This window comes from Panthera tigris, chromosome X (assembly GCF_018350195.1).
Source record: "Panthera tigris isolate Pti1 chromosome X, P.tigris_Pti1_mat1.1, whole genome shotgun sequence".
Classification (NCBI taxonomy): domain Eukaryota; kingdom Metazoa; phylum Chordata; class Mammalia; order Carnivora; family Felidae; genus Panthera; species Panthera tigris.
This window is the reverse complement of record NC_056677.1, coordinates 23379228-23523406: the sequence shown is the minus strand read 5'-3', so window position 1 is coordinate 23523406 and position 144179 is coordinate 23379228.

The window sequence follows — 144179 nt, the reverse complement described above, 5'->3', positions numbered from 1 at the left end:
AAGCATCTGCTTATTTTAATTTAATCAAAGAATATTTTATATCAGGCATATTAAAGCATGTATATTATACACTTACTAGCTTTGTGACTTTGGAGAAGTTGCTTATTTTTCTCGGTGGGCAATTCTCCTTATATGCCAAAGGACTTTTATGAAGATTAAATTTAAAAAAAACTTTATTGAAGCATTTTTGTAGCTTCTGGTACATAGTAAGAACTCAATAAATTTAACTAATTAGATAGAGACAAAAACTGTTAACAATTATCTCAAGGAGATGAGCTGCAGTAGGAAAGAAGAAAGAGGACTTTCAGTTCTCAATTTTTGTCCTCTATAGTTACTATGTTAATTCTTTTTTTTTTTTTTACAAGTTTTTATTACTTTATAAACAGTCTGGTTAAAAATAAAAAGAGAATCACAAAACAAAAACTCCTCCCACAAAATACTTCTGTTCCATAGTTAATTAAGGGAGAAGTTAAAGAAAGAAAATGAAAGCACCAGAGAGAAAAATAGGGTGACTAGTGACCCTTTAAGGGCACCTAGAATAGAGTGAAGGTGAAAGACAAATCAGACTTTGTGAGACTGGGAAAAAAGGAGGTCAGTAGATTCTACAAGAGCAACTGTTTACAAAAGCTGTTTGCTTCTCTATTCTCACCCCTGAACAGAGTACTCTGAATTACTAATTACTCATTGTACCTATATGTTCTAATTTGTCTTTATCTTTCAGCCTTTAAAGTCTTAAGATGTCTGAGGGAAGTGGAAAAGGGATATTGAAGTCCAAAAATATCTAAGGCAGTAGAGAAGGGGTATCTCAGCACCAATAAGAAAGGGGTTAAGGTTCCAGATGTCTCTAACAATAGCCAGAGGTGCTTGGACATCTGAATAGTTACAGGAAATGATCAAAAGGTTGAGAGGGCTAAGTAGATAAGTGATAAGAAGCAAAAGGTGTCTACCATTTTGATAGGGAAGTCTGTTGATCTTTGTGGGAGATGATTACAACTCAATCTTGAACTTGATTTCTTTGTTACATTCCTTGACACACTATTTTCACCTTCACTGGCTGTTTCTTCTCAATATTTTACTAACCTTCAACAGAGTGGGTTGCCCTCAAGTTTAACCCTGGATACTCAATTCTATCTGCCTTGTTTCTCAGTATGTAAATGCTTTAGCCCCAAGGCTTTGAACACCATCACTATTGTGACAGCTTCCAAATATACATCAAAATTCCTGAACTCTCTCCTGAGCACCAGGCCTATGGACGAAATGGCTCAATTGGCATTTCCACTTGGATATCTAATAGGAATAGGCTTTCCAGAAGTAGCAATATTTGGGGGTACATTTGTACTAAAAAATTACTCATTATTTATTTGAAATGACAATTTAACTGGATATCCTATATCTTAATCTAGCAAACCTAAATAGGTGTTTCAATCTTAATATACCTAAAACAAATTTCTCACATGTATCAATAAGAACTCAGGTTTATATGGGAGAGAAATGCAACCCAAACTGTCTCAAGAATGTAAAAGCTAATTTTTTAGAATGGAACTGTTTAGGGAATTAAAAATATTGCCAGGACTTAGTTTCTCAATCTACCAGTTGGCCTAGTTTGTCTCCCCATTGGCCTCATTCTCTGGCATGCTTTCTCAGTGCAGTAACCTCTATGTGTTCCAAACTCAAATCCTAATTTATCATTCACTTCAGAAAAAGGGCACCTTGTCTCCATTAATTCAATCCAAAGTCTCACAGATACCTTCAACTGGGCCAGGTATGGACACTATATCAACCACTTTGGTGGAAGATTTGAAAATACTCCTTAGCCAAGCTTGCATCTCATATCCATATTTGAGCTAGGAACTGGAGGAAGTCCCACACAAACAATATGACTGAGGAGGAAAAGGGAGAGTCTTCAATGAAAAATCAGGATGCTAAATTTAGAAGTGGGAATGGAAGCTGGACAGGAAAAAAAAATAACAGCTATCCTCTATATTCCCCCAAAGTTCTTTAAATGTTCAAGTAAAAAAAAAAGTTGGAAAGTTTTTTAAATTCTTATTTTTTATTCACTCAGAATATCAACCTGCAAATACCATCTATTCTACTGCCAGCATCTATCTCAAATCAGTCCAATTCTCTCCTAGAACAGTTGACCACCATCATATTCCTGGACTACTGCCATCTAATCTGGGATTCCTGCTTCCTCCCCCTTAAATCCATTCTCCTTACAGCAGTAGGAGCAATTTAAAAAAAACAAAAAACAAAAAAACAATTGTGTCATCTTCTTGCTTACCATCCTCCCATGGCATCCCTTTACATTCTAAAACCCTATGTGATCTGGTTTTTGCCTAACACTAGACATCACATCATATACTCCTTTCACCACAAATCCTGGTTTTATTACATCTGGTCACAGTGATATTAGTGATTTTTGAATATGCCAAGGGGATCAACTCCACAGAGCCTTTGCATTTGCCGGTTTCCTCCACTTGGAAACATTTTCCTCTGTCTGTGGCTACCTTCTCTCATCCTTGAAGCCTCATATCAAAGCCCATCTCTTCGGAGATGCCTTCCCTAGACACACTATGTAAAGAAAATGTCCAGTCACTATCATATCTCCTTGTATATGCTACACAATACATAATGGTAAGACGTTATCTTGTTTATGGAGTTTTTCACTTTTTTGTTATCTAACTTTAACCTCTAGAATATAAGTTCCAATGTGGGAAACTTGTTTTTCTTTCTCCAAACTGAATCCTTGAATAAACCAGAGCCCATTTCATATTAAGTCCTCAAAAAATATTTGATGAATAAGCACATTAATACATGAGTGTAAGAACTATAGTTAAATTGTTATTTTCTTCTTTTGTGTCTTGGCCTTATATTAAAATAGGTTGAGTTGCTTCAGCATTAATACCGAATAGTCCTCTAAGTAAAATTTAACCTGAGAACTCCAATTGTGTAACTTTATGATACAGGTGGCCTAGCAATGTGTTATCAAATAAAAAGGAATTTTCCCCTAAATTTTATTGTAAGTATTTGGGGTAAATCAGATGACTGTAATTGTATTAATCTGCTAATTATTCAGAAGATCAAATGGGAATATAGAAGTAGTACTATATATTAGTGAAAGGGACTGCCACAAAATGTGTGACAGTATATATGTGATCTTCAAAGAACCTTTATCTAGTGATGTTGGAAAGAATGAGATAAAGTTCAGAAGATATTAGATTTTGTTGTAAATTAATTTATTATCCAACTAGTAGAGAATTATGAAAAGATGCAATCAATTACTTCAGTAAGGATGGAATATTTTTGAATATGCTCTTGTATGAGGGTCAAATGCAAGAGTTAAGTACTGGGTAATTAACCTAAGGGAAATAACCTTGACAAAGATTAGGGATCAGTTGAGAGTGCCCTCAATTATAAACTTCTTCTGATAAAATTGGGGTCAATACTAGTAAGGCAAGAAATTTTTGGTATTTAGAAGGGCATCCCAGACCATAGAAAACATCAGAGAAGATAGGGCACCCTCCATAATTATTTCCAGGAGAGAGGATGGTATATTTTAGAATATTAATGAGAGCATAACTAGTGAATTTGGTTATATTCTTCCTTGTTTCAAAAAAGGAGGCAAAAAGTCATGTAAACAAACAATACAACAAAGAGAGTGAGGTATTCTAGTATACTTATCAATTAAATTGAAAAGTGTAACTATTAGACTTTACGAGTAAGAAGCTTTACACAAATTAAAGAAGCCAAGTATATAAATTTTATGTGTGAAAAACAGAGCTAAAGCCATTTTATAGTTTCTCTTCATCTCATTCATTCATTCACTTATTCATCCAGAGAATTAATTTTCATTGATTGCTTAGAATTTTTAGGCACTGTGCTAGGCCACAGAGGAAGATAAAAGAATGTTATAATTTCTGCACTCAAAATCATTTAGTATATTGTTGAATACATATATAAGCAAATAATTGCAATGAAATAATGTATCTAGGCTCACAATAGAGTCAAGGAAGCCTTTTTCTAGGAATTTTAGGTAAAAGTTCAGAGAAGTTGTTCCATGTGGATGAAGCTTATCTTCTTTTATAAAAGAATATTATATACAAAGAAAGACCCATGTTCAAAATCACAAAGACAAGGAAAAAAAAAACAGCATTGTGGCATGTAATGAGGAACACAATTGATCTTTCGACAAATATTTACTTAACATTTACTATGTGTCAGGCAGTACTGGAGATCTCTGGGATAAAGCAGAGACTATAAAAAAATCAAGGCAACATTAGGTAGTCATCTCAGTGGGACCTGATGACATAGTGGAAGTGAAAGAGAAGGGAAAAGACAAATGAAGGATTAGTTCAGTCACTATATCAAGAAAAAGTTTTCTAAGAAGTAAAAATGGATCACAAATCTATTTAGCTTTGTTGCTAACTTCTACATTTGGTATATCAAAAAACTCAAATTAGTCTTTTCTGCAATCAACTCATTCTTACTACCACTTCAAAATTATAAACAGCATTGCTCTCTCATCTTTATTTTTTCTCAGTATACAATATAAGCCAAATAATATTAATTCTTTCTTGTCTATTAGCCTCTCTTACTCCATTCATTTACTGGCTATCTTTGTTTTTGGATCTGCCAATTATCTAACCAAGAATGTCATTCTCACTGCTTTCAATGATCTGATTAAGATTGGATCAATAATCAAAAATATACCAATAAAGAAAATCCCAGGACCAGACGGATTTACAAGTGAATTTTACCAAACATTGAAAGAAGATTAATACCAATCTTAATTAATTAATACCAATCCTTCTTAAATACTTCCCAAAAAATGAAAGAGGAAACACTCCTGAATGAATTTTACAAGACCAACATTATTGATACCAAAACCAAAAAAGGACAGTACTAGAAAACGACAGCCCAATATCCCTGATAAATATAGATGCAAAAGTTCTCAATAAAATACTAGCAAATCAAATTAAGCAGCACATTAAAAGAATTATTCACCATAAGCAAGTGGGATTTATTCCTGGGATGCAAAGATGGTTCAACTGACAGGCACATCAATCAATGTGACACATTCCATTAATAGAATAAAATAATTGTATGATCATCTCAATGGACCCCAAAAAAGCGTTTGATAAAATTTAACATCCATTCATGATAAAAAGTCTTAACAAATTAAGCAAAGAAGGAACATACTTCAATATAATAAACACCATATATGACAAGCCCACACCTAACATTATACACAAGGTGAAAGCTTGAAAGCTTTCTCTCTAAGGTCAGAAACAAGATAAGAGCAACCACTCTCACCATTTCTATTCAAAATAGTACTGACTGGAAGTCCTAGCCACAGCAATAAGACAACAAAAAGAAATGAAAGCCATCAGAACTGAAAAGGAAGAAGTAATACTTTCTCTATTTGCAGATGACATGATTTTATATATAGAAAATCCTAAAGACTCAACCAAAAAACAGATCTAACCAATGAAGTAAAGCTGCAGAATATAAAATTAACATACAAGAAACAGGAGCATTTATATATGCTATCAATGAATTCTCTGAAAAAGAAATGTGATCCCATTTGCAATAGCATGAAAAACAATAAAATACAAATAAGTCAATTTAATCAAGGAGGTAAAAGATCTCTACTCAGGAAAGTATAACACATTAATGAAAGAAATATAAGAAGACACAAATAAATGGAAAGGAATCCCATGTTTATGGATGAGAGACATTAAAATTGTTAAAATGTCAATATTGCCAAAATCCTTCTATAGATTCAGCACAATTCCTACCAAAATTCCAATGGCATTTTTTACACAAGTAGGAAAACACACTTGTAAAGCTTATATGGAACCAAAGACCCTGAATAGCCAAAGAAATGCTGAGAGAGAAGAACAAAGTAGGAGGCATCATACCTCCTGGTTTCAAGCTATACTATCAGCTACAGTAATCAAAACAGTATGGTATAAACAAGAGACAGACCAATAGAACAGAAGTTAGAGCCCAGAAATAAACCAAAGCACATATAATCATTAATATTTGACAAGGGATTCAAGAATGCTCAATGGAGAAAAGACACTGTTTTCAATAAATGGTGCTGGGATAATTGGATAATCACATGTAAAAAGAATGAAAAGTGGACCTGTATCATGCATCACTCAAAATAATTAACTCAAAATGTATTAAAGACTTAAATGTAAGATCTGAAGCCATACAACTCCTAGAATATAGAAATGAAGCTCCTTTACATGGGTCTTGGTAATGACTTTTTGGATATGATACCTGAAGTACGAGCAACTAAATAAAAAAAAAAAAAAACAAGTGGGGCTACTTCAAGCTACAAAGCTTCTGCACAGCAAAAGAAACCATCAGTAAAGTGAAAAGACAATCTACAGAATGGGAATGGGAAAAATATTTGCAAACCATGTATTTGATAAGGGGCTAATATTCAAAACATATCAAGAACTCATACAACTCAATAGCCACAAAAAGAGAAAAAAGGAAAAGAAACAATGTCCCAAACCAAATAACCCAGTTAAAAAATGGGCAAAGGCCCTGAATAGACATCCTTCCAAAGAATATATACATATATCATATACCAACAGGTACATGAAAAGATGTGCAATAACACTAGTCATTAGGGAAATGCAAATTAAAGCCACAACAAGATCTTACCTCATTCCTGTTAGCATAGCTATCATCCAAAAGAAAAGAGATAACAAATGCTGGTGTGGGTCTGGAAAACAATGAACACTTGAGCCTTGCTGGTGGGACTGGAAGTTGGTACAGCCACTATAGAAAACAGTATGGAGGCTCCTTAAAAACTTAAAAATAGAATTACCATATGATTTAGCAATTCCACTTCTGGGAATATACGCAAAGGAAAACACTAACTTGAAAAGGTATCTGCATCCCCATGTTCATAGAAGCATTATTTAGAACAGTCAAGATATGGAAATAACCTACATGTCCATCAGTGGATGAAAAGATGAAGAAGTTGTGGTATCTATTTACAGTGGACTACTACTCAGCTATGAAAAATCAAAGAAATTCTACCATTTATAACAATACAGATGGACTTTGAAGGCATTATGCTAAGTGAAATAAGTCAGAGAACAACAAATGCCATATGATCTCACTCACTTATATGTGTAATCTAGAAAAAGAAATCAGACTTGTGGCTACCAGAGAAGGTGGTCAAAAGGTACAAAACCCAGTTATAACATAAATAAGGATTGGGATGTAATGTACAACATGATGAGTATAGTTAACACTGCTACATAGTATATAATAAAGTTATTAAGAAAGTAAATCCTAAGAGCTCTGATCACGAGAATATTTTTTTTCCTTTTCTTCCTTCTCTTTTTATTGTATCTACATGAAATAAATGGATACTGTTATATGAACCTATCTAAATCATTTCACAATATATGTAAACCAAACCATCATGTTGTATGTATTAAACTTATACAGTGATATATGCCAATTATTTCACAGTACAACTGGAATAAAATCTGGGGTTAAATTTCTTACCTCCCTTATAGCTCTAACAAATTATGATGTTATAAACAATAAAATTCCAGTGCTTAAATATGGTATCAGACAGTACCATTCAAAGTGTAGAAACCTATAAATGTATTTTACTGGTCCACAATAAAGTAAGTACAGAAACTGAGACTAAACCTTTAGAAATTTTTATAGCATTTTGACAAGATTAATTTTATGCTTGCTGATTCTAATAATAATTTAAGGATAGATTTGTAGTATGTTTCTTTTAGAATATCTTTATAAATTAAGTATTAGTCTATTAAAAATTATCCATCTGTGAGAAATTGGTAATGATATTTAAAAAGTGAATGAATAAATATAAGAAAAAAATCCTGGTACTTATGCTGGGAATAGTTTAAAAAGTGCCAGTATAGGACACTTCATTGACACTGTGAATGCAGCAGTCTTACAGTGCCACTCTTGCAGAATGCCTATTAAATTCTATTTTTTTTCTGGAATTACAAGTTGCAACCAATTATGGCTAAAAATACACTTTATATAACTATCTTTTCTTCCTAATTTAGGTTAATCTTTAGCATGTTCTCTGGGAACATTCATTTTTCTAAAATTACCTATAAACATGCAAACATACTTAAAGCATTACAATTGTTACTGTTTCAGAAAACTTTATTTTGAAAACCTAGATCCATATTTTAGAGTGTTCATAAATATGTGAGATTGAACTAAAGAGAGTATACTTGCTTTTGTCTTCCTATTATATATGTTTATACTGTTGCAAAAAAAACCCCCAGAAATTAATGTATAAGTGTCATAGATGCTATTTTGAAGGCACAGACTCCCTCTTGTAGGCCCTGTGTTCTTCATGTTGTCATGTGGGGACTAGGAAAATATCTTTAGCTTAGTTTTTAAAGGGCATGCTCATCAGAGCGATGGTATATGTAAGTTGTAAGGCATATGTGGTTTCAAGTTTAAAGCACATGAGGAAGCTTGTCAGCACGAAGATGATGCAGAGAGATGATGGTAAAGTATGCATTCGGAACCCAAATAGGAATGGTTTTTCAGTCCTGATGTGGACTACAGTGCTGATTCCAGGTGATATCCAGTCAACATAAGAGCATATGGTGAAAATAAAAGACTGAACTACGGATGTTAAGTCCACACAAGCATCACTGATGATTAGTTTAAAACTCTTCAAAAATGCACCTCTATTTTGGTTTCTCATTAAGACACAGGTCAGCTAGTCCCAAGGAATATCTAACAAAGGGGTCATGCATAAATATATGCTTAATCATAGTTTGTGAATTATAAGTGAAAAAAAAGAAAATATGAGAAAATAATTACTAAAGATAGTAATCACAAATGAGCAAGTACTTAACATTAACAAGCAAGTACTTAACATTAATAAATATTTGGCATTTTAAAAAGAGACGTTTTGAATCTTTAGTGTATACATCAATCCTCAGAGTTTCTGATGCAATGATTTGGTGTAGATCCACAATTGTGCATGTCTAACAAGTGCCAAAGATGGGACAGGGGTGAGAAACATCACAAATCCAACATATAGGGACTAGAATGACTTAGCCTTCCATTGTTATTATAAGGTGGCCAGAGGCTCACTCTAGGTCATGTTGCTCTCTTGTTGGACATAAATTCACAGAACACCGACATCACACAAGGTTACTCAGAGACCATGAATAAATTGAGATGTAAACAAGATTACTGTTTCACCCACAGAATATCAAATATCCTCCTCTCTCAGCTAATCTAAGTGACTGTTGCTTCTTTGCCTATGACAGTTTTATCACTGCTCTACTGTGCCTACTCTATAGAGGCGTTTGAGATACCCAGCCATAGAATTCCCCCGGCTGACTAACAACACCTAATTGAGAGTGAGTCTTCACTTCCTTAGACTTTCTCCAAGATTTCCTAACCTAACACAAACCCTATAATAAGTCTTTTCTAACAACCTCTGAAATGCCACACATTCCTCATAGTGTATATTCTCCCTCACTGCAATAGGTAATAATCTCAAGCTTTTCCATTATGGTTATGTTCTTGGTGGTCTTTGGCTAGATAGCATTGATGTTTGTATTATAAATACCAGCGAATGTGGTATCAAATATTACCAACATATAGGACTTAAATATAAACAAGATCACAGTGAAACCGAAAAACTATAAAAAAAAAAACCTTCAGAAGTCCCAAGTTCACTTTATTTTTCCCAGATACACTTAGCTTCTTGACTGCAGCAAGAACAGCGCCTCCATTATTTGCCTAGTGTCTTCCATTAGGGGCTAGGTACCTAGTAGATGCTCAGGAAATATATGTGAAAGAAAAAATAAATAAAAGGTAAAGAACTTTCTACAGTTGATACATGTGCTGGGAAATAACCCTCTATTATAGGCAGAATAATGTCCATCACCAAAGAAGTCCATGTCCTAATCCCTAAAACTTGTGAATATGTTACCTTACATGACAAAAGAGAATTTGCAGGTGAGACTGAACCACGGACATGGAGATGGGGAGATTGTTTTGGATTGTCCAGGTAAGGTTAATATAACCACAATGGTCCTTATAAGAGGGTGGAGAGGCCCTGAGTCAGAGAAGGAGATGTTAGGACAGAGGCAGAGGTTGGAGAGAGGGACACACAGAGGGAGAAGGAGAGACAGAAAAAGCTAGAAAAGGGGAAAGATTTGGGGCACCTGGCTGGTTCAGTCGGTGGAGCATGTGACTTTTCTGGTCTCGGGGTTCTAAGTTCAAACTCAACACTGGGTGTAGAGTTACTTAAAAACAAAATGTTAAAAAAAAAGAGGGGGAAGATTTAAAGATGCTTTGAAGGTAGAGGCTTTGAAGATAGAAGAAGGAACCATAAATCAAGGAATGCAGCTGATTTCTAGAAGCTGAAAAAGGCAAGGAAATGGATTCTTCCCTACATGTTCCAGAAGGAACACAGCCTTGCCAACACCTTGATTTTACGATTTACCACCATCCTTACTGTGAGATGATAAATTTATGTTATACAGTAAATTTGTTGTAATTCGTTACAGCAGTAAGAAGAAACTAATATATCCCCAAATGGGAGAAGAATTTTTTTAGACAACATTCTACTATGTGTCCTAATGTAGATCAGCATCCTCATGGTGAGTCTCAGGGTCTTGGTTATGAAAATGGTGAGGTTAACCTGAGCTTCTCAGGTAAAAATAATATAAAAATTCCTCCCAATCAGGAATTTATAATAAGAACAACTTAAGTTTAATATGTTAAAAATACATTCAGGGAATTAAACATCTATACTGTCCTAAATAAGTCACTGAATTGTGAATTCAGATGTACCATAAAATATAGATTATATACAAATATAAATGTGGTATGGCTCTGTTTTACATTATGTGGGTACAAGTGTGAATATATTACTACCAAAAGCTTACTTGATTGTGTTAAAATTTACTACAAAATGGAGACCAGACTTGAGAATTCCCTGAGCAGACAAAACCATTTAAGCCATGTCAGCAAGACTAAATCTATTTCAAGAACAAAAGGGAAACTTAACTTAGATTATTTCTTATAAATGCCTCTGACAATCATAAAAGAAACTTAAGTCATCTTCCTAAAAATGATATGAGATAATCACTTTTAACCAATCCCCTGCTGTCTGGAAACCCCCACTGTAATAACCAGCCACTATAGAGGTTAACAATTTCCTCATTTTTACTTTATAAACCATCCTGTAATGTCATGCCCCTGAGCTTCATATCTTATCAGTCTTTGAATTTGGAAGCTCCCACTTCATGAACTATTCTTATGTGCATAATAAACTCTTATTAAATACTATTTATTGTTTTGGTGGTTTTAATTTTTCTATTTCTGAATTTTTTTTTACAATAGTGAACCCCCCCCCCCCCACCAACTTGTCTGAGCAAGACAGCAACCCTCTCAAAAGTCCACCCTCCAACAAGCATTGTATTCCTCTCCAGAGGATGTCACACATCTGCTAAAATTAAGTCAGGGCCAATTAACACAACTATTGCCACTCTAGACCTGATAAGGTTATCTAGGTTTTCAAATAGGGCTCTACTAGGTCCACCTCCTCCCTCCCCAAGTTACCTCCTCTCATAAAATACACAAAATGTTAAAGGTATTAAATATCATCATTGGAGTCACATTATGTTCATTTATTTTCTTCCAGAAGTGTGACAACTGTCCATCCTTTCCCCTTTCTCCAAGAAAACAAAATCCTCTTTGACAACAACTATTACAAATAGAAACCAGAGAGACAGGGAGAAGAGTTCCTGGACCACCAGTTTTATAAACAGCTAGACTGAATCCCAGGGTAGAATCAGCCATAATACCCCATGGTAATCCTCTTCTCTAAACTGTTGCTGAAATCCTTAATACCTCTTTAAGTCTTTCCAATCAGGCATTACCCATTGATCTGCTTTCAAGTCCTATGCTGAGTATTATTGGGCCACATTGGATCCCTGACTTCAATGTAATAGGACCAATGTACTCTATGTCTTCAGGATCTATGTCTGCAATTTTACAGTTATTCCTCCATTTCAGAATGTTGTCAATGTTTCTAGGGGTCTACATATTTCTATTTTATTTGTGCCAAGATTCACTTAAATGCAGACATGGTTCTTCCAGCTCCTTATGCCTTCCAGTCTCTTCATCTCACCACTCCATACATACATGCAAACATACACACACTCTCTCTCACTCCCCCGATTTCCTCCAAATCTAATGGCTCCTTTCTAATTGCATTCTTCTATTCTCTATACATGATCCAACAATGCCATCCTCCTCCCTCCACTTGTTCTTCCATCATACATGAGTTGCACAATTCCAACACTGGATAATTTAACCCTTTGCTCCCTTGATCTGGACTGCTGAAGATTGCTGGAGAAATATATTCAGTTCTTTATATTGATTATACCATAAATCCCTGATTTTCAAATTCACCTGGGCTCTCCTCTATTACCCAATTACAGCTTCCTTTCACTTAAAGCATGTTACCTCTTGTTTTCCAAAATTATACAAGCTATCAAGTTCCCCCACATTATGATCTTTACCACCAACCTACAAATTCTGTATAGTGATACACCATTATTTATATCCCTAACTCTCCACCCCATTCATTTACTAAACAAATTTTAAGCTTAGTCTACTTAGAGAAATTATCAAATATCTTTACTCTTTCTCTTTCCTCTGGGTTTTCTATTGGTACTGGTTTGAACAGTCTTTCCATCCTTAGGCTAGAGGAGGAAGTCTAAATGCCTGATGGTCCTGTATATATTTGTTCATTTTTCTATCATAATATTTATTACATAAAGTTGGATTTATCCCTTACTACACAGTCAATAAATTTGGAACTGAGCCATGTGATTATTTTCCCATTTCCCCTATAGACTGTAAGTACTCAGAAAGAGCATGCCTAAACTCTGCATCTCTGTGTTCTTAATGCCTAGTGCATAAAATCTTGTAAGAATGTTTATTGATGAAATATTCAAAGTATTAATGCATGTATGAATTTCAATTATTCAAGAAATGCCTATGTGCTTCAAAATACCTTTTTATCCTCCCTCTCCTGTAGGAAGAATTTGACAGACCTTCTTGTTCAGAGAGGGGGAAAAAAACCCTTCAAATCTTAGTGGTCCTTGTTTATATATTTACTTAATGTAGTCAATATATGGGAGTAAATGTTCCTTTAAAATTTGAAAAATAGACACTTAAATTTTCAACATCAATATACAATGGGTCACACCAGCCACCTAAGAGACAGACATCGAGCTTGCAAAACTTGACTTTAACATATTTCAACACATTAATGCATTTAAAGAGAATCAATCCAAAGGATATTTAGTTAGATATGAAAATATAAACAAAAGGAGCAGGGAAGAGATAGGGATAGATAGATATTGAGCCACTTATTGGTAGTACACATTCAAGCACCATTGAGGGGAAATAAAGCAGCATCATTTGAGATTAAGAATTCTCTTCCACCGACATGGTTTACACAATTCTAAATTTTAAGCATCTAGGTATCATAGCCTGAGCCATTAAACATCAGATATATGAAATTCCTTTGTTTAGTTTCAATCGAGCCAGTGATTTTGCTTTCCTTGCCATGTCTGAGTGTTTCAGTTTTTATGATAACTTATTTTTAAGCCACTGTAAGAATTTTATGTATCTGTCTTATAACCACTGTGAATATGAATGTGTCCCTGGGTTCTTAAAACTTTAGGATTCTTTGGTTTCTTAACCTACCATTGGCCTCTTAAAGGTGACAGAGCTACCAAAGAAATGAAGCCTCTTGTAATATTGCTTGGCTTCTTTGACCAAGTGACCTCTCTGAGTCACCTTATGCATCTTATTTTGTAAGCTTAAAAGTTCTTGTCTTGGTGACAGCCCACCTACAGCCTCATCCACTTTTTGCTTTGCTGGGTGTTATTTACCTCTTCCATGCCCATTTGTTTGTGTGCATGTTTCTCAAATTCATCAATTTTGAATATGATTCTATAAGTTGCAGAAATAAGGATCATAGCTATGAAGGTTTAGAAATATGACAATCAGTGAATGAAAAATAATTTAGGAAAATCTGAGTTATGTTAGTCATTTGATGGCCATAATACTAGGGCATTAAATTAAGAACAGTCAGGCATTTGACAAATGAGTTATAGTTGTCTCTTACTGGATTCACTACTTTCATAATAGTACCAAAAGTAAATCACTTTTTTCTTATAATATGTTATATTCACACTTTATGTATTTTAGTGGTCATATATATTCATTTATCTTGGATATACACTGGAAAACACTTTTTCTAAAGTGGTTGAACCAATTTGCATCCCACTGGCAGTGGTCAAGAATTAAATTTCTTCATATCCATAGGGTGCCTCAATGGCTCATTCAGTTAAGTGTTTGACTACTGATTTTGACTCAGGTCATGATCTTGTGGTTCATGAGATGGAGGCCCTCATCATGCTCCATGCTGACAGCACAGAGCCTGCTTGGGATTCTCTCTCTTTACCACTCTCTATGCCCCACTCCCACATGCACACACATTCTCTCTCTCAAAATAAACATTAAAAGAAAGAAAAAAATTCTTCACATCCTTTTCTAACATTGTGTATTTTAATTTGTTCCTCCATGTTTTGGTCAGTATGAAGTGATATCTCAATGAGATTCTAATTTGCATTTCATTAATGACTAATGTTGTCCAGCATCTCTCTATATATGCTTACTGGCCAACTGGATATCCTCCGTATTAGTCAGCTGGGTCTATCATAACAACATACCACATACTGGGTGGTTTAAACAATAGAATTTTGTTTTCTTACAGTTCTAGAGGATATGATCAAAATTTCTGGTGTTCTGTGGTATTTAGTGTCCATGGTGCCTGTATGATCAGTTTCTGGTGGGAAACCCCTTCCTGGCTTGCAGATAGCAGCCTTCTCACTGTGTCCTCAGAAAGAGCTATGGTGTTTTGGGGCACCTGGGTGGCTCAGTCAGTTAAGCATCTGACTTTGGCTTAGGTCATGATCTCATGGATGGTAAGTTGGTGACCCATGTCAGGCTCTGTGCTGACAGCTCAGAGCCTGGAGCCTGCTTGGGATTCTGTCTCCCTCTCTGTCACTCCCTGGCTTGTGCACACATTCTCTCTCTCTCTCAAATAGAAATAAACATTAAAAAATTAAAAAAAAAAGAGAGCTTTGGTGTTTCTTCTAATGAGGATACTAATCCTATGGATTGAAGCCCTACCCTTATGATTTCATTTAATCTTAATTACCTCCCTATAGGCTGTATCTTCAAACACACTCACATTGAGGGTTTAGGCCTCAATATATAAATTGTGAGGGGGATACAAACATTTATTCCATTGTATTCTCTTTAGTGAAGTCATTACTTACATATTTTCTTCTAAATTTTAGTTTGCATTGTCAATTCTTTCCCTGCTGATTTGAATAAGTTCTTTTTATGCCTAGATAGATATCAGTTTTATATTAGATTGACATACTGCAAATATCTTCCACTCTGTAGCTTGCCTTTTCATTCTTTTGAATGTGTTTTTAGTAATCTACACATTCAATGCAATCCCACTCCAAACTGCATCAGTATTCTCAAAGCTAGAACAAACAATCCTAAAATTTGTATGGAAACACAAAAGACTCTGAATAGTCAAAGCAACCCTGACAAAGAAAACAAAAGCATAAGACATCACAATCCCAGACTTGAGCCGCTACTACAAAGCTGTAATCATCAATACAGAATGGTATTGGCACAAAAACAGACACATAGACCAATGGAATGGAATATAGAACCCAGAATTGGACCCACAAATTTATGGCCAACTAATCTTTGGACAAATTTATGGCCAACTAATCTTTGACAAGGCAGGAAAGAGTATCCAATGGAAAAAAGTCTCTTTAGCAAATGGTGCTGGGAGAGCTGGACAGCAACATGCACAAGCATGAAACTGGACAAATTTCTTACACCATACACAAAAATAAACTCAAAATGGATGAAAGACCTAAATGTGAGACAGGAAAACATGAAAACCCTAGAGGAGAAAACAGGCAACAACCTCTGTGACCTTAGCTGCAACAATTTCTTGGTAGACACATCTCCGAAGGCAAGGAAAATAAAAACAAAAAGGAACTATTGGGACCTCATCAAGATAAAAAGATTCTGCACTGCAAAGGAAACAATCAACAAAACTAAAAGGCAAGCAACAGAATGGGAGAAGATATTTGCAAATGGCATACTGGATAAAGGGCTAGTATGCAAAATCTATAAAGAACTTACCAAACTCAACACCCAAAAAACAAATAATGCAGTGAAGAAATGGGCAGAAGACACGAATAGAAACTTTTCCAAAGAAGACATACAGATGGCCAATAGATCTATGAAAAGATGCTCAACATCCCTCATCATCAAGGAAATACAAATCAAAACCATATTGAGATACCATCTCACATTCAGAGTGGCTAAAATTAAAACCTCAGGAAACAGATGCTGGCGAGGATGTGGAGAAATGGAAACCCTCTTGCACTGCTGGTGGCAATTCAAACTGGTGCAGCCACTCTGGAAAACAGTATGCAGGTTCCTCAAAAAAAAAAAAAAAAAGTAGAACTACTCTACGACCCAGCAATAGCACTGCTAGGAATGTACCCAAAGGATACAGGACTGCTGATGCTTAGGGGCACATGTGCGCCAATGTTTATAGCAGTGCTTTCAACAATAGCCAAATTACGGAAAGAGTCCAAATCTCCATCAACTGATGAATGGATAAAGAAGAAGTTGTTTATATATACAATGGAATACTACTGGGCAATGACAAAGAATTAAATCCTGCCATTTGTAACAATGTGGATGGAACTGGAGGGTATTATGCTAAGTGAAATAAGTCATTCAGAGAAAGACAGATATCCTATGTTTTCACTCATGTGGAACTTGAGAAACTTAATAGAAAACCATAGGGGAAGGGAAGGGGAAAAATAGTTTCAAACAGAAAGGGAAGCAAACCCTAAGAGACTCTTAAATACAGAGAACTGAGGGTTGGGGGGGTGGCGAGAGAGAATGGAAAATGGGTGATGGGCATTGAGGAGGGCACTTGTTGGGATGAGCACTGGGTGTTGTATGTAAGCAATGATTCATGGGAATCTACCCCCAAAACCAAGAGCACACTGTATACACTGTATGTTAGCCAACTTGACAAGAAATTATATTTAAAAAAGTTAAATGTGGTTTTAGTACCCACTTTGGCAGTATATATACTAAAATGTCTTTTTATGAATGGAAGTTCTCAATTTTAATAATGTAATTTGTAAGTCTTTTTTCTTTTTGATTAGTATTTTTAATGTTTTTTATGAAACCACTGCCTACTCCAAAATCATGAGGATATTGTCTTATATTACCTTGTAGAAGCTCTATTGCTTTAGCTTTGACTTTTATTATTATGATACACCTAGAACTGATTTTGTGAATGACAGGACATAGGTGTTAAGTTTCATTTTTTACCCATCAGTACAGCCAACTGATATATCATTTACTGAAAAGAACATCTTTTCTTTACTGTATTGGAATGCAATGTAAGTGTGGGTCTCCTTCTGGATTCTCTATTCTGTTCAGTTGGTCTGCTTATCTCTGAGCCAATATTACACTACTGAATCATGGAAGATTTATAATAAATCTTCATATCTGGTAGTATAAGATATTTAATATTGTTCTTCTTCAAGCTAGCCTTGACTATTGTTGGCCCTTTGTATTTTCATACATTTTAAAAACCAGCTTGTCAGTTTCCACAAACAAAATCCAGTGATTAGAATTGCACTGCATTTATATATTGATTTTGGGAGAATTGATATCTTAGCAATAGAATGTCATCCAGCCCATGAACACTGTATGTAACATCCTTTTTTATAGGTCCTGCCTGGGTATTTGGGCAGCTTGGAGTTTGGCAAATGCTTTAAAAGGGGAAAATGCTTACAGAATACAGAGCTCAATTTTCAGCAGTTTCCTCTTTTCCAGCATCTTATATTGTCAGGTTCTGACTTTCTGGTAGTCCTGAGCTCCAATTATTTTCAGTGAGACAGCCAGAAGCTCTAAGCTGCTACTTCTTTTTAGTCTCAAAGTTTACATTGAGAGTCTTTAACTTTCCTGGGGGAAAGAAGTGAGGAATTCAAAACTCAGCTAAACACACCTTCCTTCTCTGAAAGTTCACTGTTCTTCAATTACTAGCCACTCTTATTGTTCTCTGATGTCTCATATCATTGTGTAAGTATATTTTATCTAACTACCAGTACACTATCACAGTTGAAATAGGAAGTTCTGACATTTAGTTTTTAATTTTTTTCTATTATGATCTCTATAATCTTTATTATTCCCTAGTATCATCCTTCAATACAGCTTTGTTAACATGAATAATTTAGTGTCAGACTTGTTAGAAATGTCTTGGAAAATGCAGGAAAGGATGAACCATGATTAAGGACACAACAAACTAGGAAATACCTAGAGGATCATGAAAAGACACTGATGCCAATGCCAAAATCAGTGGGAGATGTTTTGCACAAGAGGTGACAAAAACCAAGCAGGAAATACAACCACTTCTTTCCAAACTAACGTTTTTCAGAAATAATAAAATGCTGTGCTGTTATACAAGATACAGACTAGAGCAACTGGAGACCTTTGGTTTGAATTAGATCCTCTCTAGAGTAAAGAATGTGAATCATTCTTTCTTATATGGATAGCAGTCTGGTTTTTAATTTTCCTTACTCTCTTTCTTCTGAATTCCTGATAGAGTTATGTGCTTATTATAATGTATAGTTATACTTCATCTTATCTCCTGAATGGCCACAAACTGATACTAATTTTAATTAAAACTACTCTTTTTTTCCAGAAACTTAAAAAATATAATGTTTATTTTTGAGGGGGGCGGGGAGCAGAGAGAGAAGGAGACACAAAATTCAAAGCAGGCTCCAGGCTCTGAGCTGTCAGCATACAGCCTGACCAGGAGCTCAAGCTCATGAGCTGGGAGATCATGACCTGAGCCGAAGTCGGATGCTTAATCGAAAGAGCCACCCAGGCACCCCTTTTCCAAAAACTTGTGAGTGATCAACATTTCTGGTGTTCTCTGGTATTTAGTGTTCATTTAGTTATGGATCTCAAAAAGTCAAGGTTTATTTCTTACAGGATCTGAGAACTACTTATGGAGGCCTGTGGTAAGTAAATAAATGCCACGTAATCTTCACGTACTGGGTATTTTCTGTGATATGTGCTTTACAATCATTATTTCATTTAATACTTATAAAATAGATAATGTAGCATTATCCCGATTTCACAGGTGAAGAAACAGATCAAGTGAGGTAAATAGCTATCTTCAAGTGATAAAATGGACAAAACTAATGTTTAAAAATGTTGTCAGATTTTATAATTTTTAAGTACATAAAATCTGATTTCTTGCCAATTATATCTGTCATTGAAATTTAGGTTAAGGACCCAGTCATTTTCAAGCCCTTACCTAATGAAGTTAATGAAGGATGCATCCCTATTTTATACTAAATTATTCTCTTCCTGAAACATTCCATGTATAGGTATTTTAGGGAGAGATGATTTGAGTGCTTTAAAAAGTACATGTGCTCCAAAATAGAGTCAGGCAATTTGACAGGATAGAACTGTCAGAAACTAATTATTATTAATTTTTATTTGTATTCTATCTGAATAACAACCATCAGGTTTATTCACACAAACAACTGAATCATCCACTGTAATAAATTTACTTAAGAGGGGCGCCTGGGTGGCTCAGTCGGTTAAGCGTCCGACTTCGGCTCAGGTCACGATCTCACGGTCCATGAGTTCGAGCCCCGCGTCGGGCTCTGTGCTGACAGCTCAGAGCCTGGAGCCTGTTTCAGATTCTGTGTCTCCCTCTCTCTCTGCCCCTCCCCTGTTCATGCTCTGTCTCTCTCTGTCTCAAAAATAAATGAACGTTAAAAAAAAATTAAAAAAAAAAAAAAGAAAAAATTTACTTAAGAGAAAATAAAACTGGGAGAGCTTCCTATTTTACAAAGAGTAGATTATATTAACATAATGGCCTATTATTCTCTATTGAGAATTGGCAGCTCTAGTTCTATATAGCTTTCCTATTGCCAATAACCTGGTGTGTGACAGTATAAATCATATAAACCCTATCTGCCTCAGCTTTATCAACTAACATATTAGAGGTTTGGTCAAGATTATCTCTAAGGTCATTTACAGTTTAAAAAATTATTATCTTACTTTATATATTTATATATGCACATGTCAGTGTGATATACAAATATCAATGCCCAGTGTGTGTATGTTCAGATTTACCCATAGTGCAGAATTCCACATGTAATGCAATCTAAGCACAAGATTTAATTTTTCATTATCTATAGAAACGCTGCATAAATAAGGAACTCAACTATATCATGGGAAGACACATTAAATCTTCAGAAACTAGGTACTAGCTAATGTTTATGGAGTAGGTGAAATGTAGTTTTACATCATAGAACATAGATAAGACTTGGTCTAGAAATCTTATGACCTAAATGCTTAATTTAAGAAACTCCTAATCCAGCCAGGCAATTTCAGATATCTTATAATCAAAGCTAAGAAACATTAGATGTTTTAATAGCTTTACAAATTTAATAGCCTTAGGAATGTCTATAATTACCCATGTTAGCAGCCAAGATGCCTCTCAGCCAGAGGCACTCAGCCTTTAATAGCCAGCAAGCCACTTTGAATAGGGTTGGAAACACTTTTAAATCCTTTGGGGTTATTAGGGATAATTAAAAGTGGTTGAAAGTATATAATATCATTTATCAAAGCACTAAAAGCTATGCCACAAGAAATATATCACAACATAGCAAATCCAATTCATATACTTCATTCATTGGTTAGGATATAACCAAATAAAATAATCTACGTAATCTAAATATATTATTTTTAGATTGTATTATATAGAATCTATGTTATTTAGGTTATATGAGATAAAACCTAAATAAAACATAGGTATATATGCATAAACACATGGACATATATATTGAAGCAATATATATGTCTATAAAATGTATAACATGTACATATAAAATAGCTAATGTTTATTTGCTTATTGCCCAAAGTTATGAAGCTAGTTGACCTTCAGGGACTCTGCCTTAACCCTCTATATCACTTAAAATATTAAGTCATTGTTGTACCATACACACACACACACACACACACACACACACACACACACAGTCATTTCACCTGTGTAATTTCCACTGAATAGTTACAGTGCTATTGAAATAAAGTTTCCTCAAATGTTACCCCAGTGATGACAGCCTATTTTTGAAGGTAAGAGCCACTGTTTTACTTTGACTTAGATTCATAAGGAAAGCCTGCCCTGCACTGAATCACTGTCATTATTAGTGATGACTTTAGTGTTTCTCATTGTTTTAATCAGGAAAAAATAATTATGTATAAAATTTTTAAAAATTTGAATACTGTGTGATTCAATTGCCTGACAAAACCTATAGTTTCAAGATAAGTAAACAAGTGTGACTTCAATATATTAACCATTAAATTACATTTGGTTACAATTTTCAAAAGTTATAAATAAAGAGGAATCTCAGGCAATCTCCAAGCACATGTAATACATTTAGTTATGCTAAAGGGAATTATGTGTTTACTAAATAATTTAAAACTGATATGCAAAACACTTGCATGGCAACAAACAGCTCTCTCATTCATCAACCAAAACAGGGTCAACAAGGTGAACATTCTCCTCCTCCACCCGCCCACCCCTTCCTCCTCCTCTTTATTCCTTCCATCATCAATAAAGTATTTATTTGGGCTTCTTCCTCATGCTTTTTCTAGAGCTATTAAAACTTCAGAGGGCAAAACATACAACTGGATGAGAATAAATTCCTTTGGAAGTAACTGGGTATGTAGATCACTATCTCAGGTCAGTGAAGAAATATATCCTATTATTATAATTTGATTTACAGTTATAAACTCAAATATTACATAACCAAATGATAAGGTTGATCAATGGTTAATCCTTAGTGTGCTGGTATCATTGTATGATACTTCACAGGCTAAGTAGAAATTTTCCTCTTGCTGCATCTCAACAGTGAACATGTTCAGTGTGCTACAGCACAAAGACTGTTCTTCATCAGAAAATAGCAGGGCAATTGTGTATTAAGAGGAGAAATTAACCCAAATCATGACTCTTAAGGCACATAGTGAATGGGCTCCTACTTCTCACAACCAAACTTTCAGAAATGCTTTGTTACTGATTGCCTCATACTCCTAAATTTTACCCAATAGATATCACGTTTTCATATGCAAATATTCAGAAAGATTAAATAAATTGTTCCCACCTGAAAGTCAATGTATTTGATATCATTACTACCCTAAAACTTGGCAGAGATATACAGCTCTGAGGGATGGAAAGAGAGAGAAGAGACAGAAATGGAACAGTGGTAGGAGGGGAGGGCAGGCGATTGGTCATCCTGATTTTGGCAGGCCAGCGGAAGTCATGGGAAGACGGTGAACAAGAATTAACTGGGGGTCAGAAAGTTCTGAAAAGAAACTGTGTACTACAAAGTCATCCCAGAGACTTCCTTGTAAGCAAATAACTGTTCATTTACATATTTCTAAGACATTTGCAGGAGGAGATCCATACACACTTAAAAAAAAATTAAGCAGAATGGGTTTTGTTTACTACTGTAAATATACTAAAGATACTTACAGAATCTCTACAATATCTATAGTATCACTGTACATGGCTTGCTTTATATTTGGACAGGAAATATGTGTATATTCTTTTGAATTATTGAAAATAATCACTGAAAAAGCTTACTTAGAACTCTTTCTGTTGGGAGTTTTGTTACATTGAGTGGACTCAGTGGGGCAGCATTTTGCTAAAAGGGAAACCGCTCTTTTGAAGAATATGCAAACAACCTAAATGTCCATTGATGGATGGATAAGGAAGATGTTGTATGTATACACACACACACACACACACACACAAAATGCACACAGTGAAATATTATGCAGCCATAAAAAGGATGAGGTTGTGCCATTTGTGACAATGTGGATGGACCCAGAGGGTATTAAGCTAAGTAAAACAAGTCAGAATGAGAAAGAAAAATATCATATGATTTCACTCATATACAGAAACTAAAATAACAAATGAATACACAAACAAACCAAAAGCAGAATCAGACCAATAAATACAGAGAACAAACTGATGGTTATCAGAGGCAAGTAAAGTGGTGAGATGGGCAAAATGAGCAAAGAGGAGTGAGAGATATAGGTTTCCAGGTATGGAATGAATAAATCAGAGGAATAAAATGCACAACAAAGAATATAGTCAGTAATATTCATCAGTCAATATACAGTCAAAGTATGGTGAGATAGATGGTAGCTACACTTATACTGAGCACAGCATAATGTATAAACTTGTTGAATCACTATATTGTACATGTGAAACTAACGTAACATTGTGTGTCAACTATACTCAAATGAAGAATTTTTTTTTAAAAAAGAAAGGAACCAAGCATGTAAGGAAGCACATATGAGTTAGAAACTTCCAGACAACACTCATCTTAGAAGATACTATTTTCACTTTCATGAAGCCATAGTGTTTTGTAACCCTTTGCAAATGAAAAAACAAAACAAAACAAAACTAAATGAAAACAAATAAAAAAACTTAGAGGAGGCAGAATAAAAGGGCCAAGTGCATTACAGTCCTAACAGTAACTGCTACATGTTTGTGTGTGTGTGTGTGTGTGTGTGTGTGTGTGTGTTATAAATGCAAATAGAAAGAATAGTCTGCCGGAACCAAACAAATATAACAGGGAATCTTTCTGAGAAAGTCTTATAACTTTAAAGACTAAATTTTTGTCAGTGGCATAAATAATCTAGATGATGTACGGGATAGTATGAGGTGTCCACTCTTCAGAACTGAGGCACTCATTCTCCCTGCTCTTGGAAGTGTTACCTGATGGCAGCTTACAGCAGAGACCCTCCCCAGGAATTATCCCCAAAGGGAAATACTTCACCTAATTTTATAACTAGGGCATCCAATGACTGATCAGTGCACTGTTAGGACAACAGTGAAGGGCCATCCCAGCTCCAGAGCTCCTCAAGGGTGATAAGGCTTCTCTAATGAATGCACTGTAGTTTAACTTCTCCCTTTGACCCTCTGGGCTACCTTCACACCACCTCAAATGTTGATTCGGAGGGCTTTTCTCAGTCAACCTCCTGCCAGCAAAATTACATTTCAGAATCAGTTTCTAGGAAATGTAATCTAACACGTGTGCCTTGAAACTGGCCTATGGCCACCAATGTTAAGACATATCTAGTGAACTGGTGGCCATGCATCAACAGACATCCATGTGGATGAGGATCTGAAACCCTAAGAGAGAATTCAATGTGAGGTTAGAGACAACTGTAGAGGCAACTTGATCCAGTAACAACTTCACAAGAGTCAAGGAAGAGGAGCAATTCTAAATAATCCGTAGTATCATTTACTCTCCTACCCCTTTATCAGAAGTGGAAAACATGGCAGCAGGACCGTCTTGGATGCTAAGTGGACTGAGACATGATCATAATTTATGGATATACCTATGCACAGCAGAAGGAAAGACAAAAGCAGGGGGAGCAGAAATTAACCACGCATACTACATTGTAAAAGACCAAACATTTTAATGAAAATGTGTGTGCACTGCCTCTAGACTCTAAGAAACTTTGAGGGACTGAGACAGAAATTCTGAGGGATTGAGTACAAGTGGACAGAATGTCTACTTTCATAGGTTGGCTCAAAGCCAATGAAACCTGGGTTATATGAACAAGTGACAAGGTTAGAATAGACTGGCTTGGAAGAGAGGAACAGACTACCTGAGTCAAAGAACATTATCTACCATGGACAATTAAAAAAAAGAATCTGGGCAAAATGATAATTTTATCTCTTTTGATTGAAAGCCTTAGTGACATCTTCTTAAGAATTAACATAGTTTCACAGTTATCCTATAATAACAAAGCTCAGCATGGGTGGTCAATTTGTTCATTCTATGCATGCACTTCTGTACTGAACAGAGTAGGGAGGCAGGATGGTAGAATGGTTAAGCGCATGAACTCTGAAGTCAAACTGATCGGGTTTGTATCTAAGACCTGCTAGTAATTCTTATGGCTGCTTTGTGGACCAAAAGTATCAAAACTCTCAAGCACTCAGAATGCTGAATTTACATAGTGAGTGTAGCAATGACTTGCTGCCTGGCTGTGAGAAGCCTGGTCAACAGGCAACATTCAACTAGCAGCCCCTGCAAGGTCACCCTCAGCTGCTGTGAGCGGCCTTGTCTGAAGCTATTCTCTTCCCTGGGGCAGCCCATGCCCAATAACTGAGGGAGGCAGGGGTGTAAAGGTCCTGCCTTTTCAATCCATAGTGGGACACTCTGACGGGCACTGGTTAGTGCCCTACTATGTTGGCCAAGACTGAGGCTTTGTTAGGCCTGCATCCAGATCAGCTTCTCCCTCTGTCCAATCCTGCCTTCTTCCTCTTCCTTTCATAGGTTATTGATTCCCAGTAACTGTCTTGGCCCTCTCCCCTGATATCTAAGCATCTGTTTCAGGAGAACCCAAGCAACAGTGCGTAAAACCCTTGTCATACAAATTCACCAATTTATATATAAATGCCCTTATAAACCTAATGTCAATATGGAGAATTATTATATCAAATATTAACTTTGTTAATAAAGGTAAGCATCTAAAGAATAATGGATAAAGGCATGTTTATAGCTTTATGAGGACATAACACATTTGAAATAAATGAAAGTACTATTAGAAGGCTAGATATTCAAAATTTGCAAATTTTTACTTGGAAAGCTTCTAGAACCATTACCGTGCCACCAAAATAAATTATTTATTAATTCAATTAACCAGTATCTACTGAGTACTAACTACCTACTAGCTCCTGTGTTAGACATGGTATATAATAAAGCTGAAATGAGTCCTGCCACCATGTTGGTCTGGTGGGGGAAAAAAATGATATCCAGACAATAGGAAAAGAGAGCCTTTGGAGACAACTAGCACCCCCATAATTTTGAGTTGCTTTGTGGGAGTCTCTAGTCTGGTCTTGTACCACAGAGACTGCAGGGCAATCTGCAGGGCTCAACCACTGGGAATCTGTGATGGAAAAGAGGGAGGGGCTTGCAACAACTAGCACATGGATCTTGGCAGATCCAGTTCACACCCACAGTACCCAAGTAGTAATCCCAACTGCAGCTCTCTGCATTAGCAAAACCAAGTCAATAGTACACTCTGACCAGGAAACTAGCTGGGGTGCAGATCTGCCTAATGTGAGTCCTCTATTGAGGAGTTTGGCAGCCCTAGAGCTTGTTTGCCCATGACCAGGCAGGCAACTGAGTCACAGACCCACCCACTGGGAAGAGTGTCTCCTGGACTACTATGTATGACCAGAATGCCTGGTAAGAGCACTGGGAAGCTATTTAGCCCAGCAAAGCTCAAGCTGAGATATGGGCTGGTGGAGGTGATTATCTCCCAGAGCAAAACCAGCACATGTGTGGAGGGTCCCCCTGGTACATACAAGCAGGGTTATTAATTTACACCCAAGGCTGAGAGTAGCTCCCAGCACCTGCAAAGCCTACTAGAAAAATTTGGGGAGTTACCTGGAGTGACAACTACATCTCAATCCAAGTGAGGTGAAACAGCCCCACACCTGTGATTCCTGGGTTGCATCTAACCAGAAAGTATGGCAAGAACCCTGGAAGCTGTACAACCAGCAACATGGGGAATAGAGAGGTAGGCAAGAAGAGCTGTGCCCACAGAGCAAAGCCAGTGGTCTGTTCAGCCAGTGGTCTGTTCAGCCAGGGACCTTGGGGCACAGCTGGGCTTGAGATATGACAACAAAGAGACTTACCAGTTTTAGAGCTGCTTTTCCCTGATGCAGCCAGGCAGAGACACTAATTCATAGCCCAGCCCATTGCTAAACATACAAAATCAGGGAACCTGACCACAGCACATAGTAAGCAGCATATTCCAACCAAGAGCTCTGTTTACCGTCACACTTGAAAAGAGGGCATGGCTTGTTGTGTACCAATGGATCCATTGGGCCAGGAATTCAGTATAGAGTCTTGCAGGATTCAATTACCCAAACAAGTTGTACTGGTGCTGAGTGCCATCTTGCTGCTTTGCCAGGGCAAGAAAGCCAATTCATAGCCCTATTACTGAAAAGTAACCATTCCTGACCATCTAGGAAACCTGACCACAGAATCCAGGCAAATGTGTAGCACATCCTATACCCTCACGTGGGTAGGGAACCAAGCCAACAGTCCAATAAAACTGTTCTCAGCCAGCAACAGAACTCCCACCCTGATTTCAGAGCTCAAATAGTTCCTTGCTCCCAAATGAACCATAGTAGCAGGCTCTACCTGCCCAAAGATATTACCATCACATAACCAGTAACCCAAATTGAGCTGACTGGTGAAAATCTGTCTCAGCCAAAGCAAACCTATAAAGTCTGGAAGAGGAGCCTGATTACTGAAACGCACAGAAACCAACATAAGGAATCAAGAATAAGTAAAACAAAATCAAATAAATAATACACCACCAAAGAAACTAATAAAGCTCCAATAATGGAATCTAAAGAAAGAGAGATCTGTGAACTATCAAAGGATTCAGAACAATCTTCCAAAGGAAGTTTAGTAAACTACAAGAGCACAGAGACACAAAACTAAATAAAATTAGAAAAAAAATGCATGAACAAAATGAGATGTCTGAAAAAGAAATAAAAGCCATCAAAAAGAAAGAAGAAAGAAAACCAAACCAAAACAGAAACCCAAGACTTGAAAAATGCAAAAACTGAATTGAAGAATTCAAAAGAAGTTTTCAAAAGCAGACTTGATCATTCAGCAGAAGCACACAAGGAATATTTTCTAGGATAAACCATATATTAGGCCACAAAAAAAGTCTCAGCAAATTCAAAAGTGAAATCATACCAAGTATCTTCTCTGACAACAGCTGCATGAAACTAGAAACTAATAATAAAAGGAGAACTGGAAAATTCACAAATAGAAGGAAATTAACACTCTCCCAAACAATAAAACAACAAGAGTTTCTTGAGACAAATGAAAATGGAAACACAATATTCCACAACTTAACCAAAATCAGTTTTAAAAAGGAACTTCAGAGCAATCAATTTCTACATTAAGAAACAAGAAAGATCCAGGGAGGCACCTCAGTGGTTCAGTCAGTTAAGCATCCAGCTCTTGATTTCAGCTCAGGTCATGATCTCATGGTTTGCAAGATCAAGCCCCAGGTCGGGCTCTACACTGACAGTGTAGAGCTTGCTTGGAATTCTCTCTCCATCTCTCTCCTTATGTCCCTTGTGTGTGCTTGCTCACTATCTCTCTCTCTATCAAAATAAGTATATAAACATGAAAAAATTAAAAAAAAAAAACAACCTGGAGAGTATTATGCTAAGTGAAATAAGTCAGTCAGAGAAAGACAGATACCATATGTTTTCACTCATATGTGGATCCTGAGACACTTAACAGAAGACCATGGGGAGGGGGAAGGGGGGAAATAGTTACAGAGAAGGAAGGAGGCAAACCATAAGAGACTCTTAAATACTGAGAACAAACTGAGGGTTGATGGGGGTTGGGGGAGAGGGGAAAGTGGGTGATGGGCATTAAGGAGGGCACCTGTTGGGATGAGCACTGGGTGTTGTATGGAAACCAATCTGACGAAAAATTATATAAAAACCAACAAACAAAAAAACAAACAAAAAGAAATAAACAAGAAAGAGCCAAATAAAAAATCTAACTTTACACCCTAAGAAACTAGGAAAAGAAACACACAGAACTCAAAGTTAGCAGAATAAAGGAAATAATAAAGACTAAAGCAGAAACAAGTGAAATAGAGAACAGAAAACAATAAGAAAGATTAACCAAACTAAGAGTTGGTACTTCAAAAAGATAAACAAAATGGATAAACCATTAGCTAGACTAACCTGGGAAAAAAGATCCAAGTCAGCATAATAATAAATGAAAAAGAAGACATAATAACTAATACCAAAAAGATAAAAAAAAAAAACTCATTACAAGGCTAGCATGACCCAATATCAAAACCAGATAAAGACACACACACAAAAAATTACAGGCCAATATCCCTGTTAAACACAGATGCAAAAATCCTCAATGAAGCATTAGCAAACAGAATTCAAAAGTACAATAAAAGAATCATACACCATGATCAAGCAGTATTTATTCCAGGGATTCAAGGATGGCTGAATATCCACCAATCAATCAATGTGATATACCACATTGATGAAGGATAAAAAACATAAGATCATCTCAATAGAGGCAGAATAAGCATTTTACAAAATTCAACATCCATTTATGATAAAAACTCTCAACTAAGTGGGTTCAATGGAACATGGATCAACATAATAAAGGCCATATGTGACAAACCCAGAGTTAACATCATACTCAATGAAGAAAAGCTGAAAACTTTTCCTGTAAGATCAGGAACAAGACAAAGATGCCAACTCTTGCCACTTTTATTTAACATAGTATTGAAAGTCCTAGCCACGGTAATTAGGCAAGAAATAAAAGTCATCCAAAATGGAAAGGAAGATGTAAAACTGTCATTATTTACATGACTTTATATACATAAAATCCTTAAGACTCCACCAAAAATAATTAGAATAAATGAATTTAGTGAAGGTGCAAGATACAAGATCAAAATAAAGAAATGTTTTATTTCTATACACTAATAATGAATTGGTGGAAAATTAAGAAAACAATCTAATTTACAATTGCATCAAAAAGAGTAAAATAGGACAAAATTAAACCGAAGAGTAAAAGGCTTATATGCTGAAAACCCTAAGACACTGATGAAAGAAACTGGAAGATGACATAAATACATGGAAAGATATTCCATGCTCACGGATTGAAAGAGTACTGTTAAAATGTCCATACTACCCAAAGCAATCTATAGATTCAATGCAACCCCTATCAAAAGTCCAATGTCATTTTTCACAGAAATAGAACAATCTTAATATTTGTATGGAACCTTAAAAGACCCCAAATAGCTAAATCAAACTTGAGAAAGAACAAAGCTGGAGGCATCACACTCTTTAATTTTCAACTATATTAGAAAGCTATAATAATCAAAATGGCATGTTATTGGCATAAAAACAAATCTGTTCCAGATCAATGGAACAGAATCCAGAATCCAGAATCCAGAAATAAACTCATATATAGGGTTAATTAGCTTATGAGAAATGAGGCAAGAGTATACAATGAAAAAGGATAGTTTCTTCAATAAATGATGTTGGGGAAACTGGACACGCACATGAAAAAGAACTAAACTAGACTATTATCTTGCACCATGGATAAAATTTACCTGAAAGTGGATTAAAGACTTGAATATAAGAACAAAAACCATAAAACCCCTAGAAGAAAACATAGGCAGTAAGCTTGTTAATGTAAGTGTTGGCAATGATCTGGATCTGACTTCAAAAGCAGAAATAAACAATGGGACGACATCAAATTAAAAAGCTTCTGCACAGCAAAGGGTACCATAAACAAAATGAAAAGGCAACCTACAGAATGGGAGAAAATATGTGCCAATCATATATCTGATAAGGGGTTAACATAAAAAATATATAAAGAACTCATACAACTCAACAGCAAAATTTCATACAATCCAATTAAAAAATGGGCAGAAGACCTAAATAGACAATTATTTTTGCAGGGGTCTGCAGCAACACAAACAAACACTGCTGATGGGAGTATACATTAGTAAAATTAATTTAGATAGCATTTTGGGTATACCCAAAAAGCATATATGCATACTCTATGATCCAGTGATTTTTGTTCTGGGTATATACCACTAAACACTTGTAAACATGTATCAGACAGATATGCAAGAAAATTCATAAAAAACAAAAGCAATCACCAACTGCCTGCCTATCTATAAATGCAATACTGATTATATAAATTGGGTATAGTCATAAAATGGAATATTATATAACAATATACAAGAGGATTTTCAGAAAAAAAACAAAATATGATTGTAATTTCAGAAACAAAATTTTGAATGTAAAAGTTTTCAAATAATTCATAGAGTTAATATTTAATTTATATAAAGATCCCAAACATGCAAAATTAAACAATATATTTTGGGGATTCAAATATATTCATATATATATGTTAAACCTCTACAAAAGGGCAAGGGATGGTAAAAAATAAATTTATGTTAGTGGTTTCTTTTGAAGCTGGAGGAAAAGTGAAAGTGATATGGAAGTCGCCAAAGGGGATTACAACATTAATGGTAATGTTGTATCTTTTTAAAGTGTGAATGTTTACATTATTGCTAATCTTGAAAACTTGCTATATTTAATATACATGTTATAGATATTAAATGTTTACAAAATCTTTAGTATTTATATTTAACTTTAGTTTTAGTAGTAATAACTATAAACAAGTTTATAAATTATATTAAAACCTAGAAATTATTTCATAACATATTAAAATGTATAAGCAGAAAAAATGCATAAGCAGAAATATGTAACTTTAAATATGAAGTTTAATTTGCAATTAATATTTACTTTTTATAAATAGTTGGATATGATTAATATGTAATAAAAGTTTAAAAGGCAAATAGTACAAAAGAAACACCAATAGGAACTCAAGGCAAAATTTTCTATAAGAAATTAATGGCCCAGTTAGGAAATAAACTAAAATTTTCCATGAGTTTAAGTATTTGATGAAGTAAAAGGAAAGAAATCCATTTGCTCTTGATACTAGAAACATCCTTTTGAGTCTTAATAGTTCGTGCTAGGAAAGAGAAATGGGAGCTTTCACATTTCCTATGGAGAGAAAGCACAGAAGATTTTACAATGATTGTAGGATAGAATATAGATGCAAATACCATTACCAGTATAAAAGTATAGCTGATAAATTTGGTAGATGGAAGCAAGGAGGAAAGCTGAATGAAAACTTTAGTGGTTTAATATCATTATCCCATCAAGTTGGGACTCAAGAGATACTGTGAAATTGTGATGAAGAAATAAAATAATAAAGTATATACAATTCAGAAAGTCAACATCAAAAATTAAAATGGAATGGAAGTGTTAGTATTTAAGTGAGCTAAATACTTGTCTCTTTTACATTACAGTGACAGTTTAAGAATACAGGTAGCAGCATACTGTATGAATATGGAGGTTTCCACCAGAGCAAAAATACTGAAAATAGCTTAACTTTGGAGAATGGGACTTAAAAGGTTAAAAGCAGGGGATTCTTGTTTGTTACTGTGTGTTTGTATTCTTCAGATTAAAATGGTAACAAAACACAACCTTCCTTATATCCCGATGTCCTATAAATCCACAGCCTTATCCAATTCCCATGTACTTCACTTTCAAATATTCTTTTTTTTTTTTTACGTTTATTTATTTTTGAGACAGAGAGAGACAGAGCATGAACGGGGGAGGGTCAGAGAGAGGGAGACACAGAATCTGAAACAGGATCCAGGCTCCGAGCTGTCAGCACAGAGCCCGACTCGGGGCTTGAACTCACGAACCGTGAGATCATGACCTGAGCCGAAGTCAGACGCTTAACCGACTGAGCCACCCAGGTGCCCCTTCACTTTCAAATATTCTTAAAGGGAACATCCAAATCTTGTGTTTACACTTATTCACTGACTTGCTCTCTAACTTCTGAGGAAACTGTTCTCATATAGCTTACAATCAAGCTCTAAACACTGCATCCAAAAGTCCCCAGTCTTCAAATGATTTTCTATTTGCACATTTTCTCATTATTCAGGGTTGTATTTCTTTGATTCAGGGCACTTATTTTTCCCGATTTTTCTCTCTTGTCACTCTTACAATTCTTTTCACTGCTTCTTCTTCCCATCTCCACCTCAGTATTCTTCCAGGGTCATCATTTACCCTTCTTTTCATTGTACCCCTTGACCTCAGCTCTCTCATTTTCTTTCATTTATTCCTTATTCTCCATTCTCAAGTAGATATTTGTATCTTGCTATTTCTTCTAGAAAAGGGCCTATGTTTCCAATATACTCAACATACCTAAAATCAAGCTAATTATTCTTTTTAAATAAGTCTGTTTTTTTTCTATTTATGTTTTACCTTCATTTAAGGCATCATTATGCTCTCACTCACCAAAGCCAAAATCCTTGAGTCATCTCTGTTACTTTCCTTCATTACACACATTTGATGATCCCCAAGTCAACTCATTCATAACTGAGATGGCTTTTTTCCCTGATTCTGAGACTTTTGCTCTCCAATGCTACTGAGAGGAAATTTAAGATAGGGAGTGACACATTTCCACTGCATTGACCCAAGTGGAGATTTTCACTGACTTTTATCAGTATAATTTGATTGGAATTGTTGGGACAGGAAAGTTATTGAAATATGAATGTTAGGTAATGAACTAAAGTCACAAGCACAGAAAAGCAAAAAAAAAAAAAAAAAATTTCATTAGCTAACAGGAAGGACCCAGTAAATGTTGTAAGACTACACAAAGAAGATGGTAAGGTTGCTCAGAAAATGGGACGTCACAACATTAAAGCAGTGTTGGTGAATCTAAAATCATGTTCTACAAAAATTTTGCTGACAAGTTTTACTATGTTCCACTGCCTCTACTTGATTAGCTATCTCACAATATATGCCTTTGGTTATATTAGAGGCCAGAAACATGGCATAGCTGAGTTAGGTAAATCTGCTACCTCACTTAGAAAATTTCTGTAAACCACATGCTGTACAAGATGGTGAACTACTTATGATTGGCACATAACTGGCACTCAATAAATATCAAAAGAACAAATAATGAATGCCATTTTGATGAAGAACTGGAAGTGTTAGTTTGGTATTTCATAGAAATTTAGACTTAACCTACTGAATGTTACTGTTTCTTGAGCCTGTTCCCTTCTTGGCTCCAACACTTACTTGGCTAAAGGTCATAGGCTATTTCTGTTTTCCTCCTGTCCTTTCTTGGATGCCAAAATGATGCAGTATTTTGGCACATCTGCTACCTTAAATCTTCTGTTCACAATCATAAACCAGAATCAAAGTAAGAAACATGGATAAAAGAAAGAAAATTAAATTCATTTGGGATTCTTCATTTGAGTAATGGACCAGATTCAACCACTGCAGTACAGTATGATGAAACTGTCACAGAAATTTATGGAAATTCTGAGGATGGCTTATCACCTCTCAAAGATTGGCCACCAAGCCAAAAAGACTGAACCCCTGCTCTTCAGTTGCCATTTAAGAAAGAAATGCTAGTCAAATCACTTATTTTTTCCCAGGGTGCAATCAATTAACATGCTGTGTTTCCTTTATATATTCACTTTTAACTCGGCAAATCTTCAGCTCACATGCTCAAGTTTAAGATGGGTAAGAGTTGGAATAAAGGATATTTAACATCCTTCAAAGTACACTCCAATGATCACCACATATATTAGGCATCTCTTCACACTTGAATTAAATGCAATATGGTATTTTTATAGCTTTCATATTTTCCACAGATGTCCGATAGTTTGTAATTGTTCAATACTTTATGTACTCTTACCTGACTCCGCAGCTAACTGATGATGGTGAAGATCATCAGGAAGTGGGATGCCTTAAGGTCCTTTTTTATTCTGTTACATTTAGTCACAATTTCCCCTTAAAATTCAGTACCAAAGATACTCACCATTTTATGTTCAAAATTCAAAACTCACAAAAATACAGAATTTGGTCCCATCTCAGAGAAGGAAAGCCATAAATATTATACAAGCTAGATACAGCTGCTCTTATGCCTCCCCAATATTCTCCCTTCAAATACACTGCAACTGAATGATTATGTCTCTGTGACTCAAAAGTAAATAATAGGTGCAGAATGGTGATTCCCTCTCTGGACCGCATGTTTACTTAAAAAATAAACAAGTCACAGGCCAGCAGTTATGTTCTATAGCTTGCTGAATGAGTTTTCCTTAGGAAGATAAAATACAACCACTGACTCCACCAGTTGGCAGTCAGCCATAACAAGTGACTGCAGCCCTGATCACAGTAACAGAGAGACTTACATGTAGTGTTGCATGAAATTTGTTGACCTGCAGAATGCCGGCAATGCTTACCACCTTCTTTCCTGCCACGGGCTGACAGCCATCTTATGCCTCAACAGCAATCATCTCTGTTTCTAAACTTAAAACCATAATCAAAATGCTTATATAGAGGAGGGAGCCAAGAAGGCAGAACAGCATGGAAGTTTTTTGTGTGTCGTGCGTCCATGAAATACAATCAGACCAACACTAAACCATCCTGCACACCTAGAAAATTGATCTGAGGGTTAACACAACAATCTGCACAACATGAACCACAGAACTCAGCGGGTATGTGGTGTGGAGAGGTGAACTTGAGAGAGAAGCCACGGTGGGCAGGGAGCCGCTTTTGCGGGTGGAGAAAGGATGGAGACAGGGTTGGGGGGAGAATACGGGAAAAGCACCCCTGCGAAAAGGCAGCTGGAGAGAAAGTGGAAAATTGGAAACAGCCACAGGGACTGAACTAAAAAGGGAGAAAGGAGAAAGGAGAAAGGAGAGGCTTTAAATTCCATTAAGACTGTAAACAGGGGGAGTGCAGAGTCTGCAACTCTGCAGGTCGATACCTGGCAGTGCACTGGTGGGAAGGGCGAATCCCCAGGAGCAGAGTGGGGTCCAGGAGGTTCTCAGGCCACATGGGGAGAAATGGTTCCACTGCTGGAAGGACATTTGGTAGAGTCTGTGAGGCAACCTGGGCCCAGCAGACCCCAGAGAATGGCCACATTTGCTGGTGCTGGAACAAGGTCGTTAAGAGTGAAGACTGGTGCCAGATGTGTGTTGTGATTTTTCATAATCCCTGAAATACTGCTGCTACACTATCTCGTGAACTTTTCCTGGGGTGGGCTGGCACCTGGCCGCAGTCTCTGGGCTTTGGCAGCAGCATGGTCACACGAACTTTCCTGGGTGTGGCTGGCATTTGGCCATTGCTCGGTGAGACCCTCCGCAGAGGGGTACAACGGGTCAAAGCTGCAGTCCCTCAGAAGTAAGGGGCTGGGGAAAATGGCCGCATCTGACACAAAACTTGGGAGAGAGGTACTGCCTGGGGTTTGGTCATGGACAGTGTAAAAGCAGGGAGAGGACAAAAGCTGAAGACAAAGGAAGGGTGTGCGATTGCTCACTGGGGAGAACAGAGTTCTGATACTAGAGACTGGGTAGCTGGGTGACGCCATTTTCACTGCTCCCACACATGCACAAATGCACCTACAAGCAACACAACAATCCACCCCAGTAGGCTAGCAGCGGCATCGGGTGAAGAGCCATTACACTAAGCCCTGCCCAACTGGGCCAACCTCGCTCTTCAAGAACAGAAGTCTCAAAACCTGCTTAGTTTATGGATTATAAAGGACTTCATAGTCTGACTTCTAGTAGAAAACGCAATTTCAATTTGTATTTCAGTCTGTTAGCAGGTCCATCTATTCAATTTTCTTTCTTTTTCTGTTTTCTCTTTTTCATTTCTTGAATGCAGAAAGAGAAAAAATTCATGTTTATTAAAAACATTTTTATTTTTTTAGTATATTTTTTACTTTTGTGTAATTTGTTTCAAATTCTATTTTACTTCCATTATTTTATTTTAGTCTACTTCAGTATATTCATTTCTTCAAATTTTCAAACTATTTCCTCTTTTTTTCCTTTTTTCTCTTTTTCTTTTCTTTTTCTTGAATACAGAAAGAGAAAAATTCATTTTTATTTTTAATTTTTATTATAAATATTTTTCTTCAATTTTTTCTACTATATTTTTTACTTTTGTGTACATTTTCTCAAATTCTAGTTTACTTCCATCATTTCATTTTAGTCTACTTCAGTGTATTCATTTTTTCAAATTTTCAAATGATTTCCTTTTTTTTTCTTCTTTCCCCTTTTTTCTCTAATCTATCAAGCCACTTTCAACACCGAGACCAAAATACAACTAGGATCTAGCATCATTTATTCAACTTTTGTGTTTTTTTAATTTTAATATTTTTAAAATTTTAACTTAATTCTAATTTTTTCTACCTCATCAATTCCTTTTCTTCCTTCAAAATGAAGAAACGAAGGAATTCACCCCAAAAGAAAGAGCAGGAGGAAACGACAGCCAGGGACTTAACCAACACAGATACAAGCAAGATGTCTGAACCAGCATTTGGACTCAGGATAATAAGAATACTAGCTGGAGTTGAAAATAGATTAGAATCCCTTTCTACGGAGATGAAAGAAGTAAAAACTAGTCAGGATGAAATAAAAAATGCTATAACTGAGCTGCAATCACGAATGGATGCCGCGGCGGCAAAGATGGCTGAAGCAGAACAGAGAATCAGCAATATAGAGGACAAACTTATAGAGAATAACAAAGCAGAAAAAAAGAGGGAGATTAAGGCAACAGAGCATGATTTAAGAATTAGAGAAATCAGTGACTCATTAAAAATGAACAACATCAGAATCATAGGCATCCCAGAAGAGGAAGAGAGGGAGACAGGGGTAGAAGGGTTGTGTGAGCAAATCATAGCAGAAAAGTGTCCTAACCTTGGGAAAGACACAGACATCAAAATCCAGGAAGCACAGAGGACTCCCACTAGATTCAACAAAAACAGACCATCAACATGGCATATCATAGTCAAATTCACAAAATACTCAGGCAAGGAGAGAATCATAAAAGCAGCCAGGGAAAAAAAGTCTTTAACATACAAGGAAAGACAGATCAGGTTTGCAGCAGACGTATCCACAGAAACTTGGCAGGCCAGAAAGGAGTGGCAGGATATATTCAATGTGCTGAATCAGAAAAATATGCAGCCAAGAATTCTTTATCCAACAAGGCTGTCATTCAAAATAGAAGGAGAGATAAAAAGTTTCTCAGACAAACAAAAATTAAAGGAGTTTGTGACCACTAAACCAGCCCAGCAAGAAATTTTAAGGGGGACACTCTGAGGGGGAAAAAAGATGAATGAATGAATGAATAAATAAATACATAAATACCAAAAGTAACAAAGATTAGAAAGGACCAGAGAACACCATCAGAAACTCCAACTCTACCAGCAATATAATGGCAATAAATTCCTATCTTTCAGTCCACTCTAAATGTCAATGGACTCAATGCACCAATCAAAAGACACAGGCTAACTGAATGGATAAGAAAACAAGATCCATCTACATGCTGTTTACAAGAGACCCATTTTAGACCTAAAGACACCTTCAGATTGAAAGTAAGTGGATGGAGAACCATCTATCATGCTAATGGTCAACAAAAGAAAGCCGGAGTAGTCATAACAGACAATCTAGACTTTAAAATAAAGACTGTATCAAGAGATGCAGAAGGGCATTATATCATAATTTAGGGATCTATCCACCAAGAAGACCTAACAATTGTAAACATTTATATGCCAAATGTGAAAGCACCCAAATATATAAATCAATGAATCACAAACATAAAGAAACTCATTGGTAGTAATACCATAATAGTAGGAGACTTCAACACCCCACTCACAGCAATGGACAGATCATCTAATCAGAAAATCAACAAGGAAACAATGGTTTTAAATGACACACTGGACCAGATGGACTTAACAGATATATTCAGAACATTTCATCCTAAAGCAGCAGAATATACATTCTTCTTCAGTGCACATGGAACGTTCTCCAGAATAGACCACATACTGGGACATAAATCAGCCCTCAGAAAGTACAAAAAGATCGAGATCATACCGTGCATATTTTCGGACCACAATGCTATGAAACTCGAAATCAACCACCAGAAAAAATTTGGAAAGGTAACAAATACTTGGAGACTGAAGAACATCCTACTAAAGAATAAATGGGCTAACCAAGAAGTTAAAGAGGAAATTAAAAAGTATAAGGAAGTCAGTGAAAATGATAACACCACAACCCAAAACCTCTGGGATGCAGCAAAGGCAGTAAAAAGAGGAAAGTATATAGCAATCCAGGCTTTCCTAAAGAACGAAGAAATATCTCAGATATACAACCTAACCTTACGCCTTAAGGAGCTGGAAAAAGAACAGCAAATAAAACCTGAAACCAGCAGAAGACAGGAAATAATAAAGATCAGAGCAGAAAATAATGCTACCAAAACAAACAAACAAACAAACAAACAGTAGAAAAGATCAATGAAACCAGAAACTGCTTCTTGGAAAGAATTAGCAAAATTGATCAAAACAGTAGCCAATTTGATCAAAAAGAAAAAGGACCCAAATAAAAAAAATCAAGAATGAAAGAGGAAAGATCACAAGCAACACAGCAGAAATAAAAACAATAATAAGAGAATATTATGAGCAATTATATGCCAATAAAATGGGCAATCTGGAAGAAATGGACAAATTCCTAGAAACATATACACTACTAAAAGTGAAACAGGAAGAAATAGAAAATTTGAACAGATGCATAACCAGTAAGGAAATTGAATTAGTAATCAAAAATCTGCCAAAAAACAAGAGTCCAGGGCCAGATGGCTTTCCAAGGGAATTCTCCTAAACATTTAAGGAAGAGTTAACACCTATTATCTTGAAACTGTTCCAAAAAATAAAAATGGAGGGAAAACTTCCCAACTTATCCTATGAAGCCAACATTACCTTGATTCCAAAACAAGACAGAGATCCCACTAAAAAGGAGAACTATAGGCCAATTTCCCTGATGAATATGGATGCAAAAATCTTCAACAAGATATTAGCCAACTGGATCCAATAATACATTAAAAAAAATTCACCACAACCAAGCGGGATTTATACCTGGGATGCAGGACTGGTTCAATATCCACAAAACAATTAACCTGATTCATCACATCGATAAAAGAAAGGAGAAAAACCACAAGATCCTCTCAATAGATGTAGAGAAAGCATTTGACAAAATACAGCATCATTTTCTTGATAAAAACCCTCAAGAAAGAAGGGAGAGAAGAAGGATCATACCTCGAGATCATAAAAGCCATATATGAACAACCCAATGCTAATATCATCCTCAATGGGGAAAAACTGAGAGCTTTCCCCCTAAGGTGAGGAACAAGACATGGATGTCCACTCTCGCAACTGTTACTCAGCATAGTATTGGAAGTCTTAGCCTCTGCAATCAGACAACACAAAGAAACAAAAGGCATCCAAATAGGCCAGGAGGAGGTCAAACTTTCACCCTTCTCAGATGACATGATACTCTATATGGAAAAACCTAAAGATTCCACCAAAAAAACCCTCCTAGAACTGATTCCTGAATTCAGCAAAGTTGCAGGATATAAAATCAATGCACAGAAATCGGCTGCAATCCTATACACCAACAATGAAGCAACGGAAAGAGAAATCAAGGCATCGATCCCATTTACAATTGCACCAAAACCCATAAAATATCTAGGAATAAATCTAAGCAAAGAGGTGAAAAATCTATACACTGAAAATTATAGAAAGCTTATGAAAGAAATGGAAGAAGACACAAAAATGGAAAAAGATTTCATGCTCCTGGATAGGAAGAACAAATATTGTTAACATGTCAATACTACCCAAAGAAATCTACAAAATCAATGCAATCCCTATCAAAATAACACCAGCATTCTTCACAGAGATAGAACAAATAATCCTAAAATTTGTATGGAACCAGAAAAGACACCGAATAGCCAAAGCAATCTTGAAAAAGAAAATGAAAGCAGGAGGCATCACAAACCCAGACTTCAAGCTATACTATAAAGCTGTAATCATCAAGACAATATGGTACTGACACAAGAACACACACTCAGATCTATGGAACAGAATAGAGAACCCAGAAATGGACCCACAAACGTATGGCCAACTCATCTTTGACAAAGCAGGAAAGAATATCCAATGGAATAAAGACACTCTCTTCAGCAAGTGGTGCTGGGAAAACTGGACAGTGACATGCAGATGAATGAACCTGGACCACTTTCTTACACTATACACAATAATAAACTCAAAATGGATGAAAGACCTAAATGTAAGACAGGAAGCCATCAAAATCCTTGAGGAGAAAGCAGGCAAAAACTTCTTTGATCTTGGATGCAGCAACTTCTTACTCAACACGTCTCCAAAGGCAAGGGAAACAAAAGCAAAAAAGAACTACTGGGATCTCATCAAAATAAAAAGCTTCTGCACAGCGAAGCAAACAATCAGCAAAACTAAAAGGCAACCAACAGAATGGGAGAAGATATCTGCAAACTACATATCAGATAAAGGGTTAGTATCCAAAATCTATAAAGAACTTATCAAATTCAACACCTAAAAACCAAATAATCCACTGAAGAAATGGGCAAAAGACATGACTAGACACTTCTCCAAAGAAGACATCCAGATGGCCAACAGACACATGAAAAAATGCTCAACATCACTCATCATCAGGGAAATACAAATCAAAACCACAACGAGATACCACCTTACACCTGTCAGAATGGCTAACATGAACAACTCAGGCAACAACAGATATTGGCAAGGCTGTGGAGAACGAGGATCTCTTTTGCATTATTGGTGTCAATGCAAGCTGGTGCAGCCACTCTGGAAAACAGTATGGAGGTTCCTCAAAAAATTAAAAATAGAACTCCCCTACGACCCAACAATGGCACTACTAGATATTTATCCAAGGGATACAGGTGTGCTGTTTCGAAGGGACACATGCACCCCAATGTTTATAGCAGCACTATCCACAAGAGCCAAAGTATGGAAAGAGCCCAAATATCCATCGATGAATGAATGGATAAAGAAGATGTGGTATATATATATGACACACACACACACACACACACACACACACACTAGAGTATTCCTTGGCAATCAAAAAGAATGAAATCTTGCCATCTGCAACTACGTGGATGGAAATGGAGGGTATTATGCCAAGTGAAATTAGTCAGAGAAAGACAAATATCATATGACTGCACTCATATGAGGACTTTAAGTGACAAAACAGATGAACATAAGGAAAGGGAAACAAAAACAATATAAAAACAGGGAGGGGGACAAAATAGAAGAGACTTATAAATATGGAGAACAAATTGAGGGGTTGTGGGAGGGGGGATGGGCTAAATTGGTGAGGGGCATTAAGGAATCTACTCCTGAAACCATTGTTGCACTATATGCCAACTAATTTGGATGCAAATTTAAAAAAAGTAAATTAAAAAATGCTTATATATAATTTTTTAATCAGCAAAAACACTACAAAATTTCATGGCTCTAAATGACATATTGAATATATATTTATATTTTATTAAACTCAAAACTTTTCTTTACAATCAAAATAACAACAATTTAATGTGAATCTGAGGGGGATTACTACATAAATCCTGTACGTGCATAGATTGTGTATGTATGTTTTGCTTTAACACCAAATATTGAACTTTTACTTCTAGTTGTGTGTGTGTATATATATATATATATATATATATATATATATATATATAAAATATGGTTCTAAAATGTGGTTATTTTACTTTCCTTCTGACCATATTAAAAGTCCTCTAAGAAGATAAAAGCCATTTCAACTTAACTATAAAATAATAATAATCAAATAGGGAAATACAAGGTAAAGGGGGAGCCAGAACTCTCAGTGTGCAAATATGTGTAAATTAGTATTATTTACTTCAAAATGAAAAAGATAGGACACATAAATTTAGAAATGAGAATGTTAGTGATTCTTTTAAAGAAATGAAGATTATACATACAAAAAAATGAGAAAATTACTACTTTTATTTCATTGTCAATTAAAAATAAGATAATTTTTAAAAAGTTAAAGTCTTATAAGCAATATATTTCCTTCACTCTACATAAACGGTGTTCCCACCTATGTAGAATAATACGTAACAAGAGTAGAGAGAGGTCTTCATAGAAAGTAGAAAATGGAAGCTCTGGCTCTTGTGATATAACAACATAATAACAAGACAAATGATATATTGAATTTACTTATGTGAATATCCAGATGCAATATATTCATATATAACTATTATTTATAAAAGTATAAATTCAAATTCACTCACAACCACACTTCAAATATTCAATATATTCAAAAAAGCTTACTATCAATGAATTTCAAGTTTAGTCCTTGGGCTTCATTTATTGGCTCTTCATGTATTAAAATATCATCAAGTGTTTGTTATATGCCAGATGGTACACTTACTGAAAATATCCAGATAAATAAGATGTGGCTTTTACTGGAGTGCCTGGGTGGCTCAGTCTGTTAAGCATTCAACTTCAGCTCAGGTCATGATCTCATGGTCTGTGAGTTCAAGCCCTGCATCGGGGGTCTGTGCTGACAGCTCAGAGCCTGGAGCCTGCTTCGCATTCTGTGTCTCCCTCTCTCTCTGACCCTTCCCCGCTCATGCTCTGTCTCTCTCTGTCTCTGAAAAATGAATGAACCTTAAAAAAAAAAAAAAAAAAAAAAAAAAAAAAAAAAAAAAAAGATATGGCTCCTACCACTACTAAGGTTAGAGTTGGCATTAGGAATGAAATATGATGATGCCAATCACTTTAATCCTTGAAAACACTCAAATGATAAAAGAAGCATTTTGTTCAGGCATTCATGTTTGGGGAATCAAAACAACTACATTTCTTGGAGTGAGCCATTCTTTTCTCTAGATTCCAATTATTTTTATTCAAGGAAAACTAAAACTGAGTCATTTTTCTACTTCACCAGAACCCATTTCCTTACTTTTTCCAGAAAATATCCAGTCATCCTTCCCTTTCCATTTCTATAGCAATGAAGAAAAGGCTAAATGCATATAACTGGTATATTTGGGGGATTTTATTACTGCTACATAAAATTACTATTTTAAGCACTGCCCAGGCCATAATTTATAAATTTGGAGACTAACATGTTTAAAAAAAACTTATGAAACAAAATGTAAGGGCTAGACTTCCCCATTTATTGACGTTCTTGCTTACTCATCATCGCTGACAGTGTGCACAGTTCTGAATACACCGAAGAAAATATTTTAAAATGCAAACGTCTATTGCTCTGATGCTATTTCCTTTCTCCTTCCCTTCTTATCAGAATTCTTATTGCAGACTGATTATTTACATTCTTTGTTTATTTGGAATTGTGACAAATTTCTGAAGATTCGTCCTTAATCAGTTACCTGGAAGATGAAATTTGGATCTATCAACAAAGACAAGGAGTTGATACCCTTAGTTAAAGAAGGAAATAAGGATTCACTGAGGGATATGTCTTGCTTATGTTGACTCACACAATAGGGCTCCAATGTGTAAATAGAATTTTGAAAGATTTGTTTTCCATGCCTTTGAAGGGAGAAAAACAAGTGCTTTTTTAAAAAGCTAGTGGAACAATCCCCATGTTCAACACAATGGAAACTCGCCATCTAAGCTAAAAAATAGCAAAATGAGGACACATACATTAGAATACCTTTATAGTAAAATATATTCTATGAACTTGGATGCAAAAGCCAGGGAAAAGGCATCCATAGAAGTTCAAGAGACTGAGCTTAGAAGATATAAATGCATATTAAAGATATTTAAATACAAATCATTTTATATAAACTCCAAATGTTAGGCTCTGTATTTGGAGCTCTGTTATACTTTTGTACTCAAAAATATTACAAATTCCTTTGCATATCTTCCAAATTAACAATTTTTTAAGTATGTTAAGGGATCTAAGAATGGATTTCTAGGGCTGTGGAAACCTCCTGAAATTAAGTACACCATCTGCACTTGAGTTTAGCAGAATTATACTGGATGTTGTTAGTGGTGGGAATATATATGAAAATTTGTAAGTTAGATTCAAGCCAGGCTATTGGGGTTAGGAGGGGATTCCTGAGCATTAAGAAAAAGAATTACAGGGTGCCTGGGTGGCTCATTCCATTAAGCATCTGACTTTGGCTCAGGTCATGATCTCGTGGTTTGTGGCTTAGAGCCCCGCATCAGGCTCTGTGCTGACAGCTCAGATCCTGGAGCCTGCTTCAGATTCTGTGTCTCCCTCTCTCTCTGCCCCTCCCCTGCTCTCTCTCTCAAATATAAATAAACATTAAAACAACATTAAAAAAAGAATTACAAAATCTTTCCAAATAGTATTGGTACCTAATGTAAATACTGTGTATTATTTTACAGGCACTATTATAGGTATTTGAGTTAACTGAACTGATCTTCATAATAACTATGTGATAGGCACTACTGTTATCTCTGATTTACAGATGAGTAACAGGCAGAGGGATGGTAAATAACGTGTTCAAGGAGACAGTACCTAAGTGGTGGCATCTACCAGGTGATGGGGGAAAAGGAAGAAGGTTTCTTTCTTTTTTTAATGTTTGTTTTTGAGAGAGAGCACCTGAGAGGCAGAAAGAGAGAGAGAGAGAGGATGTAAAGTGGGCTCTGCGCTGACAGCAGAGAACTTGATGTTGGGCTCAAACTCATGAAGAACCACGAGATCATGACCGGAGCAGAAGTTGGACTCTTAACTGACTGAGCCACCACCCAGGTGCCCCAGGAAGTTTTCTCAAGGTGGATTCAGAAGAACACAGGTTTGTTTCTGTTGTTTCACCATTTTGCCAAAATCAGACCAAAGGTTATAACCACATTTAATTTATTTTTTAAAAATGTTTGCAAGGTTTTGTTTTTATTTTTTACTTAAGAGAAATGTTCCCAGAAGACAGGCTATTTTGGGAAAGAGTAAATAAGTAACATTTACTAAGCTTCTGTTACGTGCCAAGCATATATGTTGTCTAAATGAATCATTAGAATATCACTACATATTGGGTATTATTCCCCTCTTACATGTAAGAACACTGAAAGCAAGAAAAGATCAGCGACTCATCAAGATCGTGAGCAAATGAAAGACCTAAGTGGAATTCAAAACAGTGTTAACTGACTCTACAACCTGTCTTTTTGCAAACACAACATGCTGCTGCCCAGGAGGTAGAAAGCAAATTTACTTGGTTAAAATAATTAACACTGAAGACAGACATCTTCCAGAATTTCAAAATGAAATTACAAGAAGATACAATTATAACAACTCTAAAAAAATTTGTTAATAAAATCATCACAATTAACAGCTACCATCAAAAGACACTTTTAAGAGGTTAATTTCACTCAACACTAGCACTGTGTTAAATTCCAGCTGGTGATATAACTGAATTTTTTTAGGTGAAGAACAGAAATAACTCCAATAATTGTAAATAACCCATCCTTGCCTGTGATTGAATATATCTCCAGGAAATGCATCTATTCACAGTACGAATATGTAAAGTATACTGGATGATGATAATGCCTTTAATCTTTACAATTTTATACATCAACTTGAAAAATGGACTTTGCTGTTTTAAGACTTCATTAACCATAAGAAGATAGGGGCACGGGTAAACACTCACTTCACTTGAACATAAGATGCTAATGATGAATAAGTTCTACCTTCTACTTTTTATGTTAAATTTTTTAACATGTTTATTTTTTTAAGAGGGAGAGAGACAGACAGACAGACAGAGTGTGAGCGGGCAAGGGATGGACAGAGAGGGAGACACAGAATCCAAAGCAGGCTCCGAGCTGTCAGCACAGAGCCCCGTGTGGGGCTCAAACTCACGAACTGACAGATCATGACCTGAGGTGAAGTCAGACGCTTAACTGAATGAGTTACCCAGGCACTCCTACCTTCTACTTTTTAAAAAACTACACATCAAATTAGTTGTTTTAAAGACTAAGAGTTTAGAATAAGTGTAATAACATTCAACCGAGTCAGTTAAGGCATTAATTTGAATCACTATTATTAAGTTATTTAAATAGAGAAAAAATATACACACTTTTTTATGTTATAGCATCTCTATTCTTTTTACTGTTTTATACAAATCTTTGAAAAGTAAAGGAGGTCCTAGAATCTGGATATAATTTGTGCTTCAATTAACTAGATAAAATGAAATGTAGTTGCATGAATCTTATACATAATACAGTTTAACATTTTATTGCTAATCAACTTCTAAAGTGAAATAAAATTCATATATATGTTATACTTACCATACATCCCATCGCCATTTGTTATAAATCAATTTGTAAGTGAATTACGGTTTTCTATATACTTTATCAAATTGGAGACAGACATCTTTTGAAAAGACATGAAACAGTAGATACAATAAAACTAAATTTAAAAATTCAGCATAGTAAAGCCATATATATATATATATATATGTATATATATACACACACATACATACATACGTACATACATACATATATTTTAATATTTGCTACTACGACCAAGATCTGCACCTGAGCATCCCTACCTGGGCATGCCTGAGGCTTTAAGGCTCACCTTGGCAGTGCTCCTACTCTGCATGGCATAGCATCTGCAGGGTGGAGGTTGGCGGAGGCCCCAGCGGGAACCACCACCATGAGCCCCTATCCCTCTCATGGAGTCACTGACTGTCAGCGATGGTTGGGTATGGGTCTCATGCTTCAGCACCATCCATTTTCAGGGCTAGTTGATTTGGCAGGTGAGTTTTGAACACTACTTAGTGGATTACAACTTCCATGGCCACGGTCCTGTTAAAAAGCTACATATTCAAAGGAAATACAAAATACAAATAAATATTACCATCTGTTCACTGATGCCATTATTGTTATTGTACTGATTTTACGGGTAATACAATACCTGTTAACTGAGGAGTGTTTAGATTAACAAGAATCATGAGGCTTCGTTTGGCTCAGGTTTTACTGCAAAGTTTTAAAATATGCAAAATCTTTGGCCTTCTCCCCATCAGAGGGTAGAATCTAATTCCCCTCCCCTTTAACATGGGATGGTCTTAAGTGATCAGGTTTAAAATAAAGAATGAAGCAGGAGTGATGATGAGACTTTGAAGGCTAGGTCAGGAAAGCATAGTTCTCTGTGGCTCTCTTTCCCTTGGATGGTTCACTCTGGGAGAACCCAGCCTAATGTTTTCACAACATTCAAGTAGTGCCATGGAGAGGCCTTTATAGCAAGAAATGAGTTGCTCTACTTAAGAGCCAGCACCAAACTGGCAGCCAGAAGTGAGCCACACTGGAAGCAGTATCTTTGTGTCCTGCGAATCCCTCAGGTGACCTAGTCATCAACGATCTGCATGCAAATATCGAGTTGAAGGAAGCACAAATGTAAAATCTCAAAAGGGCAATGAATCTTGGCATATAAAGTGTGTCGAAGAAGTCAGAACATAGTCAGTATGGTTGCAGAATAATGAAAAGGGGGTGAGTGGTAAGAGGACCTGAACAGTGATGGAGATTTTTCAGCTGAAATTCAGTTACTGTCACTTCGAGGTACTGGTAGCCATCTTAGTTCTAATGAGTTGGTGTCTCAAAAAAGGATTACTTAAATCAGAAAAGCTAAAGAAACAGCCATTTCTACTTATTTAGAAGATTTCTGGAAGGTACATTCACAATGCACTTGCTTGACATTTAATCAGATTTTTAGATTGGCAAAAATGATAGGTTGAATTTTCTCACTGTAAGTCATAACACCTCATTTGATAGCTTGCTGAATAGACGAAAGTATTATATCCATTCCAATTCATTCTTTCAATTCATGTCCATGAGTACCAACTAAAATATGATTGCTGTTACATGCAAAAAAAAAAGTATAACCTCTGCAATACTATCAGAACTTTATTGCTATTATTTTTCCAAAATATGAACTGAATAACTCCTTATGTGTTTCTTCCTATATCAATCATATACTTATGGAGAGGAAACAATCATTATTTAAACACTTAAAGACATATTCAGGTTCAAAATGGAGAATACATTAATGTTTTTAATAAAATTAAAAATGCTTTAATTTGCATTTCATTTTAAAGTGAGGGACGCTAGAAAACGAAAGATGCTGATTCTTATCTCACTTAATACAGAGGCCCTTATTCTCCTTTCTTAAATAGAACTAAGGAAAGAAAGCCCTTACTTCCAGCTATGTTATTAAGTCTTCTACATGAGTCAAGTCATGAACTGTTACATGCCATCATATTCAAGATACATTTTAAATGCATTGTTAAGCAGCTTACTGGGGAAAAAAAGTGAAACTTGGAAATAAAGGAGGTAGGTAGTCTTGAAATTTAATCTGTAACTTAAGCCTACAATGAATCTCAGCAGTAAAACTACTTTAACTATCACTATAGCTCCTTGTCTTCATTAAATGTATTACATATATATTTTTAAGGGACTTGACTGGAGGTATCAAGTTTAAAAAAATGGATTGGGTTGAGGTTGATCAGCAATGAAGTAGAAGAGCTGAAGAAGGAAAGGCACACAGAACTCACAAAAGCACTGTCTAGGGAAGAGCAAGTCTTGATCATATATATTATTGCCATCTCATTATAAGAAAGAATGCTTAAGCTACTGTAGGGGATTATTTGCCAGCCTAAAGTGTGTCTCTTTGGCATGAGGATTAAGTTGATTATTTTTAAGAAAGAGAAGACCCAGGAAGTTCTTCTTTTTACCTCACCCTTAAATACCTAGAAGAATGTAGAGGATTTGCTCCAGGAAGAGAGCTATCACCATAGATAACTACAGTATAATATGAAGTAGGTGTGGTAGACAGGGAAGAATCTAGCAAAGGCTGTTTGTTAAAATTCCTCTCTATGTCCCACTGTTTCTGTATGGGCCAGTGAACATTTGTTTACCAAATATTTATGCTTATTCATCTTCTTATGAATTGCTTTCCTTCCTTTGAAGTCCCAGACCCCTACCCCCTTCTCCTTAACTCTAGATGACAGATATACCTCATTTTGCCTGACTGCCTTTGGAATCACTCATGTCTATGGGGATTCCACCTATGCACGAAGTGGGTTTTTCTTCTCTTAATGTGTCTTATGTCATTTTAATGATTTGACCCCCCACAAGAACTAAGAGGGGAAGGGGAAACATTTCCCTTGCCCAACACTACCTTACAATAGAAGGATACTTCCTAAGATTCTTTTTCTTCTCTTATCGGATCCATGCTTCTTTAGCAGTGTTTGGGTTATAATTTGGTTTCTCACCATACAGCTGCCTAAAACAAAATAATTTATTAGTAATGTCAACACGTGCTCTATCGCATAGGAACTCTGGTATACAGATATGGATATATAGGTAGATAGAAATATTTTTATTCTGATTTTATAATTATAATTTTTTCACACAATTCTAAGCTTGGTGACTATAAATCTAAGTGATGAACCTGTTATTGTTATGCTCTTGAAAACCATTACCTGAACCCAAAAGTCCAGAGACCTGAGCCTGGACAATGGTAAATGAAACAAAATAATGTCCCCCAGTGACACCTTTGGGCAGATGGGCTTTCATCATTTTTTACACATTTATATTTATTTGTCCTTCTTTTGAGCTTATAAAGAATCATTTGACAAATTATTCTCTATGCATCTCCTCTGGGTTTCTTTCTCTTTGGGAGGGGCTTCCCTAACACATCCAAACACACTCCCTTTCCCCTTTGGCAATAAGGGAATTCTGGGCCACCTACTGAATGGGAGAAAATATTAGAAAACTATTTATCTGATAAGAAGCTAATATCTAAAATATTTAAAGAACTCATACAAGAGCAAAGAAACAATCTGATTTAAAAATGGGCAGAGGAGCTGAATAGACATTTTTCCAAAGATGGCATACAGATGGCCAACGGACACATGAAAAGATGTTGAGCATCACCAGTGATCATCAGGGAAATGAAAATCAAAACCATAATGAGGTATCACCTCACGTGTGTCAGAATGGCAGATATAAAAAAGAAAAGACATAAAAGGTGTTGGCAAGGACATGGAGAAAAGGGAACACTTGTACACTGTTGGTGGGAATGCAAATGGCTGTAACCACTATGGAAAACCATATGGAGGTTCCTCAAGAAATTAAAAAAGGACTATTATATGATCAGCAACTCCACTTCTGGGTTTTTATCTGATGAAAACAAAAACATTCATTTATAAAGATACATGCACCCCTGTGTTCACTGTAGCATTATTTAGAATAGCCAAGATATGGAAACAACCTAAGTGTCCACTGATGGATAAATAGATAATGAAAATGTGATACACACACACACACACACACACAAATACACACAATGGAATATTATTCTGCCATTAAAAATAATAAAACCCTGCCATTTGTGACAACATGGATGGAACTCAGGGGCATCATGCTCAGCGAAATAAGTCAAACAGAGAAAGACAAATAAAGTATGATCTCATTATACGTGGAATGTAAAAACAAAACAAAAAAAATCAAGCCCAGCTTACAGATACACAGAACAGATTGGTGGTTGCCAGAGTTGGTAGATAGGGATTGGGTGAAATGGGTGAAGGGAGCCAAAAGGTACAAACTTTCAGTAATAAATGTCATGGGGACATAATGGTGACTATAGTGAAAAAAATACTGTGTTGTTTATTTGAAAGTTGCTAAGAGAGTAAATCTTAAAAGTTCTAATCAAACACAAAAAAATCTATTACTGTGTATGGTGACCAAGGTCAACCAGACTTATTGTGGTGATCATTCTGCAATACATACAAATACGGAGTCATTATATTGTATAGCTAAAACTAATATAATGTTATATGACAATTGTAAAAAAGTTCCAGCAAAGCAGATTTAAAAGAGCCTACATGGTCAATCACTATTCTTACTTCACTTAGGTAAATAATCCCTCCAACTTTATTGAGATTAGAGAACTTGCAAACAAATTAGTCTTATCAGAGTGGTACTCTGATAAAAATGGAGATGATTATAGACAGAAAAATTATGTTTCAGTAATATATCTTTGTGTATATCAGATTCTCGTACTGTTAATGTACTACCTATAACTAACTGGACTGGATTCTGAATTCCTGAACTTTCCTTCAATATTTCAGTAGAATTCTCCACACTAACAAGTACAATTTTCTCTCACTGTTTTGACTTGGATTTACTATGAAACTAGAACTGTGTTTTCCTGAAGTCATGCAAACTAAAGCTGGACAACTTCATGTAAACTACAGAGAAATTCCAACAGCTCATGTGTGGGCAATCTTTGTGTCTGTGGTTGTATAGGCCACTCAATAAAGTGCAACAGGACACCTGGTGACAGGTGCAAACTAGTAAAATCTACCAGACTGAAACCTCCATCCTCATTTCATTATCTGAAGGTGATTCAAACTCAACTCTAGAAATTTTCTCAACTGGATGCTCTCCAAACTCAGAAACTGAATTTGTAATTTGTCTGAACTAGTAACTTTTGTTTTACTTTTGTTTCCATAGAAATGCCTCTCACTAAATTACCTGATTGTTCACATAACACAGAGGCCTAATTTAGGTGGAAGCTCACCTGCAACATCATCTCCTGAATTTTATTTCATGTTCGTCCTGTCCTAAGTAACCATTAGTGTATGTGTTTGCTAATACATGATGTGACAGGCAAATGAATTTTGAAAAGTATAACCTGCTTGAGAAGTATATAGCAATACAGGCGTACCTGAATAAGCAAGAAAAACTCAAATAAACAACCTTACACCTAAAGGAATTAGAAAAAGAACAAAAAACAAAGCCTAAAACCAGAAGAGGTAAGGATGAGAATAGAAATATATGTTACAGAAGCTAGAAAGACAATAGAATAGATCAATGAAACCAGGAGCAGATTCTTTGAAAAAATCAGTAAAATTGATAAACCTCTTGCCAGTCTAATCAAAAAGAGAGAAAGGACACAAATAAATAAAATCACAAAGGATAGAGGAAAAATAGCAACCAATACCACGGAAATACAAACACCTCTAAGAGAATACTATGAAAAACTATATAGCAACAAACTGAATAATCTAGAAGAAATGGATGAATGCCTACAAACATATAACCTACCAAAACTGAAACGGGAAGAAATATAAAACTTGAACACAGACAACCAGCAAAGAAATTGAATCAGTAAGCAAAAAACTTCCATCAAACAAAAGTCCAGGACCAGATGGCTTCACAAGGTGAATTCTACCAAACATTTAAAGAATAGTTAATACCTATTCTTCTCAAACTTTCCAAAAAATAGAAAAGGAAGGTGGACTTCCAAATTCATACTATGAAGCCAACATTACCTTGTTACCAAAACCAGATAAAGACACCACAAAAAAAGAGAACTACAGGTTATTATGTTTGATGAACACAGACATAAAAATCCTCAAAAAAACAGTAGCAAACCGAATCTAACAATATAAAAAAATTGTTTACCACAATCAACTGGTATTTATTTCTGGGTTGCAAGGGTGGGTCAATATTTACAAATCAATCAATGTGAAACATCACATTAATACAAGAAAGGATAAGAACCACATGATCCTCTCAATAGACAGAAAAAGCATTTGAAAAAGTACAACATGCAGTGATGATAAAAACCCTCAACAAAGTAGGTTTACAGGGAACATAACTCAACATAATAAAGGCCATCTATGAAAATGCACAGCTAACACAATCCGAAGTGGGGAAAATATGAGAGCTTTTCCTCTACAGTCAGGAAGAAGACAGAGAGGTCCACTCTCATCACTGTTATTTAACATAGTAGTAGTCCTAGCTTCAGCAATCAGATGACAAAAAGAAATAACAGGCATCCAAATCAGCAAGTAAGAAGTCAAACTTTCACTATGTGCAGATGACATGATACTAAATATATATAAAACTTGTAAGATTCCACCAAAACCTGCTAGAACTGATTACACAAATTCAGTAAAGTCGCAGGATAGAAAATCAACATACAGAAATCTGTTCAATTTCTAGACAGCAAAAAAGAAACAGCAGAAAGAGAAATCAAGGAATCAATCTCATTTAAAATTGTATCAAAAATAACAGAATAATGGGAGGGGCCAACATGGGGCGGGGGGGGAAGTAGGGGATCCATACTTCCCAAGTCTCTCAAACAAAGAAGTGCAGAAGCCAAAGGACTTTGAACACTAGAGCCTGGGAGGAAAAGAGACTGAATCTACCAGGAAGAAAATGGGCAAGCTGGAAAAAAGATAGGTGAGTGACTGCGAACTGGGGGAGATAAAAAGAGGCCGTGTGGGCACAGAGGGGAGGGACCCCTGTCTGCAGAGAGACAAGGGAAGAGAAAGAGCGGCTAGGGAAGTGTGCGACCATATCTGGACAGGAGAAAGACCTCGGACTGAGACTGAGAGGGATCGTATCTCTAACTGTGGGGCTTTCTTCAGACTGGGGCCAGTTCCCTGTTTGCACACCTGGGGAGGAGGGGAGCCAGACCTGGGTGTGGTGGCAGGTTAGGGGCTCAGTCCGCAGTTGGAGAAAACGGTTCCCTCCCTGGAGGACTATGCCACAGTACAAAGCCTGCCTGCATCCACCACTCTGGGGGCTCACAGCGAGGTCAGTGGTGTAGTCTACAGTAGGAGAAAGCAGTGCCCTCACTGGAGTGCTGTGGGAAAAGGCAAAGCCTGCCTGGGTCGGCCAACGTCCAGCCTGCATCTGTGAGGGCAGTGGCTCAGTCCACAGTAGGAGAAGGCAATCCTCCCTGAAGTGTGTTAGCACAAAGCCAGCTTCCACTGTAGCCAGTGCTTTTTAGTTTTCTGTTTTTAGTCTTTAGTTTTTTTGTTTTTGTTTATTTGTTTGTGTTATTTGTTTGTGTGCTTATGTGTTTTTGTCTCCTGTTTGTCTATCTGTTTTCCTTTACAGGGCTACTCCAAAGAACAAAACAAAGTACAACTGGTGGAGGGTCCAAAATATCACTACAAGTAGGGTAATAAAATAACCAAAGTCACAACAACAGAGACCAAGTAACAATCTCCGAAAAAACACCTCCTGAAGGGCCAGGCCCTGGACAGTATATGACCCTCCTTTAATAGAGCAGGATTCACAAGTGCAATGCACACAAGCTTTTAAACCACATAAGGGACAGAAAACTAGCCAAAATGACGAAATGGAAGAATTCTTCTCAAAAGAAATTCCAGGAAGTAGTGACGGCTAACGAATTGATCAAAACCGATTTAAGCAATATAACGGAACAAGAATTTAGAATAATAGTCATAAAGTCAATCGCTGTGCTTGACAAAAGCATAGAGGACAGCAGAGAATCTATTGCTACAGAGATCAATGGACTAAAAAATAGTGATGATGAATTAAAAAATGCTATAAATGAGGTGCAAAATAAAATGGAGGCAGCCATAGTGCAGATTGAAGAGGCAGAGGGGAGAATAGGTGAATTAGAAGATAAAACTATGGACAAAGAGGAATATGAGAAAAAGAGAGATAAAAAACCACAAGTATGAAGGGAGAATTAGAGAACTAAGTGATGCAATCAAACAGAACAATATCCGTATCACAAGAATTACAGAAGAAGAAGAGAGAGAAAGTGGCTGAAGGTGTACTTGAACAAATCATAGCTGAGAACTTCCCCGATCTGGGGAAGGAAACAGGGATTGAAATCCAAGAGGAACAGAGAACTCCCTTCAGACGTAACTTGAGTCGATCTTCTGCATGACATATCACAGTAAAATTGGCAAAATATAAGGATAAAGAGAGAATTCTTAAAGCAGCCAGGGATAAACGGGCCTTAACATACCAAGGTAGACACAAAGGGTTGTAGGAGACCTATCTACTGAAACTTGGCAGGCCAGAAAGGAATGGCAGGAAATCTTCAATGTGAGGAACAGGAAAAATATGCAGCCAAGAATCCCTTACTCAGCAAGTCTGTCATTCAAAATAGAAAAAGAGACAAAGGTTTTCCCAAACAAACAAAAACTGAAGGAATTCATCACCACTAAACCAGCCCTACAAGAGATCCTAAGGGGGACTCTGTGAGTGAAAAGTTTCAAGGACCACAAAGTACCAAGACATCACTACAAGCATGAAACCTACAGATAACACAATGACTCTAAACCCTTATCTTTCAATAATAACACTGATTGTAAATGGACTAAATGCTCCAACCAAAAGACACAGGGTATCAGAATTGACAAAAACAGAAAAAAAAAACAAAAAACAAAAAACAGAAAACAAAAAACAACAAGACCCATCTATTTGCTGTGTACAAGAGACACATTTTAGACCTGAGGACACCTTCAGAATGAAAGTGAGGGAATAGAGAACTATCTATCATACTACTGGAAGTCAAAAGAAAGCTAGAATAGCCATACTTATATCAGACATACTAGACTTTAAATTAAAGGCTGTAACAAGAGATGAAGATGGGCATTACATAATAATTACAGGGTCTATTCATCAGGAAGAGCTAACAATTATAAATGTCTATGCACTGAACTTGAATTAATCGCAAACATAAGCAACTTTATTGATAAGAATGTGGTAATTGTAGGGGACTTTAATACTCCACTCACAACAATGGACAGATCATCTAGACAGAGAATCAGTAAAGAAACAATGACCCTGGATGATACATTGGACCAGATGGACTTGACAGATATATTTAGAACTGTGCATCCCAAAGCAAAAGAATATACTTTCTTCTCGAGTGCACATGGAACATTTTCCAAGTTGATCACATACTGAGTCACAAAACAGCCCTCAATAAGTATAGGAGAATTGATACCATACCATGCACACTTTCATATCACAATGCTATGAAACTTAAAATCAATCACAGGAAACAGTCTGGAAAACCTCCAAAAGCATGGAGGTTAAGGAACATCTAACTAAAGAATGAATGGTTCAACCAGGCAATTAGAGAAGAAATTTAAAAATATATGGAAACAAATGAAAATGAAAATACAACAATCCAAACGCTTTGGGATGCAGCAAAGGCAGTCCTGAGAGGAAAATACATTGCAATCCAGGCCTATCTCAAGACACAAAAAAAAATCCCAAATACACAATCTAACAGCACACCTAAAGGAACTAGAAGCAGAACAGCAAAGACACCTCAAACCCAGCAGATGAAGAGAAATAATAAATCAGAGTAGAAATAAACAATATACAATCTTAAAAAAAAACAGTAGAGCAGATCAACGAAACCAAGAGTTGGTTTTTTGAAAAAATAAACAAAATTGATAAACCTGTAGCCAGGCTTCTCAAAAAGAAAAGAGAGAGGACCCAAACAGATAAAATCACGAATGAAAATGGAATTATTACAACCAGTCCCTCAGAAATACAAGCAATTATCAGGAAATACCATGAAAAATTATATGCTAACAAACTACACAACCTGGAAGAAATGGACAAATTCCTAAACACCCATACACTTCCAAAAATCAAATAGGAAAAAATAGAAAATTTGAACAGACCCATAACCAGTGAAGAAATTTAATCAGTTATCAAAAATCTCCCAACAAATAAGAGTCCAGGACCAGATGGATTCCCAGGGGAATTCTATCAGACATTTAAAGCAGAGATAATACCTATCCTTCTCAAGTTATTCCAAAAAATAGAAAGGGAAGGAAAACTTCCAGACCCATTCTATGAAGCCAGCATTACTTTGATTCCTAAACCAGGCAGAGACCCAGGAAAAAAAGAGAACTACAGGCCAATATCCCTGATGAATATGGATGCAAAAATTCTCAATAAGATACTAGCAAATCGAATTCAACAGATTATAAAAAGAATAATTCACCATGATCAAGTGGGATTCATTCCTGGGATGAAGGGCTGGTTCAACATTCGCAAATCAATCAATGTGATACATCACATTAATAAAAGAAAAGATAAGAACCTTATGATCCTGTCAATTGATCAGAAAAAGCATTTGACAAAATTCAGCATCCTTTCTTAATAAAAACCCTTGAGAAATTCAGGATAGAAGAAACATACTTAAACATCATAAGAGCCATTTATGAAAATCCCACAGCTATTATCATCATCAATGGGGAAAAACTGAGAGCTTTCTCCCTGAGATCAGGAACACGACAGAGATGTCCACTCTCACCGCTGTTGTTTAACATAGTGTTGGATGTTCTAGCATCAACAATCAGACACCATAAGGAAATCAAAGGCATCAAAATTGGCAAAGATGAAGTTAAGCTTTCACTTTTTACAGATGACATGATACTCTACATGGAAAACCCGATAGACTCCACCAAAAGTCTGCTAGAACTGATACATGAATTCAGCAAAGTCGCAGGATACAAAATCAATGTACAGAAATCAGTTGCACTTTTATACACCAATAATGAAGCAACAGAAGAAGAAACAAAGAAACTGATCCCATTCACAATTTCACCAAGAATCATAAAATACCTAGGAATAAACCTAAGCAAAGATGTAAAACACCTGTATGCTGGAAATTATACAAAGCTTAAGAAGAAATTGAAGAAGATACAAAGAAATGGAAAAACATTCTGTGTTCATGGGTTGGAAGAATAATTATTGTTAAAATGTCAATATTACCCAGAGCTATCTACACATTCAAAGCAATCCCAATCAAAATTGCACCAGCATTCTTCTTGAAGCTAGAACAAGCAATCCTAAAATTTGTATGGAACCACAAAAGACCCCGGATAGCCAAAATAATATTGAAGAAGACCAAAGCAGGAGGCATCACAATCCCAGACTTTACCCTCTACTACAAAGCTGTAATCATCAAGACAGCATGGTATTGGCACAAAAACAAACACAGAGACCAATGGAATAAGATAGAGACTCCAGAATTGGACTCACAAATGTATGGCCAACTAATCTTTGACAAAGCAGCAAAGAGTATCCCATGGAAAACAGACAGTCTCTTTAGCAAATGGTGATGGGAGAACTGGATAGCAACATGAAGAAGAATCAAACTAGACCACTTTCTTACACCATACACAAAAACTCAAAATGGATGAAGGACCTGAATGTGAGACAGGAAACCATCAAAACCCTAGAGGAGAAAGCAGGAAAAAAAACCTCTCTGACCTCAGCCACAGCAATTTCTTACTCAACACATCTCCAAAGGCAGGGGAATTAAAAGCAAAAATGAACTATTGGGACCTCACGAAGATAAAAAGCTTCTGTACAGCAAAGTAAACAGTGAGCAAAACTAAAAGGCAATCAACGGAATGGGAAAAGATATATGCAAATGACATATTGGAGAAAAGGCTAGTATCCAAAATCTATAAAGAACTCACCAAACTCCACACCTGAAAAACATATAATCCAGTGTATAAATGGGCAGAAGACATGAATAGACACTTTTCTAAAGAAGACATCCAGATGGCCAACAGGCATATGAAAAGATGCTCAATGTCACTCTTCATCAGGGAAATACAGATCAAAACCACATTGAGATACCACCTCATGCAGGTGAGAGTGGCTAAAATGAACAAATCAGGAGACCATAGATGCTGGTGAGGATGTGGAGAAACGGGAACCCTCTTGCACTGTTGGTGGGAATGCAAACTGGTGCAGCTGCTCTGGAAAACTGTGTGGAGGTTCCTCCAAAAATTAAGAATAGATCTACCCTATGACCCAGCAATAGCACTGCTAGCAATTTACCCAAGGGATACAGGAGTGCTGATACATAGGGGCACTTGTACCCTAATGTTTAGAGCAGTACTTTCAACAATAGCCAAATTATGGAAAGAGCCTAAATGTCCATCAAATGACGAATGGATAAAGAAACTGTGGTTTATATACACAATGGAATACTACCTGGCAATGAGAAGGAATGAAATATGGCCTTTTGTAGCAATGTGGATGGAGCTGGAGAGTGTTATTCTAAGTGAAATAAGTCACACAGATAAAGACAGATATCATATGTTTTTACTCTTATGTGGATCCTGAGAAACTTAACAGAAGACCATGGGGGAGAGGAAGAAAAAAAAAAGGTTAGAGAGGGAGGGAGTCAAACCATATGAGACTCTAAAACTGAGAACAAACTGAGAGTTGATGGGGGGTGGGGGAGAGGGGAAAATGGGTGATGGGCACTGAGGAGGCCACCTGTTGGGATGAGCACTAGGTGTTGTATGGAAACCAATTTGACAATAAATTAAATTTTTTAAAAAAGCTAAGTCTTTATAAACAAATTTTAAAAAATTAAAAAAAATAGAATACCTAGGAATAAACCTAATCAAAGTGGTGAAAGACTTGTTCTCCGAAAAGTGTAAAACAATGATGAAATAAATTGGAGATGACACAAAGAAATGGAAAGACACCGCATCCTTATGTGCTGGAAGAACAAGTATTGTTAAAACGTCTATACCACCCAAAGCAATCTACACAGTGCAATTCCTACCAAAATGTATTTTTCAGCGAACTAGAACAAAGCATTTAAAAATTTTTATGGAACCCCAAAGATCCCAAATAGCCAAAGAAACCTTGAAAAAGAAAAGCAAAAAAAAAGTGGGGGCCACCTGGGTGACTCAGTCGGTTGAGAGTTAGATTTAAGCCCAGGCCATGTGGTTCGTGGGTTTGAGCCTCAAGGTCAGGCTCTGTGCTCACAGCTCAGAGCCTGCAGCCTGCTTTGGATTCTGTATTTCCCTCTCACTCTGCCCCTTCCCTGCTCACACTCTCTAAAATGAATAAATGTTAAAAAAATTAAAAAAAAAAAAAGCAAAGAAAGCTGGAGGCATCAAAATTCCAGACTTCAAGTTATATTACAAAGCCGTAGTGATAAAGACACTATGCTACTGGCAGAAAACAAACACATAGATTAATTGAAGAGAATAGAAAACCCAGAAATGAACCCACAACTATAAGGTCAATTCATCCTCAACAAAGCAGAAAAGAATATCCGATGTGAAAAAGACTATCTCTTCAATAAATGGTGTTGATAAAACTGGAAAGTAACATGCAAAAGAATGAAATTGGATCATTCTCTTTCACCATACACAAAAATAAACTTAAAATGCATAAAATGCCTAAATGTGAGACCAGAAACCATATAAGTCCTTGAAGAAAGCACATGTGGTAATTTCTCTGACATGGGCCATAGCAACTTTTTCTAGATATGTCTCCTAAAGCAAGAGAAACAAAAGCAAAAATAAACTACTGGGACTTCATTAAGATCATAAGCTTCTTCACATCTAAGGAAACAATCAAAAAACTAAAAGGCAACCTATAGAAAGGTAGAAGATACTTGCTAATAACATATCCAGTAAAGGGTTAGTATCCAAAATATATAAAGAACTTACACAATTCAACACCCAAAAAATGAATAATCCAATTAAAAAATGGGCAGAAGACATGAATAAACATTTGTCCAAAGAAGACATACAGATGGCCAATAGACACATGAAAAGATGTTCAACATCACTGATCATCAGGGAATGCAAATCAAAAGTACAATGCAATATCACCTCACACCTACATTTCAGTGACCCTGCAGGCGCCCATACTGTCCTTAAGCTCTAGAAACATGAACTTTTCTTACTAGGCTGTGAGCAAGATGAATCCTTTCCACACAAGTCCATCTTGCCTCTCAAGCCCCTTGACTCTTCTGGGTATTGTCTGCCACTGCTCTGGGGCCTTGAGTGGTTACTACTGTCTTGGGGGCCCTTTTGGTGACCAAACTGCCTGTATTGTGGGTTTAAAGGTTCTAGTCAGATCTTGAGCTGTGGACTATACGGCCCTACTGGGAATCATAATTCTAGTATACTGATGCCCTGGGTCCTATTTAGGCATGATACTCCCATAGTATTATTATCCTGAGTTCTAAAAGTTTCTGAGATTTCTGGGGCGCTGGAGTGGCTCAGTAGGTTAAGCGTCTGACTTTGGATCAGGTTCAAGCCCCACATCAGTCTTTCTGCTGTCAGCACGCTGCCCACTTCAGATCCTTTGTCTCCCTCTCTCTCCCCTTCCCTACCTCATGTGCATGTGCATACACTCTAGCTCTCTAAAAAATAAATAAACATTTAAAAATAATAAAAAATAAAAGTTTCTGAGATTTCTTTTTGCCCACAATCCGCTGGCATCCTGGAGACCCAGTGTTTCCGGCCATTAGTTTACCCACCTGCTGTTAAAACTGAAGCAAGTATGGTCACAGTATAGGCCTCATGCTGGAGTGTGCAGGCCCTTTTAGCTCAGGAATTGAGTCTTTTTGGCTTGAGTCCTTCCCCCCAGAGCAGGTGCCATGCTGAACCTTCTGACCACCAATGTCTTCTGTCACTAGGGATCCAGTGCTCCTCACAATTCATATGTTGAAGCCCAAACGCCCAGTACCTCAGAATATTGTTCTATTTCATATTGGGCTTTTAAAGAGGTAGTATGTGTGGCTGTAATCTAGTATGACTGGTATCCATAAGAAGAAATTAGAACACAGATATATATGTACAGATTAAGAACATATGAGAAGGCATGGTGAAAAGCCAGTCTTCTACAAATCAAGGAGAGTCCTCAGAACAAAGTAACCCTGTTGACACTTTGATCTTAAACTTCTAGCCTCCACGAGTGTGAGAAAGTAAACTTCTGTTCTTTAGGACACCCAGTTTGTGGTATTTTGTTGTGGAAGCCCTAGCAAACTAACACAGGGCCCTATTCTACCACTGTACCACCAGCATGCTGGTGCCTGGTGGGAGAAGTTCCAGGCACCAGACATCTTTCCACCAAGGGAGCCAAATCAGTCTACAGCCTACTGCAGAATGGAGAGCACTTTCAGTCACAGTGCTGGCCTCCTGCAGGGTAACCATGGGCCCTACAGATTCTCTGCTAATTCACAAGTTGAGGAGGCAAGACCTTTTTTAGCTACAGTGCATCCACAGCACTGGTGCCATGGGGAACTAAGCAGCCACAAGTGGACTTGTCTGACAGGGTTCCAAGGGTCTCTTTACCTTCAAGTCTGTCTTTGTGCTTGGGAACTGAGTGTTCATAGGTTATCATCAGTCTGGTATGCTGAAGAAAGCCTTTCAGCTTCTGTCCATACCATTTTCTACGTATCAGGGACTCTTATAGACACATGCATGGCGGGGCACTTCTGGACCCAATTAGCCCTGCACTGATGTCCTGGATGCCCTTTTGGTAAGTAAACTGCCCAGCAGTGGTGTCTTCAAGTCTGGCACTTCCCAGATATACAATTTTGGCTCTATAAATAAGAACCCATCCAGACTGATGGTGCTTTGGGACCGTTCCAGCCAATATACCTGCATTGTGTTTGTGCCCTTGGGAACTTTGCAGCCAGATGACTTGCCACAACTCAGGGTTTTGTGTTTTGTTCTGGATCACAGCCTGTCCCAGTGCGGTAAAACTGAGGGTTCTTCAGCGAACAGCCTGACTAGCTATTGTGGAAACCCAACGTCTACAGTTCTGGGGCTCCTTCTCATCTTAAACTGAAGGTCTTAAACTGCAAGCCTACCCACATGATGCAGAAACCAGATACTTTTGGTCACTAAATAGGTCTCACAATGGGTAACCAAGGACCCTTCTGAACATCAACCAACTTTTGTGCTATGGAACCTAGAACCCTTTGCCACGGTCCTTCCCACACATTCGTATCTCCGGCAACTTTCTGACCACCAGCCAGGTCACCTTCTAGGGTTCTGCTGGTCATTAAAGCCCCCAACCTACCTGTGTTCTAAGGAAGTGCACAGTCTACTGACCAGAACCCAGTTCCTTTGGGACACTGGTATTCTCACCATCTTTGTCCCTGGGGCTCCTCTGGACACATGCCTCGAGAGCACTTCCAGACACTCCTATACTTGCACTGTGTCCTTCTGGAAACTAGGAATATGTCCCCTTTTGGCAACTAGGCATCCTACATACTGGCTTCCTGGGGGCAGTTGCGGGCACTAATCTGTACCTGTACTGTGGTACACAAGGAGCTACTGGCAGGATCAGTCCAAAATGCTAATGTAAGGAGCACCTTTCAGCCACTCTACTTCCATCTTGGTGATCCCCTACATAATGTCCTGGCTACCAGATTTCCTTCCAGCTAGGGTTCCAGGGTTCCTTCTAGCCCCCAGCTTGTCCACATGCTGGGGAAGTGTAGGTTCTTTGCCGATCAGCCTTCCACATGCCACGGAAACAAGAGTACTTTTAGTCACAGTTCTGGCCTCTCACAGGGTGACCATAAGTCCTATCAGTCTTTAGTCAGCCTGAAAACTGAGGAAACAAAAGTCAGTTTGGCCACCATCTGTCCATGGAACTAATGCTCTGGGAAACCTTCTGACTACCAGCCACCCTGCATGCTATGGAACTGTGAGCCCTTTACATGCCACCTTTGTATTCCCCAAGGATTTTCCAGAAACACTTGTCCTTGCACTGCCTCACTGAGGGACCTCTTGGTGACCAGACAACCCAGGACTACTTATGGGAACCAGTCTGCTCTGGCGCTGTGGAATATTAATCTAGAATGCTGGTGTGAGTGACCTCTTTCCCCACCATACCTCCGTCATGCTGGTGCCCTGGAGAAAGAACCTTCTTAACACCAGACTTCTGGCCACCTAGGATTACAGGGCTCTTGTTAGCTAAAACTTACCCATGTCCTTGGAACTGACGAATCTCTGAATCAGCTGCTGCCTGCTGTAGAAATGAGAGCACTTTTAGTTGTAGTACTAACTTCCTGTAGAAGAACCACAAGTCCTACCAGCCTTCACCCAGGATACACACAGACAAAGTAGAACCATTTAATTACTGTCCATCTATCAAGCTGGTGTCCTGGGGAATCTTCCAGTCACCAGCAGGTCTGCCTATTAAGGTGCCAAGGGTCCTTCTGCCCCAAGTCTGCCTTTGTGCTGGGGAGACCAAAGTTCATAAGATATCAAACATCCTATGAGCTTTAGAACTGAGAACTCTTTTAGGCTTTGTCCATCCCACCCTCTGTGGTCCCATGGCTCCTAAAGACACATGCCTGAAAGTGCACTGGTGCCCTGGAAGCACTTCTGGACACAGTACCCCCTTTAACTAAAGCCCTGAATGCCCTTTCAGCTACCAGTCAGTTGAACACTGGGTGCTTGGGGACCTTTATAGGCACCAACTTGATCCTGTGCCATAGAATCTAGGGCCTATTATCAGTAACCTGTCAGGAACACCAGCCTTTCAAAGGCATCCTCAGGCAATGAACCTCAATCACAGTGGTGATCTGAGGATGAGGAACTTTCTGGCCACCAGACTTCCCAACACCTAGAGTTCTGGAATTCCTTCTACCCCCAGCCTGTCTATGTGCTGGGGAACCTCGGGTTCTTTGGTGACAAGGCCTGCCTAACTCTAATAGAAACACAGAATTTATGGTCAGGACATTGGCATCTACCATGGGATCCATGAGACCTTCAGGCCTTTAGGAAGCTGGCAATCTTGGGAGGTATGAGGCCTTTTGGCCACTGTCTATCCCTTGTATTGGATGACCTGTGACCCACCAATCTCCCTGCTGGTTAAGGTTCTGGGGATCCTTCAGGCCCCAAGTTTTCCTTATGCAGTAAAACCCTGGGTTCTTCCTACTGTGCCATCAGCAAGATGAGGTTTTTCAGCATGGGTCCACTGTACCCTCTAACAGTCCAGTACTCCTATGTAATTCTCCTGACACCTGCCTGGTGCTGATATAGGCCCTTCCAGACACCATCTGCCCAGCACTGCAGCCCAGATGACCATTTTAGCAACAAAACTGTGTACAAACTGGAGTCCCATGGGCCCCAGTCAGATCCTGTGCTACAGAATATGTGTCCCTATTGAGAACCATATTTATATCTCACTGATGCCTTTAGGTCCCATTTGGCCCAGGTTCTCCCATTGTATTAATGTCTTCAGGACAATTCTGGCTCTAAAAGTTTACAGAGGTCTGTCCTACCCAAAGTATACTGACATTCTGGAGACTTGGGGGATTTCTGGCCATCAATTGGCCTGTCTGCTGTTGAAACAGAAGCACTTTCCTTAACAGTATAGGCCCTTTCTGATCATGAATCTGAGCCTTTCAGATACTGTCCATTCTCCTATCTACACCGTCCACCCTCCACTTCCCACTGTGGGTGCTGTTGAATATACAACCAAGTGGGAAAAAGATCTCAGGATTCCCTCCTGCCCAAAGACTCACAGCACATGGGGGACCTCAGGGTTTTCTGGCAATAGGTTTGCCCACCTGCTGTTGAAACCGGGACACCTTTGTTCATATTACAGGCCTCACAAAGAGGTATTGTCAATGCTTCTGGCCCAGGAATGATGAACTCTCTAGGCCACCATATATCCCTACCATGGGCACGCCAAGACATCTCCTTGCCACTAACATGCCCATTCACTAAGATTCCAGGAATCATTCAGACTCCCAATTGCACTTCTGTGGTGAAACCTAGGCTATCAGTACAACATGACATGTTTTTCTAAGTCAATCTCAATTTTTCAGGCCCCAATTTGCTGGATACACTCATACAACTGTTCAGGAAGCAGTTTATAATGTCATCTGCCTTGGCACTGCTGCCCTGGGGGCCCATTTTGCAACTAGACTTTTGCAAATTAGAACCCCATGGGCTCTAACCAGATTCCTTGCTGTAGAGTATACAGCCTCACTATGAACCATACTTCCAGTATGCCTGTGTTCCTGGTCCCATTTAAGCATCTTACTCCACATAGCACTAGTGTCATAAAAGGCTTTCTGACGTTAAATTTCTAATCAGTCAGTTGGCATGCTGGGAACCTGAGTGATTTCTGGCCATCAGTTTTTCCACCTGCTGTTGAAACAGAGCATTTTTTTTTATAATACCACAGGCCCTGCACTGGGACACAGGCTCTTTCGGCTAAGAAATATTAGTCCTTTCAGTCACCATACTTACCCTCAATGGAGATGCATCAACAACCTTCTGAACATCAACGTGCCCCTTCACTATGGTTCCAGAATTCCTTTTGGCCTAGAGTTATCCAGCTTGCTGGAAACCAAAAGTTTTTTGGCCATAAACCTGATAGTGTAATGAAGAAACCAGAAACCTTCTTAACAGATATGCATGGGAAACCATGGCTCTTCTAGTCTTCAGCAATACTGTTAGAATCAGAGCCTAGAATCCTTTCTGTCAAGGGACTCCACAGGAGGCCCAAGGGCACAATCTGATGACCATCCAACCTAGATCTCAGAATTCCACATGTCATCTTGCCACTAGTCAGCTCTGAGCTGGGCAAATGTGTATCCTTCTGACCATCATTCTTCTTGTAGGCTGTGACATTCATAGCCCTTGGACATCGTGTCTATTCTGACCTCTAGATCCTTGGAGGCTTTCTGGAAACATGCTGTCCATGGTAAGCACTTCTGGAAACTGTCAGCCTGGAGACTGGTGTCCTTCAGGTCCTTTCTGAGAGCAGACTACATGTACACTGTGTTCCAGGAGAGTCTATGAGGGCATCAGCCTTACCTGGTACTGTGGAACACAGGGCTCTACTGACAACCACACATCTAGAACTCTGGTGCAAGGGGTCCCTTTTCACTACCATATCTCTATATGGGCTATGTTCCAGGGAACCTTTTAGCCACAGGCTTCCTACCAGCTAGGGTTCTGGGTATCTTATTAAACTCCAGCCTGTGTGTACTCTGGGGAACTGATGATTCTTTAGTGACATGTCTGCCCACCTGTGACTGAAAGGAGAGCATTTTAGTCATGGAACTTGGCATCCCAAACAGGAATCAAGGCCCTTTAGGCCTTCAGTCAGCCCACAAGCTCAGGAATCTTGAGCCGTCTCATCCATCATCTATCATTCATGCAAGTGCCCCAAGGAAACTCTGCACCCCCACTCCTTAGGGTTTTGGGGACCTTCAAGCTCCCAGACTGTCTTTAAGTGACAGACTTACAGAATCCTCCTACTAGGTCATCAGCAAGACAAGGCCTTTATGCCTGGGTCCAATTGTACCCTCTCAACTTCTGGGATTCTTCCTGACACTTACCTGCCAGCTCACTGGTGCTGTGTGTGGAACTTCTGGACACCATCTTCCCTGTGAGCCCTTCTGATGAAGAGACTACCCACTGCAAATCACATGCCATAGATTATACAACTCTTTTGAAAACCATAATTCCAACACCTTGGGACCCTTTTGGCCCCTGTTATCTCTATGGCATTAGTGTTAGAGGGCCTTTTAGGCTCCAAATTTAAGGGAGAAATTAGAAAGTTAACAAGAGTAGTTGAAGACTTCAATACACCCCTTTCTATAATGGATAGAATATCTAGACAGAAGAGCAACAAGGATATACAGGGCTTGAACAACACTATGAACCAACTAGAGCTAACAGGCATATATAGAACAGACCACTCAGTAATAGCAGAATATGCATTCTTTTCCAGCACACATAAAACATTCACCAGGATAGACCATATGTTAGGCCACCAAATAAGGTCAACACCCATCAGAAATGAGGTAACAGGGAAAAATGATATCCCTCAAATTTTAGTGATACACACGCAGAAACCAGCAGCTTGCAGAAGCCCAGGAGCAGAAACAACCACTGGAGCAAGTACCTGTTCCTTTCATCCATTATATCATGTTTAGTTTTCAACAAAATAATTACAAGTCATACTAAAAGACAAGAAACACAACTTGAGGAGTGATAGCAAGTATCAGAACCAGAGATACTTAGTTAGTTTTGTTAATTTTAGTATTAACAAAAGACACCAAATCAGTGATGCAGGAAGCTGAAAGACCAAGCAGGATAAATACCAAAAAGTTTACTACTAGATTAAAAAAAACAAAAACAAAAACAAAAACAAACTTCAGAAAGTAAAAGACAAAGAGAAAATACTGAAATAATCCAGAAGGGGGAAAAACACCTTACATATAGAGAAGCAAGAATAACAATTACACTAGTCTTCTCTTTAAAAATACAGAAGAGGGGCACCTGGGTGGCTCAGTCGGTTGGGTATCTGACTTCAGCTCGGGTCATGATCTCACAGCTCTTGAGATCAAGCCCCGCGTCGGGCTCTGTGCTGACAGCTCAGAGCCTGGAGCCTTCTTTGGATTCTGTGTGTGTGTGTCTCTCTCTCTACCCTCCTCTGCTCATGCTCTGTCTCTCTCTGTCTCAAAAATAAATAAACATTAAAAAAATTAAAATATGGAAGAAAAAAGTGGAATGAAATATTTACAGTGTTCAAAGAAAAAAACTCATCAATGTAGATATCAATGATCTAAACATACCAATTAAAACAAAGAGACTGGCTGAATGGTTAAATAATGAAAAATCAACTATATATCCTCTACAAAAACTCACTTTTAATATAAAAACACAGGTTAAAAATGAAAGGACAAAGACAGATATTACACATTAAAACTAATTTAAAAAAGGTGGAAGAGCTATATTAATTTCTGACAGAGCAGACATAAAATTAAGGAAAATTATCAGGGATAAAGAGGGGCATTAAATAATGATAAAAAGGTCAATTTTCCAAGAAGTCATAACAATCCTTAATCCTTAATATGTGTACAACTAATAACACAGCCTCAAACTACATAAGGCATAAATTGACAGAATTGTAGGAAGACATAAATTAATCCACTCTTACAAATGGGGATTTCAACACCCCTCTATAAGCAATTAATAGACTCAACAGGCAGAAAATATGTAAGGATGGAATTCAACTAAATAGTACCCATCAAATAGATCTAATTGACCTTAAAAAATAATTCATCCAACTCAGCAGAATATATTTTCATCAGGCTGACACCTAACATTCACAAAGACAAGCTACATTCTGGGCTCCAAAGCACAATTTAACAAATTGAGAATAATATAAATCATTATAAAGTAATAAATTTATATATTATATATTACTATATATATAACATATATAGTATGCTACATATGATATACTAGTGTACTGTATATATACTATATATTATAGTATACTACATATATTGTATAATCTATATGTAATATAGAGTATATGTAGTATACTATATATGATATATATTATATATACATGATATATATTTTAATAATATAATTTATAATTATAAAATAATATATATTATGCTCTCAGATCACAGTAAGTTAAACTTGATATCAATAACAGAAAGGTAGCTGGAAAATCCCCAAGCACTTTGAAATTAAACAGCATACTTCTAAATTAAATAACAAGTTTCAAGAGAAATTAGAAAATGTTTTGAACTTGAAAGAATATGAAATGAAAATGAGAATACAACTTATTAAAATTGTATGATGCAGCAAAAGTAGTGCTTAGAGGGAAATTTATAGCATAAATTAGAAGACCTAAAATCAACAATCTAAGCTTCTTCCTTAGAAATCTGGATAAAGAAAATTAAATCCACATAAACAAAGAAAAAAAATTAGCAGAATCATTTAAATTGAAACAGAAAATTAACATAAAATGAACACAACCAAAAGATAGTTCTTTGAAATGATTAATAAAATTGATCATTTAAAATAAGAACCTAAGTAAGAAAAAATAAGAAGAAATTACTAATATCATAAATGAAAGAAGGGTGATTATTAATAATCCCATAAACATTAAAATGAAAATAAAGGACTATTGTGAAAAGCTCTATGGTCACCAATCTGATAACCTAGAAGAAATGGACAAATTCCTTGAAAGACACAATCTGACAAAATGTATACAAGAAGAAAAATATAATCTCAATTAGCAACAACAACAACAACAACAACAACAAAAACCTGGAACTGATAATAAGCAATCATTGAAAAGCTGCAGAATAGTGTTAATACAGAAGACTCAATTGCTTTTTCATATAAAAGCAATGGATAATTAGAATCTGAAATATAAAATGTAATACCATTTATGTTAGCACCAGAAATAAATATTTAGGTATAAATCTAACAAAATATATCCAAGATCTATATGACAAAACTATAAAACTCTGATGAAAGAAATGGCACCTGTGTGGCTCAGTCTGTTAAGCGTCTGACTCTTGATTTCAGCTCAGGTCATGATCTCACACTTTGTGAGATCAAGTCCCACATCAGGGTCTGCGCTAGTGCAGAAATTCTGCTTGAAATTCTCTCTCTCCCACTCTCTCTCTCTCTCTCTCTGCCATTTCCCTGTGCATTCTCTCTCTCTCTCTCTCTCTCTTCTCTGTCTCTCTCTCTCTCGAAATATATAAACATTAAAATAAAGACATTAAAAAGAACTAGATTATTGGAGACATATTCCAGGTAAATGGATAGGAAGACTAAATATTGTTAAGGTGTCCATTTTGCCCAACTTGCTTTAGAGACTCAATGCAAGCTCAGTCAATATCGCAGCAAGTTATTTTATGGATACAAGTGATCTTTGAACAATGCAGAGGTTAGGGGTGCTTATCTCCATTCAGTCAATAATCTATATAATTATTAACTCCCCCCAAATTTAACTAATAATAGCTTACTGTTGACCAGAAGCCTTACCAATAAAATAAGCAGTTGATTAACACACATTTTGCATGGTATATGTATTATTATGTATTGTATGCTTACCATAAAGTAACCTACAGAAAAGAAAATGTTATTAAGAAAATCATAAGAGGGGCGCCTGGGTGGCTCAGGTGGTTGAGCGACCGACTTCAGCTCAGGTCATGATCTCGCAGTTTGTGAGTAAATTTATGTGTTAGTGGACCTGTGCAGTTCAAACCCATGTTGTTGAAGGGCCAGCTGTACTGACCAAACTGATACTTAAGTTTATATGGAGAGGTAAAAGACCCAGAATAGCCAACACAGTATTGAAGGAAAAGAACAAAGTTAGAGGAGTGACACTACTCACCTTTAAGACTAAGTACAAAGCTACAGTTATCAAGATAGTGTGGTATTTGTGAAAGAAAAGACAAATAGATTAAAGGAACAGAAAAGCGAGTCCAGAAATAGACCCCTTCAAAATCAACTTCTCTTTGATAAAGGAGCAAAGGCAACTTAATGGAGAAAGAATAGTTTTTTAACAAATGATGCAGAAAGAAATGGGCATCTAAGTGCAAAGAAATGCATTTAAATTTAGACACAACCTACACCCTTCACAATATTTAACTCGAAAAGGATCAAAGAGCTAAATGTAAAACACAAAAGTATACATTTCTAGAAGAGAACATAAAAAAGAATCTAGTTAGTTCTGGTGGGTGATGAGTTTTTAGATACAACATCAAAAGCATGAGCCACAAAAGAAAAAAATAAATTGGAATTCATTAAAATTAAAAACTGCTGTGAAAAAGAAACTATTAAGAGAAATAAAAGATAAGCCACAGACTGGGAGAAAATCTTTGCAAAACACGTATCTGATTAAGGATTATTATCTAAAATATTGAAAGAACACTTAGAACTCAAAATTAAGGAAGAGAAAACAATTTAAAAATGGGTAAAATATATAAACAGACAACTCACTAAAGGAGATAGAGAAGGGAAGTCTAAGATGTGGTGTTCAAAGAACCTGAACTCACCTCCTCCCATGGACACCATGAATCCATATCTATACACAGAGTAATTCCTCTCAGATAGGAACTGAGGGCTGAAGAGCTTCTGCACAATAAACCACAGAGGACGACAAAGACAAGGGTAGGAGAAGAGGAGACCAGGTAATGATGCAAGCCCCACTGCTGATACAGTGACCTTCAAAAGGGAGGGATATCAGTGAGTGGTCTGCACAGCTGAAAAAAAAATTAAATTAAAGGGTAAATAGACTATAAATGAAAGAAATCCATTTACTACTAACCTTACAGTATCCTAGGTGGGAAACTGATAGAACTCTTCCCAGGGAGTTGAAGGCTCCAATGAGTGCAATTTTTTATGTTTCCCCCCTTCACATTGATAGCACAGGTGGGAATAGGGTCTAGAAGCTTTAGCTGGCCTGCTAGGGTCATCCCAGTGCACCTGGGTCCCCTGGCACATACCAGCTCCAGCCATGTCCCCAAGGTAATTATAGTGTGGCATCCCCTGTCTGGGACAAGGTGGCCCTGTGTTGGATCTAGCCATCCTGCCAAGGCAGCCCCAGAGCAGTGGGCCCTGGAACTTACTCAGACTGCACCCACTCCTAGCTGTCCTGCCTCCACTGCAGCCTAAATTGCCTACACTGACTCAAAAAACAAACAAAAAACAAAACAAAATGAAAACACAGAAATTTTGACACACTTACAATGCATAAAGAGATTGACTTAGTCGTCCAAAACAACAAGAAAGTAAAGTCCAGGACTAGATGGCTTCACTGGTGAATTCGACCAAACATTTAAAGAATTAACACAAATTCTACTTACACTCTTCCCAAAAAAACATAAGAGGGAACACCTCTTAATTCATTCTTTGAGACAAGCATTACCTTGATACCAAAATCAGATAAAGGCATCACAGGAAAAGAAAATTACAGACCAATATTCCTTATGACTATATATGCAAAAATCTTCAACAAACCACTAGAAAACCAAATAAAATAGCACATTAAAAGGATTATATACCATGATCAAACAGGATTTTACCCAGGAATGCAACTGTCAAGATAATATATCACACTAATAAAACCAAGGGGGGGAAATACATGGTCATCTCATTTGACACTGAAAAGGTATGTGACAAAATCTGACACCCTTTAATGAACAACTCTTAGAAAGCTCTAAGACTAGAAGGGAGCTTCCTCAATATGACAAAGGTCAGGTATGAAAAAAACAGAGTTAACATCAGACTCAATGGTGAAAAACTGAAAGATTTCCCCTATGATCAAGAACAAGACAAGAATCTCCACTATCACCATTGCTATTTAATATTGTACTAGAATCTCTAGCCAGAGAAATTTGACAAGAAAAAGAAATAAAAGACACTCAAATTGGAAATGAAGGAGTAGAACTATCTCAATTTGCAGATGACATGATGCTATATATAGAAAATCTCACAGAATCCATAAGAAAACTAATATAGTTATTTTTAAAAAGTGAGCAAAGTTGCAGTGTATAATATCAACACACAAATTCACTTGTATTTCAACATACTAGGAATGAAAATAAAATACCTGGGGATAAATTTAACCAAGGAGACAAAAGAATTATATGCTGAATAATATAAAACACTACTGAAAAAAATTAAAGACCTAAACAAATGGAAATATATTCCTGTTCATGGTTAGGAAAACTTAATATTGTCAAAAGTCAATACTAACCAAAGCAATTTACATATTCAATGCAATCCATATCAACAATCCAACAGTATTTTTTTGCAAAAGTAGAAAAGCCAAACTTCAAATTCACATGGAACTGCAAGGGGCTAAGGATAGACAAAACAGTTTTGTAAAAGATAAAGATGTAAGAATCATACTTCCATATTTCAAAACTTACTACAAAGCTACAGTAATCAAAAGAGTGTGGTACTGGCATAAGGACAGACATACTGAGCAATGGAATAGAATTAAGAGTTTAAAAATAAATCCATGCATCTATGGCTAACTGCTTTTTTGACAAGGGTGGAAAGTCCATTCATTGGGGAAAGAACAGTCTCTTTAACACATGGTAGCTAGGATATCTGACTTTCCATATTCAAAAGAAGTCAGACTCCTAATTTACACTCTCTACACAAGTTTATTCAAGATGGAACAACTTAAATGTAAATGATATAAAACCATAAATGTTTTAGAAGGTAACAGAGATAAATGTGAAGAAATTAGAGCCCTCATACATCATACATTGCTTGTAGGAATAAAAGTAATGCAGCCACTATGAAGAGCAGTTTGGTGGTACTTTAAATAACTACACATAGAATTAATATATGAGCCAGTAAATCCACTCCAAGATGTATACCCAAAAGAAAGCAGGTACTCAAAGAGATACTCATACACCAATTCTCTTTGCATTATTATTCACACTAGACAAAAGGTGGAAAAAACACAACTGTCCATTGACAGATGAATAAACAAAATGCAGTATAGAGACACAATGGAATATTATTCAGTCATGAAAAGGGATAAAGTTCTGATACATGCTATAACATGGACAAACCTTGAAAACATTATGCTAAGTGAAATAAACCAGACATGAAAGGGACACAATATTATATGATTCCACGTACATGGGATACCTGTAATAGACAAATTCAAACAGATAGGCAGTATGATACAGGTTAACAGATGTAGAGCTTTTATTTGAGATGATAAAACGTTCTGGAAATGCATAGTGGTGATGTTTGTACAACACTGGGAACGTGCTTAATGCAACTGAAATGTACACTTAAAAATGGTTAAAAGGGAAATTTTGTGTTATATATATGTTTTAACATAATTTTAAAAAATTAATAATGCACTATATCAAAAACCACTAAATTGTATGTTATGTGAATTATATCTCAATAAAGGTGTTTCTTTTTAAAGAAATCTCTATTCCCAATGTGGGGCATGAACTCACTACCCAGAAATCAAGAGTCACATGCTCTACCAACAGAGCCAGCCAGGTACCCCTCAATAAAGTTGTTTCTAATAAACATGCTTTTAGGGAGGAGTTAAGATGTCAGGGAAGTAGGGGGATTGGGATTTCCCTTGTCCCTCAAACACAGCTGTATTGAGGTCGAAACACTTGGAACACCCAGGAAATTGGTATGTTGAGTAACAGAAAAATATCCACAGATGGAGGGAGATAGCTTGGTGAGACAGAGGTGCATGTATGTGAATTGGGGGAAATAAAACAGCACAGGCATGGAGGGGAGGGAACCCCTTCTGTGGAGAGACAAAAGGGAAAGACAGAGACTATGGAAGTGCAGTATTGTGCTAGGACAAGAGAAAAACCTCTGTAGACCACAGACTGCAGAATGAGAAATACGAAGAGTACCAGTTTCTACTTTGCAAACAGCTTCAGGAGCTGAAGATCAGAGTTTTCAAAAGTGTGTGACTTTCTCTAGACAGAAGCTGGCCCTGTGCATGTGTCCGGGTGGGGGGAGGGAGCCAGCCCCTGGGCATGGTAGCAATCTCAGAGGTATACTGGGAGAGAACAGTTCCCTTCCCAGAGTACTGTGGGAAGAGGGTTTATTACATACCCAAGGACAAAAGACCCTGCAGGCACCAGCCAAAGGCCCTTTATTGGCTACTCCAGAGTGGTGCTCTGGAGCCTGGAGGCTCTGTGCTGTGAGCACTGGAGCCTGGAGGCTCTGTGCTACTCCAGAACAGAATCCATGAGGTGCAGAGATCCATAAGACATTGGGTTTGAATCCCAGCCAAGCACCTTGGAGGTACAGGAGACTGTGGAGCAGGACAAGCCACCTGCCCATACTACTCTGTGAGGGCTGCCTGAACAGCGTGGTTTGAGACACCCAGTCAGGAGAGGAGAGAGTGGGTGTTGCCATTTTTCTCCCCATCACTAACACAATGGGACTTAAGAGAGCATCACAATGGGACTTAAGAGCGGCCCCCAGTGGAGGCTGGACCTGCTTACACCAAATCTGCCCCTCTATGCCTGGCAACTGCTTATCTACTAGAGCAGGACTGACACTGAGTGAACCAGAAGGCCTCTCCTCCAGACCAGCACAGCCACCGGTCCCAGGCACCGAAAGATAACTCTCCTGTGGTTTTGTAGGTTAGTCTGTTTCTCTTTTTTTTTTCCTCTTTTCTTCTATTTTCTCTTCTTTTTGTTCTATCCTCTTTTTTTTTTTTTTCCTTTGGAATAAGGCTCATAGTTTCTTATTTGATTTTTGGTCAAATCTTATTTTATGTGTGTGTGTGTGTGTGTGTACACACATATATTCTTTTTTACTCTGTTTTGTTTTTTATTTAATTAGGCATTTTTACTCTATTCTTTTTATATCTTTTCTATATCTCCTTCTTTATTTTTCTTTCTCTCTCTCTGGATTAAGCCCTATAGTTTCTTTGATTCTTTGCATGTTCTTTTGTATTCTCCCCTTTCATTTTCCTCTTTGCATGGGATCAGGTTCCCTGCCCTTTCCTTTTCTCCAGGGTTACTTCAACAAACAAATCAAAGAATGTGGTAGACGGTCCAAATGGTCCACCACTATGAGCAAGGAGGAGCTTTGTAAAAGACTGTCCAGTGAGAAATAGCAGCCAAATATGCAACAACACTCCAAAAACACTTCCTGAAGTGCTAGGCCCTGGACAGTGTATATCCTTTTTTAATATGGTAGTACTCACAGGTACAGGACACATAACAAGCTATTAAAACACGTAAAAGATACCTATCCAAAATGATAAAATGGAAGAATTTTTCTTGAAAGAATATCCAGAAAGAAATGACAGCCAGAGAATTGCTCAAAACAGATATAAACAATATATCTGAAAAAGAATTTAGAATAATAATCCTAAGACTAATAGCTAGGCTTGAAAAAAGCATAGAAGACAGCAGAGAATCTATTGCTGCAGAGATCAAAGACCTAAGAAATAGTCACAATGAATTAAGAAATGCTATAAATAATATGCAAAATAAACTAGATACAGTGACAGTAAGGATAGAAGAAAGAGAGGAGAGAATAGGGGAAATAGAACATAAAATTATGGAGAAAATGGTGAAGCTGAGAAAAAGAGGGAAAGGAAAATACTAGACCACAAGGGGAGAATTAGAGACCTAAGTGATTCAGTGAAATGAAATAGTATCCAAATCATAAGAGTTCCAGAAGAAGAAGAGAGAGAAAGGGGTAGAAGGTTTATTTGAACAAATTATAGCTGAGAACTTCCCTAATCTGAAGAATGAAACAGGCATCCAAGTCCAAGAGGCACAGAGAACTCCCTTCAAAATCAATAAAAAAGGTCAACACCACAACATATCATAGTGAAACTGGCAAAATAGAAAGATGAATAGAGAATTCTGAAAGCAGGTACAGACAAAATGTTCTTAACCTACGAGGGTAAGGCCAAGGGTACAAGGGTAGACACATAAAGTTACGAGCAGACCTGCCCACTGACTTGATGGGCCAGAAGGGAGTGGCAGGAAATAATCAATGTGCTGAATAGGAAAAATATGCAGCCAAGAATCCTTTATCCAGTGAGGCTGTAATTCATAATAGAAGGAGAGATAAAGGCTTCCCCAGACAAACAAAAACCAAAGCAGTTCCTGACCACAAAACCAGCCCTGCAGGAGATCCTAAGGGGGATTCTGTGAGTGGAAAGCAGCAAAGACTACAAAGGACCAGAGACATCACCACAAGCACGAAATCTACAGATAACACAATGACACTAAATCCACATCTTTCAATAATCACTCTGAATTCAAATGGACTAAATGCCCCAAAAGACATAGGGTATCAGAATGGATTGAAAATAAAAACAAGATCCATCCATATTCTGTCTATAAGAGACTCATTTTAGACCTGAGCACACCTGCCGACTGAAAGTGAGGGGATGGAGAACAATCTATCAACCTACCGGACATCAAAAGAAAGCTGGAGTAGCCATACTTACATCAGACAAACTAGACTTTAAAACAAACACTGTAACAAGAGATGAAGAAGAGTATTATAATTAAGGGGTATATCCATCAAGAAGAGTTAACAATTTTAATATTTAAGCCCCAACTTACATGCACCCAAATATATATACATATATATGTATACATGTATATATATATATATGTATAAATTAATCACAAACATAAATAAACGTACAGATAATAATACCATGATTGTAAGGGACTTTAAACTCCACTTACAACAATGGACAGATCATCCAGGCAGGAAATCAATAAGGAAACAACAGCTCTGAATGACATATTGGACCAGATGGACTTAATAGATATAATCACAACTTTTCATCCAAAACCAACAGAACACACATTCTTCTTGAATGCATATGGAACATTCTCCAGAATAGATCACATACTGTATCACAAAACAGCCTTCAACAAGTATAAAAGGATTGAGATCATACCATGCATCTTTTCAGATAACAACACTATAAAACTTGAAATCAATCTCAAGAAAAAAATTGGAAAGCCCCCAAATACATGGAAGTTAAATAATATCCTAATAAAGAATGAATTAGTTAACCAGGAAATTAAGGAAGAAATTTTAAAAAATATAGAGAAGCAAATAAAAATGAAGACTCGACAGTCCAAACCCTTTGGGATGCAGCAAAGGCAGTCATAAGAGGAAAATACATTTCAATCCAGGCCTATCTTAAGAGGCAAGAAAGGTCACTAATTTACAACCTAATCTCACACTTCAAGTAACTAGAAAGGCAGCAGCAAAGAAAGCCCAGAGCCAGAAGAAGAAGGGATATAAAAAGATTAGAGCAGAAATAAACACGGAATCCAGAAAAACAGTAGAACAGAGCAATGAAAACTAAAAGCTGTTTTTTTGAAATAATAAACAAAACTGATGAACCCCAGGACTCAAATAGATAAAATCATGTATGAAAGAGGAAAGATAACCAACACCAGAGAAATACAAACAATTATTAGAGAATACTATGAAAAATTATATGCCAACAAACTGGACAATCTGGAAGAAATGGACAAATTCCTAGACACTAACACACTACCAAAGTCAAACAGGAAGAAGTAGAAAATTTGAACAGACCTATAACCAGTGAAGAAATTGATTTGGTTATCAAAAATCTCCAAACAATTAAGAGTCCTGAGCCAGGTGGCTTTCCAGGGGAATTCTCCCAGACATTTAAAGCAGCATTAATACCTCTTTTTTCAAACTGTTCCAAAAAAAGAAATGGAAGGAAAGCTTCCAGACTCATTCTATGAAGCCAGCAATACCTTGATTCCAAAACCAAAGACCTCACTAAAAAGGAGAATTACAGTCCCCTGATGAACATGGATATAAAAATTCTCAATGAGATACTAGCAAATCAAATTCAACAGTACATTAAAAGAATTATTCACCATGTTCAAATGGGATTCATTCCTGGGCTGCAGGGCTGGTTCAATATTCACAAATCAATCAACATGATACATCACATTAATAAAAGAAAAGATAAGAACCATATGATCCTGTCAATAGACGCAGAAAAAGCATTTGACAAAAAAACAGCATCCTTTCTTGATAAAAACCCTCAAGAAAGTCAGATAGAAGGAGCATACCTTAACATCATAAAGGCCATATATTAAAGGTCCACAGGTAATATCATCCTCAACAGAGAAAAACTGAGAGCTTTCCCCCTGAGATGAGAAACATGACAGGGATGTACACACTCACCACTATAGTTGAACATAGTGTTGGAAGTCCTAGCCTCAGCAATCAGACAGCAAAACGAAACGAAATCTAAATTAGCAAAGAAGTCAAACTTTCACTCTTCACAGATAACATGATATTCTACATGGAAAACTCATAAGATGCCACCAAAAAACTGCTAGCACTGATACATGAATTCAGCAAAGTTGCAGGATATAAAATCAATGTACAGAAATCAGTTGCATTTCTATACACCAATAATGAAGCAACAGAAAGAGATATCAAGGAATTGATCCCATTTATAATTGCACCAAAACCCATAAAATACCTAGGAATAAACCTAACCAAAGAGGTAAAAGATCTGTATGCTGAAAAGTATAGAAAGCTTATGAAAGAAATTGAAGAAGACAGAAAGAAATGGAAAAACATTCCATGCTCATGATTAGAAGAACAAATATCGTTAAAATGTCTACCCAAAGTAATCTATACATTCAGTGTAATCCCAATAGAAATAGCACCAGCGTTCTTCAGAGAGCTCCAACAAACAATCCTAAAATTTGTATGGAACCACAAAAGACCCTGAATAGCCAAAGTCATGTTGAAAAAGAAAACCAAAGCTGGAGACATCACAATTTTGGAATTTAGCCTGTATTACAAAGCTGAACCCATCAAGACAGTATGGTATCGGCAAAAAGTAGGCACATAGACCAAAGGAATAGAAGAGAGAACACAGAATTGGACCCACAAATATATGGCCAACTAATATTTGACAAAGAAAAAGAGTTATCAATGGAAAAAAGTCCCTTTAGCAGATGGTGCTGGGAGAACTGGGCAGCAACATGCAGAAGAATGAAACTGGGCCACTTTCATACACCATACACAAAAATACATTCAAAATGGATGAAAGACCTAAATATGAGACAGGAGACCATCAAAATCCTATGGGAGAAAACAGACAGCAACCTCTTTGACCTCAGCCATGGCAACTTCTTACTTGACATATCTCCGAAGGCAAAGGAAATCAAAGTAAAAATGAACCACTGGTACCTCATCAAGATAAAAAGCTTCTTCTGCACAGCGAAAGAAACATCAACAAAACTAATAGGCAACTGACATAATGGGAGAAGATATTTGCAAATGACATATCAGATAAAGGGTTATTACCAAAAATCTATTTGGGGCGCCTGGGTGTCTCAGTCAGTTGGGTGTTCGACTTTAGCTCAGGTCATGATCTCACAGTCTGTAAGTTCAAGCTCTGCATTGGGCTCTGTGCTGACAGCTCAGAGCCTGAAGCCTGCTTCAGATTCTGTCTCCCTCACTCTCTGCCCCTCCCCCTGTTCTCACTCTGTCTCTATCTCAAAAATAAAATAAAAACATAAAAAAAATTTAAAAAATCTAGAGACAACTTACCAACCTTAACACCCGAAAAACAATCCAGTGAAGAAATGGGCAGAAAACATAAATAGGCACTTTTCCAAAGTAAACATCCAAATGGCCAAAAGACACATGAAAAGATTCTCAAAGTCAGTCATCATCAGGGAAATACAAATCAAAACCACACTGAGATACCACCTCACACAGGTCAGAGTGGCTAAAATGAACAACTCAGGAAACAACAGACGTCAGCGAGAATGTGGAGAAAGGGGAACCCTCTTGCACTGTTGGTGGGAATACAAACTGGTGTAGCCACTCTGGAAAACAGTGTGGAGGTTGCTCAAAAAATTAAAAATAAAACTACACTACGACCCAGCAATTGCACTAAGGAATTTATCCAAAGGATACAGGAATGCTGATTTGAAGGGGTACGTGCGCCCCAATGTTTATAGCAGTGCTATCAACAATAGCCAAACTATGGAAAGAGCCCAAATGTTCATCAATTGATGAATGTGTAAAGAAGTGGTATGTGTATATCTATATCTATATCTATCTATATATATATAATATATGTATATAATATATATATATAATGGAATATTAGTGATGAAAAAGAATGAAATCTTGCCATTTGCAACAACGTGGATGGAAGTGGAAGATATTATGCTAAGCGATAGGTCAGTCAGAGATAGAAAGATATCATATGATTTCATGTATATGTGGAATTTAAGAAACTTAACAGATGACTATAGGGGAAGGGAAGGAAAAATAAGATAAAAAACAGAGAGGGAGGCAAACCATAAGAGACTCTTAAATACAGAGAACAAAATGAGGGTTGATGGGGGTGGGGGGGTTGGAGGGTGGGGAAAATGTGTGATGGGCATTGAGGAGGGCACTTGCTGGGATGAGCACTGGGTGTTATAATTAATCACAGGAATCTACTCCTGAAGCCAAGACTACAGTGTATGTTAGCTAACTTGAGAATTAAAAAAAAAAATGCTTCAATGACTATTAAGGAAAAAAATAATTATTTTCAGAAAGATTTTATGCAAAGAACAGAGTGTACATTATTATGCTATTTTATTTTAAAAAGGAAATACATTTGTGGTACCTGGCTGGCTCAGTCATGGGAATGTGCAACTCTTGATCTTGGGGTCATGAATTTGAGCCACACATTATATGCAGAGATTACTTAAAAATAAATAAATAAAACCACATTAAAAATTAAATAAAATAAAAAGATGCTTTTATTTTTTTTTAACGTTTTATTATTGAGAGACAGAGAGAGACAGAGCATGAGCATAGGAGAGGCAGAGAGAAGTGGAGACACAGAATCTAAAGCAGGCTCCAGGCTCTGAGCTGTCAGCACAGAGCCCGACACGGGGCTCGAACTCACGAGCTATGAGATCATGACCTGGGCCAAAGTTGGTCACCCAACTGACTAAGCCACCCGGGTGCCCCACTTTTAAAGATCTTTAGGTAACTAAAAACCTTAGGCTTATACTAAATTAATTAATAGATACTCATTAAATAACTAGATCATTATAAATGAGATAAAAACCTGAAATATTAATTGCTAGGCATAATTTTAAGGGTATATATATTTGGTTTTATTAATCAACACTTTTATTTTTGCCAAGTTGAGAAACTGTACTACAAGAATATATTACTATATCCTTTATATAACCATAGAAAGTTGTGAGATGTTTATCTGTAAGTCTTGCTAGTCCACTCTAAAATGCTAGTATATGACAGATAGTTCATAATTATCCACTTCCAAGTTTCCTCACTGTAACAGAAGTTACCAATTGTTAATATTTCTTGTATACAAGGTACTCAGAGTATGTTTTTATTATGGAAAAGAGGATAGTTTTGTCCTAAAGTAAAAGAATTGGTTGTCCCAGAATGAGAAAGAAAAAAGTGTAGGACAAAACCTGACAAGTTGTAAAAGTTTCATTAGCAGTAAATTTTGTTGTACAGGAAATTTTGTTGAAAAATTTATTTATAAGATTTCTAAAAGAGCTTTAGCATCAAATACTAAACTCATGTAAAACTAGAATGTGGTTTTCCCTCTGTTGAATTGACACAATTTTCTTACATTATTGGTCTGCTCTTAATAAGAGTTGTAAAAGCTTTTTCTTTATCTTCTGAGTAATCTGTTTTGAACACCAATAGGCTATGTCTTATTAGAATAATTTCCTGTGCTTTATGTTACTCTATAATGGCCTTGATTATTTAAGAAAACAAAATGTTCTCACTTTTAAAAGACCTAAGGTTTCTAATAATCATGTTCCTTCCTATCTTTACTTTAAAAATCTTCCATTGTCACTTGGGTTAAATGGGTAGCCAAGTATTCTTTTTCACTGAACCATGATCCCATTTAATTAAGTACTTAAATGTTTTGACCACTTTTGACATTCTGCCATCCTCAGACCGAATCCTAAGTGTTATCTTTTGTACCTAAAACTGTCTTTGTATTTCCCAGAGGGTCCCTGGAAAATCATAAAACATTTGTTCTTTCACCTTGTGAAAAGCAAGTTGCTAGCAATAATTAAATTTATCTGATGTTTTGAGTTACATGGGAAGCACTATAAATCAGAAGAGACACTTAGCCTTTCCGAGGCTAAATATGTATGTGTAGAAATGTTATTAATAAAAATATTTAATAAATTAAATGAAGTTCCTAGATATCAAAGCCTTTGCTACCAATGATACTTCCACTTATCAGAGTCCTGGTGCTGTTTTACTTGATATTAGACAACAGCAGTATAATATTATTAATGATAATTTCAGTTATTTTTTTAAATGTTAACTTGGTCAAATTTTACTTCTCAAAAGTGAATCCAGTATGTTCTAACCCGGTGATTTTCAACCGAGAATTCACATCACTTACCTATGAAATTTTATTAATACAAAGATGTTTAGGACCTGCCTTACACTTGATATTCTTTACTTGATATTCTTGATATTTTCTTGGTATAATCTAAATAAATTATTGATGCATTCATGGTTCTTGGGAGTATTACATGTTACATTTGAAGATTTTTTTCTCTGTAAACATTACATTCATCCATTTTCATAAGTTAGATATCCACTTTTCTTTTGAAAACAGGGCTGATCATTATGTTTATAGATTTTGTGTAAAACTGTTTTGGATTGACTTTTTCATTTTTCATGCCATAAAACAAGCAAACTTCCTGGTTAGTCACATTATTTTTATAATGAACTCATATCAGATCATTCATTTTGAAAATTATGAGTAAGGGTGCCTGGGTGCCTCAGTTGGTTGAGCACCTGACTCTTGATTTCAGCTCAGGTCATGATCTCACAGTTCATGGGTTGAAGCCCATGTCAGGCTCAGTGCTGACAGCCAATGCCTGCTTGGGATTCTCTCTCTCCCTCTCTCTCTGACCCTCCCCCACTCATTCTCTTTCTCTCTCAAAATAAATAAACATTAAAAAATTATGAGTATTAAGTTAAAGTTAACCATAGCTATTTCGTCTTTTGTCATATATAGATAGTTTTTGTTTATTCTGAGGCTTACCTGAAAGTGCCTGCCATCAGCTACAGGCCAGAATGTTTGTCTTCTACAAAGGACTGTCTCAGAGACCCATGGAAAAGGACTATGCCATGCTAGCTTGGTATTTGTGGGTACAGGCTTCTGATGACATTACTTTAACAACTTTAAAACTACACCAGTGGATAGAGGCAGGATTTCCAGAACTCTAGTGGAAAAACAGATGGGTTCACAAGACTGGTAACCCAAATCAAATGGAACAAGAATTAATTACATAGGACTGAATGAACTGATAAAGGATGATTATAGGGTTTGTTAGGAATACTGCTGGTACTTTAATGTTCTATTTCTGTGTGTAAGCTATGTCTAACTCATGACAATTTAGTAGACTATGCTTTTATAAAAAGAATGAAACATTTATGTTTCTCTCCCTTCCTGATCCCACTATTAATTCAGAAACTCTTATTGAGTATTACTTTTATGGCAATATTAGCTATTTGCACAGATTCAATGAGTCCATTTTCCTTGTCAACAGAACGTATTCGGAATCACTGGTTATGCAACTGAGGCTTTGTCTACCATTTATTTGACAATGAAGTTCATCTAATGAGGTATGACTTGACACTTTTAAGGAGTTAAGGTTTAAATGTTTAAAAACCCCTCTTGGGAAAACTGGTCTGGTACCTGGACCACAAGGTTTCTAGCTTTACAAATAAGCATGGAAAATCATTGCCTGACAGGCCAAGGGAATCTTAGGATATTTTGGTGACCTCCAGAAAAGGATTCACCCAAATCTATAGGTATCGCAGGTCAGATGTGATGGTACTTAGCTTCCTGGCCTCAAGAGGCTTTTAAAATTCCAATCTGAAATTCCTTGTGAAAACTTTCAACAAACTTAAATAGACTTATGTAGAGAATCATTCTTACTACATCCATGTAAATAAGGAGGCAGACTCTAATGAGACCAGCCTTATTGTGTCATCCATAATAATATTTCTTTAAAACTAGTGTTGCTCAAAACGGAGGGGGGGGGTGACTGTAGAAAAAAATCATGTTTCTGAAAAGGTGCTCAACATCGCTAATCATTACAGAAATGCAAATCAAAGCGATAATGAGATAATACCTCACACCTGCCACAATGGCTAGTATCAAAAAACAAGAGAGAAAAGATGCTGGCAAGGATGTGGAGAAAAATGCACAGTCGTGGGACTGTAAATTTGTACAACTACTATGGAAAAACAGTACAGAGGTTCCCCCCCCCAAATTAATAACAGAACTACCATATAATTCAGCAATTCTATTATGGGTATATATTTGAAGGAAATGAAATCACTGTGTCAAAGAAATATCTGTACCCCCATGTTTACTGCAGCATTATCTACAGAGTCAAGACATGGAAATAACCTAAATATCCATCAATAAATAAATGGCTAAAGAAAATGTGATACATATACACAATGGAATTCTATTTAGCCATAAAAAAGAAGAAAATCCTGCCATTTTCAACAACATGGATGGACCTTGAAGGCATTATGCCAAGTGAAATAAGTTGGAGAAAGACAAATATTGTACGATCTCACTAATACAGAGAATTTAAAACACAAAACTCATAGAAAAATAGATAAGATTTGTAGCCAGCAGAGGAGAAGGTGGGAGTGGGGGCACTGGATGAGGGGGCCAAAAGGTACAAACTTCCAGTTATATGATAAGTAAGTACTGGGAAAGTAATGTACAACATGATGACTATAATTAATACTGTTATATGGTACATTCAAAAGCTGCTAAGAGAGTAGATACTAAAAGTCCTCATCACAAGAAAAAAAAACATTTTTTACTTTTTTTTAAATCTACATGAGATAATGGATGTTAACTAAACTAATTGTGGTAATCATTTCACAATATATGTAAATCAAGTCATTATGCTGTATACCTTAAACTTATACAGTGTTGTATGTTAATTATATCTCAATAAAACTAAAAGAAAAAAATGAATCAGATTAAAAATTTTTATTATGTTTCAAAAAAAACCACACTATATCACACAGAGATAAATGGAACAGGATAGAGATCCCAGAAATAAATCCACACTTATATGGTCAATTAATCTACAACAAAGAAGGCAAGAATATACAATGGGGAGAGGACAATCTCTTCAACAAATGGTGTTGGGATAACTGGACAGCTACATGCAAAAGAATTAAACTGGACCACTTATACCATACACAAAGATAAACCCAAAATGGATTAAAGACCTAAAAATGTGAAACCTCAACCCATAAAACTCATAAAAGAAAAACGTAGGCGGTAATCTCTTTCATACCATCCTTAGCAACATTTTTCTAGATATGTCTCCTCAGGCAAGGGAAACAAAAGCAAAACTAAGCTATATGGACCACCCAAATAAAAGCTGTCATATGGCAAAGGACACCATAAACAAAAGAAAAAAGCAACTTACTGAATGAGAGAAGATATTTGTAAATTATATATCTGATAAGGGGTAAATATCCAAAATATATAAAGAACTCATAGAAGTCAACACCAAAAAAAATTTTTTTGATTAAAAAATAGGCAGAGGACCTTAATAGACATTTTTCCAAAAAAGACATAAAGATAATCAACAGACACATGAAAAGATGCTCAACATCTCTAATCATCAGGGGAATGTAAATCAAAATCACAATATCACAATGGGTAGTATCAAAAAGATAAATAACAACTGTTGGAGAGGATGTGGAGAAAAGGAAACCGTAGTGCACTGTTGGTGGGAATGTACACTGATGCAGCCACTGTGGAAAAGAGCATGGATGTTCCACAAAAAATTAAAAATAGAAATACCATACAATACAGTATTTCCACTACCGGGTATTTACCCAAAGAAAATAAAAAACACTAACATGAAAAGATATATGCACCCCTACTTTATTGCCGCTTTATTTAGAACAGCCAAGATGTGAAAATAACCTAAGTGTCCATCAATAGATGAATGGAGAAGGAAGATGTGGGATACACACTCATACATACACATATATACACAATGGAATATTACTCAATCATAAAAAAATAATAAGATCTTGCCATTTGTGACAACATGGATGGACCTAGAGGGTATTATGCTAAGTGAAATAAGTCAGAGAAAAAGACAAATATCATATGATCTCACTTACATGTGGAATCTAAAAACAAAACACATGAACAAAAAAACAAAAAAAGACTCATAAATACAAAGAACAAACTGGTAGTTACCAGAGAAGAGGTGGGTGGGAGGTGGGTGAAATAGGTGATGGGATTAAGAGGTACAAAATTTTAGTTATAAAATAAGTAACAGAATGAAAAATACATTATTGGGAATATTGTCAATAACAGAGTAATAATGTTGTATGATGACAGATGGTAACTACACTTATTGTAGTGAGAATTGCACATGGTATAGAAGTGTCAAGTCAGTATGTTGTATACCTGACACAAAACCAACAAACAAAAACTATAGTACATCATTCTGGGTTATCAAATTCTGGTCCTGTTCATTGTCTCTGACGTATTTTGTACCTCTTTGTAAGTTGGAGGTAAATGATGGATACGCAAATTCTGTCTTTTATGGTACAGATTAAATTGGCTTTGTCTCCCAAGGTGGAAAAAACATTTTTGTTATCTGCTTGTAAATTGGAATGAGTCCTATTACCTTGCCCAAACTGTACCAAATTTTTCATTCTTCCAGTTGGTTTTAATATCTGGCTACATTTCTCCAAACTAACATTTCCAATTTTTCTACACCCTCTTGCCTTGGTATGACAAGAACTAAAACCTGACTACCAGATCCTTCTAAGGATTATAGGTGGCCTCATAGCTGGCCTTTTCTTCAGGATCTGAAGAAGCACTGTTGAGCTAAAGCCAGACCAACCTGATTTATACCTTGAAGGATTCATCACTGCAGCAGACTGTGCATTAGCCAATTTCTTCCAGGACAAGTGTCTGGGCCAGTGGTAAAGTCAGGGAATTGCTCAGGCAAGGCATGCCTTTATAAGAGAAGTAACAAAGGCTATAGACAATGTCACCAACTCAATGAGCAATGGTAAGTAATCCCAAGATTTTTAACCACTGACTTCTTGGAATTCATTGGACTGGATACTGTTAGTGTTCAACTCCTTGCTCTTTACTTGAATATGACCTCTCATAATAATTTTTATCATTTGCATTTTGGGCAAATGCCTGATTCGGATGCCTGATCTGTAGGACCCTGAAACAAGTGACCTCTGCCACTGGGTCCAACAGATGGTCTAACTGGTCCCCCAGACACAAAAATATGAGAAAACACTGACCCTGAGAACTATTAACACTTAACCATTCCCTACTTCAGATTCTCCTCATCCCTGAGTTGTCCAAAGGCAGTATCATGAAACCTGTCTTTAACAAGAGAAGTGACTGACAAGATCACACTGTGTGCTTGACATAGCTTTAGACTAGCTTGACTAGGGCAGCTAAGCTGTAAACTTAATGTGAACCTCATGCACTGTAACTCATTTCCTCACCTTAGGCCCAACTTTTGACTCAGGTGCTTAAGCACAGGTAAACATTTTCTGCCTCAACCCTTCCCTTACTGCAATATTTGAAACAGTTGTTAAGTAGTAAGCCCTCCTGCTAGCAGTTTTTAGCATACTCCTTTCTCCTTCCACAGCCACCTATCCATCCAATGGTCTGTGTATATAAAAGCTTTGCTTGCCCGCCTCATCTCTAAGCCATTTCTGGCTTAGGCTTTAAACATCTGCCTAGTGCAATTCTCTCTCTCTCTCTCTCTCTCTCTCTCTCTCTCTCTTGCATTAATCACTCTATTAAGAGACTTTCCTGGGGCACCTGGGTGGCTCAGTCACTTGAGCATCCAACTCGGTTTTGGCTCAGGTCATGATCCCAGGATCGTGGGATCCAGTCCCGTGTCCGGCTCTGCGCTGGGGGTTAAGATTCTTTCCCTCTCCCTCTTCCCCTCTCCCCAGCTCACGCTCCTGCTCTGTCTATAAAGAGAAAGAGAGAGAGAGAGAGAGAGAGACAGAGACAGAGACAGAGAGAGAGACTTTCTTTACTAATTTCCAGACGTGCACTTTTTCCCGGACAAGACTACACAATCATCAGTGTGCCTGCCTGCCGGGAAAATTAAGGCCCTTCTGATCATCTTGCACCTCAATCTGGGGCACTTCTGGTTACCAGTCACTGCCCTGCCAGCATTCTGGGGAATTGAGGGCTTTTCCTTTCGTCAACCGTCCTTCCCCACACACTGGTGCCAGGAGGCTCCTTTAAGCCATCAATCGGCCCACGTGGTGCGGAACCTAGGACTCATAAGCAACCATCCCAGCCCCACACTGATGCCCTGAGGTACTTTCCAGTCACCGCCCGCCTTTGAGTTCCTTACCCAGTGGCCCTTTCTACCACAGTATGACTCTTGGGGTGGGGATCCGCCGGGCTCCTCATGCCACAACCCAGCCCGATGGCTGTGGAACGCACCAGTTCCAAAGCCGTGGAAACAAAGGACCTTCCAGTCACTGTTGGATCTCGCGTGAACAGGGTGATTTTCCAGCCACTTCCGGCCTTTGAGCTGGTGCCCCCTGGGGGCTTTTCCGATTACACGCGTGAGCTCCCACTAGGGTTCCGGAAGCCCTTTGAACCCGCCAACCTCCCGTGCGCTCAGGCACCTGAGGACGCCTGCGCATTTGCTTCAGCGCCGTGCGCTGTGGAGTCCGCCAGACCCTGCGGCAGCGACGACCTGTGTTGTGACAGGATTGCAAGGGTGGAGGCCACCCCGCTTCCAGACTGTGGTTTGCCATTTGACTCCTGCAGTGGGGCGCAGAAGCTGGAAGATGCCAGAGTGCCCAAAGGTTCGGGGAAGGCACCTTCACGGAGATGAACTCGTCCTGTCAGGGGACGTGCACATCCCGGGACCCGGCTGCACCGTGTGTCCCAGGGTGAAGCAGATACGGCTTCATGCTGACCAGGACAGCGCAAGGCCTTGCTGGCCCCGCAGGTGAGTGGAGCCCTGGACAAGGCCAAGGGAGGGGTCAGCAACGAGCAGGTGGGCAGTAGGCCTGCTGCTGGGCCTGGAGAGGGAGTGGGCCACAGGAAGGACGTACCGGTTTGAGCCAGCAGGGCAAGCCATACATTTGGAGAGATGTTCTGGTCATTTATAAAACGCTTGACACACATGGTGTAAAAAGTCTTCTCTCACTTTTTCCGTCAGCCTTTTGGAAGTCAACTTCAGATTCTTATTTTGCTGCATCTAGGTTTCTAAACCTAAAGAGGTTGCTGACATTTGATAAAAAAGTAGAGTTGGAAATCACAGGTTTTATTAAGTAACTTTTTGTGTGTTAAAAAAAATTCTTAAAAAAAAAAAAACATATCTTAAAAAAACATGTCCAGAATGTCTTCTGGTAGGCCTTTTGGAAATGGAATCTTTAGGCCACCACTAGGATGAACACCAGGAGCCACACAGGGACTACATTTGTTCAGTGGGTCAGAGGTAGGAACAAAGGCCTTGAGAAGGAAGAGTTCGAATTTGAAGAATATTTTCATATTATAACCACCCATCTGTGCATGCATTTTATTCTACTTCTGCCTACATAGTTGATAAGGTTGTGTCCTTTTTTGAAATATCTAATCTTTCATGTTCCAAATTTGCTGAGATGCACAAAGTTTGTTAAAAGTAGAGGTAGAGCCTAAATGTCCATCAACTGATGAATGGCTAAAGAAGATGTGGTTTATATATACAATGGAATACTACTTGGCTATGAAAAAGAATGACATCTTGCCATTTTCAACAACTTGGATGGAACTGGAGAGTGTTATTCTAAGTGAAATAAGTCAGGCAGAGAAAACAGATACCATATGTTTTCACTCATATATGGATCCTGAGAAACTTAACAGAAGACCATGGGGGAGGGGAAAGGGGAACAAAAGTTACAGAGAGGGAAAGAGGCAAACCATAACAGACTCTTAAATACTGAAAACAAACTGTGGGTTGATGGGGAGTAGGGGAGAGGGGAAAGTGGGTGATGGGCATTGAGGAGGGCACCTGTTGGGATGAGCCCTGGGTGTTGTATGGAAACCAATTTGACAATAAATTATATATATATATATATATACACACACACACACACACACACACACACACAGTAGAGGTAGTAAAAGAACACATTTTGTTAATATTTTATTCAAATTTGTGTGAAATCTTACTGTTTGGGAATGAAATGGCTAAACCTTTTTGAGCCATATTTTGTTTTGCTCTGTTCATAGTACCTAAAGGATAAATAAATCCCAATGTTGCAGCATCTAGTATCTAGATGTTTAAGAGCCATCTGAATCACATTAGCCCATCTGTACACTTTGTGTTGAAACACATCTGAAACTTTGTCTTCTGTAAAATATTTTTGGAAAGTAATTTGCATTTGTTCAGCCACCTCTGAACAACATATTTATCCCTGGATTGGTAGTATAGAGAAGGAAGTGAGAAGGACATGGTTGAGGGCCAGGATGGTCACAGTTAGAAGTTACCTTGGATGGTAATCATCATTACATATGTGTAGTTGTGTTTAATGGTACTATGTATAAAGTGGACAAACAAGTTCTTACTTTAGATAGCTAAATTTTCTAGATATGTATAAATTCCCAACGTATTTAAAGTAGTGGTAGTAAAATAAAGAGTTTTGGATAGCTTTGAAAGGGAAGTATTTTTTCAGAAATATAATTGGTAGACCACTTCTGTATAGTTTATCAGGACTTGAGCATTGGATTGAAGGAGGTTGGAAGGGAGAAATACAGAGAGATGATATTATTCCTCCCTACTAGTTTATGTTATGCCCTTTTTTGAAATATCGACTCTTTATATATTTTCTGAGATGCACGAAGTATATTAAAATAGAGCTAGCAAAGTAACACATTTCATAAATACGGTTTTTCTTGTTTAAAATTCATATGAAATCTTGTGTTTGGGGAAAGTAATGGGTAAACCTCTTTGAGCAGTGCACACTGTACTACTGGGTCAGACAAAGAGGGAGAAGATTGATGTATGTGTGCTTACTGTTGTCCATACTATATGAATACATCATAAAACATTTCAATGGAAATACCTGCTACCTATTATTTTAATGCTATGGACCTGATAATGGATTCTCTTAAAACCTTTATATTTATTGCACTCCTGCTTTGTGTCTCCTTTTAAATTGAATATTAGGGGAATGTAGTATCTTTTTAAAAGTAATCCCTAGGGGCGCCTGGGTGGCTCAGTCAGTTAAGCAGCCGACTTCGGCTCAGGTCACGATCTCGCGGTCCGTGAGTTCGAGCCCCGCGTCGGGCTCTGTGCTGACGGCTCAGAGCCTGGAGCCTGTTTCAGATTCTGTGTCTCCCTCTCTCTGCCCCTCCCCCGTTCATGCTCTGTCTCTGTCTCAAAAATAAATAAATGTTAAAAAAAATTAAAAAAAAAATAAAAGTAATCTCTACACCCAAGGTGGGACTTGATCTCAAGACCCCGAGATCAAGAGTAGCATGCTCTACCAACTGAGCCAGCCAGGTGCCCCTTGTGATATAGAGTTTAACTGTAACTCTGCCAACAATTTTTTTTTATCCAAAGACTTGTCACTTTTGTCATTTAAGCAGTTTTTGACCTTGAGAAAGGTAAGATTACATTTCTATCCTGATTGAATTGGTGTGTTATATTGTAAAGTAGTAATGACCAATTGGGGATTTAAATTGTTAAATATATTTACATGTGAAAAAGAATGATGCATACTATCAGATCTCAACCACAATATGGGCACTCACTTGTATAAATGTACACACATGCAAGCATACACAGAACTTGAAGTTTAAGTCCAACTGTAAACTGCTGTGATTGTGGATGTTTTTGTGTCCTTTTGGGGTTTTTCATTTTTATAATGCCTATTTTAAGTTTTAAAAGTTTGGGGGAAATATTATGTAAGAAAATTCAGTAGGTATTGCCACTTATACTTCTTAGGTCTAATATTCTTGAAGAGAAATAGTAGTTAATGTTAATATTTTCCCCCGACAAATGGTGTGATTTCTCTGACTGAGGCTTGTAGGAATATAAGCCTTTGTGGTTTAGTTATTCCACTAGCATATGTGATTGCACTAACATTCCTTATGAATTGTGTTGGTACACAGTAAGCACTTTCAGATTGAATACGTGGTCTTCTTTTATTATAGAAAAAATTTCCTTGCATCATATTCTTGAAACATTTATTTTCTGTTCCAAATTCTGTATTTTTTTGAGGCTACCCACTATTCTCTCTTTACTCTCTCTGTAATTTTTCCAATACTTGCTTCTAGGCCACTGATTCACTTTTTGGAAGCATTATTTTTGCTCTTTGGTACTTTGCATCCATTTTAAATTTCTGTGTTTCATCCTCAGATTTAATTCCTTATTTCTGGAAGTTTTCTTTTTACCTCATACTGTTTTTGCCTCAGTTTATAACACATAACTTCATTTTAATAGAGGCAGATTTCTTTTGAATTTCCTTGAAACTATGAAGGATTATCTAAACATTTTTCTTTCCTTTTCCTTCCTTTTCTTTCTTTCTTTCTTTCTTTCTTTCTTTCTTTCTTTCTTTCTTTCTTTCTTTCTTTTTTTGAGAGAGAAAGAGTTTGTCTGTACATGAACACCCATGCCCATGCAGGGAGGGGGCAGAGAAGGCAAGAGAGAGAAAGAGTGAGAGTGAGAGTGAGAGAGAGAGAGAGAGAGAGAGAGGATCTTAAGCAGGCTCCAGGCTCAGCTCGGGACTGTTCATCTCACCACCATGAGAACAGAAATCAAGACTGGGATGCTTAACCAACTGAGCCACCCAGGTACCCCCCCCCTTTTTTTTAATAATACTTCTAAGTAAGGTATGCTACACTCCTGTCTGTTTTGCCTGATTTCTCCTGCCCGTCTGCCTTCCTTCTCCTTTCCTCCTCTCTCAAGAGCATCCTCCTCTCCATCGTTCTTTTTCTTCTTCTTCCTACATTTTTCTTAGTCTCTTCTCCTTTTATAAGTTTATATAGTTCCCAGTTTGATTTATTTCCCCTACTTATATATGATTCAGCATATGGATATTTCTTTGAGAGATCCATGAATACAGGCATTTGAAAATGCTTGATGGTGGCATTCTTTCTGGCCCTGCTTCTGGCACTAAAATGGTATAATAGGGTTTACTTTGGCTTTCTTGCTGTCTACCAGAATACTGTATGATTTTTCCTGTTAGACAATAAGCCAAAGGGTTGAAAATTTATGGACAGAAAAAAGAATTTTAGGGTTCATTTAAATTTTTAGCGTGTGCTTAGTGTTTCTCTGTAAATCTTTTCCCACATTTTATCTTTTTAATTGCACTAGATTCTGTAGGGAGACTTTCTGTGTAAGTTCTGTGAGACGCCATCTTCATGCCTAAAATATAATTTTCTATTTGGATATATTAGTTAAATTTTTCTTTTTAGTCTTCTTGTTTATGCACTTCTGTATGCCTTCCTTTCTAAAAGTGGAGCCCAGAATCCCATTGCCAATACAATCCAAATTGTTAAATTACATTCTCTAAGCTTAGAATCTAAATTTTAACTTCCTTTTATGGTTTTAGAGGTGATTACATACTTTTCCTCTTTTTATTTATTTATTTTAATTATTTTTTTAACCTGCCAAAATGGGTGTATTCAGAAATAGGAGAGAATTGCAATGAGGGACAAACAAGCAATGGCAAAATCATAGGCAAGTCCCCTGCATACTCTCATATTTTAACTTCTTTTTATTTTCTTGAGTTTTTTTGTAAGAAAAAAATTGTTTTGTGCTTTCATATATACCAGGATTTCCCCCGGTTATGTATCTGTCAGCAATTGTTACTATATGCATCGTAATAAAGAGTTACATTTATAGAATGCTTACAGTATGCCAGGAACAGATCTTTGCATAATTCTGTTTTAGGAGACAAATAACTTTTCACATTTCTCAGAGGAAGAAACAGGTTCAGAGAGATTAAAAAATTATCCTACTTGTAGAACTACTGGCCAAGATTTTATCTCATGTTTGTTTGTTTAAACCAGTAGGGATTTTAGTTTGCGTGTTTTTATTTGGTTTGTGTGGTTGTTTTTATGATATGCTGCCTTCACACAGAAAGAAATCAAAAGTATAGTATTTGCTTGACCTCAGAGTTATGGTCATCAGTAATATCAGTTCATCTATTGGTTCGTTCTCATAAGCTTGCTAATACATATGGATTATACCTGTTCACCTATGAACCTCAAATAATCATTAGATTTTTTTACATTTTTTTTAAAGTTTTATTTATTTTTGAGAGAGAGAGAGAGACAGAGCATGAGTCGGGGGAGGGGCCGACGGTGAGAGGGAGACACAGAGTCTGAGGCAGGCTACAGGCTCTGGGCTGTTCGCACAGAGTCTGAAGTGGGGCTCAAACTCTCAAACCACAAGATCAGGCCCTGAATCGAAGTTGGATGCTCAATAGACTGAGCCACCCAGGTGCCCCAGATCATTAGATTTTTGAAGGCAGGCATATCTCCCTATGCAACCTAGTATAGTGCTCAACCTCTGAATCCTTTGAAGAATAATGTTGCTTAATTGACATGAACATTCCAGAATGAGTTCTTGATGATGCAGTGAAGGCAGCCCAAATGGGTTTTTAACCTATGTAAATGTTTAAGCCTGTCTGTCAAGAGGTAAGGAGCAAATATATTTTGTAGCTTTTCCCAATTCACTTGGTAGCTGTATCAAATGAAGATAGCCTCAAAAATACAGGAAAATTGTTCCATGACTTAATTTTTATTTGTATCATTAACTCTATAGTTTCAATTAATTAAAACATGTTAAAATATGTGAGGTAGTTGTGAAATGTGTAATACAAAATATGCACAGTTTGGTATTGAGCCTACTAATTAAGCTCTAATTTTTCTTCTTCCCAGGGGAAAACCCTAAAATAAACAATCCATATATTAGCAAAGACTTCCCTTCATTTCTGGCCTGAATCATGGAATGACAGTATAAGCATACATTCTCTATCATTTGAGCAATAGCAGCATATTCCTTATTATAAGTAAAAATGTTTAAAGGATATTTTATTGAAGCAAAAATATTTTAGTGACTCTCTGATTGAACAATTTTTTATTTCCATAAGGAATATTGAGTATTTGCTAAGTGTATTTTTTTTGCTGTTTTAATTTTTAAGTGTTTTAAATCTTGTCAAATTTTTTTACTTAAATTAAGCTAGATCTCTTAATATTTCTTTTGAAGAAATTGTTTCCTTGCCCTGTTGGAATTCTGAAATGGTAGCTGCCATTTATGAGTAAAATAAATAAAATATTGATAAATCTCTTATTAGTTTGCCTATTAAGATAGCTTTGGGTTGATAGATGAGAACAATAACACAGCTAAAAAGCATTCTTGCAGTGGGTGTATATCTGAAAGGAAACACATAGTTATCAGCATGAGTAACTCTCTATGGTGTGTAGTTCAACAAAATCATCCTTGGTATTTTAGAGAAGGAAAACTTTCTCCTCTGCCCTTCCAGGAAAACACTTTACAGGAAGGTGGGAAGAAAAATGTTTCATGAACATATGTTTATAATGCCATGTAGAGACAATGGGAGACAGGACTATGTACAAACAGGCTCTATCAGGTCTCCATGCCATCTTACCATTGTTTATAGTTATTTCTGGTGATAGCTCTCTTTCTGGACCAGGCCCTCTATTGAAATTCTTTGAGGGGGCTAAGGGGGAGGTAAAAGCTCTTCTTGAGACTTTTGGGTCTTGATTGTCTTCAGCTTAAACTATTCTACATGCCAAAGTGCCTCATTCTGGGGCGACTAATTCTGAACCCTATCAGTATTAATGTTGTTGGTTGGGGAATTAGAAATATAAAAATGCATTTTAAAAAGCAGTGAATGACACGCTAAAAATTAAGTGCTAACTAATCTTTTTTTCTTTGTAATTTTTCCCATTGTACTCTCCTGTTCTTGTCTTAGCACTCTACATATTCCATAGCTGTGTGATTTAAAAAATGTTGTATCTGATAATTTAGTTATGATTTTTTCCAGTGTATTTTTATTTAACTATTTTGACTTTTCTATGCATAACCCATTCATAATATGAATAATGTAAAAACAGGATGTTAAATTTAACTGTTTAGCCTTATTTATGTCTGAGGCCATAAGGTATTAGGTACCAATAACTTCCTATTCCCAAATTAGGACTTGGAAAGGAGACATAAAAATACCAGTGGGGTCACCAATTCCAGTGCATAAACAAGTAGAGGTTGCAGAAGCAGGGGCATTAAAGAGAATTTCACGGGCAATTTGTAAGACATTTTCTCTACCCTCTAATGGAAGGACTGAAGCTCTGGAGCTCAGATTATCAGTGGAGAGTGAGATAGTGGTGGAAAAGCAGGCTGCAGTATGGAGTGAATCAGGGAAAATAAGTTCTCTCTCTCTTGAAAACCTCACAGATTTTTGCTGATGACTGTTTTCCACTGTTCATGGAATTGGGATTTGAGCCATTTTATACTATCTTAAAGAAAAGGATAATGTCTAAAAACAGGGTGGTCTATAAGAACAGATACATATGCTACACTTAAGGAAATGGGGATTAAATTTTAAATCTCTTAATTGGCAGTCTAAAGTAATAATGCATTAGATGTAAAGGAATGATTATTATCCTTCTCAAGGCACTTGTGGATCTTTAGAACCCAAACTGCCTGATTGTACTTGACCAAGTGTTCACTATTGCCCATTTCTTACCTTCTACTTGACCAAACTCTAATTAGGCTTCCCTCCTTCCTATAGGGCCCTGAGCTCCACTTGCTGCTCCACAGCCTGAGCAAGCACTGAAAAGTAGAACTTACCCTCCTTATCAATTTCTCCCTGGAAATCAGCTGACCACAGCAAAACCCTCTTCCTGTCAACCCCTGCTGGTCATTTCCCCTTGCCTGTCCAGCATCCCCTTAAAAGATTAAACTTGTCTCTGCTTGCCCTTCCTTTACACAATGCAAGAAGTTTTTGTTTGATTTTGGGACACAGATTTCTGAGACTTGAGTATTTTCACAACTGCCTTTGTCTTTCTAAAAAATTTTTTAACATTTGTTTATTATTGAGAGACAGAGAGACACAGAGGGTGAGCAGGGGAAGGGTAGAGAGAAGGGGAGACATAGAATCTGAAGTAAGCTCCAGGCTCTGAGCTGTCAGCACAGAGCCCGACGCGGGGCTCAAACTCACAAACTGCGAGATCATGACCTGAGCCGAAGTCGGTCGGTTAACCAACTGAGTCACCCAGGCGCCCCTGTCTTTCTTGCTAATTAAAATCTGTCCCTATGTTAGTTTGGATTTCTTTTTATTTGACATACTTCATGTGTTCAAAATGTTTGTGTGAGGGAGTGGGAGAACTATGTTCCTGTTGGAGGTAACAGAAACCCAACTATAAAATACTTGAAACAAAAAAGTAATTTATTGATAACTAAGAATTTCAGAGGTGTTTTTTACTTCAAATAGAGGCAAATATTCACAAGAGCAACGGACATCATTGTAGAGGCCACTTTTAGGCAAACAGACTTGAGCAGTGGAATTTAAAAAGGGCCACAGAGATCACTTGGATGAATACAGACAGGCCCATCAGGCAACCCACTTCAGAATATCCACAGGCTCTAACTGACCAATGGGCTACTTAACAACCAGGAACAGTTAATAAGAAAGGGAGAATTACATACATTGCCATACTTCCTCATCTTTCCCTTTTGAAAGCAGCCCCCACTCTCTGCCTCTTTGCAGACAGCCTCTCCTCTGCTTTTCTGCCCAGGGCTCCCTTGCAGTGTATTCAATAAACTATCTCCTTTGTTCTTCCTCAGGGGAGTTCTTTCACCTCCTGCCCCATTGCCTTCCACCCAATTGGCTGGCTTCCACCCCCTAGTTGCCAGACATTTGGGAGGCCCCATCTAATCAAGAGACACCCCATTTAGACACCACGATTTTTCTCCATGTTTTGACTCTGCTTTTTTCTATTTTCTTTTTTGAGTCTGCTTTTTTCTTTGTTTACTTCTTAAGAAAGCTCTGCCAATATAGAGACAAAAATGGCCACCATCACCTTCTCAAAAGGATCCTGAAAGATCTCCGCAGTGGAACAAGGAAGCTTGTATTGGCTGTATTGGGGAGGAAAAATAACTTTTTCTCTACCCTTCTAGATTTTTGGCTGAGAGCCCCTTGTAATAAAAAGACAGATTAACAGGAGAAAAACAAAAATTATTTTAATAACATATATACCTCCTGTATGCGTGGAAGATACAAAGGAAAACTGTAACTCCCCAAACCACCACAATGAATAACATCTCCAGCTAAAGATAAAAGATGTTAGGGGTGAGACGCTAGTTATGAGAGGTTACAAGGCAAAGCAGAGTAATCAAGGGTAAGGTTGTTATGCAGATTTAAGTCCTTGCCTTCTTCATTGATAAGAATTTCTTGAAATTGAGTTATTTTTCTGATACAGAGAGGGAGAAACTCAAATGTAAGTTTCTTTATAAATGTAAATGTCTCTTATGAAAGGGTAACTTCTACTTGGTTTTCAGAACTTCCCTCATGTCTGCTGTTTTTTAAAAATAATCAGCCTAAAATAATCCTTACGCCCAAGGAGTATATTTTGGGGTGACAAGTTCTGCTCCCCATCAGCTGCTAGTAGGAGGGTTGGTCTGTCTTTTGGGTTCCTGGACCCAATTTTCAACGTGTGGAGGGGGCGTTTTTCTGCACCACTAACAGGCAATTCTCTAGACACCAGCTGGGTGTCCTACAAACCAACTCAATTTTGACACCGTCTACCTGCAGATAGTGTCAGATCCCACAGGTTAAGGGTCCAGTCCTGGAAGACTGCCTCCCCACCTCACTTCAGATACCATCACAAGACTAGGTAATCACCTGTGTTTCTGACCAATTAGCTATAAATCAGAGGTTCCCACTACCCCTTCCTCAGGTTTGATTAATTTGCTAGTGCAGCTCACAAAACTTAGAAAAACATTTTACTTCCTGTATTACCAATTTTTATAAAAGGGTATAACTCAGAACAGTCACATGGAAGAGATGCATAGGACAGGGCACGGGTAAAGGACACAGAGCTTCCATGCCCTGTCTAGGTGCACCATTCTACCTACATGTCTAAGTGCTCACCAACCCAGAAGCTCTTGGAACCCCATTCTTTTTAGGTGTTTTTAGAGGCTTCATTACACAAGCCTTTCCCCTCCACATTGTTGGTTCTCTTGACATCCAGACTCCTCGTGCTTATATTTTACCTAAGGGTTTTCCAGGAATCACCTTGTTAACGTAGCAAAAGATACCTTTATTGCTTTTATGACAGAAAATTCCAAGGAGTTTAGAAGCTCTGTGCCAGAAATGGGGAACAAAGACCAAATATATATGAGAAATAAAATGTTGGTCATCTGAATGACCAAATATATATATATATTTCTTATAAAACACAATATCGTAGTCTGAAATGAGATTGTCGTGCCTTGTGGCAGTTAGCTGAGGTTTTATGTGTTACAGGCACTCCGGTGGTTAAGAAAAAGGAATAGAAAAACAGAAAATATGACATATGAGACAAAGCAAGTGGATAATTGCCAGTTTTCTGAAGTAGATGTTTTATGGATAAGCAATTCTGGGAAATTACATACTCCAGTTCAAATTTAACAAGGAAAATGGACAATTTAAGAAAACATAGTCTTGTGTTTAGCAGGAAATGGACATGCTTTAGGGTAGGGGCTTATTACTCCTGGTGTAGAGGTAGTAAAAACATCTTAACCCTTTATAACCTCTGCACCTAAATGGTATCATTAAAGCAATATACCTCTTTCCAGGTAGCTTCAGCAAAATTTCTGTGGATATTGTCTGTAATTGGCCCTTCTTGAGTCAAGTGCTCATTTCTGAAACATTCACTGTGGACTGAAAGATGCAAAACTTTCATTCACCAGACCTGTATCATGTGCCCATCCTTAGGGAAAGGGACTGAGTTAGTCTCATCTGAACCAAACAGTCTGCGGATAGGGGGAGGGGCTCTCTATTGACAACCTGAATGTACACTGAGAAAGAACAAAGCATCCCTGACAGCTGTATTCTGGTAGGGATTTCTTGCTGAACATGAACAAGAATGCACAGAATACCAACATCAGATGAAGTCCATCTGTGTCCCTGATGGAGTGAGACAAAAACATGGCCATTTCATAATCATGTCTGAGCTCAGCCAAAAACAAGAATGCTGAAAACCACGAAATTGTCCATACTTGCCCTTTTCCAGCTTACAAGGTGACTGCTCTTTCTTTAACAATTCCAACCCTACTCTATTTCTCATACCTCCTAGATAAAAGTTATTAAGATATCCTGTCAGTAAATTGCCTCTGCTTTCTGAGAGCACCCAGTCCACACCAAGTCTCCACTTCCTTGAAAATTCGCCAAAGGTACCACAAGCCCAAATCCTAAAATAAGCCCTCTCTAACAGCCTTTTGTTGACATGTTACCATGATATGCAGGCTTCTTTGCTGCAGCAAGTAATAAACCCAGGTATCTTTCCTGGTGGCCTTTGGCTGGCAAGCATTGATATCACAAGACTACTGCTTAGGGAATCATAGCTTCTTTTCAATGACCACTGCTTTTGTGTGTGGAAAAAACCTGGAAAATCATATATTTAAGTTAAACAACAATGAGAAGTCTTAGGGTGACAGAATACAAATGACTTGATACTCACGACAGCATGAAGACACTACTGGTATTCCACTTCAGTTGGTGTTTTCAACATCTGATGGTGTGGTTTCCAAATCAATCCAGTACTCTCAGTGAGACAGGGACTTATATGATGAGCTATTGCTTGAGGTCACATTAGAATAAGAGAAAGTGTTAGTAGGAAAATTATTTTTAAAAGCTTTTGGAAAATTCATTTTCAAAAAAAGACAATTATTGATTTGCATTTTCAAAGGCCATGCTAGAAAAGGAAATAAGTAGGTAGTTTTCCTTTAAAATATTAATGTTTCATTTTCCAACTCATCTTCCCTTTGTCAGGAGGCAGCTCTACCTAGAGGCATCCACTGTGATCCTGCTGTTCCTCAGATTTTCAAGGTGTTCCACAGGCTGGTCAGTGCTCCATACCCATGATATTTCCTTTCATCTCTCCTTGCATCCCTTCCTTCAGGGTTCTCTGCTAAGGAGAGATGCAAATTTGAGCAAAAAGGTTAATGGCTGTTAAAAGCTAAATGTGTTTTCCTTTCAGGAGTAAAATGCTATTATAGAAAATAACTTTTGGCCTCTGTTACAGATGGTCTGAGTTTTAATTCTTGTATTTTTGTGTACAGGCTTTGCCAAGCAAGTCATTTATATTTTCTGAACTATAATTTCTTTATCTTAAAAAGTAATCTACATTCATTTTAGTGCTTCCTGAGGGCCATTGATGTGTTCAGGCGCACGGACAACCACTGGGTTCACAACTATGCCCCTGCATTTGGGAATATCCTAGTTCTTTTGCTCTTACCTCACATAATTGTTATGAAACTCAAATTAGACCATTAATATGAAAGCATTTGGACACTTCTGTGTTATCACTAGGATGGTAGCATGTGAAATGTTTCCTTCATTGTGTGTCACAGTAGGGAAAGGTAAGAGTGGGAATTTCAGGGAAAAAAGATGGTGAAATCTTTGTCAGAGATAGCTTGCTTGATGGTTTTAAGTTCATTACAAAGAAATTACTCCCTAAACTGAAGTATTGTTTTCTCCATAGTGTGATTCTTTAGCATGTAAACCAAATAGCTATTCTTTCCTTTCTGTCCATATTAAAGTGTGTTATTCTTTCTTTCTAGTTTGCAATACCAATATGCTATAGAGAGGAATAAATGAAATAAAACATAATCCCATATCTCACAAGACTTCATTCATGGTGTTGGCTGAGCTATGTTCTCATCTGGAAGCCTTACTGGGGAAAAATCTGCTGTTAACTTCATTCAAGTCATTAGCAGAACTAATTTCTTTGCACTTGTATCGCTCAGGGCCCTGGCTTTTTGCTGGCTGTCATCTAGAAGCTGCCCTCAGATCCCAGAGACTACCCAAAGTTCATTGCCATATGGGCTTTTCCAACATGGCCACTTGCTTCATCAAGCTGTCCAGAGACCCTTTTCAAAGTCCCTTTTCAAAGGGCTTTCACCTGATTAAAACAGGCCTACCCTGGAAAATATCCTTTTTGGTTAATTCAGTATAGACTGATTTAGGATCTTAATTATATTTGCAGAGGCCCTTTACCTTTGCCATATTCTATGGCTAGAAGCAAGTCCTTTCCACACTCAAGGGGAGGGTTATTGTACAGGGCATGAAATACAGGGTGGTGGGTAACATGGAGGCCACCATAGGGATCAGAAGGAATCAAAGAGAAGATTTTTTTTTTAAATTTCAGCTTGATCTTTTTTTTTAAATCAAACTTGCTATTCCATTTCCATAATTTTTCAATTACAGTTCTTCTTTGTTTTTTTAAGCTGCTTTAAGAAATAGAGCTGTATTCTCCGGGGGAAATAGGGAATGCTTACATGGAATGGATGGAAAGAGTGTGGGGGTTAGATTGGTGATATTACCAATAATAATAAATACTTAACAATTCATTATATGCCATGGATTGTTCTAAGTAGTCCTCTTAAATTATTTCATTTAATCTGTACAACAACCCTATGAGGTAGGTGCTGTTAATATATAAAGGAAAATGTGATCATTTGGAAGATGTACATAGTAATGTGTAGTAATATTTGTGCCCTCAGTGCTTCATGTGGTATATATGTAGTTTTTAAATCTAGATTTGTTGAATACTCTGAAATATTTATGATTCACATTTAGAGTCTACAATACTTATATAGTTATTAGACCGAAGTTTGTTGGAAAGTTGTAAACAATAAATAGCAAGCTTCTTGTTAGGTGTTTGGGATTTTAAACTCGAGTCTACCCTTTTTACTTGCTGAGAACTAGAAGTAATCACCTCACCTTCTTAGATCCCCAAATCTTTGCTTTGCAATAGTATTTGAAACCACATCATCTGTAAGAGTCTATTTGTATTTAAGTAAAGCACATTCTTTTTTTTTTTTTTATTTTTTAATATATGAAATTTACCGTCAAATTGGTTTCCATACAACACCCAGTGCTCATCCCAAAAGGTGCCCTCCTCAATACCCATCACCCACCCTGCCCTCCCTCCCACCCCCCATCAACCCTCAGTTTGTTCTCAGTTTTTAACAGTCTCTAATGCTTTGGCTCTCTCCCACTCTAACCTCTTTTTTTTTTTTTTTCCTTCCCCTCCCCCATGGGTTTCTGTTATGTTTCTCAGGATCCACATAAGAGTGAAACCATATGGTATCTGTCTTTCTCTGTATGGCTTATTTCACTTAGCATCACACTCTCCAGTTCCATCCATGTTGCTACAAAAGGCCATATTTCATTTTTTCTCATTGCCACGTAGTATTCCATTGTGTATATAAACCACAATTTCTTTATCCATTCATCAGTTGATGGACATTTAGGCTCTTTCCATAATTTGGCTATTGTTGAGAGTGCCGCTATAAACATTGGGGTACAGGTGCCCCTATGCATCAGTACTCCTGTATCCCTTGGATAAATTCCTAGCAGTGCTATTGCTGGGTCATAGGGTAGGTCTATTTTTAATTTTCTGAGGAACCTCCACACTGCTTTCCAGAGCGGCTGCACCAATTTGCATTCCCACCAACAGTGCAAGAGGGTTCCTGTTTCTCCACATCCTCTCCAGCATCTATAGTCTCCTGATTTCTTCATTTTGGCCACTCTGACTGGCGTGAGGTGGTATCTGAGTGTGGTTTTGATTTGTATTTCCCTGATAAGGAGCGACGTTGAACATCTTTTCATGTGCCTGTTGGCCATCCGGATGTCTTCTTTAGAGAAGTGTCTATTCATGTTTTCTGCCCATTTCTTCACTGGGTTATTTGTTTTTCTGGTGTGGAGTTTGATGAGCTCTAAGTAAAGCACATTCAAAATGCATGGGAGGGGCACCTGGGTGGCTCAGTCGGTTGAGCGTCCAACTTCAGCTCAGGTCATGATCTTGCGGTCTGTGAGTTCGAGCCCCGCGTCAGGCTCTGTACTGACAGCTCAGAGCCTGGAGCCTGCTTCAGATTCTGTGTCCCCCTCTCTCTCAGCCCCTCCCCCACTCATGCTCTGTCTCTGTCTCTGAAATAAATAAACATTAAAAAAAATTTAAAAAAACAAAATGCATGGGAAACTTTTCACAGTGAGCACACCTAATAATGCAAAAAAAATTTCTAAATACATTAACCACCTATATTTATAGTAGGAATAATGCTAGATGAATAGAGTTCATATATGAACAACAGTTTTGTGAGTTAGGTTTGTATTCCATCCCTAAAACTTACTAGCTGCAAGTGACTTTGCCACTTTGAGTGTCAATCTCCTCTATGAAACTGTAGAAAGAGACTGCCTTGCCAACCTGTTTTGGGAATCAAGTAAGATAACTTACATAGGGGTGCCTGGGTGGCTCAGTCGGTTAAGTGTCCAACTCTTGACATTGGCTCAGGTCATGATCTTGTGGTCATGAGATTGAGCCCTGTGTCGGACTCTATGCTGAGCCTGGAGGCTGCTTGGGATTCTCTCTCTCAGTCTCTTTCTCCCTTTCTCAAAATAAATAAACATTTAAAAAAAAGAAAACTTATATAAAGCAATCAGTATAATGTCTGGCGCCATAATGTTGCTCACTTTCTCTTCTAAGTTGAAAAAAATTGAAATGTAAAAGAACAACCTATAAACAACACAAAATGAATATTATCTTCATATAGCAATTCAAACTTTGAAAGTATAAACTTTTTAAATTTTCTTTTGGATGTTTAGAAACATCTAACACCCCAGAGTGGGTAGGGCTGTGTGTGTGTGTGTGTGTGTGTGTGTGTGTGTGTGTGTGTAAAGCTATTGTATGAATAAAGAAGTTCCCTTGTTAGCTGAATGAATCTTATAAGTTGGGAGACTTGTATATAAAATGTTTCCCTTGGTGATTATAAAGGAAAGTCATGTGTACATTTCTGAATGTTCCATTACACACACTTTAATTGCAGTGGTATTTTAATTGCACAGTGATTGCAGTTTTATAAGCGAGACTTATAAAAATAGTCTATGCTATACTATATTGAATGAAGCATTTCAGCATTTAAGAAGATGATATAAATAAGAGTTGTAAACTACATTAAGCTCTTTTTATAAGGTGATTGCTCTTTAATTCCACCTTTACTGCCCATAGGCTGAAAATGGTTGGAAAATGAACGCCGTAATTGACTGGCTTGGGAGATTTTAACACTTACTTGCGGTGTTGAGGGAAATCAGTTTCTGTACATTTTCTGAACTAAGCTAAAATCACTATCTAGAGCTTTCCTATTAAGTGGCCATCTTATCAACCTTGCCTTTATATGTTTCATTCTCATTTCTTTGTGGGATACTCTTGCTCATATAATAAAAAAATAAACATGGATATGTTAGGCTTTTTGGATCATGTATGGGACCTTTGATCATTCCTTTGTGACTATTCCAGGTATTAAGAAAACACGTGCTTGAAAATTTACTTTTTTAGAAGTCCTGTGCCCACAATATCTACTTCTGTACTTTCCCACACTTTTTTTACTATTACTTTCTTCTCTATTTTTGTCCAACTATATTCAAAGAAATTGATATCACCATGGAGAACATGGTGACTTCGACAGATTTGTTTTAAAAAAGTTATAAAGACTGAAGATTACAGCAGCTGTGTTTTTTGTGTCTTAAGTTCCCTTTACACAGGACCACGTTTTGAATGAGTGACTTATATTTATGAGGCTGTAACCATCAGAATCTGTCAGGACTGAATGAGCTTTACTAAAAGATAATACATTACAAAGTTGTTGGAACCATTGTGCTTCTGAATGAACAGACTCAACTAATTCTGTGTGAAATGTCCTATTGGGTATATATATTGGAAAATACTCCTAACTTAAAAATACTGTGTTTATGATTTGAGTTTTCTCCTGTCCACTCCTGAAAATTGACAAAGTCTACAATAAACAAATGTGTTCCTATAAGTTTCCTAACTTTTAAAATAAGGAGGTTGGGAGATACTTGGTTTTTGCAGTTTTTTTTCCGAGTCATGTTCTGTGGTTTTAGCTTTCTAAGCTCCTATATTTCTTGATCACACAAGTGAAAAACTTTTGGTTCCTTTTATTTCTTCTTCACTTTCTTCATATTCCAGTTTACAATGATCTTGTTTGATTATCAAGTTGGATTGGGAATAAATGCATAAAATGGGATCACCTTCATCCCTGTAAATAGTTAAGGACAAACAACGTGGAAAAATAAATAAGTAAAACCTCAAAGTTAGTCCAAAAAAAAAAAAAAAGAAAGAAGGAAAGAAGGAGAGAAAGAAGGAAAGAAAGAAAGAAAGAAAGAAAGAAAGAAAGAAAGAAAAAGAAAGAACCCAAATCCAAATCATCAAATCCCCAATGAGTTAGAGTAAAATTTGGACCAAATCAAGATAGTAGCCCCATAGAAATTACATGCCTTTTCAGTTCTCAGGCATCTATCATACAGAATTATTCATATGTTATTAGCCTACTAAACTGGCCATCCATTTACCATAGACAGGCTAAATAAGTGTGGCAAAACTCATGTGATACCATGAAGTTCGGGGGAAAATAGAGATCAAAGAATTAGATAGATGTACCATCATTGGAGGAATCAGATTTTAATTATGGCTGAGCATAGATGACTAGCAGGTGAGAATAAATATCTATGGTTGCTGATCTTGGTTAGCTGAAGTTTAGTGGAAGCTACATCACCATATGAAGAATCACTAGAGTACTGGATTTACTGAGAATCAGGCCTTCTAACATTTGGTAGATGGAAAATACTCTCAGTGCTGAATGTCAAGGAGAAAGAGTTTTAATTCTGTTGATTTCAATCTAAGATGCTTCCTCAACTCATCCTTTGAGTCTTTCTCCCTCACACTCTATTTGTTTAATTTTTTTTAACGCTTATTTGTTATTGAGAGACAGAGCACAAGCATGTGAGGGGCAGAGAGAGGAGGAGACACAGAATCTTAAACAGGCTCCAGGCTCTGAGCTGTCAGCACAGAGCCCGACACAGGGCTTGAACTCACAAACCGTGAGATCACGACCTGAGCTCAAGTCGGACGCCCATCCAACTCAGCCATCCAGGGCCCCATCTCCCTCACACTATTTAATGAAAGCTTGAGTGTAGAAGATATGTTCAACTGGCACTATATTCATTTCTACCACATTTTAGTTTGTTTTTTTGTACTTCAGAGTCTGAAAAGCTAAAAACAATATATTCTAGCTTTCTTTAGCTAGAAACGTGAAACTTAGGTAGATTCTATAAGTTAGATGTGTTCGTGTGAATTTTGGAATGAAGCATTGTTTCTATTTTTTTCTGCTGTCAAGAAGGCCATGTTCCCCTGTCCCCACCCCTACAAACTCTGAGTGTCAATTGCTAGCATCCAAGGTGTCAAGAGGCAGAATGGATTATCTGTTTGGGGCTGGTGAGGATCTAGAAAGAATGGCATAGCTCTAGAGCCACAAGCTGGAGCCACGTAATGATCACTGGATTGAAGCTATGATTGTGTGTGCTTGCAGTCATTAGTTTCAGTGACCTCTTCCTGATGTCACTTGATAATACAAGATGCAGCAGCTCTAACAGATGGGTCTGTTCTATGTTGCTCATTATGAAATAATGCCTGTCAGCCCATTCCCTAAAATTTGTTTAATCTGTTCTTAAAATAGCTACAAATATTTATGTTCCATATAACTGGAATCTGTTTGAAACTTGTCCCAAAAGAAGTTTACCTCCACAAAGATGAATTATAACATGTCCAGGATATGACATATACAAAAATTATGCAAATAAACAAGAGAGTCAAACATTAAAAATAAAAGACAAATTTAGAAAGAAGTTGCATACACTAAAAACAAATTTAAAAAATTTTCTACATTTAGTCAAGGATGTTAAAGTAAACATGCCTTTTCTGAAACAGGGCTTGAATGTGTGGTGTAAGAATTCACCGAAGGGAAATGAGAATAAAAGAGAAAGACAAACTGGCAGAATGCAGAAAATAAAAGGAAAAAAGTCATCAAAAGAAAGTCAAATTTAAATCAGCAAAAATAAAAAGAAATAAAAGAATGAAATATCACTGAGCATCTTTAACATCTGTCAATTCATGTCCATTCAATTAAACACAAATTTGAATGGCTCTAAAAGATATATATCAAAATCTGTGCCATAAAATCAGAGAATGTATCTTCATTTGAAATGCGCATATGACATTTCTATAAAATCAAATGCGGGGCACCTGGGTGGCTCATTCGGTTAAGCGTCCGACTTTGGCTCAGGTCATGATCTCATGGTCCGTGGGTTTGAGCCCCACATCGGGCTCTGTGCTGACAGCTCAGAGCCTGGAGCCTGCTTCAGATTCTGTGTCTCCTGCTCTCTCTGACCCTCCCCTGTTCATGCTCTGTCTCTCTCTGTCTCAAAAATAAATAAACATTAAAAAAATAAAATAAAATCAACTGTATATTTGGTCACATACATAATAAGAATTGCTAGTAATTGTCTAAATATTTGAAAATAAGTATACCATATTCTCTTTTCATAATATAATGAAACCACAAATTAATAATAAAAAAAAGTATTATGACAGGAAATAAAAACACATTCATAACTTTTAAACACTTGTAATTGTGTAAGGAAGGAAATAAAAGTTGGAAGTCATAAATACCTAACAGAATCATAAGCAAACACTGTATATCAGTACCAGTAAGATATGGCTAAAGCAAAGTTCAGTGTTCTAATAACTTAAAATATTCTAAATCTTAAGAAGTGTGGCAGATACTGTTATTTCCTAACCAGCATCTCTCTACCCCTAATTACTTGCTGGCAGAAGTTACTTTCCATGTTTTAGGCTTAAGATAGCAAATGCTTTGTTGGATGTAGTTGAATTTGCATGTGGAACTGGGAACTACTCTAGCTACCTATAAAACATGAGTGGTGATAACTCTGATATGTTCAGAATGGTAGAATAGAAAGATAGAAAATACAGGGTGGCCCTTAAAGCTATCATTCAGCTGCTAAACCATCTGTAGAATCACCCTGCCTGTAGACTTCTTGTTATATGAGATAATAAATGTCCTTATTGTTTCAACCACATTTACAAGGATATTCTCTTTCAACAAAAACTGATACCATAAGCAAGAATGAAAATAAGTGAATTAAGCACTCAACTTAAAAGTTAGAGAGCAGGGCGCCTGATTGGCTCAGTCAGTTAGGCATCTGACTTGGGCTCAGGTCATGATCTCCAGCTTGTGGGTTTGAGCCCCATGTCAGGCTCTGTGTTGACAGCTGAGAGCCTAGAGCCTGCTTTGGATTCTGTGTCTCCCTCTCTCTGCCCCTCCCTCACTCACACACATATTCTCTCTCTCTCTCTCTCTCTCTCTCTCTCTCTCTCTCTCTCTCTCTCTCAAAGAATAAATAAACATTAAGAAAAAAATGTTAAAAGTTAGAGAGCAGTAAAATAAATATAAGGGAAGGAAATGGAGGGAACAGAAAAAGAGCAACATAAATTAATGTTAATGTTTACTAAACATTAGATACAAAAAAACAAACTGAAAATTGGTTATTTGAGGGAGAATGGAGCAAAACTAATGTAATCAACTAACTTAAAAAATAAGAAAGTACAAATACATGTATTTAAAAATGAAAAGGTGGGTGTCTGGGTGGGCTCGGTTGAACATCGAATTCTTGATTTCGGCTCAGGTCATGATCCCAGGGTTGTGGGCTTGAACTCCGCGTTGGGGTCTGTGCTGAAAATGGAGTCTGCTTAAGATTCTCTGTCACTTTCTGCCCCTCTCCCTGGCTTCTGTGCACACTCTCTCTTTCTCTCCCAAATAAATAAATAAATAAATAAATAAATAAAACAAAAATGAGGGTAATAACATCTGAGGAAAAGAATGAGACTATCTTCCTCAAATCTTTGCAAAGAAGCATAAAGTATGGATTAATTGCATACTGTAGGATATTAATTATACTAACCTTTATCTCAGAAATAGTCTAAACATTCCAATTCCATTGAGCAAACTGAGAATACTTTTCAATAGTTACTCCCCAAAAAGTACTAAGCCTTAGTAGTTTCACAGAAAATTGCTAGCAAACCTTCAGGAAGTATGAACACAATGATTTTATTTTATTTTTATTTATTTTTTAAATATGAAATTTATTGTCATGTTGGTTTCTATACAACACCCAGTGCTCATCCCAAAAGATGCCCTCCTCAATACCCATCACCCACCCTCCCCTCCCTCTCACCCCCCATCAACCCTGTTTGTTCTCAGTTTTTAAGAGTCTCTTATGCTTTGGCTCTCTCCCACTCTAACCTCTTTTTTTTTTTTTTCTTCCCCTCCCCCATGGAGTTCTGTTAAGTTTCTCAAGATTCACATAAGAATGAAAACATATGGTATCTGTCTTTCTCTGTATGACTTATTTCACTTAGCATAACACTCTCCAGTTCCAACCACTTTGCTACAAAAGGCCATATTTCATTCTTTCTCATTGCCATGTAGTATTCCATTGTGTATATAAACCACAATTTCTTTATCCATTCATCAGTTGATGGACATGTAGGCTCTTTCCATAATTTGGCTATTGTTGAGAGTGCTGCTATAAACATTGGGGTACAAGTGCCCCTATGCACCAGCACTCCTGTATCCCTTGGGAAAATTCCTAGCAGTGCTATTATTGCTGGGTCATAGGGTAGGTCTATTTTTAATTTTTTGAGGAACCTCCACACTGTTTTCCAGAGCGGCTGCACCAGTTTGCATTCCCACCAACAGTGCAAGAGGGTTCCCGTTTCTCCACATCCTCTCCAGCATCTATAGTCTCCTGATTTCTTCATTTTGGCCACTCTGACTGGCGTGAGGTGATATCTGAGTGTGGTTTTGATTTGTATTTCCCTGATGAGGAGCGACGTTGAGCATCTTTTCATGTGCCTGTTGGCCCTCCGGATGTCTTCTTTAGAGAAGTGTCTATTCATGTTTTCTGCCCATTTATACACTGGATTATATGTTTTTCAGGTGTGGAGTTTGGTGAGTTCTTTATAGATTTGGATACTAGCCCTTTGTCCGATATGTCATTTGCAAATATCTTTTCCCATTCCGTTGGTTGCCTTTTAGTTTTGTTGATTGTTTCCTTTGCAGTGCAGAAGCTTTTTATCTTCATGAGGTCCCGATAGTTCATTTTTCCTTTTAATTCCCTTGCCTTTGGGGATGTGTCAAGTAAGAAATTGCTGTGGCTGAGGTCAGAGAGTTCTTTTTTTGCTTTCTCCTCTAGGGTTTTGATGGTTTCCTGTCTCACATTCAGGTCCTTTATCCATTTTGAGTTTGTTTTCGTGAATGGTGTAAGAAAGTGGTCTCGTTTCATCCTTCTGCATGTTGCTGTCCAATCTTCCCAGCACCATTTGTTAAAGAGACTGTCTATTTTCTATTAGATATACTTTCCTGCTTTGTCAAAGATGAGTTGGCCATACGTTTGTGGGTCCAGTTCTGGGGTTTCTATTCTATTCCATTGGTCTATGTGTCTGTTTTTGTGCCAATACCATGCTGTCTTGATGATTACAGCTTTGTAGTAGAGGCTAAAGTCTGGGATTGTGATGCCTCCTGCTTTGGTCTTCTTCAAAATTACTTTGGCTATTCACGGCCTTTTGTGGTTCCATATGAATTTTAGGATTGCTTGTTCTAGTTTCGAGAAGAATGCTGGTGCAATTTTGATTGGGATTGCATTGAATGGGTACATAGCTTTGGGTAGTATTGACATTTTAACAATATTTATTTTTCCAATCCATAAGCACGGAATGTTTTTCCATTTCTTATATCTTCTCAATTTCCTTCATAAGCTTTCTATAGTTTTCAGCATACAGATCTTTTACATCTTTGGTTAGGTTTATTCCTAGGTATTTTATGCTTCTTGGTGTAATTGTGAATGGGATCAATTTCTTTGTCTTTCTGTTGCTTCATTATTAGTGTATAAGAATGCAACTGATTTCTGTACATTGATTTTGTATCCTGCGACTTTGCTGAATTCATGTATCAGTTCTAGCAGACTTTTGGTGGAGTCTATTGGATTTTCCATGTATAATATCATGTCATCTGCAAAAAGTGAAAGCTTGGCTTCATCTTTGCCAATTTTGATGCCTTTGATTTCCTTTTGTTGTCTGATTGCTGATGCTAGAACTTCCAACACTATGTTAAACCACAGCGGTGAGAGTGGACATCCCTGTTGTGTTCCTGATCTCAGGGAGAAAGCTCTCACTTTTTCCCCATTGAGGATGATATTAGCTGTGGGCTTTTCATAAATGGCTTTGAAGATGTTTATGTATGTTCCTTCTATCCCGACTTTCTCGAGGGTTTTTAATTAAGAAAGGTTGCTGTATTTCGTCAAAAGCTTTTTCTGCATTGATTGACAGGATCATATGGTTCTTATCTTTTCTTTTATTAATGTGATGTATCACATTGATTGATTTGCGAATGTTGAACCAGCCCTTCATCCCAGGAATGAATCCCACCTGATCATGGTGAATAATTCTTTTTATATGCTGTTGAATTTGATTTGCTAGTATCCTATTGAGAATTTTTGCATCCATATTCATCAGGGACATTGGCCTGTAGTTCTCTTTTTTTACTGGGTCTCTGTCTGGTTTAGGAATCAAAGTAATGCTGGCTTCATAGAATGAGTCTGGAAGTTTTCCTTCCCTTTCTATTTTTTGGAATAGCTCGAGAACGATAGGTATTATCTCTGCTTTAAATGGCTGGTAGAATCCCCCTGGGAATCCATCTGGTCCTGGAGAACCCAATGATTTTAAACTGTCGAGAGCATAGAGAAGAGGGACAGTTCCAAATTCTTTTTACCAAAATAGCATACTTTACATACCTATTATTCCTTACTCTTGCCCAATTCCAATGGCTAGTACTAATATAATTATGCAAAGTAATTAAGATATTTATGAATATGTTTTGTGATATTAATTTGTGATGAGATGAAATATATCATTCTCACTGTAGGTATACAAATGGATTTCATAAAATTCAAAACCAATCCTAATTTTGAAAGGATAAAATATTTTTATAGAATAGGAACATAAAGATACTTTAATGTGAATATAAAAAACAATTTATTGTTACTTGTTAAAAACTACATAAAATTTATTTTAGGAATGTGAAAAATATTTTTATTATCATCTCCATTATTTTGCATTGTAGTATTAGCCATTGGAATTAGGCAAGCAAAAGAAATAAGAGATACATAAACTAATGAAGGGAGGGAAATATTTTATTATTTGATAATGTGTTGATATGCCTGTAGGCAAAAGAAAATTGACTTAATGACTATTAGACTAATAACAAATATAAATGGTTACAAAATTAATAAAGTCAAGGGTCACCAATTTTTTTTCTCTTATATGGCTTTCTGGGCCATATGATCCATTTTAGCATTCAGTTTTGCTTTTTAGCATGAAAGCAGCTGTAGACAACATGTAGACAAACGGGCATGGGTGTTTGATAATAAAAGCTGAGGTACAAAAACAAGGAGAGGGCTGGATATGACCTAAAGGCCTTAGTTTGCTGACCTATAAATTAAGGAATAACAATTAAAATTGCTTTTAGATTTACATAGCATCCAGGTAGAATATGTAATGAAATAAAGCAATACCACTTATAATAAAAAAGAGCAAATTACAGTTAAGAAATGTGAAAATTTTATGTGAGAAAAACTTAAAACTCAATTGAATTAAAACTATGAAAAGCTGAAGATTGCTCTTAGCCTTGAAGACCAATGGTAAATTTACCATTTATTCCCAAGTTAATCTAGAAATTTATATGACCCTGATAAATAACATAATTATTTGCATATATTTAACTTTATGTAAAAAAGAAAACTGTAATACTCAAAAATGGTAGATATTAAACTATATTTGTATATATATATATATATATATATATTTGTAATGTAAAGGACAGGCTGATCAAAAAAGACAAAATAGATGGAGCACCTGGGTGGCTCAGTCAGTTGAGTGACCGACTTCAGCTCAGATCATGACCTCATGGTTTGTAAGTTCAAGCCCCGCGTGGGGCTCTGTGCTGATGGCTCTGAGCCAGGAGCCTGCTTCTGATTCTGTGTCTCCCTCTCTCTCTGCCCCTCCCCCACTCATGCTCTGTCTCTCTCTGTCTCAGAAATAAACATTAAAAAATTTAAAAAAATAAAATAGTGAATTCAGAAAGAGATTTCCAAAATAAATGAATATTGAGCAAATATTAAATGTAGTATTTCATGTCAAGTAAATAATCCAGAAAACATTTGGGAATACACAGATCAAAAACCAAACATATTTTAGGGGTGCTTGGGTGGCTCAGTTGGTTAAGCATCTGACTCTCGATTTTGGCTCAGATCATGATCTCACAGTTCTCACTGAAGCAAACAAACAAGTATATTTTAAAAATACCTATTTTATAGTTTCACTTTGAGCAAGAACATTTTTTAATGTTTATTTGTTTCTTGAGAGATAGAGAGAAAGAGAGAGCACAAGCAGGGGAGGGGCAAAGAGAGAGGGAGAGAGAATCTCAAGCAGGCTCCATACTTAGCGTGGAGCCTGACACGGGGCTCAATCCCAGGACTGAGATCACGACCATGAGATCACAACCTGAGATGATATCAAGAGTCAGATTGGTCAACCAGCTGAGCCACCCAGGTGCCCCAGAGCAAGAACTTTTTAAGGAAGCTGAAAACCTAGAAGCTCTAAAACAATTGCCAAATCTGATTAAACAACCAAAACAGCCATGGTGATGGTAATGATGATGATGATAACTCATAGCTGCAAAGTACTTAATATGTGCTAGGTGTTTTTCTGAACATTTAAATGGATTAGCTTATTAATCCTTCTGCAAAATCTATGACACTAGTCCTACCCCCCTTGTATAGATAGGGATCTGGCATAAAGAGCTCAGCTAGTAGAGGGGTTAAATTTTCTTTAAGGCAAAATAGAACATGCACAATATCAAAATACAAATAAAACATACGAAAACATTAGTTAGATGTATGGTGAAGGACTTATTTTATTGATAAGTCATTAATTCATATTAATAAGAAACCTAAAACAATAAAAAAGTGGACAAATATAGTAATATGCAACTTACAGAGAAAATAATATGCAGCATATGAACAGGTGCTTTAGAAAAACCCTGAGTAGAAGAATGAAGAATAAAATTTGGAGGCACAACTTTTTGTTTATATTGTCACAGATCTGAAAGTTTATAATTCATTGCACATATTCTGTTGGAAAAAAAAAAGAAAGTGAAAGAAGGAAACAATCATTTTGAGTGCAATTTGGCGATATCAAATTTTTTTAAATGCACATATTTTAATGTGGTCATTTCATTTATGTAACATATCTTTATAAACATGATTGAAACTTATCATGTAAAAATGTGTGAAATGTTTGCCATTTCAGTGCTGTTAATTAGTAGTAAAATCCTGGAATGGACCTAAAGATTTTGTACTCATAGTCTGGCTTAAAAATTTTAATAGCTACAATTGTAATATTAGATGTTGAAACAAATAGGATTCCTGTTCTTATATGCTGATACTGAAACATATAAAACATATTCTAAGAAAATGTAAGACGATACACACATACACATATGAAGAGTGTGTATAATGTGCATTTAAATAAAAGATTTTTGAAAGATAAGATTGTGTGCTTAGGATATTTCTGGGTGGTTCACAAGAAACTTAAAGGTAGTTTCCTGTGAGGAAGGAGATTGTAGGTTTATATATGCAACTTGATGCATTTAGGTTTTTTTTTTAATTGTTGGGTTTTTGGTATAAAAATAACTTTAAAGGGTATTGAAAGAAAGGTTATTTGTGTGAACTTATACATTTTAAAAATACTTTGAAACAAAGTGATGGTTATAAAATGTAGGGGAACCTGAATATGTTTTTTGACAGTTTGTTTCCTGAAGAGATAAACTATGAAAAACGGAAACTTTTCTTGGTAAATAGCGATTGTGAATACACTTTAGAGGTTTTTTCTTCTTCTGAGGGTTGAGACCCTAAGGAATTTATGTAATTATTCATTCACTGAAATTTTTATGAACATAGGAATATTTTCTATTTATGACAACATCACGAAACATTGAGTTTCTTTTAATGAATCTGACAACAGTTATTTGCCTACAAAGGATTTTATTATTTTTAAAAAACCAGTTGTAAGTCATTAGATTGCCATGGTCCATTCTTCCTTTCACTGTTTTCCTTCTCTTGTCACCAGCTAAAAATGAAACACCATATGCATGTTTAACAAACACATGATGAGCACAAAAGATTTTTTTTTAAATGCAGAGTTGAATAATACTGCTTTGTGTTGAACTTAGATTTAATTCTAGCTGTTTACTGTCTAATAACATTTCTAGCAATTACCACAGTTGGAATAGGTCTAGACTTTGCCTGAGGTAATGTGTAAAATAATTTCATAGGAAGAACTTTAGTCTGATTATGTATAGAAGTTTATGGGAGTATTTTTTATGTTATTTTTGGTTTGAGTAATAGCTTAATTTAAAAATGACAAATTTAAGAGGAAAAGTTAACAATGAATAGAGAAGATGATGCCTCATGATCTTTAAAATAAATGCAAGGGACATATTTCCATCCCCTATTGGCAAGCCATCACTGTAAAAACCAAAAAGTAAGGGGGATCCTTTTAAACTAGTCATTAGTATAGTGAGTAGGGGAAATTTAGTAAATATTAATATGTACATTTCCTTGGGATGACAGCATACATTTAATATACACATCCTTTTATATCAGATTGTTCTGCAGAGATGCATACTTAATTCTTCAAAAGGAAAAGGGAATGACCCCTACTGTGAAGAAATTTACATTTATGGCTACAGATAATATATTATGTGTTTATAAGCTAACACTTCAGCTAATACATATATGCAGTTTCAACCCATTTCTATGACAAAATTACTTTATGGAAGATGAAATATTAGACCTTGGTTAAAAGGATTATTATTTTTTTAATGTTTATTTTTGATAGAGACAGAGTGCAGGGACAGGAGGGGCAGAGAAAAAGGGAGCCACAGAATCTGAAGCAGGCTCCAGGCTCTGAGCTGTCAGCACAGAGCCCCATGTGGGGCTCGAACTCATGGACCATGAGATCATGACCTGAGCGGAAGTCAGATGCTTAACTGACTGAGCCACCCAGGTGCTCCAAAATGATTAATTATTTGAAAAACAAACAAACAAACAAACCTAGATCTCCATCAGTAGAAACAAGGAAAAGTTATTGAGAGCATCAATTATGAGACAAGCAGATCTGACCAGGCTTTACCGTTAATAACTTATGAACAAAGGACCTGAGGGAACAACATTTGTAGAAAAAGAAGGAAATGATATCCTGCATTCTCTATTTGTCCTTTTCCCATACAGCTAAATATTAGTTTTAATTTCAGAGACAGTGAATGTATGAAGAAGCATTTATTCTTTCTACGTGTGTTTTGTAAAAGAGAATAAAACTATGATAATAGGACACCTCTACGGGAAAAAATCACCAACATTGGATAAGGTAAATAGGGTTGTTAGCCCTTTGTCCTTAGTCTATTTTAAACATAAATTCTTTATAGTCTGCAAGAAACTTAACTTTTCCTGGTCTCAGTTTCTTCATTTCAAATATTAATTACAGAAGTCCTCTAAAATTCAATTTTGTGCTTTTTTCAGGTCTAAAATTATAGATGCTCTTTATAATCATTTGTTTATCCCTACAAAGTTTACAAAGGTATAACAGAAGAAAAATATCTATTACAGAGTCTGCTACAAAAAAAAACAAAAGAGTGGTGGATATGTAATTCAAAGGACAGGGTAAACATTCCTTTTTCCTTCTTTGTTTCAGTACATCTAAGATCCACCTCAGCTGGAGTTCCCTCTCCTTTTTCTCTCTATGGTTCTCCCAGTCTTGTCTTTCCTCACCCATCAGGATCAAGGTTCTTTGTAAGTGTTACAAGGCTTCCTAGGTACTGGATTACTGTCCTGGCTCTTTCCTGGAAGGGAAAAATAGATTCGAACTCTGTATTTCTCAAGGGGTTTTAGATCCATTAAGTTTTTCAAAGCAGACAAACCTACCTTTCTTTTGCTAATACTGACAACTACTGATAACATAACCCCAACACATTATTTTATTTTAGGTCTACCTCTTCATGCTTTTTTCCTCTGAGGATACTATATCCCTCTAGAGGTTAAGGAAAAGATGTTCAACAGAGAAGGTAAGCTAGAAAGAAAATTCCATACTGCCACAGAGAATTTCATGAAGGGTTCACCTTATTTCTTGACTCCTCACAATAGTTTGAAAAGTCCTCTGTAGGAATGCCCACAGAAATCTTGAAATGTCTCACAGTGTGTGCCTGTAAGAAGTTTGCACTGTAATAAGAAGGGTATGGCATGATATAGGTAAAAACAGTAAGATAACCAATTGAAGTGTATACCAAAAATGAGGAACAAAGCTCCACGAGACTCCAAGGTCAGTAAGATCACAGTGGTTTCTATAAACATTATTTCATTTATAATGGAGCAATATTCCATTTTCCCACCTCCTCAGGTAGATATTAGAAGTTTCTCAAGGACAAAAAATACCCCCCTTTTATTATCTCATTTCCTCAATACCTAGCAATGTCTCCCATGTAGAAGATGGAGTGAATCCTCATTGATTGATTGATTGAAATGTGCAGCTATACTATACTTATTCCACTGTGAATAGGCGAAGGTCTGAGGGATTGTTACTACTCACTTAGTTTGTATTGAAAGGATGCTCATAGCTCAGGTGCTTACTCCAAACCATGGCCCTACAAATCAAATTAAAATCAAGTTAAAATTAACAAATCAAGTTAAAATTAAAAGCTCAAAAATCCCCATGAAAAACTACTCCTGGAATATACTTCAATAAAAATGTTTCATATTGAGAGAAAGTTCTGTCAGGAGTTAAATTAGACATATAAAATACTAAGAACATTGGATAATATCAGCATTTATTTGTAGAGCTAGGTGGTGAGAGAAGACACATTACTTAATTTTTGAGGATTCTTTTTGTATAGAAAGAGTACTAGTGTTAATCTCTGCTAAAGTCTATGCACTTCCTTCAGATATTTTTCCCTTAGGTAAAAATATTTTACTACAAGAACAATCCAAAATATAACTTAATGAGTAAGGGCAAATATTGTTGAGAGAGAATAAGTTTATATGTGTTTACCAAAAAATTAAGTAGAAATTCATTTAAATCAGTTCATTAAATGTTTATTCCATGTCTACTATATAGAACACACTAAACTAGATGCTATACTAAATGTCAAAACAATACCACACATACTAGTGAGAAAAATTTATTAACGTTTCAAATTTAACTTTGTTTTTTTAATATTTATTTATTTTTGAGAGAGAGAGAGAGAGGGAGAGAGAGAGAGAGAGAGACAGAGGGAGAGACAGAGAGAGAGGGAGGCACAGAATCCGAAGCAGGTTTCAGTTTCTGAGCCATCAGCACAGAGCCTGACATGGGGCTCGAACTCACAAACCATGTAACTTTGTTTTGTTAATGTGGCCTTTGCTATAGAACATGCTACTGGTTTCTACATGTCTTATTTGTTTGTGTGTTGCTGATTTTTTTAAGGAGTAGAATAACTTACATGCTCTGTTATTTTTCTTCGCTATTTTTCTTTCTTACTCTTTTTAAAGTAGTAGTTTCATGGCATTTTTCAGGAGAAATTTTGATTATAAAAAGAGAAGACTTACATGTGGTAGTATTTTATATACACACCTCACAAATTTCAAAGTGTATTTAATTTCTTTCTCATTGTGTTATTGTTGTTAATGCACCTCTTAGCAAACCACAGAAATTTACCTCATGACTCAAATCCTCTGTTCTTTGCAGGAGCCCAGCATGGATACCATTTCAAATTAGTGGCTCCATTGTTTTAAATATTTGATGTTAAAGAATGTTTCCTGCTGACCAAATAACTCTTTCACTTACAAACATGGGAAGGGAGAAAATGGAAAAGAAAAGCTGAAGGACGCAAATTGTTCTTAAAATACAACAGCTGGCTGGATTAAATTGAGTCAGTTACAGATTGCATCTCACATTGAAATATAGTTTTCAGCAAAGAAACAATAATGTTGTGATGATTTAATTTTTACGTGGGATTCTTACTTATTGAATATGTAAAATGGAAAAGAAATATGACAGTTATCCAGTAATACATGTTAAAATGTTAGCTCTCTGGGTTGGCAGACCATGTCATTAGTGAAACTTTGTAGTGACAATAGGGCTAGAAGAAAACTTGAAGGTTATTTTTTTAATGCAGCAATAAATAAGTGGGCAGATGTCTTAATTGTGGTGCAATTGGCCTACTTTTCCACAAGCTAAACTTCTTTGCCTATCTGGACATAGGCAATGACCTACTTTCCTTAGTTCTCCTAGTATACTAATTCACAAAAGTGAAAGGTAATAGGAAATAATGCAGTCATAATGATGTATGATATTTAGCAGTTACTGCTACTTATTTTCCCTTATATATCATGGGGTAAATATACCTTCTTATAGGCAACTTTATGTAGATTATGATATTTAACCCTAATATATGACCGAAAAGTAAGCCTAGTTGTGAAAACACACAAGCACACACACACACACACACACACACACACACACACATACTCATTTTGATTTTGTTTTAACGTCTTAATTTAACATTTTAAACATGCATTTGAACATGTCTTCCATTAACTGGACTCATTGTGAAGATGGCATAAATTTACTGTTTCTTATAAAATTTTCCAAGAATGATTTGGAGCCTGAATCTTAGGCACTGTTGCCTATGTTTTCTTTCTGTGAAATTGTTCACTATTAGATTTTTACATTGATACTAACCTCAACTTGCATATCTTTCTTGTGCTGTTCACTGCTATTCATTCTCCAGGACGCATTCAGTATGTTTTGTTTTTATATTTGTTTCATTCTTCTGTATATTCATTCATACATATATGGCTTTAATATATAAACTCACTAAAAAATATTTATGGAGTACCTATCCTGTACTGAATCCTTTGCTGTTATAGATATCCAGAAACTTAGAATATTTCAACTCTTGAATATTTTGTGTTCTTCTCAGTAGAAAGCATAACATAATAGTCTGAACTAAGTATTAAAGATGTATTTAAAAAAATTTTGGGGCGCCTGGGTGGCGCAGTCGGTTAAGCGACCAACTTCAGCCAGGTCACGATCTCGCGGTCCGTGAGTTCGAGCCCCGCGTCAGGCTCTGGGCTGATGGCTCGGAGCCTGGAGCCTGTTTCTGACTCTGTGTCTCCCTCTCTCTCTGCCCCTCCCCCGTTCATGCTCTGTCTCTCTCTGTCCCAAAAATAAATAAAAAACGTTGAAAAAAAAATTAAAAAAAAAATTTTAATGTTTATTTTTGAGAGAGATAGAGAGAGAGAGAGAGAGAGAGAGTGTGTGTGTGTGTGTGTGTGTGTGTGTGTGTGTGTGAGAGAGAGCAGGGGAGGGGGAGGGGCAGAGAGAGCGAGAGGGAGACACACAATCCGAAGTAGTCTCCAGGGTCTAAGCTGTCAGCACAGAGCCCAACATGGGCCTTGAACTCATGAACCGTGAGATCAAGACCTGAACCGAAGTTGGAGGCTCAACTGACTGAGCCACCCATGCACCCCTAAAGATTTAAATAACAGGAACATGTCACAGCAATTTGAGGCTTACTTTGTCTCAGTCAGATAGACTTGGCTGTTCTGCAGTAACAAAATATCCCCAATTCTCTGAAGATGGTGATGATGATGATGATGATGATGATGATGATGATGATAAAGTTGTTTTCTTATTTATTCCACATGTCTGTAATGGGTCATTGGGGATGGATAGGGGAAGTGTTTTTTCTTTGTGGTAGTCATGCATGGAGTCAAGCCAACAAAGCAGCCAACATCTGGAATATCGCTGGTCATAAGCAAAGTGGGGAAAGGGATCTGTGGATGGCAGCACATCTGCAATGAGCCAGGTGTAGTGAAAAATCTTACTTCTACCCACAACTGAACAGCTAAATCTAGTGACACAACTCCTATTCAACCATACAGAGACCAGAAAGTTCAGTCTTACCATGTACGCAAATGGGAGAATACCCAGTATTTGTTAAACAGCCCTAATAATTGATGAACCAGTAGTATTTGACAGTCCCTACCTACTGATGACTGAATGTTTGGCTCAACCTCTTTCTTTCATACAAAATACATCTATGTATCTTCCATGAGGAAATAAACCAAAGGTGTCATTTTGTCAAAGCATCATTATCGATGTCTATGATTATACAGTTGCCTCTATCACAGAGAGTGATGCGTGGTTGTCTTACATAGGTTTCTTTTGTGGCAGAATCTATTAACAAAAAGAAACACAAATTATCTCCCCATTTATCCCCACCTTATGCAATGAAGGAGCAAGTTCATTGACTCAGTAAGCACTTCTCTTTGGGAAAATAAACAAATAGGGATGTGTAAAGTGGTTAGCAATGCTGAAATGTTACTGGGCAGACATATGAATGCAGGGAATATTCTTTGATTAGACTCCAGGTTTTTTCCTAGTAGGTACTCCCTGGACATGATTTTTAAAACCTCTTTCTATGTCCTCTGGTAGGTTTTTACTTTTTTATTATCATCTTTGTCCATGTTTGAAATAAGATTTGAGGCCAAGCCCTTCTTGAGGACTGTACAGCTTTCTCATTCTGCTTTGTTTTGTAGTTTGGAATCCTCATTATTGCTTTGTGTCTCAAAGAATCATAAATATTTTTATTACAAGTTGGTGATTTCTTTCTATTCTATTCCAGCTCTTCCATGTACACATATACACACACACACAGAGAATTGCATGAAGAATTCTTTATTCACCTTTGTATAACATTTTTGACAAAGCTACTAAGCCCTCCTCCCACGACATTTTTTTCTATAACTTTTTATTTTGAAATAATTTACAGAAAAGTTGCAAAATAGTGTTTAGAGTTCACATATATCTTTCATCCAGCTCCTCCTAATATTAACATCTTACATAACAATAGTATAATTATCAAAACCAGGAAATTAGCAGTATTAACTAGATAATAGACCTAATTCAAATTTCCTCAGTTTTCCCACTAATGTCTTTCTTCTCATCCAGGATCCAATCTAGGATCCCATATTGTATTAAGTGTCCTATCTCCTTAGTCTCTGTTAATCTGTGACAGTTTTTCATTTTTTCTTTTTCTTTCATAGCCTTCACACTTTTGGAGAGTATTGCCAGTTAGTTTGTAGAATGTTTCTTAACTTGAGTATATCTGATGTTTTTTCATGATTAAATTGAATTATTCATCTTTGGCAAGAATATACCAGAAATATTATTGATAGTTATTTTTGAGATCTCTCTCTCTTTCTTTCTTTCTGTCTGTATTCTAATTGTAGGCACCTCATTGTAATAGTTTTCTCCCTGTCTGCCATCTGGTCCTAAAGCTAATGTCTCATGTTTGAGGTTTTCATTATGGCAGTACCCATTTTCTAGGAATCAATTTTATGTCAGTCATAATGGACTAGGTTATGTTAAAGAAACTGCAACTTGTATACCTCAGTGCTTAAAGAAACCCAGGCTAATTTCTCATCCATACTACATGGCAATCAGAGGTTGGCAGTGAAGCTTTGCCCAAGATAGTCTCTCAGGTATTCAGGCTGATGAAGCAGCCTTCAGTTTCAATATTTCTGGTCATCACAGCAGAGAGTATGTTACATCAGCAATTGAATGTCCCAGCCTAGAAATGACATACCATACTATTCCTCTTAGCTCACTGTTTTGACCTAACCATCAGGTCACCAAGAAGTGAATTACTACCATGTTTTCAGAAGGGGGAGACCAGAAATATTTGACAAAGAGCATCGATGATGATTATATTCCTACTATATACTTTATACATTTTAAATTATTTTACAAAATTATTTTCTGATTTTACATTTCATGTGTAATGGAGAAATCTGGAAAGAGCAAAAAAGCATAAAGGACAAACATCAAATTATTCCTAATTCAACCCTGAGAAGTTATGTTTATGTTTATTTGCTTGCATTTGCTTTTCTGTCTACGTATAACTGGGATCACACTTTAGAAACAGATTTATATACTTCTATATTTCACTTAACTATAAAAATGTTGCCATTTTAGCATAAATTCTTTAAAATTATTTATTAAATAACTATAATATTTCATTACATATATGCAAAGATATACTCATTTATATTTTTCTGGTAGACTTTGTTTTTAATATTCTGCTATTTTAAAACTGCTGTAATATAATCTATCTAAAATACATTGTCTCCATTTTCTTCCTTATTAGCGTAGCATATGAAAGCTAGACAGATTGCCATGAGATTTTGGAAGGCTTATATGTGGTGTTGGTTTATTGTTATTCTTCTTGGGTATATGCTATCATGAACAAATAAATTTCTTGCTGCATCATACCTTATAGCACATACTTACCTGCAAAGCAATTTCGTCCCAATTCATAACATCACCAGCCCTGTAGATGAGTTTTAAACCATCTTTTAAATAATAAATGTTTTGCTGTTAATCTTCTGGGGTTTCCAAATATATACAAATTCTCATGGCTTTCTCTTATTTAAAAAACCACACTGTAGCGTCCATGAGAATGAGCCTCTCGTATGTCTGACTACAGGGATTATAATTAATTGACAGAGGTCCCCAGTTATTGCCCTCTGAAATTCATCATGGTATTAGCACCAAGGCTACACTTCCCATGAGCTGCCCCCAGCCAATGACTGAGTATGGAGGATACAGGACAGAGACATTTTGGGAAACACAGGGCTCCTCTGACAGCTTATCTGGGCCCAAGAACTCCCCGTCAGTTTTGCTGAAACTTTCTTAGAACCACAATCTAATGCATTTCTGGCCCAAATTTATCTTCTTTTCTTTCTCTTCCATAGTATTTAGGCCTGCCTCATAGTGTGACTACAACAGATTGTTGTGGTACTAGGGCATCAGTGTTGTCTGGAAAAGCTAGCTGCCCTACCTCTGAAAACACTGAGGCTAATGACAGGTATGTTGCCCCTCTTTTCAGTAGTAGGAACTCATCTTGGAGTTGAATGAAAACACATCTCCTCCCCCTGAGAGAAGAAAATACCTTGGGTCTCAGCCAATGTGTTGTCTGGCAAACTGCAGTGAGCTCCCAGGATCATATTTGGGCACTTTTACTCATTGCTTCTCCCACACTTTGAAATATTATTTGCCAGTAGTTAAAGATATTATTTATCATGATACAGAGGTGTCCTTATTTTATATTCGTAGAATTCTTAATATTGAGCTATTTTTTCATTCCTGAGATAGCTCTATTTTTTTCAACAGATAAATACACAATTGAGTTTGTTTTCATGAAATCAGGTATTCTTATTTGAATTTGTTTGAGGTTGGACTATCGTGGAATTATGGTTTTAGGTAAATGTGTGTATGTGTGTGAACTTATGCATGTCTATTACCTTTGTCAATTATTGACAAACTAGCTGTGGTGTATTCAAAAATAAATTGTTTGGCTTTCCATTATTTTCCATAAGACTAAATGGTGTAAGACTCTTAACTATAGACAGCAAATTTAGGGTTGTTGGAGAAGAGGTGGGCAGAGAATGGGTTAAATGGGTGATGGGTATTAAGGAGGGTGCTTGTGATGAGCACTGGGTTTTATATGTAAGTGGTGGATCACTGAATTCTCCAGAAACTAATATTACATTATATGTTAACTAACTAGAATTTAAATAACAACTTAAACAAAAAGACTAAATGGTTTATTTAGCATAGGAATTGTCATTAGAGAAAAAAACACACAGTTTTAGAACCTATTTGGAAACTTTGTGTACTTGTTTTATTTCTTTCATGCTAATTTGTTGGTTCAGTTTTGTCTACTTATGTTTATGCAGGTAATTTATATTTTCCATAAATATTTTTTTCAGATTATAGAATATATGTATTCTGTCTCTATTTTTTGAAGTTTATTTATTTTGGTAGAGAGTGTGTGTGCATACGCTCTAGGGGAGGGGAAGAGAGAGAGGGAGAGAGAAAATCCCAAGCAGGCTCTGTGCTGTCTCTGGGAAGCCCAGTGGGGCTCCCAAGATCATGACCTGAGTCGTAATCAAGAGTTGGACACTTAACCTACTAAGCCACCCAAGCACCCTCTGTCTCTGTATTTTTCAACAGCTCTGTCGTGTTTTCTTTTTTTTTGGTTCAAATTTTATTTATCAGTGTTTTCTATCATGTCATTGGCCAATATTCTATGCATGAAATATTTTAAGAAAACAAGTATTCTATATGTTGTATTGTCATTGATTTTCCATATTCTAATTTATTAATTTTTGCTTTAAATGTTCTGGGTTTTTTTATGCTTCTCTCCAGTTAATTTTTTCTTTCTAAAATTGAACTTTAAATTCTTTTTTTTCTAAAGAACATAAAAATTTATTAACCTTTTTTCAATGAGTATTGCATTTACCAACTTTTCTATTTTTTTAATAAGTAATATTCTCATATTTTAATGTATTATGCTTCTTATGCTTTTGTAATTTGTACATTTTAAACATAAAGAATAATGCATGCTTGCTATAACAAATCAAGCAATACAAGGATTTATAAAGAAATTTGATGTCTTCTCTACCCCAGATCGTTATGTTTCTTTAATATTCTTTGTACTTCTGTAGATATATTTAAATATACATAAATGCATGGTTACTCTCCTTCATCAATGTGTTTACAAAGATGTGATTATTCTATACACATTACTTTGCTATTTTCAGTTTTGTTTTTTTTCTTAGTAATATACTATACATTTGCTTTCCATGATAACACATATACCTCATTATATTTATTCTTTTTTATTTTTTCTTTTTTTAATGTTTTATTTATTTTTGATACAGAGAGAGACAAAGCATGAGCAGGGGAGGGGCAGAGAGAGAGGGAAACACAGAATCCGAAGCAGACTCCAGGCTCTGAGCTGTCAGCACAGAGCCCGACGGGGAACTCCAACTCACAAACTGTGAGATCATGACCTGAGCCAAAGTCGGACGCTTAACCAACTGAGCCACCCAGGCACCCAATACCTCATTATTTTTAAATAATAACCTAATATTGTAGTATTTAGGTTCAGGCTACAAATGATTTCTTAGTCAAGCTTTATTACCCTTTGTAACTAGTGAGATTCTTTATAGGTTCTACCAATTAGTTTCAGTTAATTTAATTCATGGTATGTTGAAGTTTTTTTGTTTGTTTTGTTTTGTTTTTATTTGGAAAGAATACAAGAGAAGATAGGTTGGCATTTTCTAGCCAGATCCAGTTTTTTTTTTTCAATATATGAACTTTATTGTCAAATTGGTTTCCATACAACACCCAGTGCTCATCCCAAAAGGTGCCCTCCTCAATACCCATCACCCACCCTCCCCTCCCTCCCACCCCCCATCAACCCTCAGTTCTCAGTTTTTAAGAGTCTCTTATGCTTTGGCTCTCTTCCACTCTAACCTCTTTTTTTTTCTTCCCCTCCCCCATGGGTTTCTGTTAAGTTTCTCAGGATCCACATAAGAGTGAAACCATATGGTATCTGTCTTTCTATGTATGGCTTATTTCACTTAGCATCACACTCTCCAGTTCCATCCACGTTGCTACAAAAGGCCAGATTTCATTCTTTCTCATTGCCACGTAGTACTCCATTGTGTATATAAACCACAATTTCTTTCTCCATTCATCAGTCGATGGACATTTAGGCTCTTTCCATAATTTTAGCCAGATCCAGTTTTAAGTTAACAATCTAACTTCTGTATCCCTGTATGATTTTTTTCAAAAAGCCTTGCCCTTCTATTCTCTTCCTTTATGACAGTTTTTTCTTTCTCAAATTAATGTTAAAGCTGGAAGTCAGTCTTCTCAGAAGGATAAACAAGGACCTCTGTGACATCTGCTATCTTCTCTCCAACCTCATCATCACCCACTCTCCAACTCCAGACCGTAAGACATTATCCAATCACTATCAATCCTAGATTATTCCTTGTTCTTGTAGACCTCCTCATCTAAATTCATGTTTTTATTTCTGCCTTGAATATCCTTTCTCTTTTTCTCTTTCTGATTAAATTTTACATATCCTTAACAGCCAGCTTATAAAACACCAGTTCTGTAAACCTGACCCCATTCCTACTCAATCCAATTCTAGGCTCTTTTGGCCCCTTTGCAACTGTGTATAATAGCATCTATTATTTTGTTGCTGCTGTATCTGAGAGCCCTGCAAGTGTTTCCTGAGTTTCCCTGACTCCTCAATTTCTCATCCTGTGTCTCTTCTTTGTTATCTTGAACAGCAAAAATCAGTAGCCCATACCACAAAATTTAACATTTAGAGATAAATAATAAAGTACATGAAGCACATATACATATATATTTGTTTGTAAATTAGATACTATAGGTAGAGATAACAGATATCGATATAGACTTAAATCTCCAAATATCTAAATACACAATGCAATGGTAATTAGTGAATATATATTAAATGACAAATGTACTTTCTTTACTTTACAGGGAAGAAATAACCTTACATGGTTCTATTCTGTTTTTGTATCAGGTGCAATGAATTTTTTATTGGTAAGTCATAAGGTAGGGCGTAGGTACTTTCTATGGAACAGGGTAGACTTTTCTGCCTATGAATGAAGACTGTCCATTAATCAATGCAGTGACAGTTTACACTCAATTATGTCTTAAGTAAAACATAATGTTCAGAATGATTTAAGACATAGAAGTTTCATTTTGGGAAATAATACATTTATGAGAAAGAGACAACATTTTTATATGGACATATATTTATTTTTTAATTGTTTCTGTAGGCATAAAAAGAATGAGCTTTGAGGAAAGAGAAGGATTAGAAAAGTAGATAACCATGTAGTATGTATATATGTATTCATTTATTGCCTTAAAATCATAATATAGAATTGAGGAAAATACTATAGGGTTGAAAACATTCAGCAAAGCTGACAAAATGGCTTAAAGATCCAAACAAAGCTAAAAGGCCCCTTAAAAAGCTAGACAAAGTTACATTAAGTTAGTAATTTTTAATCTTGGGGAAATATTGGTAGAGACTAACTTGAATGAAAATATTAGTTACCTCTAGAAGTATAATATGGAATCAGAACACTGTCATTTCCCAAATTAGGCAAATTATCTGATTTTTCTGAGCCTGTTTCCTTCACTAAAAAGTAGCATCAAATGGCATGTCTATCTTTCACATTTATTTGAATGAGATAAATACAGTAAATGCCCAACAATAATACAAATTAGTATATACAAATATGATATAATACAGTCTGATTCTCAAAGGATAAGGGAATGGATTAAAGTACATTGCAGTGTAATTACCCACTGCCATCCATATTTAAGCTTTACTTTCAAGTGATTTTTATTGTATTTGTAGGTAATTGGTGAATTGTAAATCCCTTTATTTTTTTTTTAACTTTTTTTTTAACGTTTTTATTTATTTTTGAGACAGAGAGAGACAGAGCATGAACGGGAGAGGGTCAGAGAGAGGGAGACACAGAATCTGAAACAGGCTCCAGGCTCTGAGCTGTCAGCACAGAGCCCGACGCGGGGCTTGAACTCACGGACCGCGAGATCATGACCTGAGCCGAAGTCGGCCGCTTAACCGAATGAGCCACCCAGGCACCCTGTAAATCCCTTTAGAAATGATAATTATTATCCCATAAAATTACTAATAGTATCATTATCTAGTGTTTTTAGAGAAAAACTTATGGTTAGTAAAATCAGTCTAAATTACTGGGGATATCAAAAGAGAGCCTTGAAAGGTTTACTTTGTCTACAGTGATCAAATTAATTTTTACTTTTTTCTTAAACATAGTATTGGTATACCTGTTAGTGACCGTGATCTCTTACATTTTATAGTGAGCAGCTTGGGCCTAACAAAGGAAATTTAAATTTTTCACAATGTGAAATGGGAATAGAATATGAATGATTTTCCAAAAAATGGAAATCAGTAATTCAAACATATCCATTTACGTACCTGAATATAATGAACACCATGAATCTTGTTCATCTCTGTTGTCTAGAGCATAGCCTGGTACATAGTAGATGCTTAATAAATAGTGGATGAATGAGCTTTGTATTGGGTTCTAAAGGAGAAGGAAAATCACAAAAAGTGAAATTATTTAAATTAAGAACAAATTAATTCCCCCAACCTTGAGTAATGCATTGCTTTGCGTTTACCACAAAAGACTTGGGTAGGACTAATATATTATGAAACATGCATATTCTTTTATAGAAGACTTGTGCCATAGCTTCACTTGGGTAAGCAGGTTTTTGATTTGAATGTAAATATAAATCATCAGTGGACTCTGGGACAATTCAGTTATTTTTTTAAGTTTATTTATTTATTTTGAGAGAGAGAGGGGCAGAGAGTGAGAGAGAACACACATGCAAGTGGGCAAGGGACAGAGACAGGGAGAATTCCAAGCAGGCTCCATGCTGTCAGTGCAGAGCCCAATGCAGGGCTTCATCCTATGAACCATGAGATCATGACTTAACCAAAATCAAGAGTTGGATGCTTAACCGACTGAGCCACCCAGAGGACAGGGAATTGGGACAATTCATTTAATCAGTCTACTCGGTTTCCTCAGTAATAAGATCAGGAATTTGTGTTGGATATTCCTTCCTGTTCTGGCCTTCTAAACCTCGACAATTCTGAGTTGTGCTTAAACAAAACAGGTTCATTAGATAAGCTGGTTTTATGGCTGTAAATGGGAAAGCATACACTTAGTTAACAGTATCAATAGTGTATAATAAAAATAATTTATTTGGTGTGTCTCTTTCAGTTTATTTGTTTATTTATTTATTTTGACAGAGAGTGAGAGAGAGAGTGGGAGAGGGGCAGAGAAAGGGAGAGATAGAATCCCAGGCAGGCTCTGAACTGTCAGTGCAGAGCCTGATGTGGGGCTCAAACTCACGAACCGTGAGATCATGACCTGAGCCAAGATCAAAAGTCATCAGATGCTTAGACAACTGAGCCACCCAGGTGCCCTTATTTGGTATGTCTTTTGTAGTTCATTTTTTCCCTCTGTCTTCGAGAATGCATACATATTTTCTTAGTATTAATTTTATTTTTTCTTGCAACTATACAAGCAAAAAAATGTGACAATGACTTTTTTAATGGTGGAAAAATGACTTCGTGTAGGAGACTTGGAAGTTATAACAGTAAGAGGAATTTCCCTTTGTAAATTCAGCATCTGTTATGGTTCCCAAAGGATTGAGAATGTTTCTAAAACATTGTGCAATTCATGTTCATGACTAATTTCTATGAAGAATATTGTGCTCATATATTATCAGTATGCATAATACAGAAAATCCAAATTGAAGTTCGACAGTACCCATCTCTCATCTTTTAATTGAAAAAAATATATATATAACCTATTAAATTTGCTGAAACACAGTTTCTTTGAAACCACTTCTCTGAGTTTTATCTCAGATGTTGCGTGGCACAAAGGAAGAGTATTATCTGCTCCTCACACAGTCAACCGATCTAGTGCTGTGGTGGTTTCACACAGTTACATGTCTGATAGAGGGAGAAATTTACAGAAAATTAAATAAAAAAAGGGAAAGTTTTTAAAAATTTAATGAAAAGAATAATTGCCTAATAAATTGAGATTTTCTTTTTGCTCACCTATGTATCCCAAAAGAAATTGGGAGGAAATTGTTCTGTTTATTTAAAATAACATTTAGCAGGGCCATAAACCTTATCTGGATGTATTTTGGTTAAATTCCTTAAAATAATTCACTTTTGGGCTAAAGAGCAGTAAGAGATTTCAGCCCCCAAAAGTAATTTTTCATGACGAATAACTGAAGCAAGGATTTGGACGGAGGGTGCCATCTGAACTCAAGTTATAACACTGATAATTTCAAGCCTGAGAGAAACTGATTATAGTGTTTGCTCATCTTAGAAGACAGGGAAATCCTAGGTAACAGGGGAGAAAAAAATGTAGGTTGAAAATCTAATTGACTATCCATGCTTAAAATAAATAATGCCAATAACAAAAACACAAAAGAGGCTTATTTTTATTATCACACAATTATATGTTTTAAAAGCTGAATTTGGACCTTTTGAAGTAACAGAATTTACTTGAGTAAATTCTAAGTATCTCTATCACTACAGTAAGTCCCAGTGTGTACATGGGCAGAGTCCTAGCACCAAACTACGGAAAGTGGCTAATTAGATTGTTGCATGGCTTAACAAATATAATAAAACATGGAGCTGCATACATACGAGGGCAGAGTCGTTCATTTTCATGTTGATTTTTAACTCGTATGAGAGAATAATGTCTTTTTTTAATAGAAATTCTGAAAACTCTCAAAAACATAGAAAATGGAACTGTAATGCTGCAAAGAAAATTGAATGACATTTGACTACCTTCCACATCTTCCTCCTCCATTTTAAAGGTTTGGAAACTGAGGCTCTGGAAGGATAAATGACCAGACCAAAGGTTTCTGTTAGCCCAACTCAGGGCTAGAATTTAATTTTATGACATTCTGCCTGTGGTTTTGTCTCCTCACTGTATTGATTACAATATTCAGCTTTCCTTGTTTTTCTTATGTATTTTGTGTGATTTTTCTCTTCATTGCTTAATAGGAAGCAAAATTAATCAACTAAACATGCATATTTCATTTCCCAGACAATTCCTAGCTGCTGTGTCTGTGTCCGGGGTGTCAAGGTTTCATGAGGGAGAGAGGAGCGGGGAAAGGCCAGATGGCAGGACCTTCTCTTTTGCCCTCCTCCAGCCTGGCATTATCACTTGCTGTGGGGCTCCTATGCCTTGGGGTCCATCCCTGCTAGTGAGGATGAGAAAACTGTCATCTGATGAGAAAACTCACATTGGGTTTTTCTCCCTGGGGATTTCCTCCTGACGTTTCAGTTGTTGATGTCTTGGGCTGACTTTTCATATCTGATAACTTCCTGCTCTAATTTCTGCCTCTGCACATTAGTATATAAAGTATTACCAGACAAAGTGCTAGCATGGCACAACTGTGTAGTCTGCCTGTCACAGATGACATTTTGGTCCTTCACGTTATTTCTGACACATCATCATACATAGTTGTAGGATGACATATGGTTCTGTAATGGAGTTAGTAGTTCTAACTCCGGGTTCAAAGCTAGCTAGTAGTATGCTCTTGAGAGAATAACTTGAGAGCTCTGTGCTTGTTTCCTCATCATACAAAGGAGAGAATAATAAAACATAAATGATAGAATTATTGGGAGAAAAAAATGCAATTTATTTGAAGAGTTTAGCATTATGCCAGACAAAGAATAGTGGTTGATAAAATGTAGCTATGTTTGTTACTATTATTGTGATGGCTTTCCACTATCCATATAGTAGTTGCCACCACCATCTAATTCCCTCTTTGAAAGAGTTTATGGAAATCTGCCATGTGGAGAAATGATGGGTTTTTGAGTTAAACTAACATGCATTTAAAATATCAAATGTACAAACTAGTAGGTATATATCCACTCATTCATAGCTCTAACAGGTTTCATCTGTGAAATGGGGATTATATCAGAGACTTATCCTTTAAAGAATGAAATGAGAACTAACAGTGAGAGAGAGAGAGAGAGAGAGAGAGAGAGAGAGAGAGAGAGATTGTATGTTTTTGTCAAGCGGTCATGTGAAGGTAAGCCTTACAGAAAATGTGTACAAGCTGCAGAGGGATGGATTTAACAGTGAATTCAGAGTCCTAAATGGTTCTTAAGGAAATAATTTAGTTCTGGGCATATGTGTGTATTTGGTAGTAGTTCAGGAAGTTTTGTAGGTATAACATAGAAAATAAATTACCCAAATGAAAAATAAAAGACATTGCCTCCTATCTCAATAAGACATGCTAAACAGTATCCAGGGCAGTTTGCAGATCTTTGTGAGTATGGTGTATGTGTTACAAAGCCCAAAGGTCTTTGGAAATTTGAATCCTCATAGCTAATAAAAAACAAAAAATGAAAGTGATAATGTTGCAGTTTCAGTAGACTAGGTTTTGGATTATTTTATAATTATGATGTTATGGTTTTCTCTTAGTAAAGTACTAACATTTCACCAGGCCAGTAAAGCCTAATAAGTTGGTGGCTTGCCAACTATGGTGAGCATATCATTTGATTTGCTCTTGTGGTTGCAGAAGAGTTTGAGTGTTTCTGAAGCAGAAACAGAGGAAGGAAGGCTTATTTAAATAATATAATCCAGAAGTGAAACAGAGAGGGAAATAAAAAAAACTTTCTTGGTGTTCAGGGCTCATCTGTCTCTGGTCCAGTATGCTCTCACATATATAGGCCCTCTCCAGAAGTATAGCTCCCAGGAGATGTTTGAAATGACCTCATCAGTGATTATAATTGTCTTATGTTTGTTTTTGCAAAACAGAAATATTTCTCCAATGGATAGATATTATGGCAACTCTCTTATATTGTGATTCAATTTCTTATTAATTGACTTTTACCCCAGAGCTAAAGAAAGGGGCTGACAGAAGAGAAGCAGGTATGGTAGATTATATTATTGCTCAGAAAGATTTACTTACTCTTGCCTCTCCTTACTCAAGGGGTGGAGTATATATATTTTGCTATCCTTTGATTTTCAGATTTGTGTGACTTGTGTTGGCCAGCAGAATGCAGTGAAAGTAACAGCTTGACTGGTGTGAGCTTTGGTCTGAGAGGGCTTCGTGGATTTTTTGCTTGCTGTCTTGTGCTTCAGCCATTGCCATGAGGATGTTTCTGAGCTAGCCTGTCATTTCAACAGGGAAAAAGAGATACATGAAGCAGAGCTGCTCCAGCCAAGTCCAGCCTAAATCAGGTGATCCCTAACTTACCCATTGATGCATAAAAAAATAAATGCATTGTGTTGTATGTAACCAAGATTTTGTGTTTGTTATTCAGTGTGTGGTAATAATAGATAGCTGATACACTGGGGCAGGCTGAAAATCAGTTTTGCCTACTCTCCACAGTTTCTCAAGTTGCTTTCCTTTTACCTGAGGCTTGACGAAACTCATTGAAGGGAATATAGTGTATATATAACTCTACTAAAGTCTTTATGCATTTTCTGGGTCCAACTAAATCATCCACAATTATGCTTTCTCTTGAAGTATATCAAATTGCCTCTGTAAAGCTTGTTGTTTTTTAGTTGCGTCTATTGTTTTTAATCTACATCCTTTCGTGAATAATCTTTTAAACAAAACAAATGATCAGTGGAAGGTGTTTTACTTGTCTCTTTTTTTCTGGTTTTCTTGAATCTTCTGGTGGTGATTTATGCAAACTGACTCTTTGTGTAGGGCTGTCTATTCAAATCCCAGGTCCTTTGTCTTTACATTTTCTTCTTTAGTTCATTTTTACTTAATGTTGTGTATTGTGCTTAGGAAAATAATCATTGGAGTTTTTAAAAAGTATATGAAATAAAATTAGAGTAAAGTCTATTCATTTTTATTTTGATCCTTTCAGACATGCTCCTTCACCACTTGTAAAACTTAACAGAAAATTAGGCACATTGTGAGGGTATCAACAAACTCTCTTTAATCTCTATAAACATACATCAGTTACAAAGTGAACCAATTCAATCAGAACTACGGATTAGAACAACGTTAGCTTACTTCTCCTCTCTATTCATGTGAATCCTGCCATAGTTTTGTAAAGGAAGATCTGAAAATTTAGTCACTTCATAAATTATGAAAAAGTTTCAGTATGTTGAGTGGGATACCTTAGTAGAAAAAGCAGAACTTGCATAAGGTTTTTTTTTTTTTCTACATATACCTGGTATTTGTGTTGTTTACTTAAAAATGGACCCACACCTTTATTTTTTGAAACATAGCTTCCTCTTACTCAGGCCTCCTCCATTCATGGTATTATTATAACTTGACAGCTATGTGTATTACACTAGTGATCCTTTCTTACTACCCACTATTGATACCGTTAGAGAACCTTTACATGCACCATAAAAGTCTTTCCTACCCCCATTTTTAATTGTGATCCAACCTCATCCATCCAGTCTCCACCCAGTGGACTGATATTTTAACATTCAAATAAGATTATCTCATTTTTTGCTTAAACTCTTCATTCATTTCTACTTACATTTGAAATAAAATCTAATGTCTTAAATGTGGTCCTCAGTTTTCTATTTCTCCTGCTTTTCTCTTAGGTCAGCCTTGTTATCTTTCTTCATATACTCTGAAAACCCCTTTTCTACAAAATTCTTTTCTCATCTCAGGCCTTAGCAAGTTGCATTTGCAAAAATATTAAAGTGTAAGAATGTATGGAAAATTCAGGAAAGAAAAAAGAGTTCTGTATGAATGTGGCGTAGGGACATACCAGGAGTGGATACAAAGATTAGCTCATATACCTCAGAATATATCTGTGTTAATGTTTGTGTAAGTATGTGTGATAATATATTCATTATGTAAATGCATATATCATCATATTTTTCTTGGTAAATCAAGATAAAGTGTAATAAATTCAAGTTAGCAAGCATCATCAAATTTCTCTTACAATATAGGTCATATAAATTATTTAACTTTTTGAGCCTCAGGCTTCTCATCTTAAAAAAAATAATACCTACTTACAGGGCTGTTGTGTTTTAGAGATTATTTTTCTGTAAGGCACACTAAGCACTCAGCACATTGGAGCTATTTTGTGCACATCAGGGAGTTAACAGCAGTGAGGAATGTTAAACACAAAACACAGATATTACTCCCAATGAGATTATAAGCTCTCTCAGAACAGAAATCTTTAAAGGGCAAAAGAGGTAAGTGCCCATTAACCTACTCATCTTTTAATATAATGACTAGAAATACTAAAGCTTTCTGGACTGAGAATTCCATTTCCCAACTGCAGACTTCTGCCATAAGGTCACTGAGGAAAGCTTTTTGATGGTGAGCATTGACCTCAAATATTTAAAGAACTAATATTTCACCATGTTTGTGTGGTCAGGACCTATTCCCCTTTAGGTTCAACCACTATATATGTCTCTCAGATTAAGCAATAATTCCAATAATAACGAACATTTTTAACTTGATTATCTTTTGCTAATAAACCTTCTAGGACCACCTTAGCCCAGCTATATCATTCAGGAAAGGAGCTCAAAATTACTACACTAGTTCAGTTTAAAAAAAAATCTTATGAGCAGGTCAGATAATGGAGACTATTGTCATGCATAATGGAAAATGAATATAGAAAATATCTAAGAAAACAAGTTAAATTCATAGTTTATGTCTCAATTTACAAATAACTCAAAAGTTTAGACGTAGGGTAGCCTGGGTGACTTAGTCGGTTAAGCATCAGACTTTGGCTCAGGTCATGATCTCATGGTTCACGAGTTTGAGCCCCCCTCTCTGTACTGACAGCTCAAAGCCTGGAGCCTGCTTCAGATTGTGTGTCTCCCTCTCTCTCTGCCCCATACCCTGTTCGCTGTCTCTCTCTCTCTCAAAAATAAATAAACATAAAAACGTTTAGACTTAAAAATAGATAAATTGAATCCTGTCCTTTACGACTTTAAGTCACAGGACTCATGAGGACCGGTTTTTTTGTTTTTGTTTTTTACCCAACTGTTAATGCCTCTGGTAATTACCATAAATCCAACTTGTAATATTCTAACATTCAAGGATTTTGTTTTGGCTGGAATCCATACTTGGAGAAAAAGTTTTAAAAAGAAATTCAACTTCAAAATGTTAAAGATCTGCTTTGATACTAACTGGGAAAAGCCTACTGCAGTAGCCTGAAGGTATTGATCAGGAGTTTATAAACTCAGTAACATATTTAGTAATAATTTCATCGTACAGAAACATTTGTGTTTTGATTGAAATTATGCCAAACACCGAACTCAATCCAAGGGATTTTCTATGGCACAGTTATTCACTTGGAAATATATGGCTTCCCTAGGATAGAAGCTTAAATATTATATTATCTCCAGTATTCGATGGCTCTTAAAGAACAAGAGAGAAGTAGAGATAGAATGAATATGGCACTGGCCTAGTTCATTACATTTGGTGTGAAATGTAGGTATGAGTCCTCGGTAGTAGTTTCATTACACTGGGCCAATAACCTCTTCATGTCTCAGTTTACTTCTGGGGATGATGGTAATGGTGCTTGCGATGAATTGAGGAGATAATAGCTATAAATTGTGTGTATTGCTCTGGCAGATTAGGGTTCCCAGGAAGCCAACTCTGATTCGAAGTTTAAGTTCATTAGAGAGTATTCATGAGATAAACACGATGGAAGGAAATTCACAAAAATGGGATTAGGCAGAGGGAGAAGTTGAGCAGAAATGCAATCTCAATGGAAGCCTTAGCCAATCCATGGAGAGTTCTGTAGATGGGGTGAATCTTCAGGAAAGTCTTGAGTTTGGATGGGAGGAATGAGTCTTTATACACCTTCGTGGATCAGTCATTAGATGCAGGCCATCTGGAATAGATGAATGACCTTGACTGAGGCTCTCTCTTCAGCTGAGGTAATTAATGAAGCAGCCTTGACAGTTGGGAGCTGTCAACCACTGGCAGTACTTCCAGCACCTGGGATAATAATCAACCCGCCATTTCTGAAGGAGATCTGGGCAGCACTTTCATGTCCACCACATTTAGTCACAAAATCATAAGTGTTTAACAGTATATGTTATTATAAGAAGGGTCATCTTTCATATTTCAAAAAGATCTCAGAAGTGCCATTCTGCCTCTTTTATTTCAGTTCAACTGCACTGTTTTTCTACCTGAATTTTCTCTACTATATTTGGTCAGATACCCTACAAGGTGTCTTTCATATCTCGTATCACTTAATTTTCATAACAACCTACTAAATTTTGTATCATTTTCAGCAAGTTACTCTGAAGAAACTGATGTCAAAATGGAGTGTGTAAGTTTTTCACTTACACATCCACTATATAGTGAAATATGAATTTAACCCCTATATATTTTTAATCTAAGTCCTATGATATATTTTATTTAGAACTTTGGTATGAGTGAACTTTGCTATGATTTATAGTTTATTCAAGCTATTTTGACAACATCTTTTAATACCTACAAGGATTTTACTTTAGCATATGCTGTAGGCAACAATTATCAAATTAAGATTAAGTGCTAGATCTTTTAATTTTTATATGATTTTATAAGTAGGTTAATTGCATGGATTTCATTTAATTATTAAAAATTATATTTCATTTGGATAGATGGATCGGTAGATCTAGAATTTTCATGAACATCTGACAAGTATTCTTATATATTTTATAAAATACATTGGCTCTTGGGGCACCTGGGTGGCTCAGTCAGTTAAGTATCTGACTGTGGCTCAGGTCATGATCTCATGGTTCATGGGTTTCAGTCCTGTGTGGTGCTCTGCTCTTACAGTACAGACCCTGCTTGGGATTCTCTCTCTTCCTGTCTCTCCTCCCCTCCCCCACTCACACATGTGTCCTCTCTCTCTCAAAATAAATAAATAAATAAACTTAAAAATACATGTATTGGCTCCATAATTTCTTTTTATACTACTCACTTATTTCGATTTGCAAGCACAAATTAACTAATTAAAAAGGGGACTTACCTAACCATTAAATAATACAACGGACCGGAAATATCAAAAGATATAATGCTATATGCACCCTTTAGGTGGTCTTCAAACACAAAAACTTTGTCTTCTGAGATACAACAGAGGAGCATAAGCAGTACACCGTGAGAAGATAGAACAGCTGGTATTTTGAAGTAGTTCCTTCTGTGGGTGAAGTGGGTGGCATATTCAGTGAAGGGAGTGATGATCTAGGGACATATCTCAATAACCAAGAGCTCAAAAAAAAAAAAAAAAGCCTTGGAGCTATGGAGAAAGTGAAAAGGAAATCTAAGTGAAAAAAAGCACAATGCATCATGGGCATACAGGTCTTGAAGTAGACGGATAACAGGAATAGCTTTTATTTTTGCCTGTGACAAAAGATTGCAATAATATGCAGCATGTTAGTGTTGGCTATTTTAGAACGCTTCCAAAACTGTTATTCTTAGCAGTTTCATGGTAGAAGAAAACAGCATCAGCCTCCAGGTCATGGGATCAGAGATTCCAACTTCATCACAATGAGATTTACTAGAAAGTCCTCCAAGGTTATGGGACCTGGTTTTCAGACAGTTTTAGCCTCTGATGGTGATATGACCTTTTCTGAAAAATCTTTTGTGAGTGTGTCTTCAAGGTATTTTAGAGATAAATTGGAATCTGTTGCTTTGGGACACGGCTGCCATAATAAGATGAATTTTAAACAAGAAATTCTTGGAGTGACTTAGGTTTTCCCAGTTTTTCTCCCCTTCAGAAGAACAACAACTTCAACTATTCATGGACAAAGCAAAACTGAGAAAATTCTGTGGTGGAGTCAGAGCTCCCCTGTATCACTGAAACCAAGACAGACTAAATTAGAAGGGTTAGAAGAGCAGCTATTCAGTAACCACATTTCCCCTTGCCCAGGCTGCCACAGCACCATACTTAGAGGTTTTGCTTGTTGGTTCCTGAAGTGGTAGAAGAGGGCCTTGGGTCGACATCTAGCTTCCCCATCATTATGGGTCACTTCTTGGGAGATCCTACTCTGGTCTTACCTTATGGGGATCATGGAGGAATCTATGGGGCTTGACCATGGGGAATCTGATTGTGATAGAGAAGGGGGAGGGGTTTGAAACAACCAGCACTTGTATCTGAGCTAACCAAGTTCCTACCTGCAGCACTCAAGTAGTAGTCCCAACCAGTGTCTTTGCTTACCTGCAGAGCCAAGATAGTGGCACAGTTTGACTAGGGAAGATGGTAGAGCACAAGTCTGCCTGATTCTGGTCCTCAAAAAAAGAACCTTGAAAGCCCTGAAACCTGGTCCCCTGCACCCACCCCCACTACCCACCCAGGCAGGGGAGCTCAGTCATAGTCCACCTACTAATGAGTATAGCTCCTTGGCCCTACCCCACCAGAAAGGCTGTTCAGAGCCCCTGGAAGCCCTGTATCCTAGCAGCACTTGAGCAGAGAGTCTACCAGGCAAAACTTATTATCCACAGAGCAAAGCCAGTGGCCCTGTTCAGCTAGGCATTTGGGGGCTTGAGTTGGCTTAAGTGAAGACCACAAAGATCCTTTCTCTCCTTGGAGCTGGTTCTCCCACTCTCCAGACAGGGAAACTAATTCATAGCCCTGCGCATTGCTGAATACAGCCTTTAGCTTGCACAACTAGAGAACCTAACTAGAACACATAGGAAGCAGCATATCCCATCCAAGAGGCCTACTTATAGTGGCACTTGAACAGAGAGCACAGCTGGTAGCTTTCCCCATCAGCAGAGCAAAGCCAGTGGCCCTGTGTTGCCAGGAAATTCAGTTTACAGTCTTGTCTGATTCATGTCCCCAAACAGTGAGACATGCAAGCCTTAGCACATGTTTTCCTGCCCTTCCAGAGCAGGGACGCTAATCCACATTCCTACCTAAATCTGAGTGTAGTACCCAGGCTTATCATCCAGGAGGCCTGACCAGAAAACTCAGGCAACTATGGAGCCCATCCTGTGGCTTCACTTGGGCAAGGAACCAAGCCAGCAGTTTTACCCAACTGTTCTAAGCCAGGGGCACCTCCTTACATCAGAACTCAAGCAGTGGCCTCACCCCAAAATAGACCCTGATAGCAAGATTTACCTGTCCAAAGACATTAACCTGCTGACATATTCATAAACTCAAACTGAGCTGAATGGTAAGGAATTGTCTCTGCCAAACACCTTACGATGGTTCAACATACCTATATCAGTAAATGTTATATATCACTTTAAAAGAATGTAAGATAAAATTAAATGATCATCTCAGTAAATCCATATTAAAACATTTGACAGAATTCAACATCCTTTCATGATAAAAACTCTCAACATATTGGGTATATAAGACACAAACCGCAACACATGAAGGGCCATATATAATAAGCCCACAGCTAACATAATACTCAGTGGTGAAAGGTTGAAAGTTTTCCTTCTATGATCAGGAAAAAGACATGGGTACCCACTAACACCACTCTTACTGGAAGTCCTAGCTGAAGCATTAGGTAAGAAAAAGAAAAGGCATCCAAATCAGAAAGGAAGAAGTAAAATTATCTCTGGAGATGATATGATATTACACATAGAAAATCCTAAAGAGTTCACCAGAAAGAGTTAAAACTAATCAATGAATTCAGTAGTTGCAGGATATAAAATCAAAATGCAGAAATCAGTTATTTCTATATACTAACAGCAAAATAT